General features: G+C 35.1%; 19 protein-coding genes and 1 non-coding gene across 37 annotated transcripts in view; 14 read left to right on the top strand and 6 right to left on the bottom strand.

Moving 5' to 3' along the window:
* LOC122309826 (uncharacterized protein At1g01500-like) overlaps nt 1-3,877 on the top strand; it is a 4,168-nt gene extending 291 nt beyond the window's left edge. For 3 of the 7 annotated variants that reach the window (XM_043123508.1, XM_043123505.1, XM_043123507.1), the window contains 3 exons: nt 1-58; nt 913-1,763; nt 3,063-3,877. The exon at nt 1-58 is cut by the window's left edge. In XM_043123508.1, the coding sequence (XP_042979442.1) occupies nt 1,032-1,763; nt 3,063-3,293 (963 nt within the window). In that variant the 5' untranslated portion in view covers nt 1-58; nt 913-1,031 and the 3' untranslated portion in view covers nt 3,294-3,877. Of the gene's footprint in view, nt 59-87; nt 354-732; nt 771-912; nt 1,764-3,062 lie in introns of those variants that run through there. The other 4 variants (XM_043123506.1, XM_043123510.1, XM_043123511.1 and 1 more) reach the window with 4 other exon arrangements.
* Nucleotides 3,878-5,008: 1,131 nt separating this feature from the next.
* LOC122309825 (BTB/POZ domain-containing protein At1g63850-like) lies at nt 5,009-7,670 on the bottom strand. The gene is made up of 2 exons (XM_043123504.1): nt 6,365-7,670; nt 5,009-5,495 (listed from the first exon to the last, which is right to left on the bottom strand). Exons 1-2 carry the CDS (start codon nt 7,451-7,453, stop codon nt 5,211-5,213), a joined length of 1,374 nt encoding a protein of 457 aa, XP_042979438.1. The 5' UTR covers nt 7,454-7,670; the 3' UTR covers nt 5,009-5,210.
* Nucleotides 7,671-14,368: 6,698 nt separating this feature from the next.
* LOC122309824 (probable receptor-like serine/threonine-protein kinase At4g34500) lies at nt 14,369-19,985 on the top strand. Its single transcript, XM_043123503.1, has 8 exons — nt 14,369-15,121; nt 17,377-17,481; nt 17,596-17,718; nt 17,964-18,134; nt 18,234-18,363; nt 18,450-18,659; nt 19,467-19,621; nt 19,711-19,985. The coding sequence occupies exons 1-7, from the start codon at nt 14,574-14,576 to the stop codon at nt 19,584-19,586; spliced, it is 1,407 nt and encodes a 468-aa protein (XP_042979437.1). The 5' UTR covers nt 14,369-14,573; the 3' UTR covers nt 19,587-19,621; nt 19,711-19,985.
* A 1,446-nt stretch (nt 19,986-21,431) lies between these two features.
* Nucleotides 21,432-27,048, top strand: LOC122309823 (cyclase-associated protein 1-like). 2 transcript variants are annotated; one of them, XM_043123501.1, is made up of 10 exons: nt 21,437-21,858; nt 22,706-22,874; nt 22,969-23,033; nt 23,460-23,766; nt 23,844-23,988; nt 24,088-24,197; nt 24,297-24,352; nt 24,463-24,519; nt 24,727-24,870; nt 26,662-27,048. In XM_043123501.1, exons 1-10 carry the CDS (start codon nt 21,586-21,588, stop codon nt 26,746-26,748), a joined length of 1,413 nt encoding a protein of 470 aa, XP_042979435.1. In that variant the 5' UTR covers nt 21,437-21,585; the 3' UTR covers nt 26,749-27,048. The 2 variants fall into 2 exon arrangements, with proteins under 2 accessions (XP_042979436.1, XP_042979435.1); XM_043123502.1 differs by lacking the exon at nt 26,662-27,048 and having other exon boundaries at nt 21,432-21,858; nt 24,447-24,519.
* A 5,338-nt stretch (nt 27,049-32,386) lies between these two features.
* On the top strand, nt 32,387-38,854 carry LOC122309041 (glucan endo-1,3-beta-glucosidase 7-like). Its single transcript, XM_043122391.1, has 5 exons — nt 32,387-32,565; nt 32,706-33,373; nt 35,010-35,342; nt 35,658-35,943; nt 38,556-38,854. Exons 1-5 carry the CDS (start codon nt 32,493-32,495, stop codon nt 38,582-38,584), a joined length of 1,389 nt encoding a protein of 462 aa, XP_042978325.1. The 5' UTR covers nt 32,387-32,492; the 3' UTR covers nt 38,585-38,854.
* A 597-nt stretch (nt 38,855-39,451) lies between these two features.
* Nucleotides 39,452-39,523, top strand: TRNAE-UUC. Its single transcript has one exon. It is a non-coding gene; the product is annotated as a tRNA-Glu (tRNA).
* A 2,238-nt stretch (nt 39,524-41,761) lies between these two features.
* LOC122311119 (guanine nucleotide-binding protein subunit beta) lies at nt 41,762-46,404 on the top strand. The gene is made up of 6 exons (XM_043125523.1): nt 41,762-42,137; nt 42,250-42,344; nt 43,873-44,297; nt 44,639-44,996; nt 45,271-45,384; nt 46,175-46,404. The coding sequence occupies exons 1-6, from the start codon at nt 42,032-42,034 to the stop codon at nt 46,208-46,210; spliced, it is 1,134 nt and encodes a 377-aa protein (XP_042981457.1). The 5' UTR covers nt 41,762-42,031; the 3' UTR covers nt 46,211-46,404.
* A 3,107-nt stretch (nt 46,405-49,511) lies between these two features.
* On the bottom strand, nt 49,512-56,143 carry LOC122310690 (coatomer subunit gamma-2). The gene is made up of 18 exons (XM_043124797.1): nt 55,978-56,143; nt 55,441-55,538; nt 55,289-55,339; nt 54,982-55,095; nt 54,686-54,886; nt 54,503-54,604; nt 53,992-54,099; nt 53,677-53,910; nt 53,029-53,279; nt 52,751-52,922; nt 52,492-52,647; nt 52,346-52,396; nt 51,937-52,077; nt 51,653-51,850; nt 51,429-51,560; nt 51,171-51,344; nt 50,590-50,829; nt 49,512-50,058 (listed from the first exon to the last, which is right to left on the bottom strand). The coding sequence occupies exons 1-18, from the start codon at nt 56,021-56,023 to the stop codon at nt 49,864-49,866; spliced, it is 2,664 nt and encodes an 887-aa protein (XP_042980731.1). The 5' UTR covers nt 56,024-56,143; the 3' UTR covers nt 49,512-49,863.
* An 865-nt stretch (nt 56,144-57,008) lies between these two features.
* On the bottom strand, nt 57,009-62,425 carry LOC122310691 (proline-rich receptor-like protein kinase PERK7). The gene is made up of 9 exons (XM_043124799.1): nt 62,303-62,425; nt 61,356-62,056; nt 59,109-59,660; nt 58,793-58,879; nt 58,646-58,716; nt 58,413-58,489; nt 58,114-58,258; nt 57,824-57,985; nt 57,009-57,662 (listed from the first exon to the last, which is right to left on the bottom strand). Exons 2-9 carry the CDS (start codon nt 61,975-61,977, stop codon nt 57,393-57,395), a joined length of 1,986 nt encoding a protein of 661 aa, XP_042980733.1. The 5' UTR covers nt 61,978-62,056; nt 62,303-62,425; the 3' UTR covers nt 57,009-57,392.
* Nucleotides 62,426-64,380: 1,955 nt separating this feature from the next.
* LOC122311090 (ras-related protein Rab7) lies at nt 64,381-67,789 on the top strand. Its single transcript, XM_043125464.1, has 7 exons — nt 64,381-64,615; nt 65,064-65,090; nt 65,243-65,342; nt 66,055-66,201; nt 66,312-66,392; nt 66,498-66,643; nt 67,492-67,789. Exons 1-7 carry the CDS (start codon nt 64,563-64,565, stop codon nt 67,556-67,558), a joined length of 621 nt encoding a protein of 206 aa, XP_042981398.1. The 5' UTR covers nt 64,381-64,562; the 3' UTR covers nt 67,559-67,789.
* A 5,664-nt stretch (nt 67,790-73,453) lies between these two features.
* Nucleotides 73,454-75,123, top strand: LOC122311089 (BURP domain-containing protein BNM2A-like). Its single transcript, XM_043125463.1, has 3 exons — nt 73,454-73,705; nt 73,840-73,941; nt 74,099-75,123. The coding sequence occupies exons 2-3, from the start codon at nt 73,885-73,887 to the stop codon at nt 74,942-74,944; spliced, it is 903 nt and encodes a 300-aa protein (XP_042981397.1). The 5' UTR covers nt 73,454-73,705; nt 73,840-73,884; the 3' UTR covers nt 74,945-75,123.
* Nucleotides 75,124-80,785: 5,662 nt separating this feature from the next.
* Nucleotides 80,786-85,463, top strand: LOC122310033 (the record flags this gene model as incomplete). Its single annotated transcript, XM_043123919.1, has 3 exons — nt 80,786-81,385; nt 82,479-83,723; nt 83,994-85,463. Coding segments are annotated over 3 exons (3,315 nt in total), but the record flags the coding sequence as incomplete, so codon positions are not given.
* Nucleotides 85,464-96,900: 11,437 nt separating this feature from the next.
* Nucleotides 96,901-98,581, top strand: LOC122309593 (BURP domain-containing protein BNM2A-like). The gene is made up of 2 exons (XM_043123119.1): nt 96,901-97,179; nt 97,346-98,581. Exons 1-2 carry the CDS (start codon nt 97,123-97,125, stop codon nt 98,405-98,407), a joined length of 1,119 nt encoding a protein of 372 aa, XP_042979053.1. The 5' UTR covers nt 96,901-97,122; the 3' UTR covers nt 98,408-98,581.
* A 1,709-nt stretch (nt 98,582-100,290) lies between these two features.
* LOC122311271 (organ-specific protein P4) lies at nt 100,291-101,171 on the bottom strand. The gene is made up of 2 exons (XM_043125752.1): nt 101,035-101,171; nt 100,291-100,766 (listed from the first exon to the last, which is right to left on the bottom strand). Exons 1-2 carry the CDS (start codon nt 101,080-101,082, stop codon nt 100,497-100,499), a joined length of 318 nt encoding a protein of 105 aa, XP_042981686.1. The 5' UTR covers nt 101,083-101,171; the 3' UTR covers nt 100,291-100,496.
* Nucleotides 101,172-104,717: 3,546 nt separating this feature from the next.
* Nucleotides 104,718-106,324, top strand: LOC122310842 (BURP domain-containing protein BNM2A-like). Its single transcript, XM_043125038.1, has 2 exons — nt 104,718-104,917; nt 105,147-106,324. Exons 1-2 carry the CDS (start codon nt 104,861-104,863, stop codon nt 106,077-106,079), a joined length of 990 nt encoding a protein of 329 aa, XP_042980972.1. The 5' UTR covers nt 104,718-104,860; the 3' UTR covers nt 106,080-106,324.
* Nucleotides 106,325-107,495: 1,171 nt separating this feature from the next.
* On the top strand, nt 107,496-113,015 carry LOC122310843 (ATP-dependent Clp protease proteolytic subunit 6, chloroplastic). Its single transcript, XM_043125039.1, has 9 exons — nt 107,496-107,725; nt 107,830-107,891; nt 108,713-108,782; nt 109,458-109,659; nt 109,801-109,866; nt 110,919-111,059; nt 111,535-111,588; nt 112,168-112,260; nt 112,607-113,015. Exons 1-9 carry the CDS (start codon nt 107,640-107,642, stop codon nt 112,652-112,654), a joined length of 822 nt encoding a protein of 273 aa, XP_042980973.1. The 5' UTR covers nt 107,496-107,639; the 3' UTR covers nt 112,655-113,015.
* A 5,035-nt stretch (nt 113,016-118,050) lies between these two features.
* Nucleotides 118,051-120,884, top strand: LOC122309999 (BURP domain-containing protein 9-like). Of its 2 annotated transcripts, none has more exons than XM_043123876.1 (4): nt 118,051-118,211; nt 118,346-118,969; nt 119,104-119,328; nt 119,646-120,884. In XM_043123876.1, the coding sequence occupies exons 1-4, from the start codon at nt 118,158-118,160 to the stop codon at nt 120,720-120,722; spliced, it is 1,980 nt and encodes a 659-aa protein (XP_042979810.1). In that variant the 5' UTR covers nt 118,051-118,157; the 3' UTR covers nt 120,723-120,884. The 2 variants fall into 2 exon arrangements, with proteins under 2 accessions (XP_042979810.1, XP_042979809.1); XM_043123875.1 differs by having other exon boundaries at nt 119,637-120,884.
* A 560-nt stretch (nt 120,885-121,444) lies between these two features.
* Nucleotides 121,445-127,814, bottom strand: LOC122310000 (dehydrodolichyl diphosphate synthase complex subunit NUS1). 8 transcript variants are annotated; one of them, XM_043123878.1, is made up of 11 exons: nt 127,645-127,814; nt 127,416-127,489; nt 125,389-125,473; nt 125,034-125,169; nt 124,273-124,386; nt 123,473-123,753; nt 123,289-123,350; nt 122,604-122,802; nt 122,408-122,504; nt 122,255-122,337; nt 121,445-121,795 (listed from the first exon to the last, which is right to left on the bottom strand). In XM_043123878.1, exons 4-11 carry the CDS (start codon nt 125,090-125,092, stop codon nt 121,788-121,790), a joined length of 903 nt encoding a protein of 300 aa, XP_042979812.1. In that variant the 5' UTR covers nt 125,093-125,169; nt 125,389-125,473; nt 127,416-127,489; nt 127,645-127,814; the 3' UTR covers nt 121,445-121,787. The 8 variants fall into 8 exon arrangements, with proteins under 8 accessions (XP_042979812.1, XP_042979811.1, XP_042979815.1 ...); XM_043123877.1 differs by lacking the exon at nt 127,416-127,489; XM_043123881.1 differs by lacking the exon at nt 125,034-125,169 and having other exon boundaries at nt 127,645-127,813.
* Nucleotides 127,815-130,881: 3,067 nt separating this feature from the next.
* Nucleotides 130,882-133,857, bottom strand: LOC122311920 (mediator of RNA polymerase II transcription subunit 32). Of its 3 annotated transcripts, XM_043126695.1 has the most exons (4): nt 133,583-133,857; nt 133,320-133,415; nt 131,772-132,218; nt 130,882-131,216 (listed from the first exon to the last, which is right to left on the bottom strand). In XM_043126695.1, the coding sequence occupies exon 3, from the start codon at nt 132,201-132,203 to the stop codon at nt 131,772-131,774; it is 432 nt and encodes a 143-aa protein (XP_042982629.1). In that variant the 5' UTR covers nt 132,204-132,218; nt 133,320-133,415; nt 133,583-133,857; the 3' UTR covers nt 130,882-131,216. The 3 variants fall into 3 exon arrangements, with proteins under 3 accessions (XP_042982629.1, XP_042982627.1, XP_042982628.1); XM_043126693.1 differs by lacking the exon at nt 133,320-133,415 and having other exon boundaries at nt 133,583-133,854; XM_043126694.1 differs by lacking the exon at nt 133,320-133,415 and having other exon boundaries at nt 131,206-131,341; nt 133,583-133,856.
* Nucleotides 133,858-137,045: 3,188 nt separating this feature from the next.
* Nucleotides 137,046-137,849, top strand: LOC122310031. Its single transcript, XM_043123918.1, has one exon. The coding sequence runs from the start codon at nt 137,046-137,048 to the stop codon at nt 137,847-137,849; it is 804 nt and encodes a 267-aa protein (XP_042979852.1).
* Nucleotides 137,850-139,638: the final 1,789 nt, after the last annotated feature.

The raw sequence follows: 139,638 nt of genomic DNA, 5'->3' as shown, positions 1-139,638 counted from the left end.
TCAAATTCGGTTACTGGGGAATATTGAGGTTGCAAAGAGATGATGTAAGATATATCCGGTAAGTTTTCTCGGGAATTAGATAAACTGCCGTGGTTTTGTACGTTTATATGGTAATTTTAGAGAGAGAGAGAGAGAGAGAGAGAGAGAGAGGAGAGGGATGCGTTGTCTGTTTATATGACGTGGGCTATTTGTCGTTAATCGACGGCAATTTTGTTGGAGTCGGCTGGTTTTTTTTTTTGGATGTCTGATCATATGTTTGGAGGCACAATTTGTTTTGTTTGATCTTCAATTGAATTGACAATTTCAGCGACAATTAATTTCATTCCGTAGTATTTGGTTGCTCCGTGTTGATGGTATGTTTATCCGTAGGTGGAACCTATGATTTTGCTAATGTAACATGTTTTTTGCTTTTTCGTTTGCATTTCTGGATTTTCTTTAGTCGAGTTTGATGTGATTTTTACTTCACCTCAAATCGGCTGTGAACCTGTTTGGAAAGAGGCCCCATTTTGATTTTGTTCAGTTTTTGCTCCCACTATTTGTTAGGTTTCATGCTTCCTGTTCTTTGGATTTTTCTCTTGTATTCTTCCATCTTCTTATCCCTTCTTTATCTTTCCTTTATGCTTCTGGTTCCTCTGTTGGCCTCTGTCCTGTTAAATGAATTATTGTTAGTGTCTTCGGAATTCCGACGGAAAGTAATAGTTTCTGTTTGTCGTCTTCTTCTGCTTCTGATAGGTGTGCTGCCTTTCTGAATTGTGTTTCTGTTATAAAGTGTGAGTTATTTTATTCTTTTTTTTTTTCCCTTCACGTAGGCTTTTCTTTTCATATCTGTTCTCTTAAAAATCCACACCCCCAATCCGCTATATCTTACATACTAATTGGGTTTCTGCTTTCTGCGGTTTCTTGGTTTTCCAGAGTCCAAATTATGCGTTGGATTGTCTTTCCTCGCACGAGTTTGATTTGTATGAATTTTCGTAAATCATCTACTCAATAGAAGTGGACACATTTCTCAGAGGATTAAACTCTTCAGGGCCATGGAGAATTCTTATGAGACGTCTAATGGGAATGGGCTGACTGACAATGGCCACATGGTCACGAGGAACTCTTCTTGTAAACCCTGCGTAAAGGTTTCTCTACCTTGGTTTGATTTGAGAGTTTTTTATGTTCGAGTTAGCAAATGTGAGATTGATGATTCCACTCCTGAGTACCTCACACTAAACCATGTTCCACTCAACCGTCATACACTTCTTGAAGTCAATGGTGTTAGAACAAGCATATATTCTGATGGGGTGTCAACCCTTCTTAGAAGGGATCGATTGGATAAAAAGTCTGAAGAAGCTACTTTTGTGAGCACTGATAGTATCAGGATGACAGGAAGTGTGAAATTTGAGGTCTTTGATCAAGATCTTCTCTTGTTATCTGGGGTTTTGGAATTGCGTACTAGTAATGGTTTTTTCAGCGAATCAAATAATCAGGGCCAGGAATGGAGCATGAATTGTGAATCTGACGTGACTGTGGGTACTGGTTTCTTTAAGGGAAAGCAAGTGTTGGGGCCAGAATTGGCTTCACCTATAATTGAGGTCTACATTGCAGGGTCCTGTTTGGGCACTCCAATTATCTTAACAAAAACTCTGCAACTGGGTCATCGAAAAAAGCATGTGAGGAAGGGCAGGTTGGATGCAATACCCGAGTATGAGGCAGCTGAAGGACAGAAAGATGATCCTTCCAGGCTTGCTTTGCAGGTACCCCTTTGCCAATCTAAATTTGTAAGTTGTAGGTTTTGATGGGACTTGCTTTTTTTGAGTTTTGGTTGTTCTGTTGCATTAGCCCTGCCCATGCTTGATGCCACGTTTGTTGCCTAAATGTTCACTCACTGGTTGAATTTCTTCTTGCATAATCTACAGTATGTGTGGGCATGTTTCATTGACTTACAAGCTACATTACTAGAATAACTTTTCATCCTGTTTCGGCAATCTTTCATGGGTTTTTCAATGTAATTTATGCTGGCAAAACAATCATGCAAATTGCCTACTCTTAAGGCCTAGAGGTGTACCTGACATAACCATTTACTTGGAAGGAGTGGATAATTCTTTCTTTATTATTATATATCATCTTGAATTCAATCGTGGGTTAGATTTTGTGTGTGGTGGAGATTTACAGTATCCCTTGTGTTGCTTTATTTCTACCAGCACCTGCTAAAGCTTAGCCATACTTCATTAAAATCTAATAGAGAGAGAGCCTACTGTTACCCATTGAGAGAGAGAGAGAGAGAGAGAGAGAGAGAGAGAGAGAACCTACTGTGGTGAGGATTCTGATGATGGTAACCCCCCCAAAAGAAGTTTTATAGAGTCTTACGAACATATCAAAAAGAAAAAAGAAGTTTTATGGAGTCTTACGAACTTCCTCTGATGAACTTTTCTTTTAGTTCATACGACATTGTTCATAGTTACAACATATACCTATATGGAACATAAGTCCCACTAATGTTTTCCACCATCCTCTGATCCAGCATCTTGGCGACCTTCTCTGTGCTGAATTGCCTGTGTTGCTGCAATTGTAAATTTCATTTGTATATCAGTTGGTCTACAAATAGATGGGTTTGGATATATGTTTCTCTTAAACACACATGCACTTCTTTGGAGCACCTCATAAAACGAAATTACTCTCTGGTTCTTGAGTAGGTACAAAATATTTTAGCCCTATAAGAACTTTATCTTCAAAGTGATAACCTTGTATGCTATTTCTCTGCTTATCTTTATTAGCTGAATTCAACTGCAGGGGCTCTTTAGTACCTAGTTGGTGCAATAGCCGAAGCGCGATGGTAATTGATATTGTTATTGCACCTAGGATTTGATTGATTTCCATTCATGTGGTTTTCATGATTTCCGTTAGCATACTGGTAATACTTGTCTCATATGGTTGTTATTTTTTTCTTGGGAAACTAAAGACATTTATTCACCGAGTATATTTTATATTAAGTTATAGTCTAGATTGCCTCTAGATTTCCTTTCCATAATGTGGCATGTGTTTTTCGTTATTTTTATTTTATTTTATTGACTTTGCAGGTGTCAGAATTTCCTTACGACAAACCAGAAAGCGAAGATGATTACAACAACCGGTACTCTGGGACAGCATATTTTGAAGGTGATGATGGAGAGCTTTCATGGTTCAATGCTGGTGTAAGAGTGGGTGTTGGGATTGGCCTTAGCATTTGTCTTGGAGTTGGAATTGGAGTGGGCTTGCTGGCCCGAACCTACCAAGGCACCACCCGCAACTTTCGGAGGCGGCTACCGTAATCCAGACTTTCCCTGTTTTGCAGGCTTCTGACCAAATTCCATCAATTTAAATCATTAACGGTCCCAAGTCAGTTAACTTGGTGGTACTTCTGGCATGTCCCTGTTGTCAGCAAGTTGGCTTGTTCCGCAATCAAGTTCATGCAATGCATGCTTCGACCCACCTTAGTTTCTTCTGGGGCCAAGCCTTTTGTCTGATATAAAAGGATCGTTGGTTCCAAATGCACAACCACACAAGAAGGAAATCTCACAGCATCTCTAACTTGGTGCTGTCTGCAGCGGCTTTCTTATATATATATATATATATATGGTTCTGCTGCTTTTGTTTTGTAAAGCGTTGATAGCAGTGAAGTTTTGGTAATGGAAGTAAAGACAGAAGCCTTCGACGGCTCGCGACTCAACTTGTCTTTGTACTTAATTTTGTTTGTCCGCCTTGCTTGATGACTGTGTTATAGTTATTCCAGTTTCTGTCACAGATACTCGGTAGTAGAGAGAAGGCAATTTTTTCGGAGAGGGATGATATCATGTGTATGTTCCTGCGTGTATTTTCAGTGTGTTCGATTTAAACCGATCACGATTTCCAATAATTTTCCGATTCCAACATTTTACATAAATTCACTGTATTCCATTTAGCGGCCCACGCTGTTTATTTGTGGGCAACATTGATTGTTACAAAGTTTACAAGGTTAGCATTTATCTCTTTTGAAATTGTAAAGAATCTTAATCTGGTCGAGCATGATGTTAAACAGGAGGCGAAAGAACGCGTAGGTGGGATTCATTGGCGGAACAAGCATGGGTCATGTTGTGTCGTGAATACGTATGGATGTGACATTAATGTCAGTAGCTTGTCTGTATGCCGTATGCGTTGTCATTGGATGGCAAGACAATGTGTCGAAACCAAATTGCTTCTGGTGCCGTATTGATTAATGTAGTATATGCATTATAGGTTGAAATATATGAATTTTGTTTTCCAATTTCTTACTTAGTGTGAAATGTGGCAGAATATATAATTGCGAACTGTGTTTCATTTTCGTCGACAAGTACTCGAGCGATAGAGTAAACTACTATAAATCAGTTAGATAGATAAACGCGAGACTCACATTCAGCACGAACCTGACTTTTAAAGAGGTTTATTTGAGACCCTGCACCACTTTTTGAAGGTCGCTGAGCATTATTTCAAGAAAATATATATATATATATATATATATATATTATATATGTATTTCTTGTAAGAGAATACCTTGTGAAATAGTATGTCTTTGAAGTCAGATAATTCGAAAGTTTTCTTCTCAACAAAATCTCTATATTAAGTTAAATCCTTAACCATAAACACTCTGAGACTTCATTGATACGGAAAAAGATGGAGGGGGCCTCACTATGCCATAGTTTTGAATCCCCCCTTGGTTAGTACGCCCCTGATCGTAGGCAAGCGGGACAGGCAAGGAGAGTTCGAGGGGCTCAAATTAACAGCCGTCCTTTGGCGAGAGATATTACTGTCAAGCTGTGTCGGAGAACACGGGGAAAAGCTCAATTGGATTACTTTACTCTTTAACTTTAGTTCGAATAAAATGGCAATGCATGAGATTGTACTCCAATCCGCACTAAAACCTGAAACAGTCCCCTAAAAGACCAAACAGAAACTGGCAATAACCGAGATTTGTGTCACCAACGAGTTCCGAGAAGTAAAATCAGAAGATGGGCAAAAAGATTCAACAGACTATATCAAAAGCATTCAAGCTTGCTTGTGTTGCATTGCAGACGCGGGATAGATACAGTTTTATATACACTGTCCAACACAAAGTTCTATCTATAACACTGTTAATATGCACAGTAATTGACAGAAAAGACTGAACCCCAGTTGCGACAGCAGCACGATGGCACAACATCTATCTACAATCACAACTTAAAACAGCAGTACCTCTAACAGAGGCCGTCTGTTCCTGTTCCTGGAGGTCGAGCCGCCCGGCGGAACCAGGTGTTGAATGCTGTGAACAAGTGAGGGCAATCTTCAACATTTCGTGTCGAAAAGCTGAGGCACTGCTGTAACAATTCCTGCGCATCTGACATGGGCAGTGTGGAGATTATTCTCAGAAATGTCTCTTCCAATTCGAGGTACAGTGATTTGTTACTAGGCGACATGGGCGACACGTTGTCCTTGCACGCGATAAGAACAGGAAGCCAATCTTTCACAAGCTTCTTTCTAACCTGAAAAATAAAAGATCAAAATACGTTAGTTTAGTTTAGTTAATCAATCTACTTGCCATCTTGGAGTTTGAAATATTTAAGGTTAAGGTGCCCTTTTTCATTTAAGTAGAGAAACTGGTGTAAGAACACATGACATGGTCTTAAAAAGAATGACACACAGAAATCTGAAACCTCAGCCAATGGCCATAAAAGTGGTTAGAGGTCCACCGACCACCAAGACTACAGAAAACCCCTATTTTGATAATTAGGGCACAAATGATCAGTAATCAAGTTGAAGGCCAGGAGGCAAAAGGGAAATAACTTCTCACATGTTTTTGCAAATTTAAGGAAATAGGGTTTTAGCTCCTCAAACATTTCCCTTCGTTCCAATTAAGTCTTTAGCATTTACATGTAAGCTTCTTGTTTGCTGTTATTTTTTCTCCAGAAACACGAAAAAAGAGATGGGAACCAAATCCACAGTGAAAATAGAACTAGTTCCACAATCAGTCAACTCACAGGCAAAATGCATTCCCGTCATCAACAAAGCCTATGAAATTGGTGGTCGAGATATCGTAGAAATTCGATCAGAAAATAAAGCACTGAACACTCATCATATGGAATGACTCATTAACCCATCTAATCTGGCATCCACTGCAGTCTACCCTCTAGAAAATAATCCTTGTGAATGATCAATGCGATTCCAATAAGAACAATAAGGTCCGGACTCCGGTCCTATTACCAACTGGTACGTGTTTCGCCCAAATCTAAGTGCTCAAGATCCAGAACCAACTAAGTAGACTAAATTATATTAAACGACTTCAAACTAGGCTAATTGCAAATCAACAGCAAGTAAAACCAATACAACAATAAAGTTATTCCATTAGCAATACCTGTCTGGTGGCCAAAATGTTGCCCGCAGCGACAGCATTAGCAAGCTTAGAGGTGCATCTCAGCACAACAGCCGGTAACCCTGGCACGATATTCCTCCACGCATCGTCCCGAAACGCCCTCTGCAAATCGGCCGTGAAAGCCGCCTGGTCGCTCCACTCCTTGACCGCTGTATCGGCCACCCTCAGTTCGATCATCCTCTCCACCAACCACAGCAAATGTCTGCCGTTCGTCATCGCCGTGTGCAGATTGAGCCTCTGAATCGCCTCGGTCTCGTTATGATCCCCTCTGAAGTCCGGGCTCGAGTACTCCTCCAGAGACTCCTTCACGACCTTCAAGCTCGTCTCGAACGCACTTTCCAATACCCTCCTGGCCGATTCCATCGACGAGAAATCCCTCAGAACCTTCGCCACGAAGGCCTTCACGAACGCCATGTTCGGATAATTGTGAATGGCGGACAACACCAGGCCTTGCAACATTTCGTCGCACGAATCGTTCCGACCGGGCAAGATCCTAGCAAGGAGTTCCCTGCTCTCTTCCTCCTTCAGAAATGGGATTATATTTAAAACTCGCTTCTCTTCGTCCTCGGTCCATGGCACAACCTCGAGGAACTGGACGCAGGACTTGACGCAGTCCTCGAAGAGGAGCTCGAGGGCGACGGGGAGGAGATCGAGGGCGGTGGAAGCGCTATCGATGGAACCGGAGAAATCGGAACTGTAGAGGAGTTGGAGAACGGTGAGGTGGGACTGGAGGGACCCAGAGGAGGAAGGGACCCCAAGGTTGAGATTTAAGGGTTTGAGATTGGAACTGTTGTTCTTAAGGTTGTGGGTTGGCTGCCATCTGTCGGATAAGAGGGCGGAGAAGTATTGGGAGCGGTGGAGGATGTGTGAGTGGAGGTGGATCTGAACGTCGTCGTATTCGTGGTTGGAAGAGGTGTCGTCGGAATCTGGACTCGTGGCGGAGGGTTCGAATTGGGAGGGTGTAATGAAGAGGCGGAGAATGACGTCTGCGGTGGACGGATCGTTAAAGAATACTGATGAGGTGGAGGTGGGGGCCACCCGCTGCCGTTTCTTTAGCCCGGAAACTACCATTTTTATCCAGAGTAGAGGATTAGATTGGTATTCGGGACCTCTGAGAAAATAAGATATAAAAATGGAGGGAGGAAGGAGTTTCTAGGCGGTGAAGATGTTATTTACGGAAGAGGAGAAAAGGAGAGAGGGAGAGACGAGGAACGGCGTTTTATCTTGAATGGAAAAACTGATTGCGGGACCGGAGGATGGATGATGGGTCATGGGCAGGTGGGCTGTGGATCAGTCTTGGCGAAGCGGATTTGGTCTTAAAATAACAAAAAAAAATTGGCTTATATTTTCAATTATACTATTTTTTATTTTTTTAAAAAAAGTGTTAGTTTGGAGAAATATTGGTAAATAAAGTTGAAAATTCAAAACTTAATATAATTTTTAAAATTATAATAATTTTAATTGCACACAAGTTTATGTACCCTCTCGTTTAAGGTCTTCTTTATATCATTATAGCAAAGCATACAATTGAAAAGGGTGATGCTGAAATGCTCTCTACATATATCATCTAAAAAGATTCTTAATATATTTTTATTTTGATTTTAATTTTATAATGTTAAAAATACACACAAATTTACTAATAATAACTTTTTCAAATATTATAAAAATACACCGTGGGTTATTTTTGGAAGATACATTTGGATGACACCCAAGATATTTTCCATTTCCCATTTTTTCCTAGACACAGACCACTTTCATGGCCAGCTAAAGAGGAGCATTCAAGAAAGAAAGCAGTGACGAAACCATTATTAAAAAAAAAAATTATTTAGAGGCATAAAAGAGAAACAAGGGAGATGAAAACGTTGCATCCATGGAAATTGGAAAAAAAAGGGGGTGCATAATTTAAAGGAAAATGATAGTATGATTTTTAAGTATGCTCATTTATATCTTTTTATTTTTATTTTTTATAGTTAAAGAAGTAATTATTAATAAATTTATATTTATATTTCATTTTTTTAATGATTAAGAATGCTTACAAAATATTTTAAAAAATAACATAAAAAAAAAACCCATTTACACTAGTGTATATTTAAGATGCATATTTGATGTGCACCCTAACACTGTCCTAATTTAAATATTTATGATAAACAGATTGTATAGGTCCAAACTGTTTAAAACTCTCCTTTGTTAATAGTATTGTATTTAAATGTTCATTTGTTCGTGTTTAACATATGTGTTTTGCTATTTATCATTTCACACATCACATATTACATTTTTTATTTTATTTTATTCTTTCAAAACTAATTGAATTATTCTACTTATTATTCATATACTATATATTTGGTAAGAAAAAAAAATAAAAATAAAAAATTATATATGATACGTGTTGTGTGGTTTCTTTAACATATGTGAAGATCCTGGAGCATTGTTATCGGAATAGCTATATCTAAAAATAAAGTAACTTTTTAACCATTAGAGATAATAGCAGCTTGCATTGGATTAGCCAAATTCAAATTATTTAGTTTTTAGCTACAATAAATGTAAAGTTATAATCAAATTTGATAGTTAATGTACAATGAGTAAATCATCATTTAATTATTTTTCTGCATCTCTCTCTCTCCCCTCTGAATATTTCCAAAATGTTTGGTAGAATAAAATATGGTTGAATTGGAAAATAGATTACATATAATTAAAAAATATAATTTTTAACCCATAATTTAATTAGAATATGATTACTAATTAATATATATAATAAGTAGAATAATAAAATATGATACAATAAAATAAATTAATGATTAAAAAATTAAATATTTATTAATTATTAATTACTCATTACTATATAATAAATAAATGAATAATTTAATATAGAGATTTAATGTGAATAGCTGAAGTAAAATTCATCTTATATTATTTTATTATTTTATAAATACTAATACAAATAAAATAATTAAAATCTAAATTTATCTCATATTCATAAAAAATATTATTCATATATACATAATCAATTAACAATACTATTAACCTGTTATCTAGCTAATGTTTTTAACGTTTTCGTGTACCACAAACGCCAATAAAAGAAGCAAATAACTTTTTATAATATTTGCCATAATATTTCCAAACATTTTCAAAACTACCCAGGTTTTCCTTAATATTTTTTTACGAAATCTTATCTTGATAAGGTGGTGCTTCCAAACCTTGGTTATGATAGATGTTTGACTTTTGGGCAGCCAAAAGGATAAGGTTTAAAGAATTTAGACATGCATGGATCAGTCTAGACACTGGACGGTTGTTCGTTAAGATAAACCTTCATTGATTATCAAAATTGGTGATTTGACACGATATCACCCACAACACCCCACCCATCACGTGGACCAACCCATTAAAAACTCTAGGTTTGCAAATATTATAATAATTATTTAATTATAGAAAATGTTATATGTTCCCATAAATAGTTTCGATGACGATTCTTGACAGATTTTTTTTTTTCCTTAATGATTTGTTAATAATATTGCTATTTTTTTAAATATTAAAAGAGATTAAGAGAATACATGAAAAAAGAAAAAAAAAATACTAATAAGGAGAGGAACTCTAGATAGCTATGGTTCTGCCCTTTCACGAGAATATACAATATATTGTACATTTGAAGGAAAGGTTTGAAAATTCTGGAAAACATGATTGTGTGGACACATGATACGTACCAATAACATGCACCCACGATCCATGATGTCGACTGTCCACTATCCAGGCCCTACTTGAGCATGATAATGCTTGTAGGTGGGCCTGGGCTATAGCATAAAATATATACAGTGCCGAGTTCGACGGAGATAGTTTTGTTTACGGAACGCAAGAACGTAGATATCAAAAGAGATCAAGCCAATAAATATATTTTATAAAATTAAATCTATAAATTTATATAATTTTATATGATATGTTAGTTTTATTTAAGAATTTTTCTGTATATAATTATATTTATATATTTTTTGTGTATTTTATTGATGTGATTGGTTGCATTAATTTTTTAATATACAGTTGATCATATTAATAGAATGCGTAAAAAATATATAAAAATAATTGTATATAAAATTTTTATTTATTTAATAATAAAAATTATTTTACAATTTTTTTGTTATAAAAAAAATTATTTTACAATTTAATATATTACATCAAGATATATTAGTTCATAAATTTATTTTTATAGGATCTATTTATGACTAAATATTTTTCTTAAATTTATGATAACTGCTGTTTATTACACGTGTATATGTTGAACTCTTTTACCTGCTTTTGGTCAAACTAGTATGTGAAGTATAAATCATATAAGTTAGGATTTATTTAGATTTAGAGATGAGATAGTTTTAGATGAAATATAAAAATTAAATAAAATATTATTATTATTTTAAAATATAAAAAAATTAAATTATTTATTATATTTTAAATAAAAATTTAAAAAAATTATAGCAGTAAAATAAAACATTTTTTTGAATCCAAACAAGTACTTACTCAAACAAATTATACAATTTGGAGAAAATATAGGTACAATATGCGGATTCTATCCTCATCATATCATCCACATGTATTCTTAAATGGTATTGATCACGAGAGATTCACACATTGTGTTTATCTCTTTACAGGTTCTGGAAAGAGCTTAAATCCTGAAATTATACGACTTTTGTAAAAATTGAAACACGATCTTAGGTCGACAGTGTTTTGATGTTGACAACACCTACATTCGACCACAATAAACATTAAGCATAATCATAGCTAAAAGATGCGGTTTATCTTTTTTTTTTTTTTCTGTTCTCTCTCCATGGCCAGCAATTGATCATCCAAATGAAAGGCGCAATCCTCGTTCGTGGGAACCAGAAAGATGGCAAATCTCGTCTTTTTAATCGCACAAAGCGAACTTTACTTACGTGAATATCCACCAACAATGCATGATTTAGGGGAATATGACCCCCTCTTAATCATTCGCATGCTAGTAATAATCTGAAAATTACTTGCAGCTATCGTGTCAAGCCAGAAAGTTAATACTTGATAAACCAAGAAAATCAATGTGGAATGATGAAGCCACGTTCTGGGTCTCCCAAAATACAAATTAATACGGAACAATCAGCAAGAGCGGTCAACTAAAAACCGAAAATGATGAGCTAGGCAGGCAGAAACCTTGAATTTAGAAAATTAAGGAAAAAAAAAAAAAAAAGGAAGAAGAAAAAGAAACAAAAAGCAAATAGCACCGGTCGGCATCAAAATGTTCCCCACGTCGAAGCAGCTATGATTGTACGATGGCACCAAAAAATAGTGCATGGTCCCAAATATCCACCGTTTACCGATGCCCAGCGGTTCACGCCAACACATCACTCCGGACGGAAGCGGACAGTCCTATCAGTCTGGCTATATCAACGTAACTTCCGATGGTACCAGATTTTTGGGGTTAATCACAGTCCCTGTTCCTCGTGTCCATTACGGGAAAATAGAAAGAACCCGGGTGGGTATACACGTAGGGAGATGGTAGGCTTACAATTTATTAATAAAATAATATTTTTTTAAATTTCAAACACATCAAATCAAAATCAAAATAGATATTTAAAATAATATTATATTTTTAAAAGGTTATAAAAAAATTATAAATAAGTGGTTATTTTATCATTTTCCATACACGTAACTGATACGGATGAAATATTTATTGCCAAAGAGTCAGGATCATTGCTGGTATTTTTCACTACTCAACAAACAAAGGCATATCCACATCAAGAGGCTCCTTCTCCATCAAGGTTCTGTATGTTTCAATAATTTCAGTGAACGCAGACTCACGAATCTTTCAAATTAACCATAAATGTGCAATCCGATGTCCCCACTCCTTGTCCCATTCCAACACGTCACCTCCTTTTTTTAATTTTTTTTTATATAAATTACTAATAGCCCTCGAGTGGATACTGCCAGCTCAAGCCTAATATTTTTCTATTTTCGATGGGATTATTTGTGGATTGGGGACCATTGGGCCTCTCCTTAAATGACAGATATCCCAAATTCAAAAAATGAGTTCGGTTTTCAAATTCTGATTCTATATTCATTTTATTTTATTAAATGATTAATTTCAATTATTTCATTAATAGCTCCTCATGATCTAATATCTGGACTCTACCTCCCTCGTTTTTTCTTAAGAAAAATATAGTTACAAGTATAATTATGTATTAATCTATATATTAATATGATGTGATTAGTTAAAAAGTAAATTTTATAGAAAACAGTATTAATTTAAATTTTAAATATGAATAAATCAGTATGGGTACACAAATTAGTGCGCGATTGTGCTTGTATATAACAAAACTCTTTCTCTTATTACCCAGTTTCTTATGGCTCAAGTATTTAAGCCATGTTGACGTACCCATATACATGAGTGAGGGAGCCATGCAGGTGCAACCTGGTCAAGACAAATCGATTCCTTCAAATATGAAGTGATTTATTTGGATAGATTGTGTTCTAAGTAATGGTTCATTGACTCCTCGACCCCAACCCCAAAACAATTTTAAACTTGAAAAAAAACAAAAGTGGTAGTTGAGAGTTGAGACTCCAAACCTATAATTTTTAACCTCGAACATGTTTCGTTCCTATACTCAAAGAAATTTTTTTGTCTTGCAAATTAGGGAACTTGGTGACAATGAGATATTAGCTGTTGCTACCTAGTCAAGCTTGGGCAAGATCCTATTGTCTAGATATTCAAAAGATACTTAATTTCTGATTGACTTATTTTCGAATTCGTCGACTTCTTTTTAACGATAAATAAATACAAAGTGTGAGTTAGATATTGAATATCTCATACTGTTAAAATCAATACGAATAATATATTCAAAAATCGAGACTAAAATTATAGAATTATAGTTTGGATTTTAAACATGGACCTCAATTAATTTATCAAATCATCATATTTGTAATGTAGCAAATAAATATAATTAATTAATATTTATACCCATGTTAGCTCACTTATTTAGTACCATATATATATATATATATATATATATATATTTTCTTTGCAATATCTATAAATTAATAATAAGCTAATTTTGTTAAACACAAATCTTCAGAGTTAATGAATGGAGCAGCTCATCTTTCAAAACTTGTATTAGCATTAATCCCTTGCTTAACCTGCACAGTTTGACTGCCGAGTACCCACAGTTTGACTACCGAGTAACCGCGTTAACATTGCCGGCTTTACACCAATCTTCCAGGTTATTTTGGCCAATTTAGTATTAAACGGCCATATCGCCTGTCACCCACTGAACACTAACATTTAGTAAGAGTTTTGTTACATACAAATACAATCGCATATTATATCAATATTAATTTATTTATATTTAAAATTTAAATTAATATTATTTTTAATAAAATCTACTTTTTAACTAATCACATTATATTAATATACAAATTAATATATAATTATCTTTATAACTATATTTTTCCTTTACGTAATTGTACAAACAGAGAAAACCCAAAAAATAACGTCGTCTCCCTAACTTTCTTCCGTCACTTTTTTGCCTCCTTTTTACTTAGAGCATTCACATTAGTGTATGCATATGCAAAATCATATTTACATAATATGAACTTAAATTCATCTACATTGAATTATGCATCTTCAAATATTTGCATAGCTATGAACAGTACATTTACATGTTTAAAGATCAACTATTCACTCTCCAAAATATATTTTATTCATTTTTTTCTCTCCTTCCACTCTCTTTCTACATATTTTACTTTTAAATATTTTACTACATATTTTATTCATTCATTCTCCAAAAAATATTTTACTCAAATATTTTACATATTTGAAGATCAAACCCTATTAAAAAAAATGCAAAAAAAATAATAAAATGATAATATTTTATTATTATTTTGTTCTCAAATTTGCATAAGTCAATGTGGAAGTTTTGCTTGTATGGTAAATTGGATCTCTAAAAAATGTGATTTTGCATATGATTGGTGAATGCTCTTAGGAGTTTGTATCCGTTAAACCCCCCTCTCTCTTCGAAACCTTTCAACGCCCAAAAGCGTATTTCAGAACTGAAGAAATTTTAATGTTTTCCCTTCTACCAAACATTCTCAAACATCAACGTCTCTCTGTTATCTCGCAGTTTTTCGTCCACGTTCCGGAGGAAAATTTCAAGGCCCACGCACACGCTTCACCTCGCAGGGTACAATGTCGGTTTCAGGCGAAGTCCAACCCTCCGATGACTCTCTCCCCCACAAGCTCAACTCCAAGACCTCATTTCTCGGCCTGAAACTGTACTTCGTGATCGGAATTCTCTTGCTCTGTGCGATCGCAGCTTTCCTGGCCATCTTTATCTATATTTCTCTGAACAAAAAATCTCGGAAGCGCAAAATGCGTGTGAAGCATAGCTCGGGGCTAATCCCGCTGGTCTCCAAGGAGATCGTGGAGATCAAGTCCTTGAATCGCGACGTCATTTCTGAGAAGGCGGAGGTCAAAATTAGTAATGCGGATTTGAACGAGCCGGAGGTTGAGGTTGAGATTAAAGGAGGAAAAAGGAGCAGAGAGAGTGAGGTGTCCGTTTCGGTGGATCCTGAGAACATCGGGTGGGGCCGCTGGTACAGCTTGAAGGAGCTGGAGATGGCGACACATGGATTCGCGGTGGAGAACGTGATCGGAGAGGGAGGTTATGGTATTGTTTACAGAGGAATCTTGCAGGACGGGTCGGTGGTGGCCGTGAAGAACCTTCTTAACAACAAGTATGTATAATCTTAGATTTTTAGGCCCTATTGGTTTCATAGGAAATTAGTTAAAGAATGTTTCCTTTCAGTTGAATTTATTTTCTTTTTCTCGGCATGAATTTTCCATGAAAAAAATCTCTCATCTCCCTGCTCTATTATGCGTTTTAGATCCAAGTTATATCGCTAAAGTTCCTATTCTCGATTATTTTTTACTGAAACGTGGTTTTGTTTTTAACTTCCATGTATATTTTATTTTTCTTAGATCCAAGTTTTAATGTATTGTTCCAGCTGTACGTTTCTGTCTCGTTCTTAGTAAGTTTTTCACTGTTTTGTTACAAGAACTGATACCCTTACAACCGAACTACCATCCATTTATAATTTTTAATAATATAATTTTTTTTAATATTTAAATCATCAAATCAAAATAAAAGTTAAATTAAAATTTCAAAAAATATACCATTTTAATGTATAGTTGTAAACAAATTATAGAGTAGTAGGTAGTATATCATTTTCCTTTTGTTATATAAGTATCTTTTTTTTTTTTTGGTTGTGGGAGTCAAATTTCTTTGCTTGCACAAAGAACAAGTGGAAATAAATTACGACCAGTTCACCTCCGATCTTGACTGTTTTGTTCTGTGTCGGTACCAGGCTGTCTTGGTTGCGGAGTATTAGGAAAAGTAAATGGTTACTTTGTTCTTTATTTCTTTATTCGCTCTTGTTCTTTCTCATCCATATTTTACTATCCATAATTGCTACTTTCTTATTGGTCGAAAATTAAAAAATGTCACTTGCTTAAAGTTCTATTATTTTCATTGTTAATACTCGTCTAAGGAATGAACTTTCCTTTCTATTTGATACGTATTACATAATAATTAACATGTTACTAAGAATTGATACCATCGAGCGAATTTTGCACTTTGAAATTTTGAATTGTTCACTTATTGAAAGAAAATCGAGAATGTGAAACAGTGCACTGATATGAAGGCTTTGCTGACTTCTTTAGTTGCTTCCAGCGGACAAAGGATTTTACGATTTGGTGTAAACCAGGTGCAAGCTGGTTCGTTTATGAATGTAGCTAGGCGTTGTTTCCTATATTTCGGAGATGAATTTCTTTGTTTCACAGCACTGGAAAATTCTTTAAATTTGGATTGTTGTCAATGACACTGAGTTATGTGTTTCTAGGGGTCAGGCAGAGAAGGCTGTCTTGGTTGCGGAGTACTAGGAAAAGTTAATGGCTACTTTGTTCTTTATTAGCTCTTGTTCTTTCTCATCCATATTTTACTATCCATAATTGCTACTTTCTTATTGGTCGAAAATTAAAAAATGTCACTTGCTTAAAGTTCTATTATTTTCATTGTTAGTACTCGTCTGAGGAGTGAACTTTCCTTTCTATTTGATACGTATTACATAATAATAAACATGTTGCTAAGAATTAATGCCGTTGAGCGAATTTTGCACTTTGAAATTTTGAATTGTTCACTTATTGAAAGAAAATCGAGAATGTGAAACAGTGCACTGATATGAAGGCTTTGCTGACTTCTTTAGTTGCTTCCAGCTGACAAAGGATTTTACGATTTGGTGTAAACCAGGTGCAAGCTGGTTCGTTTATGAATGTAGCTGGGCGTTGTTTCCTATATTTCGGCGATGAATTTCTTTTTTTCACAGCACTGGAAAATTCTTTAAATTTGGATTGTTGTCAATGACACTGAGTTATGTGTTTCTAGGGGTCAGGCAAAGAAGGCTGTCTTGGTTGCTGAGTACTAGGAAAAGTTAATGGTTACTTTGTTCTTTGTTTCTTTATTCACTCTTGTTCTTTCTCATCTATATTTTACCATCCATAATTGCTACTTTCTTACTGGTCGAAAATTAAAAAATGTCACTTGCTTAAAGTTCTATTATTTTCATTTTTAATACTCGTCTAAGGAATGAACTTTCCTTTTTATTTGATACGTATTACATAATAATTAACATGTTGCTAAGAATTGATACCGTCGAGCAAATTTTGCACTTTGAAATTTTGAATTGTTCACTTATTGAAAGAAAATCGAGAATGTGAAACAGTGCACTGATATGAAGGCTTTGTTGACTTCTTTAGTTGCTTCCAGCTGACAAAGGATTTTACGATTTGGGGTAAACCAGGTGCAAGCTGGTTCGTTTATGAATGTAGCTAGGTGTTGTTTCCTATATTTCGGCGATGAATTTCTTTTTTTCACAGCACTGGAAAATCTTGAAATTTGGATTGTTGTCAATGACACTGAGTTATGTGTTTCTAGGGGTCAGGCAGAGAAGGAGTTCAAGGTGGAAGTTGAAGCCATAGGGAAAGTAAGGCATAAGAACTTGGTGGGTCTGATCGGCTATTGTGCTGAAGGTGCGCAAAGGTACTTTCCATGTGCCCACTTGACCCTATCCTCTTATTTTGAAAAGTAAAAGAGATGGAAAGTCCATTATTTTCCCTCTAAGATTTTCTGTGGGAACTTCTAATGGCCATTCAGGATGCTTGTGTACGAGTACGTTGATAATGGCAATTTGGAGCAGTGGTTGCATGGTGATGTTGGCTCAGTTAGCCCACTGACCTGGGACATTCGAATGAGGATTGCCATTGGCACAGCAAAAGGGTATATACTCCACTCTCCTGTTGAATTTCCTTACAACTGGTCAAAAGTGAACGTAAAATGTTGTGGGCTTTCAATTGGCTTTATACCAATGCTCGGGACAGTGTACCAAAGAGTTATTTTACAGAATACATGGAAATTAATGCGCTATCATGCTACTTCTGTTATCCAAATTAGTTCAATGTTATTCACTAATTTCGTTTCTTCCATGATGAATCAACTTTTTCATGGTGCTTATTTCCATTCAGGCTATCCTATTTGCATGAAGGATTAGAACCCAAAGTTGTACATCGTGATGTAAAATCCAGTAACATTCTTCTAGATAGAAAATGGAACCCCAAAGTGTCGGATTTTGGACTGGCCAAGCTCTTGGGATCAGAAGCAAGCTATGTGACTACTCGTGTAATGGGGACCTTTGGGTTTGTTCTCTGTCATACTTCATAAATCAAATTTTGAAGTGAACTTGTTCAGTGTTTTTACCCAATAATATTGGCTAAGTTACCATACTTTTACTGCAGATATGTCTCTCCGGAGTATGCAAGCACGGGTATGCTTAGTGAGGGGAGTGATGTGTATAGTTTTGGGGTTTTACTCATGGAGATAATTACAGGAAGAAGCCCAATTGATTATTCAAGACCAGCTGGAGAGGTGAACCAAGATATCCTTACAGCAACCTTGTCTAACATTTTCATCAGTCAAAAGTCATGACCTTGTTTCTACTAAATGTGTTTCAGATGAACTTGGTTGATTGGTTTAAAGGGATGGTTGCAAGTCGTCGTGGAGAAGAGCTTGTTGACCCCTTGATTGAGGTTCAGCCCCCACCCAGAGCTTTAAAGCGGGCATTGCTGGTTTGTCTCCGGTGTATAGACTTGGATATCAACAAGCGTCCCAAGATGGGGCAAATTGTTCATATGCTTGAGGCAGATGACTTCCCTTTTCGTTCAGTAAGCCTTGTGCTAGATCTACAATCTTCACCTAATTTTACAATTTTATGTTAAGTTGATGATGGACAGACATCATTCATTAATTCTATTAAGCTATTTGTGTTACTTTCACGAGCAAGATAACAAGAACACACAAGTGTGTTTGGGGGGGGGGGGGGGGGGGGGTGGCATTCAGTCTGGATATTGAATCAAGCATTAGGTAGTCACATATTGTGGACAAGGCAAGCATATTACACATCCTTTCAGCATAGGGAAAATTTTGATCTTATGAATTATATAGCGATTTGGTCTGTGTTATTGTTAGATCTTCCTGGACTTTCAGCTCATGATTAGTTTTCAAGATGCAAACTAGATGTCTTGTTTGCATTGCTTGTGGTCAACCTGTTGTTTTTGTAGCGATACCATTCACACATCACAGTGCCGTCTAGGTTTTTATAATATGTGAGTCGCTTTCCATAAATCAGAGTGCAATTAATATTTCATTGTTATGCAACTAACCTACACCAAACAACAGTTGCATGAAATGACATTCACAACTAACTACCATAGTTATGACGCTGATTCCTTTATTTCAGTAGTAGTATAGAATTGGTGCGCATGTATTGGAGGACCACAGCACTTGGGGTAGAGACAGCGCACATACCAAGGCGCTTATTACTAAAGTAACTACAAGAGCTTGTAATGTGCTACTAGGCATGCTAATTAAAATATATGTGACTTGTTCTGGATACAAGTGCATGTGCAACCTGTATATTTGATAATATATTTCTTTGCATCGACTCTAGTTGTTTGTTTCTTGTTTTGAAGGAAATTCGACAGGCACGGGAGAAAGACCCAATCCCGTCTGGTGCAGATGTCTCCACTAAAACTGTGCATACATCCAAGAATGGCGGGGTTGGTGATATAGATAAATCAAGATGGAGATGATTATTTTCTACATTATACACCTTTTAGCCTCTGAGGTGAGATTGTTTTGTAGTGACTCATACATCCACTCTAATTCTTTTCCTTTACAGCTCTCCTAATTAGTTATTTGTTTCATCTTCTGCAGAAGCTAGGAAAAAAAGACCCCCCTTCCTCCCCCCGTGCAGACGTGTCTACTGAAACTGCACATCCTTCCAGGGATGGTGGGGGTGGTGATCGTTGTCTATATAAGATATGGTAATGTTAGCCCCTGAGATCCGATTATTTTGTACTATAAATTCAACAGTAATTCATAGCGAAGATAAGTTTTGGATGTGCATATGAATCTATTTTTACCCTAACTTCTGTTATGCTCAATCTGGTACCTCCCAAGTGATGAATGGTAGAGATTTTACACTGACACTGGTAAATATGTACTTTGTAAGTCTGTCTGCCCAAACTTCAGAGGTTTTTCCCTTGTTTTTAAATAAATCTAAAAGCAGCAACGTAAACACAATATTCCTTTTATTTTTTTTATTTTTTTATTTTTTATGAACACAAAATGGTCTGAAAATTGTTGTAAAGTCACCGACTACCTTAAAATGACTCAGACCATTGTTGTTGTCCTGGCTATTCTTGCGTCGGTGTTTGTTGAAATAGCTCATTCCTCTTGCCGAAGCAACCACCTATGCAACTGTAGTAACTGACATGCGTTCTTCTCTTCTCGCCCACATGTTTTGCTTCTTTGGCAATTGGCATTGATTGCGGACCTCACATGTGCACCTCTCTCAAAGGGTGGCTACGGTGAGATTCTCTCCTTAAATGTAAGATCATGATGCGAAGCAAAACTCCGTCCAAGTTGGTGGGGGGATTGATCGGACTGGGTCTTCAATGGTTGGGGTCTAAGCCCGAGCCCGAGCCCGAGCCCGAGCCCGACTAGAACTCTTTAGTCAAGGCCCTGGAGATCTGTTTGGGCCCCAAAACTTTCGGCCTGCCATAAGCACTTTTTGAAATGAGAAAAAAAAAATTTATTATCTCCTCCATTACAGATCATATTATTTGTCATTTTTATTATTTTATTTAAATACACATAATAAATAAATATATATGTATTTAAATAAAAAGATAAAAATGACAAATTATATATTGATATATGATATAAGAGATTATAAATATCATTTCTAAAAAAAGGTAACAATATCTTAAAATAGGTGATAATTGGATCTCTTTATCACATATACTAGCTTTTGTTCAGGCCTCATTTCTATTGAAAAAGTCTCACGCCTGAGGACCGACCAACCGACCATCTCATAGCAATTGGCATCAAAAGAACACACGAAATTGTGTCAATTCCTTTTTGCATAGATTGCAATCATGACAAGCATAATCCACCGGCACAATAAGCTTTATAATGAAAGTGGCAATTTTTTTACTTTACACCATAACCAAACAGTAATTCTCCCTCCAATTCACTAATTATCTTCAATAAACTCAATTATTGCATTTTAATTCCGAATTTTGCTAATTGGGGTAAATTTTTACATTGAAGTGTACTCGATGGGATTTTTTATTTAATTATTCACAACCAAAAGAAGAAAAAAGATAAAGATAAAAAAGAAATCAAACGGATGTAGCTTAGGTTCCACGCCAAATCATTGGACCCCTACACGCTCTTCAAACCCCTTCCCGTTTTCTTTGTTACACGTGTTCCGCAGCGCACGAATCTCCCAGATTCCCTCTTGTACCGACACGTGTCTCCTGCACTACCTTGTCTGGCTCCCTTTCAACCTAAACCACCGCGCCGAAGTCTCAGGTCACTACCGCCATATCAATTTCTCTTTCTCCTTTCGGCGTCTCATATATATATATATATATATATATATATATAATATATAAAAGTGGGGACAGATAGAAGGAGCATAATTGCCAGCCACTACACGCACCATATTTACTCCACCTGACGGAGACTGTGTCTGTGTTTAGAACAGAAATCTGAGGGAGAGATAGAGATAGAGGGAGTGTGATGGAGGATAAACTGATAGCTCGGCTGGAGTCTGCGGTGGCTCGGCTGGAGGCGCTATCGACCGGGTTCACCTCGAGAGGTGCAACTGAAATTGGTGGAGAAGCGCCGTTGGATCCGACGATTGTGGCTTTCGATGATCTGATTGGGCAGTATTTGGGCAGGGTCTCGAGCGCTGCTGAGAAGATTGGGGGACAGGTCTTGGAGGTCACTAAGGTACTGCAAGAAGCTTTTAATGTTCAGAGGGAGCTTCTCATCAAGGCCAAACAAACTCAGGTCCGTTATCTTGTTAATAAATGATAAATTTTATTGATGCATTTTTAAGGCTGCATTGCTTTTCGAATTATAAATTTTGCAAAATTTTCAATCTGGATTAGTTGCTTTTGGCGCTGAAAATAATTGGATGGCCGTGCGTGATTTGTACATACGAAATGGCTATATTTTGCAAATTGTATCATTATCAACCTAAAGCATTGATGGAATTACCGGCTGAATCGCTCGGCTTTGATAGTCGAGAATGAGATGGTCAAGACGAGTAAGCTTGATTTTGCTACAAGCGCTCTGATGGCATAATCGCTACAGTTCTGATGTTCTAACCAAGCAGGTTATTTAAAAGCGAATAGTTGTATAGATCTTTCATACTTGGATCTGGTTCCTTGAGTGTTCATAAAACCATTAATGAATCAAGTTGATTGGCTCCAAGTCCAAGGTGAAACCACGATCAATTTTAGAATGCCAGTGACCTGGCCAGAAAACCCATTGAGAATAACCACATTAGCAAATGCAAAGTCACAGCGATTTTTTTATTTTATTTTATTTATTAATCTAGAAAAGATAAATCAGTTTTTGGGATTAATGGTTTGTCACGGTGGAATATTACCATTTTGTTCAGTAACTTGATAGTTGATATCTATATGGTCATTTCCTTCTAGGAACACAAGGGGAAATCTTATGGTGATGTTAGTGCTTGATTCCCGTGTTGATTTCAGACTAATATCTCCTCACTATTGTGGAGAAAATGATAGGTTGCGCAGTAGCTTTGCTCTATAGTTTTCATATCTTCTCAGAGTTACAGCTGATGAGTTAACGGCCACGGTTTTATGGATTTCATCTCATTTTGTAGAAACCTGATCTTAAGGGGTTGGCTGAATTTCTCCATCCATTGCATGAAGTGATCATGAAAGCAAATGCATTAACCGAAGGAAGGCGATCCGATTTCTTCAACCACTTGAAGTCTGCTGCCGACAGTCTCTCGGCTTTGGCATGGATTGCATATTCTGGCAAAGAGTGTGGTAAAGGAAAATCTTGATTATTTTTTTTTTCCCAGAAGCAGATGATTTCATTTCATGGAAATGTTCATTGATTCTCTCTCTGATTTCTTTTAAGGTATGAGCATGCCGATTGCACATGTGGAAGAAAGTTGGCAAATGGCTGAATTTTACAACAACAAGGTAATCTAATGTTTTTGGGAAGCCAGTTATTTGTGTCACCACGAACTATTTAATTATGTTATTTGCCAAATAAAAACAGATGGGGACGGATAATAAACTGCCATGTAAGCAAAATAAGGCTCGGAAGGAAAATTATTAATCCATCCTTCTTTAGTTTCTTACATTATCTTTGCTGTGTCGAGTGGTATATACTGTTTCATTACAGAGGAAAGGAATTAAGAACAGAAACATAACATGTAAATTTTTTTTCTTTCATTCATTTGTCTCATACTCCCATTGCACTGTGGGTAATGCATCGTGGTCCAAAATTATATGACCCAACAGCACACAGTCTTCCCTGTGGCATCGAATTGCAAGTTATGTAATGGATTTATGAGCTAAAGTTACCAGTGGCTAGGTGCTGACACTTTTCATTGTGAAAGTCAGATTCTTGTAGAGTACAAAAGCAAAGACCCAAATCACGTTGAGTGGGCCAAAGCCATTAAGGAACTGTATTTACCTGGCTTGAGAGATTATGTTAAGAGTAACTATCCTTTGGGCCCAGTTTGGAGTCCTACTGGAAAACCTGCTGCTGCTCCACCAAAAGCTCCTACAGCAGCAGCCCCTGCCCCTCCACCTCCTCCACCAGCTTCTCTCTTCAGTTCAGAATCTTCACAGGCTTCATCATCACGCCCAAAAGAAGGCATGGCTGCTGTTTTTCAAGAAATTAGCTCAGGGAAGCCTGTGACTTCAGGTGTGTATTTTAACCCCTCTCTTGGCCCTCTCTCTCTCTACTCAAGGAAGTTATGATTTAGATTCCTGATATCCTAGGTCTGAGAAAGGTAACTGATGATATGAAGACAAAGAACCGATCTGATAGAACTGGTGTTGTTGGTGCTAGTGAGAAAGGTCGTACAAGCTCGCCTACTTTTTCTAAAGCTGGTCCACCAAAGTTAGAGCTTCAAATGGGTCGTAAGTGAGTGTTCCCATCCTCAGTATAGCGTTTCACTTTATATAAGTAATTGGTGCCAGTCTGTGATTTCTCTTTTTTCACCAATTTTGCAACTCCTGGCAGGTGGGTTGTTGAGAATCAAATTGGGAAAAAACAGTTGATTATTGATGACTGTGATGCAAAACAATCTGTATATGTGTATGGATGCAAAGAATCTGTCTTGCAGATTCAAGGTAGTTTTATGACTTGCAGGCTTGTGAAATATGCTTATGCCTTTTATTACCTATTTAGAAAGTCACAAGGGAACTTATTATAATTTGGGCAATTTTCAGGGAAAGTCAACAATATAACAGTTGACAAGTGCACTAAGATGGGAGTTGTATTTACGGTTAGTACAATATTTAAAAAAAAAAAAAAAAAAAACAACTTCTTTTTGGGTAACGGAAGCAATGTATATCAGGTTTATTGATTAAATTGTTAAGGTTCTTGAAAATGCAGGATGTCGTAGCTGCTTGTGAGATTGTAAATTGCAATGGAGTTGAGGTGCAATGCCAGGTATTCTAATCCCCACCCCCTAAAACGCCCAAAATAAACATTTAAGGATTCTATGATGTCTCATTGAAAAATGCGATGATGTTATTGTCCCAGATTTCATGCTAATTAGGCATAGAAAATAGAATTTGATTGAGGATGATATCAATACCTTATACATGAGCTTGTAATGTGGTCTGAGTTTTTTTTACCTACTTGTGGCTATTACAGGGTTCAGCTCCAACAATTTCAGTTGACAATACGGCAGGCTGCCAATTATATCTAAGCAAGGAATCTCTTGGGGCATCTATAACAACAGCTAAGTCAAGTGAGATAAATGTATTGGTACCAGGTGCTGAGCCTGATGCTGACTGGGTATGTTTCCTTGTTTCTTTTCTCTTGTTTGTGAGTTTGTGCTTGTGTGTGACTTCTTAATGTGTGCTTGGTTGTTCTTCTCCCTTTTCACTCTTCTTATCTATGTGCTTATAGATATACCTTTTTGATTCTTGAAGGAGGGTGGCGTTCATGGTTCATGATGTATTAGTTGAATACCATGCCTAAAACATAATGAATGTTTAGGATTATGGTAGGAAATATATAGCTTATAGTTTTAGAGCTTATAGCTTATAGTTTAAGTAATAAGTTATACTATTATTAACAAAATATTTATTGTTTGATAACTATATGTTTAAAGCGCTTTCAAATATGTTACACTTGTTTGGAAATAAATTTAAAAAATGCTTTCGAAGGTAGAAATGATGATTATTTGATTTTTAAAAAATTATGACCATATTTTTGAAAATTTGAAAGATACAATTATCTTTTTTTTTTTTTTCCTTTTTTTTTTTTAATAAAGTATTAAAAGTTCTAATTATCTGAAAGTTATTTTCGCCCATTGACAAATTTTTCTTAAACTTACTTTTTAGCTTATTTGAGATTGAAAAATGCTTTAATATGTAACACCCAAACAACTAATTAAAGAGCTTTTAAGGCTATTTAAACACTTTTTTAAGACTCCTACCCCAACCCCAAACAGGCCCATAATCTTATTTGCTTTTGACTCTGCAGTTATGCTCTCATTTTGATTGAGTTTGGTAGAACTGGCCTATTGCTGGTGTGTATTTGATATTTGGTTTTTAAAGTGTATGTTTGTCTGTTTGTTGGACTGCTGAGGATTGGCACTGATCTGTGTTTTCATGGTTTCATTATTATTGACTGGTGAGATTATACATTAAGCATTCTTCTATATGAATCAAAAAGAATTTAACATTAAGCATGCGTTGCTCCATGCATGCCTCCTAGAGTAGTCCTGACCAAGGTTTTTAGAAATTGAGTTTTTTATTTTTTATGATCTGTTCACTGATGCCTTTTGAATATGAAGGCAAATGCCAACAATCAATTGGTCTGACCTCACAAATTCACATTTTGAAAAGTTAGAATGACGCAATAAATCTGAAATCTGATACATTCTGCCAAAGACTTTCCAATCTTTTTCACAAGTGTGCTGGGAAATGACACGGGTGCATTGGTTGTTGGTCAATTTAGGCTCGTTGTTGGTTAAGGAGTTTAGTTGTCAAATTGGTGGTGTTTAAGGGTTGAAGTAGTTAGCATAAGGATTAATTAATAGGAGTAAATTTCTTGAGATGGTCGTGCTAAAGGAATTTTCATACATGGTGAACTAATGCTAGGGCAGAGATGTTATGAATAATAATGGTGACTTGACTATGTTCAAACCATCACTAGTTTTTCATCCTTCCCTCTGGTGCCAGTGAGGAATCATGACTGGAATGTAGGTTAGGTAATAGGGTGCCAGAGTCGGTATAGATTTGTAAGGTGTCAACTGGCATTAGAGAAAAAACACTGCTCTTAAGCACCAGGTCTAATTAACTTGGAATCCATCAGTCTAGGCTATGATGCATTAAAATTAGTAGTTACCACCCATCCTTCACAATCTATGTTTGCTTTATTTGCCTATAAATATGTATCTGAACTGTGTTACTAATTACTGTGCAGTCTGCTATCACCTTATATCTTTTCAAGACACCATCTACTAAAAAGGAGGCATATATGCTAGTTTAAGTGTATCAATAAAACTGAAAGGAAAGTAAAAAGTCGTTTTGAGTTCCTCGAGTTAACTTTGAATGGTTATCCTGTGTTCTGTTACAGGGAGAGCATGCATTGCCACAACAGTTCATTCATGTGTTCAAAGACGGCCACTTCGAAACTACTCCAGTCTCTCACTCTGGAGGTTAATTGAAACAATCAGAATTGCGAATTCGGGAACCAATGTCTTATATATTTTTTTTCCTTGGATGGACAGGCGGCTTCTATTTCTTGTTTTCTTGATTTAATTGCAGTTGGTATAGAGTTACACAGTCGTGATCTGTTTGCTAAGCTGTTGGGTCATCAAACCACTAATTTCTGCTCTCGATTCTTTTTGCGAAGTTTGTATCTGGAATGAGTTTCTTCTGAGGTTTCCAAACCTGCCTTTGTGCTGTATGTAAGGTTTTGCTTTGCCAGAATTTCTTAATCATTTATGTTGTATTTCTCTAAGTACGTTGTCCTGGAATTTGAAGAAGCTTTAAAACTGTGGGGATGTAAGCATATTGGTTACGTAAAATGGATATAGAAAGCTAGTCTAGTCGATTCACATCCAACGTAGCCAGATGCACAGGTATTAATTGGAATTATTCGTGTCGCAGAATTTGCTGTAATTTATACGAACGAAATTTCTTTTTGCCTTAATCTACGTCGAGGACGAGGTGCATGTTCCAACGAATTCTCGGTGGATTGTTCCTCCGCAATGTTTTTACCTCCCTGCGGATATAATCACATAAGGACAGATTATATTGACCTAAGTTGACCACTATTTCGTACCAGCAGGCTTGCTCTACATAAAATTTGTACGTTTTATTTAGGATAAATGATAATTAGCAAATATCATGTAATTATTTTAAAGAAAAATAAATAAATACGATATTTATATAAAAAAAAATTAATAGTGGACGGTATTCTTTTTTAAAATAAATGTATGATATTTACACTCTACGACTGTATATAGTATTATTAGTTATTTTTATATCAAACATATTATTGATTAATTAATAACTCTATTTCAAGACTTCTATATTGTGTACTCTTCACATGACATAATTTGATATAAAAAATAAAATTTATAAATTAAATTAATCTATGTAGATAGTATGTGGTGCAGAGGTCTTATAAATTATAATAACATTTCTCATTATTGATATTTGATAACGACTAGTATCTTATATTCAAGTTTCGAATTTTCTATGATTTATTACGGTAACAAGTGCATTTAGATTCTCTAGAGTTTGGAGTTCTATCCAGCCTACGGTATTTATGGCTGTATGAACGAATTTGATAGTTAATAATATTATGACTCATTTTATGCGTTTCTCTTATCATAGGTCTTAAAATTTGGCCAAGAATCTTAAGAATCCAAATTAGTAATAAATATATATATATTATATTATACATATACATAAATGATAATATGCATTTTCATTTTGCCTTCTTATTGAGTCATTTTAAACGCTTATGTATTTAATTTTTTTTTAATTTTTTTATTTAATAATTAAGAAAGTGACTATTTTTTTTAAATCTTTAAAAATGTTTAAAAAATGTGAAAAAAAATATATAAAAGAGTAGGATTCAGTCTAAGTCGGGAGCAAGGCTCGGCGCCTCATAGTAGGATCCATATATATATATATATATTATATAGGAACGGATTATTCTGTTGCCTGAATAATACGATTTTATTTGACTGTTAGCATATTTGTGTGCTTTTTTTTTTATATATTTTTTTCATATTTAAATATTTTTAAAAAATAAGAAAATATATCAATATAATTAAAAATTACTTGATTAATTATTAAGTAAAAAAAAAAATGGAACGGTAGTTGAGCGGTAAGAAATGAGAGGCATAGTGGCTTTTTTTTAATTATATATCATATATAAGGACTCTGTTGGAATCAGCAAAGAGTGTTCAGACTGCACTTACCAAACATTTTCATGTTTATAATTTATTCCCTTTCTCTCAAAAGTGTAGAAGAACACGAGGGTGGTGACTAAGAAGTCTTGTTCCCACAAGGAGTCGGTCGTTGATTAAAAGTTTAAAGTTTAACCACTTGCAAAAAAGGGAAGTCTTCTGTATTAGGTAAGCATTTATTATTCACACAACCGTCCCAACCGAGGTTAGTACTAACCTTTTTCCAAACACATGTTGGTAATGGCCAATCGGCAGGTTGTTAATCCCAAACAAACTTCGCATTAATCGTGTTAATGTTTTTTAACTCTTCAACTCATTATCAGTCTTCCATTCTACAAAGATGAAAGCATCCAAGTGGGAATTGATATATTACTTCTTATTGAAAACATTACCTCACACGTTTTTATTTAACTAATATGTGATTTAATATTTTTGTTTATCTTAATATTTACATATGTAATATTTAAATAAAATAAAAAAAAAATTTAATAAATTGTCACATATTAATTAAGAAAATGTGTGTAATGTAATGTTTTTATTTAGAATTTCATTTATATATATATTTATATTGATAGGGAGATGTTTGGAGGATGGTGGCGACTCGCCTCTCGGAAAAATTCCTGCATTCTTCCCGGAAGCTAGGGGGGAATTAATAGGAAGTAGGAATTAAGTGGCTGGTAGTAAGACTCAAAGTACGTTTTAATCCATTTTCCAGAAGACGACCAGGACTTTTATTACATATTGACACGTGTCGAAAAAATTAAATAATGCGGCCAATTTATTTAAGATGAAAGACAGATCACCCATGTAAGGAGAAGCTAGACCGAGTCTTCGTCGTTTCTCACGTTAACTTCCCTACTTTTAAATTTCTTCCATCCCATCCTGTGACATAGAGCCTGCATCCGCGCAGGTACGTAGATCAATATTAAGAATAATGACGTTAGTGTATCTCGTGAATTTATCTATTCATTTTGAGAGCTTATACATTTTAATTTTTTTATTTATTTAATCATTAAGAAAATGAATATTAATTTATTTTTTTATTTTTTAAAAATCTTTAAATATATTTAAAATATATATAAAAAAAATTTAAAAAATAACATTTAACATGTGGGATAAATGGACAGAATCGCTTATAACAAAATTTATATATATATATATATATATAACGCTCGCTGGCTCGATCTACTGCGACACCTAGATTTCTAGTGATCTCAACCATCTATATATCTCCACGGTTTTAGCTAGCTCTAGTAATTTCTTAGGTTTCTTAGTAATATTAATGGGGAACTGATCCTAATTAGTTGATAAATATTAATGGGTGAAGTACTTGTTTTAGAGTGTACTTTCCTTAATCAATAGGACATTCTTGGAGCCCAGCTTGTATATTATATTGACGAATCTAGAATTACGACATTTCCTAATGAAAGTTAAAGGTCCAGACGCAGAAATTTCTACTTTGCATTCTGTTCTTAATTTCTAGAAGCCCTGATTCACGATGCCTGAGGGAATGGCTACAACTTAAGGTCGATCAAATGAGATATTTGGTTAAATTTTATATAATTTGACTCAAAAATTTTTTATATTAGATTGGACAAATCTAAAATAATTTGAATTTTTGCTACAATGGTTGGCTAAAGATGAAAGATCACTATTCATTCATCAAATATTAAAATATTAATTTCTTATTCCAAACAAATAAATTAAATTAATTAGAATATAATTGACATTTAATATTTAGAATATAATTATTATTAACATTTAATAATATTTTTTAAATATTAATTTAATTAGAATATAATAACTATTAACATTTAATAATATTTTTTTTAATATTAATCTAATTAGAATATAATTATTATTAACATTTAATTGGTAGAATTACAAAATGTGAGAAAATAAATTAAATAAAAATTTATTAATTTAATAATATTTTATTATAATATAGAGAATAAATGGCTAATCCAATGTGAAGATTAAATTTTAATAGAATAGACAAATGTAAAAAAGTATTGATATTGACCAATTTTAAAAATAAATTTGGTCAAATCAATATCAATGCTCTTATTGACTGGGTCAAAATGTTTTCATAACGTCATGAACACGCCATAAGAAATTTTGAACAGTTTCTGTTTTATCTATTGACAAAACAACACAGTTTACATATAATTAATTATTGTAAAAAATAAAAAACGGATTGTGATTATATATATACACACTTAAATGTTTTATATATACACGCTGTAATGGAATAGAAAATTAGAATCGATTTGAAGCGGCCGGGCTGGTATTGAGCCAATAATAGACATTAATGACAATTCGACATGCATTACATATTTCATATTAAGTCAAAAGAGGTGCATCATATTGGATTATTCATCTGCATAACAACTAAACTCCAAATTCCTCGCATTCGAAGCTTTCTGAATCACCTTTTCTTCTAATCACATTAGAATATGAATTTTTCAATCCTATATAAAGATTGGATATGAGATTTTCAAGATGGGTTAACAAGGGGTGAGGTGGTGACGGGTTTGCTTTTTGGATAATAACTATGTCTCAAACCAGATATTTCGCAATAGGAAAGGAGCTCATATAGTCACATCTAGGGAGGGTTGCTATGCTAGTCACTCCTCCCCTTTTACGAAGAAAAAAAGAAAAAGAAAAGAAAAGTATTATAAATACAACAGAATTATATAAAAGTAAACTTGCAAACTGATATTTTTTCACATGATTCGTTAAATCTATTTTATATTAAAGTAACTTTATAATATGATATACCACATCAAATCATATCACTTTATAAATTTATTTTTATATAATCTTTTTATCACTAAAATGGATAAATGTCCTTTACCTGCCGTTTTATCTCACTAATTTTAGATCTGATTTCGGCCTATAAGAAGTTAACAACTCCCCTACAACTAGCATGATGCATTTCTTATCCTTGCATGGTCTCCTTCTTTCCTTTATTCTGCTTTTACAGGGAATATTTTGTTAAAAGAATTTTATTATTACATATCATTTTAATACTTATTAGATTGATTTTCTAAAACTTTTAGCATATACTAATACTATGAATTAAAATTACTGATATATGATGTCATATAAGTAGTAGCATAATCCTCAATGCAACCAAATATAAAAAATTTACCATAATTTTCAATGTAACTAAATATCAAAATTCTTCTTGATTATTTATATAATTTGCAAAGTGTCAATCAAATATTAAAAAATCAATAATTTGTTTTGAAAAAGATTTTCACCTGAAAAAGTAATATAGTGGCACTACAGTTATCGTCAGGAGCTATAGCTAGTTGGTTTTGTATATTTTTTAATATTTTTTACATGTATTTTTTAAATATTTTTAAACGAGTAATACTATATACAGTCATTTTTGCACACTCTTTGCACACTTCACTAATATGATTGGCTGGATTAATTTTTTTTAATACACAACCAATCATATCACTGGAGTGCACAAAGTAGTCCGCAAAAATGACTCCACATAAAATTTTTCTTTTTAAATATAATATTATTAAAAAATATTTACTTAATCATTAAATTAAAAAATAAAAAAATAAAAAAGTTTAAAAGCCCAGCGGGAGCTTCGGGGCTCCCCCGCGTTTTCCAAAGCAATATTTTCTGCATTTGACGAGGTAGAAACACAGCAATTACCGTGTTCTACAGTCTTGACTACTCTCAACTCTCAAGGCCCCACTCACTCCCAGTCCCCACTCACCCTATCACGAGTCGTCTCAAGGCTCCACCTATGGTCGTTTGAAGAATTTTCAAACTCAAAAACACTGACGCACGCTTGCACCGAACCCCTCTGCTCTGACGATCCTACGATTCCTACACCTATATATTCCCCCACCACCTTCCGCCCTTCAGCATTGGCAGGGATTATCTTCTTCGTCTTTTTAACATATATTATCATACTTTCATTCGTCGTCATAATTACGAATTACTGTGTGCCGCCATGCCAACGGTCTTACCGCTTTCAATGTTTCTCTCTCTCTCCCTCTTCATCCTCTCCACTTTCAACTTCGCAGGTTAGCTCTCTGATCTCTCACGCATACGTACGCTATCATATTTTCTACAATTTTTGTTTTATTTCAGAATTATTGCTGGCAAAGTGCTGAGTCCTTCTTAACCTCTATATCACCTCCATGTGTGTGTGTGTGTGTTTCAGAGTCCCAACCATTCATTGGCATCAACTACGGCCAAGTTGCCAACAACCTTCCACCACCTATGGCCACCGCGAACCTCCTGAATTCCACCACCGTCGGAAAGATCAGGCTCCACGGCGCCGACCCCGCCATCATCAAGGCCCTCTCAAACACCGGCATCGGCATAGTTATTGGCGCCACCAACGGCGAGATTCCAGCGCTGGCCTCCGATCCCAACGCAGCGATGCGGTGGGTTAACTCGTACGTACTCCCCTACTACCCTGCCAGCAACATCATCCTCATTACCGTGGGCAATGAGGTCATAACCTCCAGTACGGATCAGGGCTTGATCTCTCAGCTCCTTCCCGCCATGAAGAATGTCCAGAACGCGCTCAAGTCGGTTTTACTCGGCGATAAGGTTAAGGTATCAACGGTTCACTCCATGTCCGTGTTGTCTCAGTCCTACCCTCCCTCGTCCAGTTTTTTCAATCCCGTCTACCAGGACACCATGAGGGGCTTGTTGGAGTTCCAGAGGGAGAATGGCTCCCCCTTCGCCATCAACCCCTACCCTTTCTTCGCTTACAAGAGCGATCCCAGGCCTGAAATGCTTGCGTTCTGCCTGTTTCAGCCCAACTCAGGACAGGTCGACTCGGGAACTGGAATCACATACGTGAATATGTTCGACGCTCAGGTGAGTTTTTAAAAGCTACGTTTGGACACTAAAAATACTTCAAAATATCTCAGCTATTGTCAAGAAATTCCATTACTATTTATTATTATTTATTATTTATTATTATTATATTATATTCTATTATTGTTATTATTTTTATAATTATTTTCAATACTTGTCAACCCTTTCCACGCAAAGACAACCTTACTCTGCTGGGCCCAATTTGTGATAAGGTTGACCTCTGAGTCAATCAAGGGAGACATGGCAACAAGTTAAGAACCTTAACTTTTGTCCTTACCCGATGCCTTTCCACAAGTCTACCAGGAGCATAATATGCTCCAACGTAGCCGGCCTCATAGTTTGCTAGTCGTCCATATCTGCCAGCTAGTTGAATGGAGTAATTAACACTATTATGACTGACTTTTTCAAAAATGAAAAGCAATATGCAGACTCTCTAGATGGCTGAGCACAGCGTTTAGGCATCGTTTAATGGTGTAATAATTTATAAATAGTAATAAAATTATTTAAATTAAAATTTTTATAAAATTTTAAAAAAGGAAAGAAAAAATTTTGAATAAAAAAATTTATAAAATTAAAAGAGGATTAGAATATAATTTTTATTTTGAGATTTAAAAATATTAAATTATTTTTTATGTTTTATTTAAAAGTATAAGAAAATTATAATAAGTAGTTAATAATTAGATAAAAAAATTAAAAATTAAAAATTAATAATATTTAGATATTATGATAAAAAGAAATAAGATCAGATGATTTTCAAGAATTGGTCCGTCATTTTTCTTGCTACTAATTAATTATTGTGGCAAATTTGCTCGGAACCTGACATGATTTTTAACAAACAGTGCTTGACCAACTTGATAAAGACCTTGTATGTTACTTTTTTAGTTTCAGAAATTTTTTAGTTCCAAAAAGATTTTAAAGGGTTATGTTTATAAATTAATATGATTTGATGTGATAAATTAGATTATAAAATTATTTTTATTATTAAGTATACTTAATATATCATATATTAGAATTATGCTAATTTATAAATTTATTTTTATATAATTTTTTTTGTGAGTAAATCACTTTCTCTTTTTAGTTTAGTTTTTTTGTGTGCACTTATGGTTAGTTTGTTTTGTTTTGATTAAAAGACTAATGTTAAATATAGTTTTAAAGTGTAAAAAATTCACTTGCTGTTTTTGAAAAAAATGAAATTTATTATTAAAAAAATCATTTTATTATGTGAAACTCAGATGTATAAATTTTACCAAAAAAAAAAAAATGCACAAAATTTATAAATTATAAAATTAAAAATATCATTTCTCTCAATACTTAACTTGTCGTGGAAAGCATATTATTTTATGGATGATAATAGGCTTACTGTCTTTTTACCATCCCTTTACTATTATAGTGCATGTGAAATTTTTATTTTTTTATTATTTTCTTTTAAATATTTTTTTTAATATCCGTAATAATTAAGAAAAAAAATTTAAATATAGATATATCTATATAACTTACTAATATTTATTTTCTTAATTATTAAGTAAAAAATAAAAATTATAAAAAATATAAAAAACAGTATAATAATAGTATAATAAGAGGGTAATAAGTTTACCACTACTCTTCTTATATCGTAATTAATATGACAAATGTGCAGTTAGATGCTGTGCGGTCTGCTTTAAATGCGATGGGATTCAAGGATACTGAGATTATGGTTGCTGAGACCGGTTGGCCGTACAGTGGGGACATTAATGAAGCAGGACCCAGTGTTGAAAATGCCATGGCCTACAATAAGAATTTGATTGCCCGCCTAAGATCAATGGCTGGGACCCCCTTAATGCCTGGAAAATCAGTGGATACGTATGTCTTTGCCCTGTATGATGAGAATTTAAAACCAGGACCGTCCTATCAGCGAGCTTTTGGACTTTACAAGCTGCCTGATCTTACCATGATCTATGATGTTGGCCTTTCAAAGATAAATAGTAGCCAGGTGAGACTATACATACATATATATATATATATATATATGTATGTATATAAGTTCTATCAATTACTAAAGTCCTGTGCTGGCGGACCTTATTTTTTGTGAAGAGCAATTACTTGTGTTCTGCAAATTATAAGTGGCATGTTAAATCGTTCAATTTTTATTTTAGTAAGTATAAGATAATACGAAATCAATAGGCATTTGTATGCGCGCGGACATGGTGATTTGCAGTCAACATAATTATTTGTGTCGTATGTAACAATATTAATATTGGTTTGAGTTTTTGTCTCATGTCCTGATCATCATCATCATCATCATCAGACTCCATCGCCAAACCAAGTGACTCCATTATCACCAAAAAAGCCAGGAACAAGCTGGTGCGTTCCCAAGGCTGGCGTTTCTGATGCTCAACTGCAGGCAAATCTCGACTATTCCTGTGGACAAGGTATTGATTGCAGGCCGATCCAACCAGCAGGCGCCTGCTTTGAACCGAACACATTATTGTCACATGCTTCCTATGCCATGAATCTCTATTACCAAACTGCTGGGAAGAATCCATGGAACTGCGATTTCTCACAGTCGGCAACCCTCACATCCATTAATCCTAGTAAGCTCGTTTCCAACATTCAATCCTGCATTTATATATGTCCCTTTTTCTTGCGAAAACTATATATATTTAGATAAGTCGTATGTGTGTTAATGGACTATATGTGGCGGACTTTGGAATACCTTGCCCCCCAAAGTTTTTTGAAAATTTAAAATATCCCCTAATTTTTATTTATATTTTTATAAATGTAAAAAATGGTCATTCCAAAAAAATTATAATCCTTAGAATTTCAATATACTTAGAAATGCTCATTTTCAATTTTTTTTCCTATAGTCTCAAAATTTTATATAATTTTTATATATTATTTATTTTTAGAATTGTCTCATCACTAAAATTAAATTAAAACTAAGTTTAGGAGAAATAATAAACTTATTAATATAAAAATATAAAAAAAATCATTTAAAATTGATGATCTATATGAAATTAGTTGAAAAGTTTTATCCTTTATCACTTCATTAAGTAAGAATAACTAATAAATTTATTTAAGGTCTCAATTATAATATTATATATTTAATACGATATGAAAATATCTAAATTTTATATGATCATACTTGATAAACTAGTTTATATATTAGAATGAAAGATAATATTTTAAAAGATCATATGATAGTTTTTACGAAAATAAATGCTAAATATTTCATTGTAACAATAATAATGGATAAATATTATTTCAAAAATATAAAATATATATTAAGTTATGTTTTTTTATTATATTGCTATGTATATATAGCAAATATTGAGATAATTTTATATATAATTATATTTTTATGATTTTTAATTTCTTTTTATTTTATATAAATATATCATAAAGAAAAATTATTGGTTAATTATTGGTTCCGCCACAGTATGCGTTGTCAGCCGCATGCACGCATATCGTGTCGTTGTTGGGTGTGTAGGATTAGGATTCCGGCCAGTAGTACTTCTAACCCTTAAAGTGCACGCACGTAAAAGAATAATCCTCATGGCCCAGTCATGGGAAACATAAAGCAGTCAAGTTTCTATTATTCATGTGATCGATAGACTTTTAAAGAAAACTAGGCGTGGTTCTTTTTCCGGCATCAGTGGCCCTCTCATGTACATATTTGAAATAAAAAGAGAATGATCAGCTACCTTTAAGTCGTTTCTCCTGTCGTATGTTGGTAAACGAAAATTTTTTTTATCATTGTCACACTTTACACATTATATTTATTTTAATTTTTTTTATTTTTTTATAATAAATATGTAGTGTGTAGATAATAAATAGAATAATTTAATTAGTTTAATAAGAATGAAATGAAATAAAAAATAAAAAAATAAAAAATAATATTTTAATATATAAAATATGTAGTATGGGATGATGTGTAGTATTACTCATTGATAAATTGGTAATAACTTCTTGGGAGCTGTTACTCTGTTCCAAAGTGACACTTTTGCTAAAAAGAGAAATAGAATGTTATATACAATTGTGTAATGTGTAAACGTTATGCAATCGTTTTGAAAAAAAGTAGGATATATAATTAAAAAATTATTATTTTTTTCATGTAGATTTCGTATTAATTTATTTTTTTAAAAAAGATTACGAAATGTTTATATAATCACGATTATAAATATTATTTTTATTTAAGACAAATATAAATGATCAAACTATATACGTTTTAAAAAAGTAGACCACACTTCAAAATGTTCTAAGGTGCTTGCAAATTAAAAGGAGTATATATATTCTGGATGTAGCTCAAAATGGACCCATAGATGCACGTTCTCTTCACATCTACAATGGCCTTTTGTTTCTGAGATCTGGCTGTACTATATATATATAATTAATTACAAGTTTATAATATGAGTAATGCTAAGTATAAACTTTAAATTTACAAGTCTTCAAATGTACAAGTTTTGTAAAAGCTTTTCGTAAAATTGTAGGCTTTGTTTAGAAAAAGTAAGTTTTTCACCCTTTTTTATAGTATGATCCATTTTTTTTATAAAGACTTACGTGAGACTTATGTATAATTTGGTATTTTTATATATCATTCTTCTTAAAATATATATATATATATAGCATGGGCCGTACATGGACTTTTATTTTTTGACGCTTTAAATTTTAAATCAACTGTGTTTTTGTAATTTTTAATTTTCCTGATAAGACTAGTGTTTTAAATACTGTACGGTACGGCTGGTATATATGCCGTACTGGCCACTAATCTGGTATAAGTATTTTACGGTTTTACCTGTTTCGTACTGGTCCAAATACCGGCCGGTACTTCAGCCTTTACTTTTTTTATTTTTTTCATTTCTTCAAATTACAAGCTCATGTTTTATCCTCAATTCAGACCAGATTATTTATAATTTATATATATGTATTTATGTATAATTTATTTATATATAGACTATTATTTTAAAATATAATTTCAATATATATATAATTTATTCATATATCGATTATTCCAAAACGGTACATGAAACGGTACCGGTATTAAAATATTTCGTTCAAGTGTCTTGACCGGTACGATATCTGGTATGGTATTCAAAACATTGGACAACACATTTTATATGTAGTTTGTTTTGTCATTTGCTGCTCTTTGAATTGTTCTGTTCTTCTACTATTTGTTATTTCTAATCTCTCTCTCTCTCTACTGTAGGTTACAATATTTGCAATTATCCTGGTTGATGCATGTACCTGATCATCAAAAGCAGCGTAATGATCTCATGATTTAGAATCCTAGAAACCAAGACAATAATTAAACATATCATGTTTGTAAATGATATGTCAGTGTGCTACTATACTACTTATTTTGATCTATTTCCTCTTGTGATGGAGTACGTACGTACTTCTTTTGATCTTTCTTATCGTATTTGTAAGTTTTGATCTTCGTCATCTTATTATGATGAAGTAGTACTTAATATCATATATACACGTACTTATGTTTGGTTTGAGAAATTCGTGTGTTATTATAGCCCATGAGCTCAATTTTTCCCTACCTTCAACGACTTTACATGTCCATGTCCAAGTCCATCCCCCCACACACGCATATGTATGAGAACTATGCTTAAAAAATCCAATGATTTTATTGCATTTCTTAACATGAGTACTTTTCACTGAGGCGATTGATTCATTGATAAAAAATTATATCTGTCATCTCCATAATTCATGCCAACATGCGATTTATTATTTTTGTCTTTCTATTTAAACACAAATGCATATTGATATATAAATATATATATATTTAAATGGAATAATAAAAATGATAAATTATATGTTGATATATAGTTTGAGGATTATAAGTAGCATTTTTCTTCATCGATGATCCCCGTTTCCCATCTCTTTTGTTGCTTTCTGTGGAGGATTTGTGATTGGGCTCGGTTGGTCTAATCGGGTTGTATTCGCTTTTGGGTATTGTTCGAGTTGCTCGATTTGGGTTCCAAAGGCAGCCTTCTTTCGTGGAAAAGAATCCGTAAAAAGCCTTCTAGATCTGAACGGCCCAAGAAAGGCCTCATAAAGAAGGTTTCATTATCAAATAAGAATTCATAAACGTATTCCGTTGTCGTCCAGCGGTTAGGATATCTGGCTTTCACCCAGGAGACCCGGGTTCGATTCCCGGCAACGGAATGTTGCCCCCTTTTCCATTTTTCGAAAGAAATAACTAGCTACCAACTATGAGAGCCATTATCTTTCGTAAGAAGTGCCATGGGTTTACTTCTGAATGGCTCTGATACATATACAACATCGCCTCAGAAATGTTAGATTCTACAAATTAAGCCGTTGATTGGATGGTTCTACTTCTACCTAACGAAATTGATATACAGTTACTTAAAAAACAAGCACAGAAAAGATAATAGGTATACAGACAAGATAAACCTGGGCTTTCAAGCTTGTTGAAACATTCCAGTGGACTGGTTCCTATGAAGTAATCTGGAGGCTGTGTAAACCAATAATTATTTCAAAAAGTAACGTTAGATAGAGTTATAAAGTATATAAGTATTGTATATTTTTTTTTTATAAAATAGTGGAGTCTAGTATTATTATTATTTTTATCATGTGAGTATTATTTATTCTTTTTTTTTTTTAAATATTGTGTGATATTTGCGTATTTCACTAATGTAAATATTATTTTTTATTAGAGAAACAAAGTGCGTATTGTTGCGTATAAAATTAATTTTTTTAATAATAAATTTTATTATTTTTTAAAATAAATCTGCAATACTTATATAGTCCGTAACTGTATGTAATATTGTTATAATTATTCTATGGCGGCTTCAAACTTCAAAGGCCAAAAGCAATAAAAAGCGTGTGGAATCAATACTGTAGCTAGCAATGTCTGACCTCTTCTTCTAGTTGATTCTGTCCATTCCATAATATTCTCTGCGTCAATAACGACAACAACAATAGGATGGGTTTCGGACCTGAAAAGAAGGTGGTCTTCATGCATGGCTACCCAACTTGCAAAGTGGGTTCTCACTTCCAAGTTCCATCTCTTCTAAAATTGACTCTTCTTGTTCCACCCCCACACACCAATATGGCTGTGTGCGCCCACAATGAGTCATTGCGGATCCTTGACTTTTGTTCCTAATTATATATCTGTGTTTTAGCTTTTCAATGTTTCATAGCTACAAATCCAAAGGAATAAGTTATGAAAATCTCCTTCAACAACATTGGAATGGTTAAACGTAGTGTCTCTTCTTCGATTGTGACCAACTCCCTTATTTGAAATGTCTGTCGATCAGAATATGAGATTCCTTCTTTAGCACTCTCCTCCTTGACTCAACTAAAAAATATGGATTCGATTCAATTTATTAGATACATTGCTAGTTTATTTGTTTTTATTACTAAACTATATCTCTCAGTAGATAAATAATACTTGCAGTTATTAAATACGTAAGTATTGTCCATTTATTTTAAAAAAAAAATAAGTAAATATGAGATTAAGATAAAAAAATTAATTTTTTAACAGTGAATCTCACTCTTTTTCAAAAGGAATTATCAATATTTGCACATAACATGACTGTATCTAGTATTATTAATATGAGAAAATATATTTGCAACTGTAAATTGTGTAACTGCCGCATAATCGTTTTGAAAAAAATAAATAAAATATGATACATACATAAAAAAAATTAATTTTTTAATAATAAATCTTATTTAAGATAATTATATGATATTTATACACTTTAAAGTTATATATTAAAATTTTAAAATAATAATAATAAATAATAAATATTTTAAATTTTAAAAATAATAATATTAAAAAATAATATTTTATTTAACTGTATCCAGACTTATTCTAAATAGTGAGGAGGTTGATGTTCGTTGGAATTTAAAAAGTTGTATTGCATGAAATTTAATACTCGTGTAAGATTAGTTGAATTAGATATTATAAAGTACCTAAATCCCGGAAAACTCCGTCAATAACTACCGTATTAAAAGTAAGAAATAATCACGCAACACTTGTCCAAGCGTTTACACAGCCAATTTTAAGTATTATAATACTCTGAAATTCCACGTAATGCAATGAATTTTAATATGTACAATGATTTTTCCTTTTTATATTAGTTTTCTAATTTCATCAAATTTTCTTCTTTTATATAATAAATATTTTATACGAATAAATAAATTCACAATTATTATTATTATTTTTTAATTGCTACAATTGTGTTCTATAAAAGTAGATAGCGTATAAAAAACGAAAAAGAAATTCCAAAAAAAAAAAAAAAGGACCAGATATAACCTATGCGACCCACACATGGGCACAAGTTACAGCGTGTCCACCATTCAAGTGGCCAACACGTCTAATGTGAACGACACGTGGAATCCAGATGGGTCTGGCGGCCTTACATCAGTCAGCTCCTCCTGCCATCTGAGAATTCTTCAGACTCCATCAACTCTCTCTCTCTCTCTCTCTCTGTGTGTACAAATCTACTCCAACGTTGTTCGACACACTTTCTGTGTTCTAAAATCTTCCCCAATCAAATCCCTAATATAGTCAAAGTCTCCCTTCGAATCTTTCCTGAATTTCCCAAAATTCCATTTTCTCAGCACCCAACGAACGCTAGGGCTCAAATCGGGTAATCTCAAAATGGCTTTGTTTCGTTAGTCAGTTTTTCTTTTTTAACTGAAAGAATGTCCGTTGCGGAGCTCAAAGAGCGCCACGTGGCGGCCATGGAGACGGTGAACTCTCTCAGAGAGCGCCTTAAGCAGAAGCGGCTCTCTCTGCTCGACACGGATGGTATGTGGAATCTTGCAAAATTTGTTTTGTTTATTCTTTAGTTTTTCGGGTTCGGATTTTTTGGAGTTCGGTATTTCTCGGATCTATTCGGTTTTGGTGGCGAATTTCGCAGTTGCGGAGTACGCGAGGTCACAGGGTAGGAGCCCGGTCAGCTTCGGACCCACGGATCTGGTTTGCTGTAGAACACTGCAGGGTCATACAGGCAAGGTATTCTAGGTTTTTCAAGCGTGTATTTATATACTCGTTTGAAACTTTTTTTTTGGTCTACTCTTCGCTGAAAGTGATGAGTATATCTGCCAAAAGAAGTTCAAGCTTTTTGGTAAATGGGCAAATATGTTTAGTAAAGGAAATGATTTTGGGTCACAATAGTAGACCTCTGATTGCTAGAGCTTCTTCAGCGTGACTTTTTGTTTCTATAAGTGTTATGAGAATGAAAATAAATGTTCAAAACGGGGATTGTGTGTTAGCTCATTGATGGGAAGTCAGTATCATACTTATATTCTCAATGTTTGATAATTATGATTTGGAAAATTAATCTTTAAATTGTGGCAAGCGCACATTGTTATTTGAGAATTTTACTTATATAAAAAAAAATGTAATTTAAACGGTTTTGTGACTTGTAATTGAATCTAATGAAAGATGGTGCGTTGCTGTATCATACTCGCATTTTGTGATGCTTGCTTACATGTTAAAATAAAGAATATAACTTTTTTTATAAGTAAGATATATTTGATTAATGATCGACAAAAAGAGGTATGTGGAAACATGGGGGTATATAACAACTGGCGTTAGTCAGAGAAAGAGGAGACCAAGAAAATCCTGAAAACTGAAACTAGAAAGACACAAATTGCCCATCATCCAATGGTATAATGCATAAAAAAGAGAAAGTCTTGAGATCCTTGTATTATTTTTGGAATTTTGATCCCACATCAAGCAAATCGAGATCATTTCCACAATGCCCCACCATGATAATTACTACCCCACCCCTTCCAGCATGCTAACAGTTCTACCACCGGACACGGCATCACTCAACTAATACACTTATCTATTTATTTTGATAAGTAAGATAAGTTTTATCAACAAGCAGAATGGGGGCACATCAGTAAGTGTGTAAGAGAGGAGCAATAAAATCCTGAAACTAAAGTTAGAGAGATAAAGTGGCTGTCATCCTGTGGTAGAATGTATTAAAGAGGAAAGTCTTGAGTTCCTCGATAGACATTGAAGTTGGATATTAAGAGTGGCCCTTGGAAAGCCAAGAAATTGAAAAGCCCCCGAGCCTAGGCCCACACACTCACACACGTACATTGGTTGATTTCTTAGAGGGGGCGTTGTGAGATACCTTAGTACTGGAGATGGGCATTTGGTATTTTTATATAGAAGATATGATGCAATAATAGTGATAACATAGGCTGTCATGCATACATGTCAACCCTTGAATCTGCATGGTAGAAAGTAGCTTCTGTCCTTCGACAATTTAATGATTCTTTTTATTTTTCTTCAGAGTTCTGCTATTGGTTTTTCGTTTATGACCCTTTGTCCAGTTTCAAACTGCTACCCACAATGCTTTTTTGCTAGTTACAATTGATTAATTTCTAGTTACTCTATATTTGGCCTTTCTGAATAAGAAATACATGTTTTATTTATAAATTGCTATGCTGTGATGCCACTTCAAGAAGATGGGGTTAATCAGAATTTATAATCACGACTTCTGTCAATCTGATTAAAAAACTTGCAGGTGTATTCATTGGATTGGACTCCTGAGAAGAATCGAATTGTCAGTGCATCTCAAGATGGTCGGTTGATAGTGTGGAATGCTTTAACAAGTCAGAAGACTCATGCAATAAAACTACCTTGTGCATGGGTGATGACTTGTGCTTTCTCACTGACTGGTCTGTCTGTAGCCTGTGGTGGTCTTGATAGTGTCTGCTCTATCTTTAACCTTAATTCCCCCATGGACAAGGATGGAGATCTACCGGTGTCGAGAATGCTTAGTGGGCACAAGGGGTATGTTTCATCCTGTCAGTATGTACCAGACGAGGACACTCATTTAATCACCAGTTCTGGTGATCACACATGCATTTTATGGGATATTACTACAGGCCTTAGAACTTCTGTTTTTGGAGGTGAATTTCAGTCTGGACACACTGCAGATGTACTAAGGTATCGGTGATTTTGCAAATGCAGTCAAACTAATTTGTGTTCTCACCGTATTTTTTTTTTTGGATAGGTATAAACAATGGTAAAGAAGGATTGTGTTCTCATCCTATTATAGAATGAGATAATATTTTAAAAATTTAAAATAATTTTCAAAGCTTTGAAACTTTATGCATCTGCATAAGTTGATTACTTTGTAAACTGAGCTCTAAGAATGCTTCATGTACTTTTAAAAAAAAGCTTCATGTCGATAATTTGCCATGTGTCTCGGTACTTCGTTGTGTTTACCTACCAAAAATGTTCCACTGTTAGTTTTCTTTAACTTTGTTAGTCTTTTGGATTCTCAGTGTCTCAATTAATGGATCAAATTCAAGAATGTTTGTATCTGGTTCCTGTGATGCAACTGCCCGATTGTGGGACACTCGTGTTGCAAGTCGAGCAGTACGGACATTTCATGGACATAAGGGGGATGTTAACACTGTAAGATTCTTTCCAGATGGCAACAGGTTTGGAACTGGTTCAGATGATGGAACTTGCAGGTTATTTGATATCAGAACTGGGCACCAACTCCAAGTATACAATCAGCCGAATGGTGATAATGATGTCCCACATGTGACCTCCATTGTATTCTCCATATCAGGAAGACTTCTCTTTGCTGGATATTCGAATGGCGACTGCTATGTGTGGGACACCTTATTGGCAAAGGTATTTGTCTGTTTTTGGCTGGTCATATTTCAACCTTGGCCATGTGTGTTCAGAATTGCTAAGAATGTCGCATCTGATTTTTCTACTTTTAGCCCTTTTACAAAGCACCACTAAAGTAATTTACAAAGCACCAACTCCAAAGCCTAAAACAACACACAACAAACAAAAATTTGTATGGGTGCAGTTTGTGTATGGGAGTGTGAAATGAAGTTGATATGGCAGGACGTATCAATAATGAATAATTAATTGGATCTAATCACTCATTTTGCGGTAGGTGGTTTTGAACTTGGGATCTCTGCAAAACTCACATGAGGCCCGGATAAGCTGTTTGGGTTTATCGGCTGATGGAAGTGCCTTATGTACTGGAAGTTGGGACACAAACCTAAAGGTTAGTCTGCATCTAAACCTGGCTTGTGTTATCTTTTTATTTAAACTCCATCATGTGCAGCACAGCATGAGAGAACTTATCCTTTGTTTCCAATGTATTGTTAGTCTTTTTGGCTCATCTCACCTTGTACTCCATAAATATATGCAAATGAAAAAGGAAAAAAATGAAGCATGCGATTCGAAGTTTCTCTTTTGATTTCTGGAATCCAATCTACATAGCCATTTTGATCTGCTGTTCAATGGCACGTGGAATTTTTTATATTTTACATCTTGGACCTCTAGATTTCCTGGATATAATTCAAGAACCATATTTGCTAACTAATATTGACTAGTAGATGGCTTAATACTTCATTTTCTACTTTCTATATCTAATCCATAAGCATGTTAAAAACAAGGTACAGAAAATTCTATAAGCTTGTGTATACTGGCTCTAGTTCTATGCTACATGAAATTCAATAATTTAAACAATAAGTAATGATTATTCTACTCTTTGCCAAATGCCATGTACTAAAATTTGATCATTCCTGTTTCCGGTGGTTGTTCTAGTACTTTCCGTTCTTTAAGTAGGCAGTAATGGACTAAATGTCCATGACTTTCTTCTTTCAGTTGTAAACTCTAGTTAGGTATTTCTCAAGTAATACTCCCCGTGTACTTGGGATTTGCCAATTGTTTTGAATAAAACTACTTGATTACCGATAAAAAAAAAAAGGGATAGTTTTCCTTCACTTCTATTCATTTGACTTGGCTGCGATTAAATAAAATTTGAGCCATGTTTCGTTACTCTGTGTCAGATATGGGCTTTTGGAGGGCATAGGAGGGTAATCTGATCGAAGAGAAAAGGCTAAACTTCCATACGGTTTTCATAGCCTTCTTAGCATTGCATCTTTGCTAAAATGCGTTTCTATTTCCAGTATGTTGCTAGGGTTTGAGAAACCATAATCCTGTAATGTTCATTGTAATTCATAAGACTGACAGTTCGAATTTTGGAGAAAAAAGAAAAATATTTGGCTTGAGAACTTGAGCTGGAGGTACTTATTTTTATCTGCAGGCTGCATAAAACTGACAATTCATTAAACCATAATCGCTAATCGGTGGTGTACTTTGTACATTCAATCATTTATTATATATGTTCTTTCCTTTGGAAGCTAGGAAGCAATGTGTGAAATCTCGCTGCCAATTTTGGCTGTCTGAAAACCCGTCAAAGCCACTTCAGGCAATAACAATTTAGATGTCCTAGATGTTGTCCTGGTTCTTGTGTAGATAAATAGGTTTTGTTATTGTCTCAAGGGAACTTGCATGGAACTTAAATAGATCCTGGACGGTCTAAATCCGTGCATTACAAGAAACGTAAATATTAGTATTGCATAGGCCTGCAACCTGACTAAGCGGGTCTGTGTTTGGGTTCGACCCGACTCCCAATATATCAAAAACCAGTCAACCCGGTTTCGCTCAGAGTAACGGAATAGCCATAGAACTTGCCGAATCATACAGGCCCCATCTTAGCCTTGTTCTTTTGGAACCCAAGCCTCCAATCAACATCGACAAGAAGATCCAGGGAGCTACACCCCCCCCTCCCCCCCTTCCCTTTCTCTCAATTTATCCCCAATAAGCAGACATAGCGAAGAACAAAGCCTACAAAGCTCACAGATTTACAAATCATGATCCCAAAGAAGGATGATAACAAGAAACTCTTAGCTCTGAAGAGAAGCTCCACCAAGGACAGACATAAAAAATTGGATGGTTGAGGGAGAAGAATAAGGATGTCAGCTCTATGCGCAGCAAGGGTTTTCCAGTTGATTAGAGAGTTGGAAAAAAGTGAATGATAAGAGCGTTGGCAATGGACTAGCCATTACCAAGTCTATAATTTGGCTAGAATGTTAACTTTTAACTCTAAAATAGACTTTTAGATAAATTAGTTCACATTGGACTAGCTATCTTAAAGTTTAAATAATAATAAAATAATATTATATATTTTAATAATATTAAATTTTTTTTTATATATTTTACAAATACACTTCATATATTAGTTAATAACTTTATTAAATAAATTATTATTTAACTATTTAACTACAAATTATTATAAATATATTATTTTTTCTCTCAATTTAATTATTCAATAAATATATTTTACCAATCATTCACCTAACAATCACATATATAAACATATCAACATTTATTCTACCCAACTTTTATATTTAGAATTGTGGTTAAAGCGAACAAACATTGTCAAGTCTAAAGTTTAGCTAGAATTTTATCTTTTAATTAGTATATTAAATTTTAGTTAAAGAAGTTCGCATTAAACTAGACATTTAAAATTTAAATAATAATATTATATTATATATTTTAATAGACAAGATGATGTTTTTCTCACATCAAACTTGTTCATTTATTGAGAAAAGTAGTCGTCCGCATCAAAAGCCCAAAATCATCTCAGCAAAATAATATAATATATTATATATTTTAATTGGCACTAGGAGTTGCAGATGATATACTTTTCTCTCTCTTTAAACTCTTAACTTTTTGATCGAGGTGATCTACGAGCTTCATCCATGGCTTCGAAGCAGATCTTAAAGGAGCTCAAGGACCTCCAGATGAAAGACCCTCCTATCTCTTGCAGTGCTTGTATTTTTTTTTAGGTCATAAAAATCCCCAATTATTTTTCCTTCATTTTCTCTGTTTTGTTTGTTTTGTTTTTTTTTAATTTTATTTTATGGTTTTCTTCGATTTTCATGGTCACTAGCTTCTTTCCAAGCTCTTTCTGTGATGTTTCTATATATTTTTTTTTTGAGGTTAATCTGTGATGTTTCCTAGTTTCTGAGGATCTGGGCTTTGATCTATGATGGGGTTTCCAGATGAATAAAGAAAAAATATGAGGGAAAGAAAGAGTGGCTGTTAGACGGAAAATAATAAAATAGTCTTTTGATCCTTCTACAGCAACTCGCCAACAATGGCCAGGGAGACAAATTTACTGTAGCACAAATTCAAGATAGTGGGAGTTTAGCTAGTCCAATGCGAGAGTTTTTTGACAAATATAGTCAAATTATTGACTTGCATTGACATTTAGCTAGTCCATTGCGAATGCTCTAACACGAGTTCACTAATCCAAAACACAAACCTGCATGGGAAATAGAGCGATTGACAGTGAGGACACGAGTGAGGCTACCTATAGTTTTGACAGTTGTTGTCGATAGATACAGAGAAACTTGATGGTCTCTGATTTGGGTTTCCAAAGATTATCTTTTAATGGATTCAGGAAATAGTCAAGACGGGAAAAAATACCCATGATGGCAAGGGTGGCAGAAAGACTATAACCAGTGATGATGAAGGTTTTAATACCTAGGTTGGGTTTTTATGATTATTTATAACCCTCGTGTTCTGGTTGTAATCATAGTTTTCCTTCACCATAAGTGAGGCCTATAAATAAAAGTGATGATGGTGGGTCAAGAGGTGGATAGAGAGATCTGGGAAGAACCCGTTTGATGCCCACAAAATCTCTAGATTTCCTTCTATTTTGGCTTCTATGTCTTCTCCCAAAGATGGTTTCTCCATTTCTGAGCATCTCTATAGCCAACAACTTTTCATTGCTGTGCACCTCTATAGCCAACAACCTTTGCACAATTTGAGGAACGAAGAGAAATACCAAAACAAACTAGGGTTTTCATCTGAAGAGTAAAATGTGGGCATTAGTTTTAAGAGGCGGGTTGCCCATGTTTAGTGGGTTTGTACGGGTCGAATTGAGCACTAGCCAAAACCACCCTTTTCAATTCGGGTCGGGTCGGGCCGGGTCACTCGGTTGCCTGCACTGACCTAGTATTGCATGGGATATGTAACTTAACTGGTTTAAAAAAAAAAATCTGAAATTCTAAGAGATTTTTTTGAATTTTTTTTAAAAAGACGTAGTTATATGATGAACTAGGAAGATCTGGTGGAATCGGCACGGATGATTATGAAGAAAATATGGTTGAAGTTCCTAATCCATTCATCAAAGTGGGTGACGCAGAAGGCGAAGAGAATTGCATTAACAAAGAAGTGCAAGGATCACTCTGCCGAGACATCCATTCAATACGCCCCAGAGGAATCTGGCCCCCCTCCCTATATAGACGTGTAAAGAGAATAAGAGGTTCAGAATTTCCATCTCAACACAAAAAATTCAATTTGCAGTGTTCGGTTTGAGTACAACATTCAAACAATTTAAGTATTACATGCCAAGATTGAATTTATACAGTGCCTCAAAATTCATCCAATGAGCCTGACACGATAATCAAGTATATTAAACAGATGAATGGGAAAATGCTCAAAATGGTGCAAATGAATATCCCAGCAAGCTTAAATTTAAAACCTAGCGTTTCTTCAAATTCTCCTTTACAAGTAATCTGTTTGCAACAATCCACCCCTAATCTCAATTCTCGAGAGATTAAAAAAGAATAGGAAAAAAAAATACTACAAGGACTTATCGAGTGAAGCATTCCTCAATACCATTCTAGCCGCTTGCCACAATCTCGTGAATGGCATCACTGACGGTTTCATCCTCGGATCTGACGGCCAGTTTCATTGCCACTTCCTTTGGACCATCAATACCAAAAGATATGCGCACAAGAACCTTCACATTGCCTATATATACACCAGATAACAGACAAGTGTGTGATCTCGAATTGCTTGGGACAACCTCCGTGCCCTGAACAACACCAGAAATAAATGGAAGATTTTTAAATCAGCTTCCAGAGAGACCGCAGTCGACTAAGCTCATAATATAACACGCTTTAGTACAAACTTTTCCTTCTTACAGACTAACACCCTGATGGGACAGCAGGGAAAGCAAAATTTTAGCCAACTTTAAGACAAGCTAGTTAAAGCTGGATGGCCATTTAAGTTTTATTATTTGCCTACACATGTTCTAAAGATGTGGCACAACCACCAGAATGGGTAAAACTCCCAACTTCATTATGATGCTGTCTAATAAACCAAATGCAAATTAATAAACAAAAAACAAACAAAGAACTTTCACGTGTACATGAAGTTGTCATTCGATCCATTAGTAGGGTACATACATAGATGTCCTCTAGCAAGCTCCAAAAAAACAACGTTTCAGCCTATCAGTCTAAACTCATAGAATCAAGTAATCGCATAATAATGATTATATCTGCACACTTAAAATATACGACCATTGGCAAATTTTGCAAGTACAAAATCCAAACAATTTACATACCTCACAGGGCTGCAGGCCAAGAAGGTTGACCACAGCACTTACAGCTTCAGCCAAGCTCTCCCTTGGACCAAGGCCATATTCATCTACCCTCTCACAATCTGCACCCATGCTTTCCCACGCATTTCGGAAATTTGAGACCCCCACTTTCAACATGTAATCAGCTGCTACAACCTCCAGGTCCTCTAGCTGGTATTCATCTTCAACTCCATCATCCTCTGCCTCACCAGTGGTTGGATCAACCTGGTAGGATCATCAAATATGTAAGATGTGAAAGCCAAGTAGGATATGCTAATGATTGGCATAACCTCCAGGTACCTCTTATCTTTCACACATGCTTAGAAGTTATTCCTTTTCTTTGATACATGCAATAAACTTTGTGTTTTTATCCTTTGGAAGATGCCATTTAAGAATATATGGATGAAAACAAACTTAGATAATGTGCAACTGGTTCTGTTTAAAACAAACTTAAGTCAGTTATTGAGAGTAGAGATCAACAGTAACAGCTGCTAATAAGCACCAAAAAATGGATGGAGGAAGAGAGAGAGAGAGCATTTTCACGAAGATAAAGAGAATGCTAGTACCTCTTTAACAGTGAACCTCAACATGTTTGAAAATTTTCCCACAGATAGGACACCTTCTGGCTTCTCAAATGCCACAAAGATCTGTCCAGGTGTGTCATAAGGGAGAGATTTGAGAGGCTTGGATATAACTTGAGAGAATTCCTCTGCTTCTGAAGCATCCACAACAACAGTGACCTGGCAGGAGCAGAAATAATTACAAAGGAAGTCTCAAGTAGGATTGATTACATGAACTTCTGCTTTCAATAAAATGGCCATTACGTGTTCTAGTAATTGCTCAGGAATTGTATTGGTGCAGTTGTACTGGAACACAACATGCCCATCAAAGATATGCTTTACGACATTCACTGAGTATTCTGTTTCTGCTTCTGTAAGCTCCACAGGTGCTGAAGACTGGTAAGAACAATAAAAGCACATAATTACCAATCAGAAACCCTGGAAAAAATACTGTATAAGAATGGATAAAAAACATCAGGTCATGGTACCTTGAAAAGCTTCCCAAAGTCCGCAAACTCCGGAATAGAGGAAAGCAGCTTTTCATAAGCATCAACAGTGGATACAGGGGCAGTCGGTGGAGCAGCCAGCCCTGTTGGCTTTTTACTTGGGCCTTTCTTCTCGGCAAGTGGTTGGGTCTTAACTTCCCTGGGCACAGAACTAATGTCAAAAGGTTCTTCTGAAGGCTCCTGTACACATATTAAACACATTAAATTGTGATATTATGGTGAATTTTATCAGCACGGAAGGCAAAAAGCAACTGGAGAAGTCGTACATAATTTTTCAAACTTGTCTCCAAATTGACAAGTGGGAGATCCAGTGATCCAAAGAGGAATTCCTTCACATCTTTATCGGTTTCAACAACTGAACCATCACCACCAAGAGTATTCAGATAGAGCGTTGCCCTATCACGAACCTGCAGGAAAAGTAGCATACATAGACGCTTGATAAAAGTTTTGAAAGAGTTGATATGGTATAAAATGAGATAGAACAGAGACTTTAATTTTTGGCAAGGTAAAAAGGGACGAAGAAATTGACATAGAGACCGTACTGATATTTATAAGCACAAATAACGAATGAAGGAAACAAGACTGATAAAACACCTATGAATGTTCATACAAACAAGTTGGAGATGACCACAATAAAGCAAAACCTAGGGAATTAAAATATATTAGATAACTCACCTCATCATCGCTGTCAAAAAGACATCGTCTCAACAGCACAAAAATGCGAGGCTGAAACAAAGACCGAAATGAATATTTCAAACATACATCTGTAACATTCCAACCAATATAAGTTGTTTATGAGCAAAAGAAAAGTTGAACATTACCTTCAATGAGTCAACCATAGCACCAAACTTTGCCAATGTGCTCACAGCACTCGCCCGAACAGTTGCATTTTCCAGATGCACTCGGTTGTATATGTACCGTATATATTTGCTAGGATCTGAGGTTTTTGGCCCTTCAATCCCCAGGAAGTGGAGAATCTAATAAACGTAAGATCAAACACAATTTTCTTAAGTGAGAGGAGAGACAAAGAAAAGTCAAGAGCTCATTGTGCAGCAGATGAAAACTGGAGTAAAACGCCACCTGTGTGGAAAGATAGGTGAATTCACAATCTTCAATAAATTCGCAGAGATGAAGCAACCCACTCTCTTTTGCTTCAGGGATATCTCTTATGAGGATGACAATCGAATCTATGATTGCCTTTTTGTATTCAAACCCACCCTCCTCTCTAAGAATATTGCTTAGGAAGTTCATCCTTTAAGAAAAAGAAAACGTCCGTTTTACAAAAAAGAGGCAGAGCAGAAACTTATCACTCACAGATTTCCCAAAAGTAACATAAAGCAAGTTAACATATCACTCACAGAGATCTGTACTTCAGCGGAAACTTCAAACACAGAGATCTTATGGCTTCCACAACAACAATTTTGAACTCATCAGCAATATCTGACATGAAATTTGTTATCTGCTTCATCAGACGATCCACACTTGACTCATTTCCTGTCTTCAAAAGTGTGGTGATGGCAAGTGTGGCAATGCTTCTGTTCTGATCAGAAATTAAACTCTCCATATCAATGTTGCAGTTAGTGACAGCCATTGGATGTGTCATTGCCACCTGAGAAAATTTCAAGTTTAAAATCTTTTTTTGATAAGTAAGCTTAAAAATCTTGCATTGAGAAAAGGAATCCAACAGGTTTAACACCACAGAAATGTTATACATGACGAGAAAAGCAAGATTAGTATGTCTCATTATCAAATATCAATGTCTCTCCCAGCTGATTAATATCAGAATGGAATTTCAAGTATCTTTTACAGATACTATGTATTCCACCAATAAAACCACACGTGGAAACACCACCGCTTCCCAACGCAGCAAATCAGTATTTTTGCATTCGCTTTATCAACAAAAATATATTACTTATCAAAACAATAAACAAAAATAAATTAGAGAAACAGCATAATATTTTAATAGTGCAGAAGAACAATTTGTAGTAGTACGGAAAGCAGTTAACCTTATTCAAAGTTCGGACAGCAGCAAATCTCAACACTGGCTTGGAAGAGCTTAAAAAGAGCTGAAGAACAGTAATAGCAGGAGTTAGTTCTCTAGTTGTAACTCCACTGAGTTCTGTGATTGCTCTGGCAGCCTCAAAAATCACCATTTCTGCCTTGTGGCGCAAACAACCCTCAAGAAAATCATAGAAAGGACGATCCCCTGTTTGTATGTTTGTGGCTGACTCACGAATAACCTAGACACAGAACACTTAACAAATATTAAACACAAAAATAGTAACCCTTACAGTGAACTATATGATAGAGCATATACACACCTGACTAGTATAACGAATCAAAAGGCTTTGGGCCAAAGGAGAACGAACGGTTCCTTTTGTCAAGCTGGTAACCAACTTGCTTACAGCTAGCCGATCATTCTGTCTGATCTGCAGGTTTGAAATGGTTATCACCACCTTTTATTTCTAAATAAAATGCTCAAAGTATCAATCAAATGATTATTGGGTCTTAAAGCTCAGAAATAGTAATCATGAACAAGGCCATACCTATAGTCCAAAAACAACAATGAAAAAAGCATTTTAAACTGGCACATATCTTCTCTAGACGTGCACAAACAAATAAAAATCTAAATAATTCATAACTCCAATCATTTATCAATTGAGCTTAAATTTTGAAGGAAAAAAAAAACGTTCATAGGAAAACGAAAGATTCTAGTAAATAGGCAGTACATGATACACATCTTGCACAACTATAAAGCAAGTATTTCCTCTGATAAAATTCTGAACAAATTATTAACATTTGGTTTTAATCAAATAAAAAAATCCAGCATACCTGATGGAGCAAGGCCAATGCATGAAATTGTACAAGAGCCGCCCTTGATTGAACTGCTTCTTGAACCTCATTACTCCACCTCTTCACAATCTCTGGGTTTGTCTGTCCAAAATAAAATTTAGAGTACAATGTAGAATAAAAAAATCCATATAAAACTGAAGGCTAGGAACATTGCGATGATACCTGGAGCAAATGAATCCCACTAACTAAGGCTGCACTTGCAACAACTGGATTTTTATCGACAATTGCTTGTTTCAAGTAACGCTCAATTTGGGTCAGAAGGGTTCCTTCTGTTATCCGGCACAGCACACGAATAGCATTTGCCCGATACATGTCAGTCTTGCTAGTCATGTCCTTCATAAGGGAGCTCGTGACAATAATAACCTTTTCACAGAAAAGTGATAAACCTGTTAGTGCCCATTCTTAAACACAAGGGTGTATACATGAAGTAACTGAAATAAATCTGTAGGGAGAGTAACCTCATCTGCAGAAGGAGAAAGCTCCTTTATCATCAAATACACCATTCTCCTTAACCCTATATCTCTTGATTGGAAAAGCTTCGTCACAGCAAAGAAGACTTCTGTGGCTTCAATCTATAAATTCTATGTACAAATCATCAAAAAAGGTTCGAGCACAAAATTGCATAATTCAATTCAATCTATATATTCAACTCCTTAAAAAAGTCGGTGAAAAGATACAGATATGCTAAATTGCCCACGTGTAAAAGAAGCACCGACTTCAGAGGAATAACAACCAAGAAACAATTATAAAAAGAAGAAACGGGACCTTTGTGAATGTCTCCCCCTGATTAAGCAGGTACAAAAGCTTTGTTATAACCTGAAAACCATACAACCGAAAACTATTTAGAATCATTTCCTGACCCACCAAGAACAAATTTTAAAATGTAAATAAAGTGGTTGGCCGTGCAAAAGAAAAACCTGAGAGCATCTCCTAGGATCTAGCTGAGGGTCATTGAAAACCCTAGCTTCCTGTAGAACGGCACCCTTCTCAATCCCCAGAAACGGAGAGTAGTCCGCTGCAACCAATGTATTACAGGATAAGCATCAATGTTTCCTTTATGAATTATTAATTTGCATTTGGAATTGAATCGCACCCAATGAAAGGGGAAGTTACAAGATCTAAATTACTAAACCATCAGCATCAGAGTGAACGAACGTAACAATGATAAATTTTCACGATGCAAATCGCGATTTACGCGCGGCGATAAAGCAAAAAAATCTAAAACCAAATGAAAGTAATCAGATAAACCAAGACTAAGCCAGATCGACAAAACTACACACAAAACAGATTTGTGATTGAAACAAATTAGCAATGCACGGACGGATCTGGAACCTAAATACTGATCTGGCCATTATAGCATAAAAAATTGAAAGAACTTTCGGAACAAAATTCAGAACTATTAAACTTGATTATCAATTGGGGAGAAAATGTATTTGAAGTAGTGCAAGAAATACCTTCGTCGTCACGATCATCGTCCTTCTTCACTAGCGGCTGGGCCATCACTGAATTTTATGAATTTATGAGATCTTGAAGGAACAATCAGAGCTCTCTCTCTCTCTCTCTCTCTCTCTGTGCGCACGCACGAGAGCACTGATATTAATTTTTGAAGAGGACTCGGAGGTGAACGAGAAGACAATGCTGTCTAACGCACGCAAGGCGCTATTATTGGGCGAGGATCTCCTGCGGGCAAAAGTAGCTGATACTTAATGTACTCACCTAATTGAAGTGTTCCACGTCATGAATAATAGTTTAATTTCGAAAAAAAGGGAGAACCCAAGCGGCAATCCCATGGCCCATACCTTCGAAGATGGAAGGGCACAAGGTTTCTATAATTGACATGACTGATAGACCGGCCCATTTTTATCCAAAGTCTGAAAATGTGTCACGGTGTCATTTTAAAATAAATCAATATTTTGGGTGGTTGATTTTTGGACATTTACACGCGAGTAACGCTACTTATATCCATAACACATCACTAATATGATTAAAGAATATACGTTATATCAATAATATTACGTGGGTACGTATTATGTTGATGGTGTTACGAGTAGTATTACTCTACCTTTTAGCTAACTAGGATCTTATCAATGTGATCTTACCTAATTAAAATAATTAATGAACTTTCAATATGACATCAAGGTACATTTTTTTCACATATTTTTCAGTTCATAAATGTTAATAAAAACTTTACATAAAAAAATTATAAAAATATTTACTTTTTGCTTTTAAAATGTTGTCGTCACTCATGAAGTTGATGGTTAGGGTTTAATTCTCTATCGTGTGGTCATGTCAATGTGAGCTACCTTGATGGCTAGCATGACAACCCTTCTCTCGTTGTGAGTCTACTTCTATATAGATCCACAAATAGAGTAACTTGCGTGACGTTATATATTAATTCAAATGGCAAAAGATTAATATTGCTCTTATTACGTTAAATTTGGAACCACATAAATGGCGCGCAAAGATCTCTTAGTAGATAAATTAATAAGCTACATCCAAACGTATTGTTTTATATATAAAAATATTCGTAGCACACGCGCGTACATAATATATATATACTCTCAAATCCCAAAAGCACTATATAACATAAATCGATCAAGGATCGTCTCAATTAATTAAGAAAACACAGCAATGCTTGCAATATAAGTTGACATCCTAATTAAACGACTAGTGGAGGGAGCAGCCAAGTCATGAGTAGCACCACTCAAGATGTATTAATGGACGACAATGTTCATTAATGCCGTAACGCGAGCACAGTTCTGCCACTTTACCATCGTCTTAACAGATAGAGTGGCATATATATAGCAGTTCCTGCTTCGAATAAGTTCTCATGACCTCTTGTTTTGGAGAAGGAGTTTGCTCAGTGACTTTACTTCCTGCTCGGTTTCCTGCCCAACTCCTGAGAGTTATCACTACTGCTCGTGGAGGATGGGTTGAGCCCATATTCGCTTGTGGCTCCATATTCACTGCTTCCATATTCCTGGCTATCCAATGCCATCTTCCTAAACTTCTTCATGTTAGCACTGTACAAGCTGGCATCATACTCGGAGCTACTAGAGCCAAAGTTGGAACTTTGGCCAGGTTTCATCACCTCGTTCAAGTCATCCAGGGAGACATCACCTTCCAAGGCACGTACAATCTGTTCCATAAATACCTCATCAATTCTACTCCTTTTAATATATGTTAATTTCAAAACTATATATCACATCAAGTAATATCATCAACTAGTTAAACTTTTGCTCTTTTTATAATTAGTTGATATTTGTTATAGTGGACCATCGTAATTGGCAATATTCCTACCTGGCTCATTTTGGGTCGCCTTCTAGCAGAATGCCTTACACTTGCACCAGCACATGCCACCATTCGTGCCATCTCATGGGGGGCATAATTGTTATCCAAACGTGGATCTACCAGCTTGTCGTAGTTCCCCTCCTCTATTGCCCGCGCACAAAGAGGTCTAGCCTGTTGATTAATCACGAATCAGTCGATTAATTAGATTTGTCATTCCATTACATTAATACAACGTCTTGTATATATAAAAAGCAAATGAAAATGAAATTAAATGGAGTGTTCAAAGGGAGTGTTCAAACCCAATCTACTAAGCTGTCCTCAAAGTCTCCAGAGGGATCCACAGGACGCCGTCCAGTTATCAGTTCCAAAAGCATAACACCAAATGAGAAAACATCAGATTTTTCGGTTAGCTTGCCGCTTGATGCATACTCAGGGGCCAAGTACCTGTATTTGTTGGATAAATGTTAACCCAAATAAACACTTAATTCCCATCAAATTTCATTTTCCAAAATGAATTATATGTAGATCGATCTTTAATAAATTTTCTTATATTGATACCTAGCACGAAAGGAAACTTATAATTAGTTCTTATAATTACCCAAATGTTCCCATGACGCGAGTAGACACATGAGTGAAGTTGTCTTGATTTAGCTTTGCCAACCCGAAATCAGCCACCTAAATACGCCGAAGAAATTGAAGATGTAATTAACTTGAACAATATCGATCTTCATTATAAGCCTTTTCTTATTTGTTTGCAGACGAATTTTATACATACTATAAGGTAATCGCATGCATGTCATATATAATAATATATATATATATAGTACATACCTTGGCTTCAAAACTGTGGTCAAGTAGAATATTTGCACCTTTAATATCCCGATGAATGATGCGAGGGTGACCTACAGATATCAAACGAATTAGTCATGCGTGTGAGTGAGTGAGAGACAGAGAGAAATTAATTTAAAAATCACTAACAGTCTTCATGCAGGTACGCAAGCCCTTTGGCTGATCCCAATGCGATCTTGAGCCTGGTAGACCAGTCCATGGTTGGTCGATCTTTTCCTGCAAATTATTTCAACAAACAATCAAGTCATTTGAAATGAGAAGGTACTGCACATTGTTTTTCCTGGGCAATGCATCAAATAATTTAGATTAATTATGTGTAAAATCTAAAATACTCATCAATGCCCCCGTGAGCACGTTGTATTTCTAATGATAAAAACTGCTTATGATATTAATTTTAAGCAACATTACAATCATGGGACTTGGGACTTGGGAGTATAAAACATACCGTGAAGGTGGAATTCAAGGGTTTTATTGGGAAGATATTCATAGACCAACATCCTTCTCCCTCCTCCTGCAATACAATACCCAACAAGTGACACAAGGTGGCGATGATGGACACGACTAATAATCTCAACCTCGGCTTGGAACTCGCGCTCTCCTTGCCCGCTGCCGGCTTTGAGACTTTTCACCGCAATTTCTTTTCCGTTTGGCAACACCCCTTTATGCACGTAACCGAACCCTCCTTGACCCAATATGTTAGCTTGAGAGAAGCCCGCAGTTGCAGCAGCTAGCTCATCATAGGTGAAGGTGCTCTTCCCGAACCCAAGAGCCACGTTAGGGTGTGGGGGTGGCAAGGCAGTACCATGGGAACCAGAGTAGTTGGAGCTAAGGTCACTACTATTGATCAGCGGCGGCGGCGGCGAAGGTGCGACTGGTGTTGCCCAAGCTCCATTGCTCCCATCTAAAGGGGGAGGTATATTAACAACATGGCCATTATTGGGTTGATGATCAGGTGGTGATCCCTTCTGCCATCTGGAATCCGTGTAATGTTCGCCGCCTGCACATGATATCCCACAAATTCTTTTTCTTCAGTTTTTTAGAGTACTTAATTTTTTGCGTAAAATTCTGATCATGAAAGCGTAGATCAGTCGTCATTGATTAAATTCCCAGGACATTATATGATTTAATATGTTTGATCTGCATGGCTAGTCTATTAATTTCATTTTCGCAATTGATTATCCCTGGACCTTTCCATTTTTATTTTAATAAATAAATAATAGCATAAAAAATAAATAGAAAATAACATCATGTAATGGATAAATTAATTATTGAGGAATAAATTTCACATTGTCCATGGACAAGATTTTAGACATGTTTATAAAGTTGAAGCAAATCCCTCTTTTTGAACCAGTTTTATGATATAAGTACTTAGGCTCATAAATTTTTTCATGATATCAGAGCCTACCACAAGGATGAATATGGTCCACACCACTTACCATATAATAAAAATTAGAAAAAATACTGACGTGCACATGAGGAAGGGTGTTGAAGAATAAATTACACATTATGTGTGACAAGATCTTAAATATGTTTATAAGGCTGGAATAAACCTCTCTCTTTAAATCAATTTTACGAGATTAGTTAGACGAAAGGATAAATTATTCATTCATTGATAATCCTCCCATTCTCAAGATCACTGACGGTACTGAAAAAGCTCATTAATGTTTTTAGTTTACAAAACCATGGTCCATCAATAAATCGATATTTTGTTTTACAAAGCATTAATTGGACTAAGAGTACGTACGAGAGTCCAAATTTCTTTCAAACTCGAATTTAAGTACTGGAAGAATGAAATTTGAAAATCAAATAAAAAGGCTTTAATATCTTTTTAGAAGTGGCTCCATTACAATGATATATATCTATATATATATATAATAATAATAATAATTGGATGAATTTCTTTATTTCCAACACCCCCCACCACACACACATGTATATATTTGAATTTGTCAAAAGTAATATATTTTCACAAACTAAGGCATTTACGTGGGTATTGAAAAGTTCTACTTGTTATTCTCTACACTACACACTAATATGTGATTTATTATTTTTTATATTATATTTAAACATAGATATATTGATGTGTAAATATGCATATGTGTTTAAATAGAATGATAAAAATAACAAATCATGTTATGTTAGTGTACTGGTGCACGTACATGAATGATAAGTAATATTTATCGTAGATATTAGATCCCTTCAATCTCACCGTCACATTTATTAGTAGAAGAAGTTATACTAGTTAACCTATAATCGATCAACTAATACATTAGTTTCACACTCTTTTCTATATTATACATGCAGCCCTTCTTATCACTATTGCACATAAAATAATCACAAGAGAACATGAATATTTATTCATTCCCTTATTTTATCTTCTAACTTTTACTTATAAACTCTAAAATCGCGAGACTTCAAGTCAAAAGAGAAAAGGTAGGCAAACAACTTATCAAATTGTGAAAAACCTATTTTTTTTAGCAATAACAGCAAAAGAAATATATTTAGTTTTAAGGATCGACAATTTCGATTACAACTTTATATTATAAATTGAAAATAAATTTGAATGAAGTAACAATAATGTAACATGCTTGCCTTAATTGGTTGTGAAATAGATTATAAAAGAGTTGTTAGGAATATCATTCCTAGCTCATAAAAAATTTAGCAGAAAGATCGAATAACATTAAATACATACCTTTGGTTGGATGGGAAGGGTAGTGTTGATGTTGATCTCGTTTCTTCTTCTTTCTAGTGCATGCAAAGTATAGAGCAATTATGACGACGAGCAACAACCCCGCCCCAGCCGCAACTCCAATTATTATAGGCAGTGTCGTCGACTGTGAAGATGAATCTGTCGACGTATCAGAACCAGACGAGGAGTTTGGTGACGACCCACTTGGTGGTGAGAATTGTTGCAAGGGAGGCGAGAACGGCGATGAATGACTAGATGAGTTGTGCGGTGGCGGTGGAGAAGGCGAATCATCATTACCACCTCCTCCATTAGACGACGGAGGAGGAGGTGAAGGCGTTCCAGAAGAGGAAGGGGGAGGAGGAGAAGAGTTGGAGTCTTGAGGGGGTGGCGGCGCCGAAGGTGAATTCTGAGGTGGAGGGGATGCTGCTGTTGGTGGTGGTGGAGATTCCTTAGACGGCGGTGGTGACGAGGCTGGTGGTACCGGCGGAGGTGGTGAAGCTGGTGGCGGCAAAGACAACGTTGGTGGTGGGGGTGATGAAGCCGGTGGGGGTGATGACAACGAAGCAGGAGGAGTAGCTGGTGCAGGTGGAGAATTTGTTGGCGCCGGCGAGGATTCAGAAGCCATTTGTTTTGAGTCTTCAACCTAAATTATCCTCAAAATGTGCCGGTTAAACCCCACCGCTCCTCCAAACGATGGATGACCTCTGAATCAAATATTCATTAGCGAAGAAAACAAAAGAAAATTGATTAACGAAGCCAATTATGAAAGTTCAATACCATGAATAACATAAAACAGCATCATCCTAGCCTTGGAAGAAACAACGACATATAATTTAATCGAAGTCATTGGTCATGACTCATGAATATAATTTACTTCCAGCAACTTAGGTTATGTTTTCCACAAAAAGAAAGATTGAGAGAGCGAGAGAAAAAAGAACGAGGCTGCGTACCTGAGGGAGAAGGGCAGGAGCATTCTGATCGAAGGAAGGAGAGAAAAACGACGTTGCATGGTAATAGTTCCGTACGTTGACAGAAACGGAGAAACCGTACGTGTGTTCCTCCCTCGATCACCTCCTGCTGACTAGGGAAACTTCTGTACTGGTTTCTATTTTTAAGCAAAGGGTTCTTGTCTCTGCTACTTTTGTGCCGAATTATTGTTTTTTCGGTAAGGATTAATAAATTTATTGATCCGGGGAAATTGTAAAATTATAGAGCTATGGAGAATTGGGTCCCAACGTGGTTGTCGATACTCTCTCTCTCTCTTTTTTTTCAAGGAAATATTTTTAAATGATGTTGTTAATTTTTTAAAAATTTTTAATGATATAAAAAAATCTATGAAAAAAAAAAAAAAAAAGGATTTAGCCTTCCCGAGATTCATCTTTAGGTTATACTCTTGGTGGGTGTAGCATTATTCCGAAAAAATAAGAATAAGGCTAGATACATAGATTGTGCAGAGTCAAGTACTCTTTAATTTTAAAAAATAGTGATATTTATAATTAAAAAAATAATTTTTTTAAGTAAGTTCTATATTTACTCATTTATCTTAAAAGTGTATACAATACTTATATCCTCTATAAATATAAATATTATTTTTCAATTTAAAAAAAGAAGATAAGTTAGTGTGCCGGATTGATTTGTTACCTATATATCATGTACGCTATTTGCATCTGAAACAAATGACGATTTATTTATTTATTGCTAGTAAAAATGTGAGGGTTATGGTCAATCTTGGAAAATAGCCTACAAATTACCTTCCTCCTTCCGTTAAAACAAACAAAAAAACAAAAGCTAAACTTTGTTGTTGCTGTATTGTCAGGACCACCTGTCGTTCTTGGTCAAGAGTTGTTTGATGCAAAACCGGTGAATTAGTACTATATTCATTTTCCTGCTATATACCTGTAAATGGCCTAACAAACGTCGTGGCAGATTCAAATATCTCTATAATTTCGATCCTTTTATTGAAAACTTAAGTTGATCTTTTGAATCGTTCTGGTTTTAGACAAGTCTAGTTGGTAGGCTGTTGATAAAAGAAAATGAGGAATGCTACATATCATCCCACTTCACATATTTTATATATTAAAATATTATTTTTTATTTTTATTTTTTATTTTATTTTATTCTTATTCAACTAATTGAATTATTCTATTTATCATCTACATATTATATATTTATTATAGAAAAAATGAAAATAAAATTAAAATAAATATAATATGTGAAGTGTGAGGATGATAAGAAAAATTTTTCAAAGAAAATATATAGAACGATGCTTCTCTTGTGATCAGCTTAATTAAGGGAATTGACAAAGGTTGTACGTTAATGCGTCAGATATATGTCAACGACGCCGTTGCGTTGTTGGAATGATCGTTAAGTTTTAACTATAGTTTGATTTGTTCTTAATTTAACTGATTATATTCCTTATTTTTTAAACCAAATTGTGTGGTTTTTAAGGTGGACTTTTATTTTTTTTTGAATAAATTGACGTGATTTTATATAATATGTTGGATATATTTATAATAAAAATAATTTTATAATATTACGTATCATATTAATTTATAAGTTTAATTTTATAAAATTGTTAATTATTAATCTCATGATCTAATTTACCATTTCAAACATTATCAATCTCATAAAATATATATATATTTTTAAATTATTGACTATCACTGTCATCTTCATCTTAGTAAATTCAAATAAAAATTTAATATTTTATTGTGGAGTTGGAAATGATTGTGTCTTTTATAACGTTGAGAATTTTAGGGAATCTCTATCGACAATTATACGTTATTATTAGTTAGAAAAAAATGGGAAGAAGTGTGGTTCTCGAGAAATTTAAGAAATTAATAATATTATATAACTTTGATATAGTGAGTACTGTAGCAATGAGCTGGCACGAGGCATAGATCTTGCGTTGTGATGCACATGGTAGTCGTGCAATCCTTTGTTTTAAAAGAAAGCTAACGATAAATTAATTAATTAATAAATAAAATAGGAATTATTCGAACGGAACGCTTATACGAACCAATTATGTTACCATATTAGCTTTCCTCAACAGACTAGAAAGCTCCGAGCCGCCGAGAATTAGCGTCCAGACGCTCGCACAGAGAGAGAGAGAGAGAGAGAGAGAGAGAGAGAAACCGACCTCCCGTCTTCTTCGTAAAAGCCCCCTAAACTCTCTCTTTCTCTGATCGAATCCGATCCCATAAACGCACGATGCCTTCCCGCAGAAGAACCCTCTTGAAGGTCATCATCCTCGGCGACAGCGGGTCTCTCTCTCTCTCTCTCTCTCTCTCTCTCTCAATTTATATGAATCTATATATTCGTGTGCGTGCGAGCTTTGATTTTTCTATTCTAGGGTTTTAGACGGAGATTTTTGCCTGATCTTTGTCGAGATCTTACTTATTTTGCACGGACTGATCTGGAACAGTAGGAATTTTTTGGTACTCCGCTGACGAATTCGATTGCCTGCTTAAATTAAGTTCGATCTAGTTGGAGGTTTTAAATACTGTTCTTAAGGAATTTTCAGGCCTAAGTAAATCTATTTTTCCTTTTTTCTTGATTATGGAAATTCGAATTGAGCAATTTTTAGTTTAGTCTTGTATTTTTAGTCACCTTCAATGGACTCTATAAGCTTTGTTATTCAAACTTGCATTTCTCGTTCTAGTTGTTTACGACAATTAACTTAATAGAGTTTCTTTAATCTGTGTTTGACAGGGTAGGAAAGACCTCCTTGATGAATCAGTATCCTTGTGCGCTGGAAAATTAAATCAGCTATTTGAGATTTTCTTTTGCATTTCACATTTTATATAAATAATGTGTTATAGCTTAGAGAAAAGCAGTCTCTTCTACGGGATTTTAGTGCTCTTTTTTCTTCCTTGACATATTTCTAACAGATATGTAAATAGGAAGTTTAGCAATCAATACAAGGCAACAATTGGAGCCGATTTTTTGACAAAAGAAGTGCACTTTGAAGATAGGCTTTTCACCTTACAGGTTCCAGATATACTGCTATGTCATTAATATTTTGAAATAGGAGGAAATCTCTATTTTCCTACCCACTCGGTTTTGTTCTTTACTTGTATATTTTTTTTGAGTTGGATTTGTTTAGTTTGAACGTCTTAATTTTGGAAATTCCTAATTATTTATCATGATTATGTCTGCATTGCCGTTCTTTGTTATTTTTTCAATATTTTGCTTCTCACTTGGGTGACTAAGCTCTACTTATCAAAAAATGGCTCACTAAACTCAAAAAGAACTTTGAAAAAGAAAAGATGAATAGTGGTTGGTTATGTATCTATTGTTTCTACTTATTGGTGTAAAAAGTAGATTCATCACCTGTACATTTATGTGTGAACATTTAATGAACTGATACTATTGCTTTGAATATGCTTTTTAAACTTGTTTGATGACAAAGAACTAAAAAACTTTCCAATCAATTGAAAATGCGTTTAGTTTTCTAGTATTTTCTGATTATGACTGCAATATCTGAGTTCATTTTTCATTTGTGGTACAATAGGTCAATACATATATTCCAATTTTAAAAATGATAATTTGATGCAAACAGAATTTCGTATCACATTCAATAATATTCTTTCTCCAGAGTGCAAATATTTTCGTAGTTTGGCTTCCAACATAGATATCGCTTGGTTAATCTTTAGGCGCTTCTTCAATGAGGATTCACCGTGCTTTCTTTTGTCTTTGACAGATCTGGGATACAGCTGGGCAGGAGAGATTCCAAAGCCTTGGTGTTGCTTTCTATCGGGGTGCTGATTGCTGTGTTCTTGTGTATGATGTTAATTCAATGAAATCATTTGACAACCTTAACAACTGGAGGGAAGAATTCCTTATTCAGGTATACAATTTGTTGGAGTAAACTTTTTGAAAATTTATGTCCTTTACAAACTGTCTTGTGGTTTCTTAAATGAAAGACAAATTTGAAATCATATGAGAAACCTTCTGCAGGCAAGTCCTTCAGATCCAGAAAATTTCCCATTTGTTGTTCTAGGAAACAAGGTTGATGTAGATGGTGGAAATAGTAGAGTGGTATGTATTTCCTTGAAATATTGTTTTCCCTTTCTGCTTTTCTCTCTCATGTGATGTTGATACCTTTGCTCGAATTCAACATGTAGCTTTTTGTTAATTTTCCAGGTTTCAGAGAAAAAGGCTCGAGCCTGGTGTGCATCAAAAGGAAATATTCCATACTTTGAGACATCTGCCAAGGAGGGTATTAATGTGGAAGAAGCCTTCCAGTGCATAGCTAAGAATGCCCTGAAGAGTGGTGAAGAGGAAGAGATGTAAGCATAAAAAACAAGCTCTCTATATTCACTTGCACATTCTCCAGTTTTTGTCCTTCATGTTATTTAGAAATGTTCTTCTATCATATCATTGGCCTCTGTTTCCTCTTAGATTAGAAATGCTGACAAAATTAGTTTGTGAGAATTGGTGGGAACATTTATTTGCTACATATTTTTGGTGTTAAGATATTTGCTGCATAGTGATTATGTGGCCTCCAGAAAACATCCCTTAAAAATTATTTACAACAGTTTACTCATTGCTTGGTCATTTTTTTTATTATGGTGGGCACTTGCAGATCCATCCTATTAGTCACCCTCGGTTTAGTACTTTACTCGAACATAAGCTGTTCCTTTACCATTATAAAATTTCAAATAAAAACTTTAAGAACCTCCTAAATGGTCAAAACTGGTTTTGCATGACATCCATTTTCTTTGCAGGATTAAGAATTTTCATTCAACCAAACTGTAAATACCAAAGATCTGCAAATCGGTAGTAACAGTATCCCAAGCAGTGAAACTAGCTGCCAATAAAACACGACTAACAAAACATAGCAGATCAGCTATCAGAAATCATTAAAGAAATCTATATGGACAAATGATATCTTCATTCCAAATGCTGATTTTAATTCGGTTGTTATAATTTTGATTTGTTGGAATCAGAATGGTACCTTTGCAAATTGTACTTATTTCAAGGAATAAGGATCACCTGATTACCAACATTGAACACTTGAAATTGTACTTATTCTGCAGTTATTTAGATCGTAATATATTTTTCTAGACAATTTGATAGGATACTAATTTCTGTTTGGATCCTTGTTCTTCCGTTGGGGATTTTCCACACTGTGAAGATACTTGCCAGACACCATCGATGTTGCAAGCAGCAGTCAGCAGCGGTCAACTGGTTGTGAATGCTAAATCTATGGCCCAATTTTTTTCCAGTAAAAATAAATTATCTTTAGAAGTTCTGGAAACAATTTGGTCCCATTAAAAGCCATACTTATTGGTATGTATGAGGCTATTATATGCTGTACATTAGTGTTTGTGTGAAACAAATTGGTCCACTAATGTTAGTTGGATGTGGTTGTTTGTTGCCTTTGTGCAAGTACCTACTTTATTTGATCAAGTTTACATTATTTATGGACGTTATTCTTGGCAGTAAAAACTCTCAATGTTATTACCACAGAATGCTCAAACGTTGATTGATGCTGCATTTTATCTAATAAAAAGCAATCTTCTGCATTTACCCCCTCCCCATCCCAAAAGATAAAAAAGGGTGTCTTGAATCTTGTAAATCTTGGAATGATTTGAAGGTGCTAACTGCTAGGTCTGTTCAACAAGTAGTAACATCTTGATCTCGAGTAATATAATAGGTATATAACCTTTTTTTTTAAAAAAAAAAAACTAATAAATGATTTTATTAATGCAAATAAATAGGAAGTATATAAGCAGAAACGCCACCTAAATACAAAGTTACGAACTAGGAATTAGTAAAGTCAAAAATCTTTATCGCCCTCTTTTAATTCTATTATTCCTATCATCCGTAATAGAAAATATTTTAGTTATAAGAAGGATATATAAAAATAAATCTAGAAATTAATATGGATTGACGTGTTACGTAAATTATAAAATTATTTTTATTATAAAATAAATTTAATAAATTTTATAAAATTATATTAATTTATAAATTTATTTTATATAATTTATTTGTGTCCTAAAAATTCTCTTTCAAAAATTTCTCCAATATTCTAGTTCTTGATATCCTCGATCTTTTCATTCCATAACACTCTCGTCATGGTCAATATTGCACCGATTACCCAAAACGTCACTTGGTAATCTCGCTCGGTCCAATACGATAACAAAACCCATGACATTGACAACATAGTTGTACTTTGGGCTAAGAATGAAGATTGAAGTTTGACTAAAATACTAAGCACCAGGTAGTTGCATTCATATTTTTGTTTCCTTCAAAATCTCAAGAGTAATAAAAAAGAGTATTACAAATTTTGATATTTATCGTTCAAATAAGAATTCTTTTTAAAAATATGCCATATACATACTGGAGGGCCCATCTTGTATTTGAGCACAGTATAAAAGTCCTTAGTAAGCAAGCTCAAATTAAAATGCCCAATAGGAATTTACACATTACACGTCACTTTATTCGGGAAGAAGCAAGTCTCATGTATGTACATGACTTTCAGTTATGTAGGGATAAATATAGTAAAGGATAAACACAAAACAAGATAAACATCACAGGAAAGTAATATCATATAATAGTGATCTAATCTAACGGGCATTCCCTATATATACCAGGTAACACTCAAAACGAGGGGTTTTCTGAATTTTAGATTTTTGAGATATATACTGTAATGACTTAAGCATTGGAGCATTCTCAAGTATATCACCCTAGAGTTCCCTTAGTGTTTGCAGGTGATCGGTTGCATAAATGGTGGTGGGACACGTTATTAACATTGACAGCCATCTAAAGGAAGCTAGGGGGAGTCATTCCTAGTGGGCGGCAGCAGTGGAGGTCTGCTTATGAAGGCGTCAGGCATCTCATCTCATCCAAAAGTGTCGACATGGCGGCAGGAAGTAGCTTCAGCAAGGAACAGGTCTTGGTCTAGATTCTCGAGGTCTGTATCAGGGTCGGTTAGGAGGCGGGACTTGAGTCTCAGGATGCCAACACCATAACCATAGGTGAAGGCACGATCTATAGTAGTAGGGGGCAAAACTAGTTGGCCGTGCAGGAGGGCAATCTCTACGTGAGCAACAGCTAATTTGTTCTTCTTTTTAGTTAGCTACCGATCTTTGGCAAGAAAAGCTAGGCTTGATTTCCTAAGCTCCTCGACCAAATCCCTGCGGTTGTCCTTATATTGTTGGTGATGTTTTTGAAGCTCTTCCAAGGCCCCCCATGACTCAGAAAGGTCAAGGGCGGTGCGTCGATTCTTCTCCAAGGTGGTTGCTAGCTCTTGAGCTAGCCTCTTGCTGCATTTTTGCGAGCAAGTTAGCTCCTCGCGAATTGAACTCAACTCCTCATTATGGGCGAGTAGCTCAGAACTAAGGTGGACGATGTCTGATTCGAAGCCTCTCCGAACACTAGAAAGTTGGGACCTTCCAGAGTTCCTTTCAGATTGAAGAAGCCTCAGGGTAAAGTCATCCGTCTTTGCCTCTTGGGCATTGCTAACGGCGTTGTAGAGTTCAAAGACTTCACCCTTGAGAATCTCCATGTTGCGTCAAGGAGTGGGAATAGCCTTCCAACTGCTCTAGTAGTATCTCCAGCTCATTCTTCTTATTCGCCAGAATCTCTAGCTCCGATCGGTCCACCTGCCATTTGTTGAAAGTGAGCTTGGCCACATAGCACAACTTTTTCCGTTCTCTAACCTCCTACTCAAGACGGGCTCGGTCTGCCAAACCATTAATGCCCTTTAAAAAAAAAATCAAGTAAGAACTCGTGTAAGAACTTGTAAAGGAAAAGAGAGAACAAGTCAATTGATGGTGATACCTCAGAAAAGCCAACCTTTTAGGTGGCTGGCCATTTTGGGGGTGGCCTCAGCTTGGGTGTTGGCGAAGGAAGAGGAAGCACCACCACTAGCTTCCCCGCCAAAGAACTCTTCAGGGTTAGGGACATCCCTAGGCAAGAAGGTCTAGTTGATCCTTGCGTTGAGTCCACCACTCCTTTTAGAGGACCTCTGAAGCTTGCAGATGGAAGAGAGGTCTTAGTGTAGGCCAAGTTGGTCTCGAGTAAGCGAATGTCTTCTCCTAGCGCACCATCCATGCCCTCAAGGAGGAGGGATTTAGTATCTCCGGCAAAGGATCGGGCGAAGAGAGGAGGAAGCAAGAGGCACTCACCGCTACTGGGCAACAATGGAGTATTGCCCCTAGAGACAGTGGTAGGTGGAGTCTCGAGGAGGGGTGAGTTGGTAACTTGGTATCCATCTCACCGCCTCTATCTTCATGGCGAGGTAGCGTGCTCCGGACCACGCCACCCAAATCTCCTATTTGGGTAGGAGCTCTATCTGCCCTATCAGTAGGTAGAATACTTGTTGTCCCTTCGCGAATGCTCTCAGTTGGGAAAAGGGACGTGACCTCCCACCACAGGCTGACGAATCACCTTCCCCGTGCCAAGATCCAGATTGAAGGTAGCTGCAACTTCATGGTCCAACTCGCCCTTCCCCATCAGGTTATCAAAGATGGAGAATTCGAAAATGGGGTTGGACGCTAGGGTGCATGCCTGATGGGGAGGTTGAGCTCAAAGGTGGCGGCTAGATCTGAGAAGGCCAAGTTAGCTAAGCCCTTAGCATCTTCTAGTCTGGGAGAGCGCAGAAGACTTGCTAGCCATAGGGAGTTTAGCAGTGATTGGCGAGGTAAATGCTTGGGCGTGAATACCTTTTGAAAGTGCTAGGGTCTTCTTTTGCTTGGGCGCAGAAGGAGGGGTGTCCTCGGCAAATGTCCTTTTCTTTTGCCTCTTTTCTTATTTTTCCTTCTCTTTTCTTTCTTTTCCTTCTTCTCATCTTTATTTTTCTTGTTCTTCTTTTCCTTTTTCTTTTCACCTTTTTCCTCTTCGAGCGGCCTATTCTTTTCCTTCTTTTCTTGCATGGCTTGGCTGTCTTTCTTGACTTTCTCTGAAGGCCTAAACATGGGAGCAGTTGGGGGACATCAAGAACTGATCAATATAGGCGGGCATCAGTAGGAAGCCGGTCCAAAGCTGGTCGGGATGAGCCTAAGCCCAAGAGCAGACGGTTTCAATTCGGGCCAGCTCCCGAATTGATAAAGGCTCCATGCTCGTTCACAAGCTCTTATCATCAGAAAGGATGCCTTAGATCGCCCTAATGGGATATCTCTTAAAGAAGTTTCAGAGGCGAAAAACTCCTAACTTTGGTTAGTAATAGTGAAGAACCTACTCGTCCAGTTCTTAGCATCTGAATGTCGAGTCTCGAATTGAGCAAACGTTTGTCCTTTGTCTTTCTTGCAAAAGCTAGCAACGTTGCCCTTGGTGGTGGGCCTCACATTGTAAAAAGACAAAAATTTCTAAGCAGTCAAGTTGGGGTAAATGTCCCTAAGGGGTTTCAGAACCATACGAAAAACCACGTAGGTGCAGAAAAAGGCCCTCAGTGCGAAGGGATGGAGTTGAGCGAGTGCCAAACCAAGCAAGTTCAAAATGTCACGAAGGGGGCAACAGAAAGGAAGTCTTAGTCCATAAAACAAAAGGGAGGTCGTTAGGGTAACTTTACTAGCGAACCCTTCGTCGTCACAGCACCCAATCAAAGGAACTTCCAGTATCGCATCTTCAGGGATGTGGAATTTATCCCTAATCACTGGAAAATGTTTATGCCCTAAGGCGGAACGCCACCCATACTTGTTAAAGATTGGGTTGTTGGAGCAGGAGAAGGTTGCTTAGAGCTGCCACCATATTCAACCATGGAATCTTGAGGATAAAGATGGCAAGGAAATAAGTGAGATAGGGTGGGTAGGCACCAAGAAGCAAGAACAAGGAAAAGTACGAGCAAGAGTAAGAATAGGAAAAGGCAATAAGGGAAATAATGGACAAGATCAGTAGACGGGTATTTAAAATGAGTGAATACCAAACGCCAGCCATAGGTATCATGACTTGACACAAGAACAGAAAGGTAATCATCACACAGAATATTTTCTGATGCAACGTTAACAATCAATCATGAAGGCTCTTCGATTTTTGAAAATATGAAGGAATAGCGGGGTATGTAGAGGTTGGCAGATGGGCTGGGGGGCTGGGGACTGTTTAAAAATAGGGCTGAGAAGAAAAATGGGCCCATACCAAGGTACGTGGGAAAAAAAATTATGATGATAATAAAAGTGTTTTTGTAAAAACTGTTAACATAGAATTCCCCATGCCATCGTGCGAAGGAAATTAGCAGGATAACTGGAAGGCTCATTTCATATTTAAGCCCAGTATGAAAATCCTCTGTAAGCAGGCTCGAATTGAAAGACCCAACAGGGATTTGCACACTACACGCCACTTTATTCGGGAAGAAGCAAGTCTCATGCACGTACATGACTGTTTCAGTTATGTAGGGATAAACATTGCATGGGATAAACACAAAGCCGGATAAACATCACAGTAAAGTAATCTCATATAATGGTGATCTAATCCAATGGGCATTCCCCATATATATCAGGTAACACTCAAAACGAGAGATCTTCTGAATTCTAGATTTTTGAGAGAGATATTATACTGACTTAAGTATCAAAGTATTCTCAGGTGTATTATCCTTGAGTTTCCTTAGTATTTGTATATGAACAGTTACACGGACGGTGGTGGGACTCGTCCTTAACAAATACAATTACTAAGTTGCACATTTGAATCTAGGACGTATAGATCCTCATCACCCTAATTTTTGAAGGAGTAACGATATTTACAAGTTTTTAATACATTAGTTTTGTGTAGATTTTTATTTTTTTTATTTTGTAAAAATGTGAGTTCCATTAAAGAAAATAATTTTTATTTTTTATTTTTTTATAGTGTGATCTATATTTTTATAAAGAGAATATTGAAGACTTGTCTATTTAGAACTCGTATAAATTATTTTTCATTTTGAAAAAACAAGTCATGGGCCAATGTATCCCGCTGATCTCTTATTTTTCATTTTCCGCTTTTTTAAAATTGTTTTTGAATATTTAAATAAATTAATATCAGCTACAGCTATTTTTAAAATGTGAATCCCACCAAAAATGATTTTTTTTTTTTACACTTTTTTATGATGAGTATAGTACTTTGTCTATTTAAAACGGGTACAAATCACTGAAATTTCAAACAGATACAATAATCGGTGAAGGTATGGAAAGGGTGCCTTAAGAGCAACTTTGAGCTGTGCTAAAGTAAAATCACATTTTCGAATTCATATTATATATTATTGTATTCTGGCCAATCTTTTAATACCGTATCCAATCATAACCCTGAACTATATAGTGTTAGCTTGGGCCTTGGCTAGCAAAAGTGGATAATATTTCTTCAAGAAAGTTCTCACTTTCACCCCATCTCGTCCTTCTTTCGTTTGTTCCTCAATTATTTTGCTGGTTTTCGGGAAGGTAAGAGGATGTTCTAAGATAGTATCTGAAATTTTCAAGAATTATGCTAACTGCCATGTTTTACGTTTTGTTATGTGAAGATTCTGTTCTGCTCTTAAAATAAGCATGTGATGGTTCTAGTCTCTCTTCCACAGGAAAAAGAGAAGCCAAAATTTCAGATTTTTCAGCAGAGAAGAAAGATGGGTATTGGGTTTGCATCTTGGAGCCTCTTCCTTATCCATCTACTAATCTTTATGGTAATCTAAAAGATCAATATGCCTGATTCTCTTTACAATAAAAAAGATGAGCTGATTGATAGCTAATATCACATTAATTTGTAGTAGTGACATCTTTGATCAAAAGATTTAGTATATAGTTGATCACTTCAGTTTTATGTCACTAAATTTTTTGCAGTGTGTTCATGGAAGTGGAGCCAGGGAGTTGACCAGAAAACACTCGGAAGAGATTCATGCAATGGATGATCATCCCGTAAAGCAACACCATGATATTCGTGATCAAGGAACAAAGAGAGAGCATGTTCATGCTCATCCTTCTTCCCACATGGATGACATGGACCCTTCCTCAATGGTCTTCTTCACCATGAAGGATCAAATGGTTGGTGAAACAATGCCTATATATTTCCGTAAGCGTGATTTTTCAACTTCTCCTCGCTTGCTGCCTAGAGAAGAAGTTGACTCCATTCCCTTCTCATTAAAACAACTTCCAAACCTTCTTGAGTTCTTCTCATTCTCTCCAGGCTCTCCCCAAGCCAAATTCATGGAATATACCCTCCGACAATGTGAGACCGAACCTATCAAAGGAGAGACCAAAATCTGTGCCACTTCCATGGAATCCCTGCTTGATTTTACACGTGGGATACTGGGGTCGAATTCCGATTTCCAAGTTCTGACCACTTCCCACCTAACCAAATCAAACACCCTTTTCCAAAACTACACTTTCCTGAAAATGCCCGAGGAAATCCTAGCTCCCAAGATGGTAGCATGTCATAATATGCCCTACCCGTACGCAGTTTTCTATTGCCACAGCCAAGCAAAAGAGACCAAGGTGTTTAAGGTTGCCCTTGGTGGTGAGAATGGAGACATGGTGGAAGCTGTTGCTGTTTGCCACACGGACACCTCTCGCTGGAGCCATGATCATGCGTCATTTCGCGTGCTTGGGATTAAGCCAGGGACGCCCAACGTGTGCCATTTCTTCCCTGCAGATAATCTTGTCTGGGTTCCAAAACCCATGTCGATTTAGTATTTATTATATATCTGATACGTGGTTGCTTTAGTCCTAATAAACACTACTACTGGGACGCATGAGCCTAGCTAGTAGAATGTTAATCTATCAAGGCCAAGGTCATTTCATGTAAGATATAATATATATATCTACAGTTAGCAGTGCGATGATATTCCATGAACCAGCTTTGAGATTTACATGATCTGATTATAAGATGGCGTTAAGGAAATCAGTCATTAAAATCATCCGAGCTCCCACTGATCTGGGAAAGTCTGGGAATGATAAATTAAGCAATAAAATCATCCAAATTAATTGTGTTTGCAGGTCCCGAAGCTCATAGACTTGATTCACGTACGTACATATATGGCTTAAAATAAAGGAAGGGTGTCGCTAATTTTAGTGGTTGACATCATTATGATCTATAATCGATAGAGATCATTAGAGAATCAAACAAATTAATAATTCACCTTAGGCAAAATAATTAAAAGAAATAAATAAAAACCAATTAGACAAATATACCCCAAGACTCTCATGTTGGATTACATTATTTCTCATCTAATTTGTTTTTGTAGTTATCTTATCCCCATAGTGTAGGGACATTCTCACTCACCTTCTAATAAAAGTTGTGTGTGTGTGTGTGTGTGTGTGTGAGAGAGAGAGAGAGAGAGAGAGAGAGAGAGAGAGAGAGAGAGAGAGAGAGAGAGAGAGTCAAGGCCATATCTGGTCGAATAACCCGATCCACAGGCCGACAATAAAGTGATCAATCTCAATCAATTCAATTACTAAAGTAGTAACATCAAGATCAAGTAAAGACGACTTTTCGATCGAAATGGATCTTCAAAATCTAAGTATGTTTGAGTCAAGAACCTTATAATTAACTTCAATAATAAAATAATTCAATAATTGATCGTAGTGATCCCAACTTTTGATAATGGGGGGGCCCGGCCCTTCTTCAAAAACTTATTTCGAGTTATTAAAAGGCTGGATTTTCGGAGGGGATGTACTCTACATAATGAACGCAATAATTAGTTTGTTTTGTAACATATAAAACACATGGAATGTCCTCAATTATGTGGCATCTATACTAAAATAAATAATGTGGTCATCAGCTGATTTAGCAGATCCACACCCCACATCCTACGTACGTGGGAGATCAGGTTTACTAACAAGTGAGCCGGTTTTACAGCTCTGTCCCACCCGAAGCACGAAACCGCGATTTCTTCTCCATTCTTTGGCTCTTCTGCATCTCTCCCTCCCTCCCTTCACTCTTCTATGTGATTTACTCCAAATTTTCCCCAAAATTTGTGATGAAGCACCTTTTAGACAGAGAGATAGAGAGAGATAAATAACAAAAAGAAAGACAGACGAGTAAGAAATAATGAAGAGATAAAGTAACAAGAAAGATAGAAAAGAGAGATAGAGAGGAGGTAAGAAGGTTCTTGCTTTCACTGTTTCCTCTGTGAAACTCTGACCGAGACAAGAAAACCAAAAAAGCCCTCATAGCTTGGTGAAAAATAATGCTCTTTTGAACGACATTGATGAAGATGGGAATTTTTTGAGAGGTTGCAGAATGGTATTCTTGGAAACATGTATTTACGAGAGAGTTAATTTGGTTGGAGGACATTTGAAAACTTTTATCTATCTTCCCTTTCTTTTTTTTCTCATTCATTCTTTCCTTCTTTTTTGTTTCTCTTCCACATAAATTTTGGTCCAGCTGGCCCATCGAAGAAAGAGAGAGAGAGAGTTGGGTGGTGTGGACTCTTCCTTTGTAATTTGAGAGGGAGGATGGGTGCATGGAGTTTTCATGTTTCTTCAGTCTTTGTATTTGTTGATAAGGCGTTTGTGTTAGAGAGAGAGAGGGATAGTTTTTAGAGAGAGAGAGAGAGTGTAATACTCAGAATCTTACTACATAGGCCTTTACATCATTTTAATTTATTCTTAAATTAAATATTTTAAGATAAAGATTTTTCTTATTTTCTTATTTTATTTTTTTATTTTAAGATGAATGTACTTTTATTTTTATGTAAATTATTACAATAAATTAAGGGTATGATTTTAAAATCTCACAATATTTTTATCTTAAATTCTCTAATTTTAATTATTTAAGAAATGACCTAATTAATTTCCACCATTAGATGAGTATGTAAAGGAAATATCTCATTACACTGAATGGCCTCACCATTCATTTTCGTAGCTTATGAGATAGGAAAAGTCTATTTGTAAGCACATTTGTGTATTAATATGTGTACTAATTTATTGTGATTGGTCAAAAAGTAAATTTTATTGAAAACAGTGCTAATTTAAATTTTAAGTATGAAAGAATTAGTATTAGTATACAGATTAATACGCGACTATTTTGTATGTAGCAAAACTATATGAGATAAGGTCTAACCAAGTGACTTAAGCTCTTATTTTTTCTCCATCTGTCGGTTACTTTTTAGCTTAAGTTTTGATTAAAGTAACTTAAATCCTTATTTCTTTTTAAAACCGTCAGCTTTTCAACAAGAAAGAACAAATCTCATTCTTCTCCAAGCCGACGCCCTCCATCTATCCATTTCTCCTCTTCTTCTTCTCATCTTCAAGCTCAAGAAGCCAAAACTTTTCCTTCTCATTTCCAAACCTTGCGACCACACTACAAGAGATCTTACTTTTTACGGCGCTCAAGATTTGCAGCAAACGGCAACAAAACTGTGGCAAAATCCCTTAAGCCACAGTTATTTCATCGCAGGCAAACTGCCAGGAAATTAGGCTGACATATGCTCTGGTCTTCGCCGAAACGGAACTGCCGAAAAAATGCTGCTCTTTCTGTCGATCTACACGCCAAGAAAGGCAGGGGCTTTGCTGCCACAATTGCTTTCCACCCAATCGGTTTTCTTGCCGCAAAGTCGTTGGGTACTCCCTGCGATTGTCTTGTTCGTCGATGATGAGAAAACTTCATCTCGGCAAAATGATAACCGCCAGTGAAGTTAGCTACAGTAATCGACCGGCGGAGAAAAATTGGTACGTACGCAACTCGAATGGCCATTTACGGCATTTCCCCATATCGTAGATTTATATTTTCCTGGTTGCTTGCGTTTAGGGATTTACTTGGCTGTTTTCAGTTATGGATTTACGGCGCAATGGGGATGAATTTTCTGGCGATGCTTTTTTTCCCCTCAAATTTGGATGTAAATTTTTTGGGAGATCCAATTATTTTGCGTGTCGACCTAGAATCTCCCCTCTTCATCTGTGGAAATTTCCTGATCGCAGACTGCGCATGCATATTGTTGTGATTGAGGATATTCATTTGCGCTTGATGGATTACAAATCTGTGTAAGGATTTGAGGCATGACCATAAACATTCAAGGTTTGACACTTTCAACAACTTGATATAATTGGTACGCTTTTCTGAGTTCTGTATCTCCATTGGATTTGCACATATTATGTTTTTCACACACACAAATATATATATCCTGATCAATTTAATTGACCGTCATCTGGTTTTGTATGCCTACGTACATTTGGTTTTGCCATAGTTTAGAATTTTTCCTGCCTATTTACGGCAAGCTATATTTCATTCCACCAAATTACATACAAATGCAAAGTAACTACCAATGATAGAAAGGAATTTTAGACCACCAATTAAACAATTGCATACTAGAAATGATGCTATATATATAAAAATGTCTGCAGTATGCCATTCATCTCAACTAGAAGCTCAGACTTTATAACTGCTTAGTTTATAACTTAGTTTTCATGTCCCACAATGCATCCATACTTGCTATTTGAATATGCCAGCAGTTCTACTATCTCTACATGTACATGTACATACTCCACATAGGACTTTTTACACTTCAAAGTTGTTTGGGGTATCGGCTAGCACATCCAAAAAACAAAAGAGAGAGGCCCTTGGCAGGTGAATTGACCTGTAGCTTGTCTATAGCCATTTGTCATCACATTAAACCATAGCATGCATTCCTGCATAACCACCAACCTAGAATAAGTTACTAAAATCCATAAATCAGTAACCAGTATCGATCTCTATTTTATCCTGCATCATGAAGTACTAGCAGTTGCCAAACATGTACAATAATGTGTCCTAGATATATGTCTGCCTACAACAGGGTACAAAAGTATCAAAACTGTGATTTTACACAATTTGTCAAATGATCACATAATAATCATAAGCACTATAGCACTATAACATCTCGTTGTTCTATAAGGAAACACTTGGTTGCAAATGAAAGCATTAAAGCTGGAATGCAAATTATCAATGAGCACCCTGGGATAATTTAAATGGGAAGCTGGCCACCACTCAAATAATTTAATAGCTAGTCAATATAGAAGTACTCAATGGAGTGTTAACCATGCAGTAGGTAAACCATGCAAGTGTTTTGAAACTCCCAACAACATTGAGGTAACTGTTATACCAGTTACAATCTACAACATATAAACATCACAATTGTATTCTATCAAACCTATTAACAGATAAAATTGTGAATTAAATGATTCTTGTTGAACTCAAGGTTTCAAGTTTCATGTGATTATAAATCTACACATGGATTTTGATGATAACAAATGAATTCAAAGAATAAAGAAGTCTCAAGCTCAAGTTGTCTACACAATGGAGTCAAGCACATCAAGGAAACAAGCATGAGCAAGAATGGAACAAGTTCACATTAAAATTATAGAGTAATGTTGTAAATCTCTTCAAAATTCGAAATTAGGATTAATGCTCAAAATTAATATTTTATCATAAAGCATTAAAATACATTTTTCACATGTGCATGAATATTTTTGAAAATTAAATTTGAAAATATTAAAGATGATTGATTGTCATCTTTCACATGTGCATGTTTTATTTGAATATTTTCAAAAGTGATTGATGCTTTTTTTAGACTTATACAAAAAGTAAAAGATTAGGTTTGAATTTTTTGAAAATGAAAGTGTGCTCATTTTGTCATATGCCAAAAGTAAAAGATTAGGTTTGATTTTTTTTGAAAAAGTGAATGATGTTGTCTTTGACAATTGAGAAAGAAGAACCTTTTATTTGAATTCTTTGAAAAAGTGAATGATGTTGTCTTTGACAATTGAAAAAGAAGAACCTTTTATTTGAATTTTTTGAAAAAGTGAATGATGTTGTCTTTGACATGTGAATCTTTTTAAATTTGAATATGAAGTCTCATATGCCTATAAATAGATCATTTGAGAGCTTCACATTCACAACACCAAGAGCATACAACATTCATTCAAAGCTTTCATTCTCTCTTCTCTAAACATTGAGCCTTAATCCTTGTTCATTTTGAGAGATATAGCTTGCGCTGTATTGTTTTTATTTCACTCGTTGAGGAGTGTTTTCTGATAACCTACCCACTATCAGCTTTTGTATCAGAAAAAGGGTGTGTATAACCCTTGTGTGTGTAGAAAGTATTCTACACAGGGAATAGTTGAATCACCACGTGTAAGGTGATTGCAAGTGTAGAGGGTGTTCTACACGGATCCTTTGTAGCGGTGTTGTTCAAAGGTGTAATAGGTTTCTATCTCCACCTGAAGGAGGTTGAATAGTGAATTTGGGAATCCTCAAGGGGTAGCTTGAGGCGAGGACGTAGGCAGTGGGGCCGAACCTCGTTAACATACTGAGTTTGCTTCTCTCTTACCCTTACTCCTTATATTTATTGTTATTTCATATTTTGTTTATATTTTATATTATATATTTGATTTATAATTGTTAATTTTTTTTAATACAACTCAATTCACCCCCCCTCTTGTGTTAGTCATCTGGGTAACAATTGGTATCAGAGCTAAGAGCTCTATTATAAGATTAACTATCTTTTGAGTTAAGATCTTATGGTTAACATTGCAGCTTCATTTGGTGAAGGTCAATCTAGTAGTCGGCCTCCACTCTTTTGTGGAGATAATTACTCATTCTGGAAAGTTAGAATGAGAATATTTCTTCAAGCTCAAGGTAGAGAAATATGGAAATGTATTGTAAATGGACCTTATATTTCAACAAAAGTGGTTGGTGGAGTAAAGGTCAAAAAGGAAGAAGAAGAGTTTGATCGTGAAGACGATAGACTTTATACTTTAAATTTAACTGCTATGAATTTATTATATAATGCTCTTAATGGAAATGAGTTTAATAGAATAATGAATTGCGCTACGGCAAAGGAAATTTGGGATAACTTGGAAGTAACTTATGAAGGAACTTCGCAAGTCAAGGAATCAAAAATTTATATTCTTACTCATGAATATGAAATGTTTAAGATGAATGATGATGAATCTATTTCTAGTATGCACACTCGTTTTACTAACATCATAAACAGCTTGACAGCTCTTGGCAAAGTTTATTCCAAGGTAGAGATAGTAAGAAAAATTCTCAACTCTTTACCAAAACGTTGGGAATCAAAAGTTACAGCGATTCTTGAAGCTAGAGACCTCAAGAAGCTCGAAGTCAATGAACTCATCGGGTCACTTATCACCCACGAGTACACATTGAAAAGAGGAGAAGAAGAAGGAAAGCCAAAGAAGAGTTTAGCACTTAAAGCTGTTCCTCATGAAAGTGAAAGTGATGAAGATGAGGAAAATGACGATAAAGATGAAGAAGTTGCGATGATAACAAGAAGAATTCAGAGGTTCTTGAAGAAAAATAGAACTCCTCCGAGGAAATCTTTCAAAAAGTTTTCCAAGAAAGATTCAGGTAAAAACGACACTTTAATTTGTTATAAATGCAATAAACCTGGTCATATCAAGCCAGATTGTCCTCTGCTAAAGAAAGATCGAAACAAGGGCAAGAAAGCAATGAAAGCTACATGGGATGATGATTCAAGTAGCTCAGATAGTGAAGCAAGCAATGAAGAATCAGCAAATCTTTGTCTTATGGCTAAAGATGCCATTGAGGTAACAAATCTTGATAATATTGAAAATTCTTCATATGAAGAATTGCAAAATGTTTTAGAAGAGATTTATGAGGAATTTGAAAAATTGGGTATCAAGTATACTGCTTTGAAAAAGAAAAATTCTTCTTTAACAAACGAAATTGAAATTTTAAGAAAAGAAAGTATCATTTTGAAAGATGAAAATCTTGAATTGAATAAGAAGAAAACCGATTTAGAAAATATTGTTGAAAACTTTACGAATGGAAAAAGAAATTTTGAAAAACTTCTTGGTAGTCAAAGATGTGTTTTTGACAAGGCAGGTTTGGGATATATGCCAAAACAAAAATACAAACCTTATAAAAATTTCTTTGATAATCATTCTACCTCAAAGACTAATATTCAAAATTCTTTTCATAAAAATAATTTTGTCAAAAAAGGATATTATTATAATCATTCAAGTTTTTCATATATGTCACATGCTATTTGTAATTTTTGTAATAGAAATGGTCATAATTATCATACTTGTCCTATTAGAAGAAATCATACAATGACTATTAGGGCCATATGGGTACCTAAAAATCTTGTTTCTTCTAATACTAATAAATAAAGGACCCAAAGAACTTGGGTACCAAGAAAAATCATTTTAATTGTTTTTATAGGTATGCATGAAGTCATCCACAAGCAAAAATAAGTGGTTTTTAGATAGTGGATGTTCAAGACACATGACAGGAGACAAGACTAAGTTCTTTGATCTTAGATCTAAAGAAGAAGGACACGTGACATTTGGAGACAACTCGAAAGGGAAGATCGTGGGAATAGGTAAAATTGGTAATGAATCTTCTCTCATAATTGAAGATGTTCTACTTGTTGAAGGTTTAAAACATAATCTTTTGAGCATAAGTCAATTATGTGATAAAGGATTTACAGTTACTTTTAAAATGGATAAATGCATTATTTTGAATGATCATGATTGTAATATTTGTTTTATTGCTTTTAGAAACAATAATGTTTATACAATTGATTTTGAAGAAATTACCTCACAAGATGCTATTTGCTTGTCAGCTCAAAATGAAACTAGTTGGTTATGGCATAGAAGATTAGGTCATGCCAACATGGAACTTATTTCCAAACTTTCAAAAAATGATCTTGTGAGAGGTTTACCAAAAACATATTTTCTTAAAGACAAAATTTGTGATGCATGTCAATTTGGTAAACAAACAAAAACTTCTTTTAAAACTAAGAAACATATTTCCACTACTAGACCATTGCAACTGATACACATGGATCTTTTTGGACCAAATAGAGTTGCAAGTCTAGGAGGAAAATATTATGCATTTGTTATTGTTGATGATTTCTCTAGATATACTTGGGTCATCTTTCTTGCTCATAAAGATGAGGCACATAATGCCTTTACCAAGTTATGCAAGAGAATTCAAAATGAAAAGGGCTATACTATTTCAAGTATCCGAAGTGATAGGGGAAAAGAGTTTGTTAATAAAAATATTGAAACATTTTGTGATGAAAACGGTTTTATTCATAATTTTTCTGCTCCTCGAACTCCTCAACAAAATGGGGTAGTAGAGAGGAAAAATAGATCTCTTCAAGAGATGGCAAGAACAATGCTCAATGAGAACAACTTGCCTAGTTATTTTTGGGCCGAAGCGGTAAGTACTGCATGTTATGTTATAAATAGAGTTATGTTAAGGTCTAAATTAGATAAAACCCCCTATGAGCTTTGGAATGAGAAAAAGCCCAACATTGGTTACTTTCATGTATTTGGATGCAAATGTTTTATTTTGAATGACAGAGATAATTTAGGCAAGTTTGATGCAAAATCTGATGAAGGTATTTTTCTCGGGTATTCTACTAATAGTAAAGCTTATAGAGTATTCAACAAAAAGACTTTAACTGTACAAGAATCTATGCATGTAGTATTTGATGAATCTAATTCTCCACTATCCAAGAAATCTATTGATGAAGAAACAGAAGGTATAAATAACACAGAAAGTCTCAATCTCAACAAAGAGAAAGCAATAGAGGAAGTTCAACATGGAGCCATCAGGAAAGATCATCAAAATTTAATACAAGATGCAACCAAACAGTGGAAATTTGTGAAAGATCATCCAGTGGAACAAATTTTGGGAGAACCTTCACAAGGTGTAAGTACTCGATCATCTCTTAGAAATATTTGTAATCATACTGCTTTTCTATCTCAAATTGAACCCAAAAATATTGATGACGCACTTCTTGATGAATCTTGGATTCTAGCTATGCAAGAAGAGTTGAATCAATTTGAAAGAAATGATGTTTGGACACTTGTTCCTAGACCCAAAAATTATACTATTATTGGAACAAAATGGGTTTTTAGAAACAAGAAAGATGAGTCTGGAGTCATTACTAGAAATAAGGCTCGACTTGTAGCCCAAGGTTTTAATCAAGAAGAAGGAATCGATTATGATGAGACATATGCACCTGTCGCAAGATTAGAAGCTATTCGAATGCTACTTGCATATGCTTGTTATAAAGATTTCAAACTTTTTCAAATGGATGTTAAAAGTGCTTTCTTAAATGGTTTTATAAATGAAGAGGTATATGTTGAGCAACCTCCAGGTTTTGAAAATCATATTTCCCCAAATCATGTTTTCAAACTCACAAAAGCACTATATGGACTTAAACAAGCTCCTAGAGCTTGGTACGAGAGACTCAGTGGTTTCTTGATTGAAAAAGGTTTTTCAAGAGGAAAAATCGACACAACTCTTTTCATTAAATATGAAAATGATGATATTCTTTTGATTCAGATTTATGTTGATGATATAATATTCGGTGCTACTAATGAAAATATGTGTCAAGTTTTTGCTAAGACTATGCAGGAAGAATTTGAGATGAGCATGATGGGTGAACTTACATTCTTTCTCGGATTGCAAATTAAGCAAGTAAAAAGTGGGACATTCATCAATCAATCAAAATATATTAAGGAATTACTGAAGAAGTTTGGGATGGAAAATGCTAAGGAAATTGGAACACCAATGAGCCCATCAACTAAACTTGATAAAGATGAATCCGGTAAGCCAGTTGACTCGAAGATATATCGAGGTATGATTGGTAGCTTATTATATTTAACAGCCAGTAGACCAGATATTATGTTTAGTGTGTGCTTATGTGCACGTTTTCAATCATCTCCAAAAGAATCACATTTAATTGCAGTTAAGCGCATTCTTAGATATCTTAGTGGTACAATTAACCTAGGGTTATGGTACCCTAAGCACACATCTTTCGATCTAATCAGCTACACAGATGCAGATTATGCTGGCTGTAAAATAGATCGAAAAAGCACTAGTGGAGCATGCCATTTCTTAGGTCATGCATTAGTTTCCTGGTTTAGTAAAAAACAAAATTCTGTTGCACTATCTACTGCTGAGGCAGAATATGTTGCTGCGGGTAGTTGTTGTGCTCAAGTTCTCTACATGAAGCAACAACTTGAAGATTTTAAACTCATGTATAATCACATTCCAATCAAATGTGACAATACAAGTGCTATAAATCTTTCAAAGAACCCAATACAACATTCTAGAACTAAGCATATTGAAATAAGGTATCATTTTCTTCGAGATCATGTGCAAAAAGGTGATATAATGTTAGAGTTCACAAACACACACGATCAGTTAGCAGATATTTTCACAAAACCTTTACCAGAAGATAGATTATGTATGATCAGAAGAGAAATAGGTATGATGCATGCTATGAATATCTCTTAAAAGATAGACCAGAGTCAATAAAAATAGAGATAGATTTTTTTTTTTTAATACTTTTACATAAATTTGAGATTCTTAGCCTCATGTTTGAGACGCTCATTCTCTTCATACAATATCATGTCATTCTTATTCATGGGAACCGGCAAGCGGAATGAAGAATCTAATAAAGATTTCAACTGTTTATTCTTCTGCCGAATGATTCCTTCCCTTGTGTGAGACTCTTGAACAATTTGTTGAAGTACAACAATTTGTTCTTTGAGCTTTTCAACTTCGTGATTTTTGGCTTGTAGCCGCTGAGAAAAAGCCACAATAGAGGAAGAGTAGCGAGTCCCAAGACTCACCAAGTCATAAATAGCATCAGAATCTGACTTATTAGTCAGATTATTATTTTCTTGCTGCAACATGGCACCAATGGTAGCTGCAGAAAGAACAGGAGGTTGAGATGCAGAATGCCTCATGGATGGATCTAGAGAAATGTTAGAAGAATGAGCCATTGAGAAAAGAATAGAAGGCTTAAAACGAGAATGCTGAAGGAATGCAGATGAGTTATAGAGATGAGATGAAAACTTGATGCGGATTAGATGAACTTCAGGACTGATTTTATAGAGATAGCATAAAGAATAAGACAAACTATTTTCTCTTCAAATCTTATTTAGTCAAAAGAAATACAAGATATGCTGGACACACATTGTCAAAAGTTTTCTTACTAAGCCAGCGAGATTAACAGTAGATTGTCCCTATTTTTCTAGTAAACGATGAACCTCTGCTGTTATCTGCCGATGTTGACCTTGTATCTGAACCCTTTCTCGTTCCAGCTCTTCTATTCGTGGTTGCAGATCATGAGCATACCAATCTGCAAATTTTTTCAACTCTTGGTTTTCTTGCTTTAGCCTTTTATTCTCACTATCCTTATTAGCAAGCTTCTGTCGTAACTCAGATATTTGCATGTTAAGATGATCAATCTCACTCACCCTCGCCATTAACCTTCGAGACATGATCGTAACAGAGGCAGCATATTGATTACTGAGCATTCTTGATTCTGCAATAATCTCAGAATCAGCCTTACTAGAAAAACGGTTTACTGCTCCTATCATGGTATTGACGGCCTCAGGAGAGAAGATTGATGATTGATGCGTCAAGGGTTCCTGATTCAAGTCTGGAACATTAGTGGAAGAGAATTGCTCAGCCATTCTATCGTTGTGGAAAAATAGAACTCAGGTCAAGAAGTGATTATTTTTTTGGCATCCGATAGATGAAAATGATCATTTTTTTATAGAAACTCGGAGCCTTCAATCCCGTTTGTCAACAACATCAAGCGATTGTTTAAATCTTTAGCCGTATTAAATTCATAGAGTTAGGCCTCGAGGCTTTGCAGCACTTGTCGGGTCACGGACGGCTCCATTTTTCAACTATCTACAGTGACTATTAAACGCATCGTTTTCTTCAGTCTATTTACTTGTTGCGGATCCTTTTTAATGATGCCAAAAGGGGGAGAAGTGTTAGACTAGAACATTAACATTGTTTAAATTGCTAAACTTGTTATATATGCTTGGAATTATATTTATACTTTTGCTTGAAAAACTAACGCATATTTTCAGGGGGAGCTTAAGTATTAATATAGGTTTCAAGTTCTATCAAATATTTGTCATCATCAAAAAGGGGGAGATTGTTGAACTCAAGGTTTCAAGTTTCATGTGATTATAAATCTACACATGGATTTTGATGATAACAAATGAATTCAAAGAATAAAGAAGTCTCAAGCTCAAGTTGTCTACACAATGGAGTCAAGCACATCAAGGAAACAAGCATGAGCAAGAATGGAACAAGTTCACATTAAAATTATAGAGTAATGTTGTAAATCTCTTCAAAATTCGAAATTAGGATTAATGCTCAAAATTAATATTTTATCATAAAGCATTAAAATACATTTTCCACATGTGCATGAATATTTTTGAAAATTAAATTTGAAAATATTAAAGATGATTGATTGTCATCTTTCACATGTGCATGTTTTATTTGAATATTTTCAAAAGTGATTGATGCTTTTTTTAGACTTATACAAAAAGTAAAAGATTAGGTTTGAATTTTTTGAAAATGAAAGTGTGCTCATTTTGTCATATGCCAAAAGTAAAAGATTAGGTTTGATTTTTTTGAAAAAGTGAATGATGTTGTCTTTGACAATTGAGAAAGAAGAACCTTTTATTTGAATTCTTTGAAAAAGTGAATGATGTTGTCTTTGACAATTGAAAAAGAAGAACCTTTTATTTGAATTTTTTGAAAAAGTGAATGATGTTGTCTTTGACATGTGAATCTTTTTAAATTTGAATATGAAGTCTCATATGCCTATAAATAGATCATTTGAGAGCTTCACATTCACAACACCAAGAGCATACAACATTCATTCAAAGCTTTCATTCTCTCTTCTCTAAACATTGAGTCTTAATCCTTGTTCATTTTGAGAGATATAGCTTGCGCTGTATTGTTTTTATTTCACTCGTTGAGGAGTGTTTTCTGATAACCTACCCACTATCAGCTTTTGTATCAGAAAAATGGTGTGTATAACCCTTGTGTGTGTAGAAAGTATTCTACACAGGGAATAGTTGAATCACCACGTGTAAGGTGATTGCAAGTGTAGAGGGTGTTCTACACGGATCCTTTGTAGCGGTGTTGTTCAAAGGTGTAATAGGTTTCTATCTCCACCTGAAGGAGGTTGAATAGTGAATTTGGGAATCCTCAAGGGGTAGCTTGAGGCGAGGACGTAGGCAGTGGGGCCGAACCTCGTTAACATACTGAGTTTGCTTCTCTCTTACCCTTACTCCTTATATTTATTGTTATTTCATATTTTGTTTATATTTTATATTATATATTTGATTTATAATTGTTAATTTTTTTTAATACAACTCAATTCACCCCCCCTCTTGTGTTAGTCATCTGGGCAACAATTCTAATAAAATATTGAACTCCACATTACCTCTCATGCGTCCTTCACCCTCTCCAACATGAGTAGAATATAGTTGACGCCTGGACAAAAGTATTACTGCTACTTCATTCTCTCCATCACAACTTCATAAAAAGTGTTTAAAAAATGTGAGTCAAAATTCAAAAGTAGTAACTGCTAGCTTGCATAGGATGCTTAAGGAACAGTGGGTTCAGTCTCTCTCTGAGACTCTAATTCTGTTTGCACTTCTGACATTCGCATATTTACACTTATCTCATAATCTTGCATATGCTCCCTCATTTTCAGTAAACCACTTTCAATCTGCTCAAGCCGATTTTGGTAATACTCTGAAGATTTTCTATTTTTTTCATTTTCCTCAGCAAGCCTTTCATACTCCTCATTGGGTACTCCAGGTACTTTTGGAGATTCAGCCATAACAGAGTGTCCCAGCCCACTAGAATAACCTGACCTATATCCCAAAACCTCCTTAAAAATGGTTGCTGCTGCTTCATCTGTACGAGCCTCTGGCTCTTTGGCATTCATCTTTTCAACCATTTGATTATGTGGCATTAAGAACTTCCACCATTACCATCATAGAACTGACAGGTTAACTTTAAAGTTCGATATTAACTTATGTGCTAACACTAAACAGCTCACTTGCCATACACTACTATATGTTAAAATAATAAGTTCATGGGTATAGTTGTTTAAACATATTCTATATGCTCACATAATTGTCTTCTGTAGTTGGAGTAATAAATCTTCCCTTTTTGTTTGACCAATGCACATCTTTGTAGAAATCAATCAAGTTCTTGTCCTTCTACATGAACATAGGCATACCAATCACATTAGCATAGTTATCCAAATATCTAGCAATTACATTTGGCCACAACATCCAGGGCATGGTATAATGTCATTACCTTTCTTTCCATTAGTACAACAAAAGATGTCCTTCCGCTTGTGTGGTTGACCTTTTGTTTACGCCTATTTTCTTTGTTTTGGGTAGACATTTTCTGCAATAACAAGAATATTTTCAACTGATTTGTTAGTTGTTATCAATTGCCAATAGGAAAAAATTAGTACTTACAATAGTTATGTCATCAACTCGAGATTAAGCATCTACTCCTCCAATTCATATTTACACATTAAATTCCCCCTCTGAATTTACCTATAACATGATTATTTAGTTCAAACAATAATTCTGTTTTAGCTACAACTAATCATTACACTATTTTTATAAATTAATATAAGTCTTTTCAGATTCTAGGGGGTTGTTGGAAGTTACAAGCCCCAATGGTATTGTAATGAGAACATGTCATTGAAATAGAATCAGTATCATCCACTATCATAGATCTGTATATCGGACATCACTGCCTTCCTATCACAAACTGTTTCCCTTTCATTAAACAGCCACATATTCTGTTTTATGACATTACTTATCATACATGAAAAACCATATGCTTACCTTGAAAGAATCACTTCCCCACCGAGTGCATAACCACTCCCAAACTGGCTGCTCTACCAACCCACCTCCATTAGCTAGTGCCTCTTCATGTGTTGCGTAACTCGAGTATTTAAGATGTAACTTGTAATGAAACGCATTATATGCACAAGATAGCTGACTTGTTATTGTACGACGATGATTTTTCTTTGTCCAATCCAAGACGAAGTCAACCTATCAATGCCATTGTGTTAAAATTAGTTTACCATTATCATCATTATATTTCCTATATTGTGTTAGGAAATATAATGCTCATATTCAGGTCGATTCAACACAATTGTGTTAATAACTCATACGATAATATATAACCATTTGCTAAGATTTTTCTTGAAAAAATTGGTGCAAGCTATATTTATATGAACCAAAACCCCATGTACCATAACAACTAAGGTATTAATATTAAAGGTAAGATAGCATCTACAATTAAGATTCACACATACTTCATGCATATGTAATTCCTCTACCAGCAATATGCCTATATGAAGCCAAACCCCATGTACCATGCAGTACTAAGCAGGTTGTAATACAAGGTAATTTGCATGTTAAGATTCACACATATATCATGCATGGGTATTCCTCTACCAGCAAACTGCCTATATTGAACTTATCTAAAGTTATTACTCAACACTCCAAATGATATCAAACATTTAAGCTGAAATATCCGTACTCGAACACGTTCAATAAGTTCCTCTTTCTCATTTTCCTTGACGACACTCCAGCTAATATGCCTCATTTCTGCATAGTGCTTCACGATCCACATAACTCTTGTTGTGTAGACTGTTCTGTTGTTGCATGATGGACCTATCTTCCTATCTTTTATTTCAAGTGGTATCTTACCATACTTTCGCATCCTCTCAAACTCCGTCCCTTTCGCTACACCCCTACCACGTTTAATAGTATCTGGTACTATACCAGCAACACAAACACTCAGATTAAGTCAGTGCAAAATCCCCTGTATTAACTCAGATTGAGGTATTGTTTGTGAATAGGCTAAGGAGCAAATGAAAACAACATACTTACCCAAATCTGTTGGATTCACCTGCTCTACAGGAGTAACAGAAGGAGGGAAAAACAATGGATGTACATCATCAGGGGGTTGAGTGGAGTCATCAGAGTGAACCTCAGCTTCATCTCTCAAAGTCCAACTTGCTGGTTTTGGCTGCGGGTGTCGTAACGTAGCAGGCAACACTCGTCCTCGGCCTCTCCCTCTTGTTGAGTGATTCATTTCTTCTGCAGAAGAAAACTTGTAGTGTGATACAGTTTCATTAAAACAGCAAGTTAAGGGAAGACCATGAAACTACTGCAGTAGCATTTTTTGATAAGAAGCTGAGCTACAATATTCTCTATTATGAAGTAGTGGAAAATGATGAAGTTTTTGAAACTTCATCCAGGTGGAACAACAATGATTTGTACTCAAAGCTGTGGGCACTGAATTGGAGTTTCTGAAGTCTTACCAAGTTAGAAGTAAAAGCTGGAAGCAGATTAATGGTTTGCAGAAATTATCCCGCCAGCAGAAATGGAGAACTCCAAACACGGTGTGGCTCCCTTTGGATAGTTTTTTTGTAGTTGTTGTCTAATGAAGGATATTAGTACGAAGCATTGATATTGAAAACCAACACTCCCGCTTTTACTTGTTTCCCTCTCCCGCGCAAGTTCAGCCGTAGTCCTCTCAAAGCATGGGCTGAGCTACAGTTGTGATAGGATTTGTTGTATCTATACTGAAACTGCAGATGACAGCTTGAAGGCAGTAGCGTGCCATCATGACCAATATATAGTATTTCCTTGCTGTATAACATGACTTGGTGGGTAGGGAGGAGCCAGTACCACGTGTATTTAGAATAGCACCACGTGTATAACACTGGATATGCAATACTCACACAGTTTCTAAGAAAACTGGTCAGTTTTTAGAAACTGCATGTATAATCTCAATGAAATATACAAATTTCCTTGGATTTGCAAAATTTTATTAGAAACAATTTCCCCTAGTTTTGTTGCATCAGTAAATGATTATATATCTTAAATGTAGCAGGATGAAGGTGGGCAAGTACTTCTCTCATGGTAGATGAAATATTCATATTCAATTAGAAGTGAAACTTAAAATGGATAATGCGAGAGGGGCTAAATTCTAGCCTCCAATTGTATGGCTTCATGCATGGTTCGAATTTTAAGCTATATAATATGTAGTATTCCAGGTATTATGTGGTACTCATCAACATTGATAATAATGATACTAAGTACATTCTTATATTATATATATATATATAAAGCTAGCATTAGCATTCCTTATAGTATTCTTTACAATTCATTAAAGGCCTTCACAGTATCAACTACGTGGTTCAGGAATTATTGGTTCTTCTCACATATTCCTTTGGGGCTGAATTAATTGATGCAGAATTGCAGCTCATGGGGAGAGTCCGTGTTTTCCTCGCTAGACTCCTTTGCATTTTTTCCTTGTAAACAACCTTCACAATAAACTCAACCTCATCACAGAGTATTATATAAAAACCTAATATAATGGCTAGATGTAAGAAATAGAAATAAACGAAAAACCTTGTAAATATTGTATTTCAAAATGTGCTTTTCAAGTTTAGGAGTCCAGTGAGGAATCTCTACCTACAAAGGATAGCTAACAATCAACTTAGAAAAAACCAAAATTGGTACCCATGTGTCATTTTCGTAACTTTTTCACCTTAAAAATAAAAATATATACATGACCTGCATATCCACATTAAAATGAGATAAATCCTCCTTGGATATAATACTAGCCTGACATGAACCATATTTTCAATCCATGAACCATAAGCAATTTCAAAATATTGGGGAGCCAAATCTTTACTTTGGCATTCCAATGTTCGGTACTCTGTTTTTTACTAAACAGAGTATTAACTCATGAAAACAATTTCTATCACACTTGTTTTTGCAATTCCAAACAACATCCGGGCTACACAGGCAGTAATATTCAATAAGACAATAGAGTATATACATAAAAAATTCTGAACTCTCAACAAGCATAAATACAACAACATTACCATGATGTATATCAATGGCAATTAGGAGCTCAAAAATATACCATGCCGTTGGAAATCTGTCACTACTCAAACAGCACATGAGCTATGCTCAGTCACCTATTAATTGAAAAAAAAAACAATGGATTGTTAAGGAAGAAAATTATATAGGTTCAAGTATAACTCATCTGGCCGGGTACTATTTTACCAAAATGAGTTAAATGGTAATGAGAGGGGTCCAGATTAAAATGATAGCCAAATCACGGTACTGGGGCAGCCTTGAGAGAGAGAGAGAGGACGAACAGCTGGTAGGAGAGAAATAATTAAGGTTTAAACTGTGATTTCATTACCAGGGACGGAGACAACTCCTGCAGCAAAGGCGACGGTCCGACGAGCGGCGGCGCAGCAACTCGTGGAGAAAGAATAATCGGCATAGTAGGGGAAATTTGGGGAAAATTCTGCTGCAGCAGTGTTTGCGTCGGTGAAAGTGTATTAAATATGATTGGTTGTTACATAAAAAACGCCAAAAAAGGATTTTCTTTCCAGTGGTATACTAAATCGCAGTTAATTCAACGGATGTTCTCCAATTGGGGAAATTTTGCCACGAAAAATTAGCCGCAGGAAAGAAAAACGCAGCAGAAGCTAGTTTATGTTGTAGTGCCACAAGGAAAAGAGGAAATTGTTTCCTTCCTCTCCAAGCCACACGACTTACTTTCTCCCATACCCATTTTAGGTTTGCTTCCTAGTTTGAGTTTAGATCCTTATTTTCATCTTCACAAAGGCCGGGAAAACTTTGAAGGTGAGACCCTCTTGATTCACTTTCCACTATGATTTTCTTATGGATTTCGAATTTCACCATTTTTCTCACATATTGATATTTTGCTTTTGAGGTTTTAAAAATAGTGTCATCGTGTCCTTTATCTACGCTACACTACCATTTGGTCCTCCATTTTACCTATTGAAAGAGGTTAAGAGATTAAGGTAAAAATACTAACTTGACCCAGTTAGTTTTAGTATGATTTTGGAGGCCAACTAAGTTGTTTTAACTTGTATTTTAAGTATAGTTATTGTCTATGTTGCAAATAAATGTGGATGCTCTGTGTTTGGCCCAAACCGAAAATGTTGAAGTAGTTTTGCTATGTATTTTCCTATATTTCAAAAATGCTATGTTGCTATTAAACTTGGTTTAGTCATAGGTGAAGATTAAAGTGGTTTTCGTTTATTTATGTTGGTACCATGTGTCTTGTGTTGAGGTTGGTTAGCAACTTGTTTTTAGGATGCTAAAGGATCGGTTTAAAGGTTTGACTTGGTTCCTTGTAACTTTACAGCTTGCTTCAAAAAGGGTATTAAATGAGTAAATTATAAGTTTGAGTGCTTAAAGGTTTTAATGTTGCTTAATGGGCAACCTTGCTATACAACTCTAATTTTAATGGGTTATGTTATCTAAACTATTTAAATATTTCTTGTGCATAGCGTGGTTGGTTTAGGTATAGGAGATTAATTGTGCATAATATATTATGATATGTAAAGGTGTCCAAGTACCCCTAAGCCCATGTCATGCCGCACCCTATCTTGATGTAAAAATAGCCCATGTATGCTGTCCCTCGTTTGGTTAAATTCTACCTAATCAAGAGTCCAAAATATTGATAAACTAACCTTTTGATGAGGGACCACAAGTTGATTTTAAAGGCATGTTTGCTAAGCTTGTTTAACCTACTTGAGATGCCTAAATCTATTTTTAAGCCCATTGTTGAGAATTTCCAGATTTTATCTCTTAATGTCCATAACCCAAAGTGAGCTTGAACCAATGAGACCTTACTTGAAGCCTATGAATTCTTAACTACTTTTCATGTAAGCTTTTTAAATAGCCTTCTATGGATAGCTAGCATGTCTTAATAATTAATTTATTGCTCTTGTAAGTTGAGGTGAGGAGTAGTCATCATGTTAATGTTAAGTATAGAAGAGGCGTTATATTGTAATATCGTGGCTTTCTTTTTTAAAGGGAGGGCTAAAGAATATTGTATGAGTCTTTCCATGCTTATGCTATTTATTGAAATAGGACCTATTGTGAAGTAGAAAGTACCAAGGCACATCGAGGTAAGTAGCTATAACCATGCTTCTTATACCAAGTTCTCTTTATGAAAGAATCTCTCTCTCTCTCTCTCTCTCTCTCTGTCTGCAAATGTTCTTCTAAAGAAAATAGTAAATGAATACAGTATTTACAAGCCTTTCATAGCAATCACTTTTTATGCACCTAAAGTATTAAGAGTATGCATGCGAATGAATGGTATATGTAGTACGTATTGTATATATTTTCATAAAATGAAATGTGAGGCGTATGATTTATGTCTTAAGTAATGCTTTAAATGATGTGAAGAAAATATTTTAAATGTCCCTATGAACTAATGTTTTAAATAATGCCATGAACTGATATGACATGAAGAAAGTGTTTTAAAATATCCCTATGAACTGATTATTTATGGATGCCATGAAAGATGATGTTTAAGCACATTCTTTACAATATGAACTGAGGGATTCCTAACCTACGGCCACGGGTGGAATTAGATCCAAAGGAAGACTGCTAATCTTAATACATGGGGCGTAATAGTGTGCACCAGCCAAAAGAAAGTGAAACATGAAAGCATAATTATTTCTAAAAAAAAAAATGTTTATGCATGAAAGTATTGCTTATTCTTTAAAATGTTTATCATGAAAGATTATCAAATTTTCAAAATGTTTATGTATGCATGTTTTCAAAAGAAAAAGAATAGATAATTAGTACATTAACGGTATGGTGTACTACTTGCTGAGTATTCAACTTATTTTATGTTTATGTTTTAAACGTCCAGGTAATGACGAAGAGGCTGAGGGAGCAAGGACTACTGTAGAGGAAGAGACAGATGCTTAGTGTATCTTCCCTATTGGTTCGACCTTACATGGATGATGGATTATGTTTATGGATGTTATTTTTATGTTGGAAGGGGTTCCTTGTCGAGAAATTTTGTCGGGTTTGACTTTAAACCATATATCTTTTGGTATGGTGTAACCGTTATGGTGAGGTGATAGTAAACCCTTATATATTGACTTAGTGCCTTCTTGTATGTATGGTAGAGATGGAGCTCCTTCCTAGCTAGAACAATTATGTTTTTATGAAGGTATGATGGACTCTGTAAGTCTTTTATGGATGAATGTTTGAATATAATATCTATCAGGTGTTCCTTTTATTAAATTAGAAATTTAAAGTACACGTGTCTCATGTTTATGCTGATCACATATTACTAGAAAACAAGAAATAAAGAAAAAAGAGGACATATATGTATGTAGCGATTCCACCCTCCCTAGGGTGGGGTTGTTATATAGGGATGGTGGAATCGCTACATAGAGGGATGACAGGTTGGACTTGGGGCTGAAAAAAGTAGGAACTATGGAGCATTTTAGCACGTAAGAAAATAAAAAATAATAAAAACCACGTCACATATAGGTGTGGAGTGTGGGGTGAATAGTGGCTGGGCATTTCTTATGTAAGCACTAATTTTTAATAAAATGATATGATGTGCATTTGGATAGAGAAATGTTTTAGTCACAAAGAGATTTTACGTATAAAAGTAAATTTACAAACTGACGTAATTTAATATGGTACGTTAGATTATAAAATTATTTTTATTATTAAATAAATTTAACTTATCATAATATAAATTTATCAATTTATTTTTATAGAATCTCTAAATGCACTTTGCACCTCTTGTGTGAATATTATATTGTAACGCCTGCTAAATTTTGGACATATCTATTGGCCCAAGAGAAAAATAAGTAAATAAAACCTTTGTCAAATCCATGAGCTGGTGAAAATCGTGGCCCAATATTTAACTAAAACCTTTTGTCATTTTCCTGTTTGTCAACTTTCTTTTGAATCTTCGAGCGATTTTCCTATGAAATCAATGCCAACCGGCAAATTTCCTGCAATTCTAAGGTGACTATGAAGGTAATTGATTGCCTATACATGCCCCTATAAGGCGATATGTGTGAACAATAATGGAATTTCACATCGATAGGAAACGATGAACGTTTATTCTTGTTGCTTCTGCTTTCTCTCGTCAATAGGAAACGATAAACAAAATTGGAGATCTTAAAAAAGAAGAAAGATCAATGGGTATTGGGTACTTTGCATCTTGGAGCCTCTTCCTTCCTCTTCTACTCACAATGGTAATCTCGAAATTGTACTTTTCTCTTTAATATTGAATTATACAGACATGGAAGAATGGTTAGCAATTCATTGAAACTCTTGATGTAATATTTTTCAGTTTTTGAAGTTCTTGATTCGGACTTTATTGTAAATCTTTAGCAGTCTATGTCAATAAATTTTCTGCAGTGTGCTCATGGAAGTGGATCGACAGAGTTGATCACCAAAAAGCACCCGGAAAAGCTTATAGAACATACTCCTGCAAGCAAGCATGGCGGGTTGCAAGAACCCAAACGCAAGATCATTTTGGGATATCTTGCTCATGAAGATAGTCACCGGAAAGAAAATAACAGCAATTCAGTATCTTCAGCGCATGATGCTGATGTGCATATACCTGGCATGGACAGTGATCATAGCAAGGTTCGTACTGATGTTCACATAAGGCCGTATGATTCCCACCACCATGACGTGGATAATCATGCTAAGCTAGACCGTGATGCCTATCAAGGCCTACATAGAGAGCATGTACTTCATTCTCACCATTCGTCCCATATGGATCACACGGACCCTTCTTCAATGCTCTTCTTCACCATGAAGGATTTAAAGGTAGGAAAAACAATGCCAATCTATTTCCCAAAGAGAGATCCTTCAACTTTTCCTCGTTTCTTGCCTAGAGAAGAAGCTGAATCGATACCCTTCTCATTAAACCAACTACCACGCCTTGTTGAAATTTTCTCTTTCTCCCCAGACTCTCCCCAAGCCAAAGCCATGGAAGATACACTCAGACAATGTGAGATTGAACCCATCGAAGGAGAGACCAAGCTCTGTACCACCTCCTTGGAATCCATGCTTGATTTTGCACGTGGCATGCTGGGTCTGAATTCCCGTTTCCAACTTCTGACCACTTCCCATCTCACCAAGTCAAGCACCCTTTTCCAGAACTACACTCTCCTAAGCATGCCACAGGAAATTTCAGCTCCCAAGATGGTTGCATGTCATACTATGCCTTACCCTTACGCAGTTTTCTATTGCCACAGCCAAGAAAGTAAAAACAAGGTATTCAAGGTTACCCTAGGTGGTGAGAATGGAGATAGGGTGGAAGCCATTGCTGTTTGCCACACGGATACCTCCCAATGGAGCCCCGATCACGTGTCATTTCGCGTACTTGGGGTCAAGCCAGGGACCTCCAACGTCTGCCATTTCTTCCCAGCAGACAATCTCGTGTGGATTCCAACACCTTTACCGGTTTAGTAGTCCAATTGCAACGTGGTTGTTCAAGTTTTACTCCTAATAAATACTACTGGGAACAGGAGCCTGGGAGGCGTTAATATATTTGCACTATGGTCGTTTCATGTAAGAGAAATATTTTGGTAGTTGGCGTTGCATCAATGAAGAAAAAATGTTGCTGTGTAACAAGTTCTCACTTTTGACTTCTACATTCATTACATCGCGTGTGCATTTCCCAACCAATATGACAGGATCATTCATGCTCCTCTGCTTTCATTTCCCTTGAGTTCATAATAACTCTTGGCCACCTCTCTTGCCCACCTCTTCTAGGTTGGTAAGGATCGATCTGGAATCTGTGGTTTTAAAATCCCTCCAAAACAAACGGCGATCAAGACAGAATTCTGTATTCTCTTGGCTTCTATAGCTACAAAGGGGCACAGTTTAGGCTCTTACATAGGGGCCTGAAGTAAAAGTTGATATTTTGCCAAGGTATTCTCAAGTTTCCATCATTTGAACTACCTTTCACAAAACCAGGGAAAAGTTTAACTCCGAAATACGATCGAGTAAATTGACTATCTATTCTAAAGCCTATTCAGTGTCCAGCAAATGGGCTGCTCTGTTCATGACAATAGTTGGGCAACTAGTCATATAAAGGACGATACATTCTAAGTTTTATTTGATACGCTATAACCACTTTTGAGTTTTATTACGGATTAATACAATGAAAATATTAAGCGCCTCATCTTATTTCTACTTTACATTGTATTAATCTGTAATAGTCCCCTCCAAGATGAATGTGCATAATATATTCACATAATCTTGAGGGGGACTGTTACAGATTAATACAATGTAAAGTAGAAATGAAAATATTACACGTGTCTCATCTTATTTCTACTTTACATTGTATTAATCTGTAATAAGTTTAGCGTCCGCGCCAGAGCATGCATTTGAGTAAGCACTAGCAAACGTCTGAGTCTGAGCTTGTATTTAACATGAATGACCATCTCTTTCTAAGTTTTCCAGCGTCATCATTTCGGCATCCATTTAATTCATAGTTAGTGGATTTGGTAAACGAGAACTTGCAACAAGAAACGCGCAAAGCACTAAAAAAAGGGTTATGGGCTGCTTCTGGACACACCTATCTGGTCATCGAGAATGGATTCCAGCGCTTTGAGAGATATGCATGTCTACGTCTCTACGATATATGTCAGTGTACATTCTTTTAAACTTTTGCCGTAGTATGAGTTGCTATGGTAGTTGATCATAACCGGAGTTTCATCGAGAAAGAATAAATAAATAAAATTAAAAAAAGATAACTGGACGTCCGAATATCAATTTGTTCTTCCGATATGTGGCAATAGCATCTCTGCGTATCCATGGCAATGGGGACTCGATCTTTTTTTTTTTTTTTTTTTTGGATAACAAGACATTAATTCATTCACATCAAAAAGAGTCCTTACAAATGCTTCTTCAAAACCTTGCATAAGCCGGCGAATATCTTGTAGAATAAAATCAAAGTCTGTTAGAACCTCAGAATTTTCATTCAAAGTCTTGACAAGTATCAAACAATCAGTTTCTAACAAGAATTTTGGAACACCCCATTGAGCACACAACTGCAATCCTCTCAACAAAGCAGTAGCCTCAATAAATTCAGCAGAGAAACCTCCCTTTCAACTTTACTAACAGCTACTACAACATACTGGGGAGTCGATCTAGGAATGATGGAGTGATGTATTCATCCTAATTAAGTTTGCTAATCTCTAAGCACGAACACTCGATAGAACAGAAGTTTGACTAAGACGAATCGCATGGTTTTCGCAATTTTAATGAGGGGGCGCCATAAATAGAAACTATTAATTTCAACGATCTTGAATAGAAGACTTTAAACTAATTCAATGGGCCAAAAAGATCAGAAACTACTTCCAATATTTCAACAACATAAGAGAGATTTTTACACCACTCGTACGTTCTCCTCCAAGACAAGCTTCAACAACTGAGAACACGCTAACATGAAATTGTAAAGACATGAGCTACTTTGCTTCACGATTAGTCTAAATCATGCATATTGCATATGACAGCATCATGAGCATATATATAATAGATTTCGGAAGCTTCAGCCCTGCATCAGCTCCGTGTCCCGCTTGGTTTCCAAGTCCTGGACATAAGGCTTCTTCTCTTCTTTCCCCTCAACATGGGCATGATAGATAATAGCATTAGGTGTGACGTCAAAATCTCTAAGGAAATGGTCTTTTTTCATTGATTGAGAGAGATGTGGAGGATCTCGATGATAGAGGGTTTTGATTGCTTCTGGTATTGGTTGGTCTTTCATTATGCTCTTCCAGTAATCTCCCGGGTCTTCCCTGGCATCGTTGAGGTTAACAAACTACAACGAAGAATACACGAGTTAGCAAAAGAAGAATGCATGTTACAGATGCATAATGAGAAAATCAATGAAAAGATCACCATGCTTGAAGAATTCTAGCTAGACATCACTGCATGTTTATGGGAAATAAAACTTTTAAGCCAATTTACTTATAATTTGATATGGTGAATTCCCAGTTAGCTCAGATGAATCAGGAGACTAGATGCAATTAACAGAATAAATCACTGCTAAAAGGGGAAATCAATATTGCAAGTAATGAAAAGCTCACCAAGAGGAGGGAGAAGAGAAGCAAGAAAGCAAAGATCCCAGACCTCATCTCTAGCTAGCTTTGGTACTATAGCTTGTTGGCACACACTCAGATTTGTTATTTTGAATGGTACGCTCATCAACGTATGTCGATTAACACCTTTTATAGGCCACTCAAGAAGAAAACGCCAATTTTATTATTTTAATACACCACACATTTCAAGCATTAAAAACGGGAAAAAAAAAATCCTTAAAAGAGTTTTATTATTATTTATCTTAATTTTTATATTTATGTTAAACCATGTCGGTTAGTGTAAGGTTTTTTAAATAATTTTTTTACAAATTATTTAAATAAAAAAATTATTTAAAATACGACTTGTCGATGATATCATGACATGCAACGCGGATATTACTTATATCATGACATGCAACGGTCTGTCCTCTGCGCAATATGAACACACGACTGCCGAAAATTTCTGGTGCATTAGTTTATATCATGGCATGCAACACGGATATTAGTTATTAATAACTTGGAAAAATGATTGGCATAATTTTAAAATGTAAATTACTATTTAGCACTCTCAATATTATTGCTCAAAGTTATTATTTGATTATTTTAATTTTAATTTTTTATTTAATGATTAAAGAAATGACTATTAATAAAATTAATTTTTTTTAATAATTAAGGCTGTTAATTTTTTTTTAAAATAATAATAATAAAAGAACTAAAAATATGTACTAACGCGGTACGTCCAGCATTAAACGCTAGACGCCCTCTTGCATGCACCACCTATTTAAAATACATATATGAATTTCACCTTCTTGTTTTTTTAAATAAATTTGAGATCCACGACTAGATCTTCTTTTCTAATAATCATCTCGTTATTTTTTACATAGAATGCATAGAAATCTTCAGACCTCTCATCAAAATATATTATCTGTATTCAGATGTGTTTTCCTGAGATGTCATATAGCTAGGGAGCATGTCATGCTCGAGGCTTATCTTTTTTTTTCCTTCTTTTTATTATGATGATATTAGAAATCTCCCAAAGATTAATAACCAAACCACATGTTATAGGTTGACCTAAAACGATACCTTATTATTATTATATGGGAAAGATTATGTGCGTGACTGTACGTATATATATTGACGTAAATTTGATTCATTTTTATTTATTTTTCTCACAGACAGCTTGGGATGCCTATAAAGAACAAAAAGAAAGATGCTCATTATTAAACTCTAATATAATTTATTTATTTTTTCCAGTGGGTTGATGAACACAAGTACCGTACGTCATCTTCTACGAACCATTTCCTTTTAACATTTCTTTAAATAACAAGTTGCATTTTTGGTGAGAGGCCAGCTAGCCTTGGCGATGATCAGGTGGCCTAGCTAGCTGATTCCCTCCACTAATTGATTACTTGGCGATGCATGCATGGCTAGCTAATAGCTAGAAAAATTATTTAATTATATATGAAGTGAGGCTTGTGGGGGTATGTACGTTGTGTACTACATGTATTTGCCGATGCAAGGTATATATATATATATATATATAAAGTAAAGCCGACCTGTTTAATTGGCTCTTATTTTTCGTATAGGAATAAAAACAAAAAAAAAAAAAAAAGAACAGTTTTTAATATTTTATTAAATATAAAAAAAATATTAATTTTTATTTATTTATTATTTTTAAAAGTTTCTTGGCAGAAGTTGACTTTTTTAGTCACAGATGCATGTCAAGTAATCATGATTAGTCTCGCTAAATATTCCTTTATAAAGGCAATTAGTCTGGCTTTTTGGTATCAGAACTAAGATTATATATATGATGATAGATAAATTAAATTATTTCCACTATCATATGTAAAATTTATTGATCTACACATCATCATCCTTTCTCATATATACATTTCCTCGTTAAGAATAATTAAAATGGAAAAAGCTAGCCATTTAGACCTAGATTTAAATCCAAGAAGTTGGTGAAATTCGTATTTTAATTTCCTTGAGGAGAGTACCGTTATTAGTAAGATATTTATAAAAAAAATTCTAAAATTTTCTATTTTTTAAATGCAAAAGATCTAAAAGGCTCTTAATTTATTTATTTCTCCCTGGTTTTGTCCCGATCGAGTGCACCATTGATCTTCAGCTGACTTGCGGGAAATAGGAAAGAAAATTCCGGCTCAGTGGCTGCGAGACAAAACTTGTGAAGGACAAATTAATGCAAAATTCAACCGATACTTATGTGAGACAAGATTAGCGGATTCAGGAGATGAAAACAGCTTGAAACTCGTGGTTATGTTGGCTAAAAGTCAACTTGAAACGTGCATATCAAAATATGAAATGTCTACCTGTAGATGGAGTTTGATGTCGTCGCATTGCATCTCTATTGTTCTTTCTTTCCTTTTTTTTTTTTTTTTTTTTTAAGTTTTAATTTGTATGCTTTATCCCCAAAAATAAAGTTCTTCTAGATATAAGGCAGACTTGGCTGTCTTTGTCTGCAGAAGTCAACTTCGTAGGGTGCATCATGGGTTGGCTGTTTAGCTCTCTAGGGCTTCATAATTATAGTTTCTAGTGACATTTAGCCCAAAGTAAACGACTAAACACGTACTGCTACTGGATTGGTGATTGGAATATTGGCTGTGCAGTCATTCATGGCTGACAATAGTGTTACTTTCTCTAGCGCGCAATGCAACTGAGAAGTACATAGGTGGCATGACGTAGATTTGGTGCAATGGAAAACAGATGTGGGGAGGAAGTTGAAGTTCTGTTGTTAGATTTCGATGGAAGTGATATTGTTGATCTCTTCTAGATTTGATATGATGATAATCCTTAGTTGACTTCTGCATAGATGAGACAATTGGTGAGCAGACCACGCAAATTCATATGTCAGAGTTTGTCATCTTGAATAGTTTAATGATGTCCATTCCAATATGTCTTAATCTACAGTACTGGATTGTGATCAAATCCATATTGAATGGCCAAAACACGTATGTTTTAGCTGTACTGGTTGGACTTCTGCAGAACGTACAAGTTTTAGCTGTACTAGCAAGCTATTGCTGAGATTTTCACCTTCATTTGCAAACTTAACTTGTGGTTGTTTTGTTTCTACCTTAAGTGGAAGTTACTCTAAGAGCTGGCCTGTCTAGGAAAGATAATTCACTGATGGGAAATATTTATAATCATGCTACTATTATTTGGATGCTTCAATCATTTCTATGAAGATGGCCTGTCTTTTAGCCTTGTTTCATAGCCATTCAATGGCAGGGTAGAATCCCTCAATTTTCTTTGCAAGGACTGACAATCTGCAGAATTACATGGCTTCTCCAGATGTAGTACAACCTTCTGTAAAATTCTTAACCTTTAATTAAGGGCCCACCTTTATAAAGAAAAGAGAGAGAAATTAAAAGTTGATCGGTTTGGTTGAACCCCATTTCCAAAAGGAATGAACTTAAGAGTCAACTCACAAACCATCTTTCTGGAAAAAACCAATTCATTAAGATAACAACTGTTGACTTAGAGCAGGAATTTTTAATAAAATTCAATAGGAACAGCTTTTCTGAATCAACTGACACCCACTTTGGACTCAGTCACGCCCAAGTCTGCTGCCGACTACAATGGGTTTTGCTTTCCGGACTCCACTACCACCTTTGTCCCATTTATTTAGAATATTGTTCCAGTTGTTTATACACTCAACAAACTTTAGCTGTGTGGATTAAAAATACCTAAGTCAAGATGTAATCATTAAAATAAATAAACCCCAGTGCTATATCTGATGTTACTTGCTTACAAATTGATACCCAGATAGCAGAGAAGAAAAGAAAAATTAGACTTCCTAAGAAAAGAAGAGGGAAAAATGCGTCTCCGGATTGCTTCTTGTGGCATCATTGTTTACGCACTACTTGTTCTATTGGTAAGCTCTTTGTCCTGTTATCTCTCACATCACTGAATTTCCACCGATTCACATTGAAATGCTCCTAACCATGGTACCTTACTAATCTGGTCATCCTTGTCAATTCCTGATACTGCATACCTGGCTTCAAAATTCTTAAAACCTCAATTTTGTTTTCGAACTCCATTTTCTGTGGTAATTACAATTTCGACGAGTTGTTATCTTCTGCTAATTAATGATATTATGGCAGACTGCACAAGAGAGTAATGCAAGGAAGCTGGTTACAGGAAATGGAAAAGATGTTAACAAGAAGGAATATGATATACATCAACATACCATGGTTGGCCATCTAAGCCTTCAGGACGATTCTGAGCGGAGCAATGTTGGTCATATAGAGATCAATCGTAAGCATATAGGCGAAGAGGTACGTGAGGAGAATGGTCATGAAAGGATCCTAAAGAAGCATGCGCATGCTCATCCAGAAATGCACATGGATCACATGGACCCTGCGCTAAATGTTTTTTTGGCTATAGATGATCTAAAAGTTGGGAAATCAATGCCAATTTATTTTCCCAGAAAGGATCCTTCAATGTCTCCTAGATTGCTTCCCAGAGAAGAAGTTGATTCCATTCCTTTCTCATCAACACAGCTTCCATACCTTCTTGAATTCTTCTCCTTCTCCAAGGAGTCAACCGAAGCCAAGGCTATGGAATACACACTGGGACAATGTGAGCTTGAACCCATTAAAGGAGAGACCAAGTTCTGTGCTACCTCCTTTGAGTCCTTGCTTGATTTTCCACGTAGCTTCTTTGGATTGAATAGTCGTCTAAAAGTTATAACCGCTACTGATCTCAGAAATTCAACAGTACTTATACAGAACTATACCTTTTTGGGAGTGAAGGAGATTTCAGCACCCAAAATGATAGCTTGTCATCCTATGCCTTACCCTTATGCAGTTTTCTACTGCCATGGCCAAGAGAGTGAGAATAGGCTGTTTGAAGTTTCGCTAGATGGTGAGAATGGAGAGACAGTGCAAGCAGCTGCTTTTTGCCACATGGATACCTCTCAGTGGGATCCTGAACACGTGTCATTTCGTGTGCTCGGAGTTGAACCCGGAAGCTCTCCCGTGTGCCATTTCTTTCCCGCAGACAATATAATTTGGGTGCCCATCATGTCAGCTTAGATTATATTGAAGTCCTTATGCTTCAATATATTGAACTGTTTATGTAATAATGCATGCATAGGTGTCCAGCGAAGTGGTTATTAGTTTACAACACTTTCAAGTTAAGAAGTCGTAAATTCAGGCCAACGACGGCACTGGCCGGAGACTACGGAGTAATGCTTCTAGTCTTGGAGGCATTAATTATATGTAATAAAAATCTTTACTTTTTTTGCTATAAATGATGAAAAAACACATTATTTGAAGCACCTTTATGCTTTTCTTCTTTCCACGACTGCTGGAAAATAGAACAATGCTATTTATATATATACATAAATATTTTAAAATAAAAAGATAAAAATGATAAATTATATATTAATAGGTGGTGGTGTAGAACACGATAAATTCTCCTAAGTAGCATTGTTCCTTTCGGTGGAAAATGTCCCGAAGACACCACTCACCTGCGGAGTTTCCTTTTCCGAGCCCAGCCCAGAATGATTGGTCGTCCTTGTTTGGTTTTGGGCCGTACTCCAACAATTAGTTTATCTTATTATTAAAGTCCGTTTATTTTTTATTAAGAAAAGTTATTTGATTGCATTAATTTTTCATACAGGCATTTATAATACCATTGGCAAAGAAATATATGGCCATTCAAACTGGTCTTATTAATTTTATCTGTATTTTCGTCTTATTTTGAGATCCAAATATTTAAAAACATATTTCAAATATATCAACGGTAATTACAAAAAATAATAATTAAAATATATTAATATTGTATTTTGTATTCTTTTGGGCCGGACCCTTAACATCTTGAGTCTTAATCTTGGGCCTCCAAATATAATGAAAACTTTGCGTAGCTATGGTGGCAATCGAGGGAGCCTCCGATCCCTAAGTCAGCAACGCTTTGGGTGAAGGAGTAAGGGAGCAATAATAATGAGAAGAGTTCAAAAAATCTAACCATTATTTCGATGTTTGAGAATTGTTTTATACCTGAGTTTGGAACAAGTGGTCAATGCCTTGTTGTTGGGAGTGGTGTGCCCCCATAGCTTCCTCAGTCATGCCCATTTAATGCGGCATGACCATCTGATGAAGCATTCAACGTGGCGTCGCTTCTATTTTGTCTATTTGTCGCAAACGTGATGCATCGAACTACCATTCCTTTTGCTTGTAGTCAGAGGATTACGGGTCTCTCGTCCTGTATTAGCCATTTGTCGATCTTTTACTTTTTTGGGGTTGGGCGGCCCGGTAAGGACCCGAGCGTCCTCTACTTCTCTATTTCTAGACTCGAAGGCCCTTTTTGAGTTGGGGCTTACCGGATTTCCTGGACCTCTCTTGTCTGGGCCTATATTTCTAGGAGCCCTGAGGAGAAAACCCAACATATATCATCAGAAATTACAAAAACATTGCTTTAGTTTTAAAAGAAACCATAATACATGAAAAAAAAAAAGGGGTAGGGTTCGTAACATTAATTAACAGCAACTTCGCGGTTTATACTTTCCAACCAAAATAATAGAACTTATTATCTATCCCAACGACGCCATCGCTACTCTCACGCTCTGTCTCTCTTCTTTCGCCGAGTGCAAGATGATAGCTTCAGCTATCTCCTCGCGTTTAAACTTCTCAATCGCTTCTTGTAACAGAGACTCGTCCATTCCTTTATTTTCCCGCAGGTATCTATGTGCACAAACACGCACAAACATATCAATTGCATAGTTTCAGTCAGTTGGGAAATTTTGATTTTGCTTTATGTTGTCAATTCTTGGATTTCTTTCAGAAACTCAAGGAGGTCGATAGTCTGCGCCTTGCCAAGTCCCTACCGAGATTCTTTAACATCTGGTATCTTTTACAACTCAAAATTTGAAACTACTTTTATAATTAATGTAGTGTATGAGTTCCTTTTTTTTTTCCCCTCATTCTCAGTGGTTGGGTATATGCTACAACTCGATTTTGGGACGACCAAGTTGTCTTTTTTGAGCTAATTTGTGCTAAGCAGCAGTTTATTGAAGTTACTTTTTTGTGATAAGTAGGTAAGGGAAAATAAAAATTTAGAGTTACTTTGAATAATGGTTTGCTTTTGTGTCAAAATTTACAAGTGGTAACCTTTGGTAACAGAGCAAGTGCTCATGAATTCAATTGTGGTCATTTCCCATAGCTTGGGATTTCTTTTATTGGTACTGGTATCCGAGAACACCCTCCTGACTAATCCCAGGGGTGCACAAGCCTTCGGTAAGGAGATTCCCGCAAGTGCACCCCAGGTAACTCAAGGGAAAAATCCCCCTTTCTGGTTCCCCCTAAGAATTATTTACACTCAAGAGGATTCAAACATTAGACCTAGAGGGAGCATACCACCAAGACCAAGGCATTTACCACTTGAGCTAACCCTTAGGGGTTGCCATAGCTTAGACTTTCAGAGTAGGTCTTTCATTTCATCCAAACATTTGTCATGGTCAGAGCCAGTTCTCGCTGGTTTTTTAATTGAAAATTCCCATTAATGCTTATTGTATCTATGGCTTATTGATTATTTGTTGAGCTACTGAATATGTTTGGTTAGTCCTGAATCTTGTAAAGATACATAAACGCCTCCGCGATGGCCAATGCATTAACTTTTGCATTTTTGCATAAAAAGATAGTTCTAATATATGTAACATGGTGTTCAGGCTTATCCAGTAAAACTTGTGGTTTACCTCATAAGCATGCAGAGAAGGATTTTCATGATGTTGGTAAAAGGTGTGTGACTTGTTCCCTTTTTGCTTAAAGTGCTTAAGGTAATCCTCTCTCTTTCCTTTTTTTTTTTTTTTTTGTTTGGTAATATTTACACACAACCACATGTATATAGGCATATGTACAAGCTACAAACACTTGTATGTATGTGTATCTGTTATATAATGGTGGTCTGTACATCTTTTGTATCGACTACACATGAATTTTCAAGTGATTATTTGAATAGTATGTGGTTGCACTTAGAGGTTTTCTTGTGTCCTCTATAGCGACCTAGATAGGTCTTATCTCTTGTATACCATCTTGTATACTTGGGCTATGCCTATCCTTATTAATACTACCGTTTACTTATCAAAAACAAAAAACTTAAGAGATTTTCTATACTTATAATGGAGTATGTTACAACAGTGCCACTGTTACATCCATCTGATTAAAAATTACATCAGAGAAATGAATAAGCACGTGTTGGAATTGGGAGCAGCAAAAAGCATTGCATCTGAACCTTGTTTGTTTTGATCTATCTTCACAATATTAAATAGGAAACATGTTACATATGCCTATGATCTATTAGCAATCTGTTTAGATCCTATAATGGTTGATGTTTGGTCTGGTTCTGTGTTCTCTCCTTCTCTAATTAACTATTTGATGGAAAAATAAGCCATTTAAACTGCATTCGATATGCAGTTATGATGCAATAGAAGCCAAAACAGGGAATCCACCCATAATGCCAGCTGTGATGACCCCAGGAGGGCCTTTAGATCTCTCATCCGTGCTATTCAGGAATCGCATAATCTTCATTGGGCAGCCAATCACCTCACAGGTGGCTCAACGAGTCATATCGCAGCTTGTAACTCTGGCAACTGTTGATGAGGATGCAGATATTCTGGTGTGGTTCTGTTGATAGTAATCTTTGAATTGATGCATTGGGAGTGTAAACTCAATTTTCTACAGCATGTTTTGTTTAGTTTATTTTTATTTTTAAAGATTAACTCTTTACAGCTTATGAGTTAGTCCTGTACCTTGTCAGGTGTATTTGAACTGCCCTGGTGGAAGTACATACTCTGTGTTGGCCATATATGATTGCATGTCTTGGGTAAGATTACAAAGAAAACCGTTGCATTTCTCTGCTCCCTTTTTCTTAATTAGTTTTTGCCACCTTTAGTAATTGAAAAATTATTAGTCTTTGCTACCTCTAGCAGAATATGAACTTTTCTTGGTACTCTGATATTGTAATGACCTATTAAAAGCTGAGAAAATTTTGATTGATCATAAACACTATATTGGTGTATCTCCTTATATGCAATGGTTGTGATATTATGTCTTAGAAATCCCATATAAAGTTGTTAAGTGCAAATCAAAACCACTTTTTTTCTCAATAATCCTCAATTTGAAAGCAATAATGATGAATTAAACTGTTGTCTAAGTGACTGAAATGATTGGAGGAGATCTAAAAGTAGAAAATATATCAAATGAGGAGCACAAAGGTAAGTAACATGCCAATGTATGTGAATCTCATGCTTGCTAATTTCAAAAGGTGGCTTGACCATTTTACTGACCAAAATACCTAACTTGAATGTAAGAAAAAGAACCTATGGAGAACGGAAACTAAAGGAAGAAGATTGCTAAGGAAACAAAAAGATAGGCCCCTATCTCTCTGTCTGATTTCTTTTATTTCATTTAGGTGGTTATTAGTTTTTATAAGTGACATTCAAGACAAACGGGGGAACAACTGATAACGTTTCTGTGATTGGGCTTTTTGTCCCAATGCTCATGCAAACCATAGTTTATAGATTGCAAACAGAAGGATCTTCTTCCTTTAAATTGTAAGAGCAGGTTACCAGACTGTCATTGGATATTGACAGTTGCTTCCCATGTACTCATACAATCCTGTTAAGCACTCAGGCTAGCATGCTAAACTGTTCATCTGATTATCTATTTGGCATTAGGTGATCAGAATTGGATTATGCGGTCATTAGATGTTTTATGTTACTTGTAAGTAAAAGCATGTATTGCAAGATACTCCATCTCGCAAATGGCATTACTGTGTATACAACTATCATTCTTATTTCTCTTTGGAAAAAAAAGAAGTAAAAGAAAAGTCTTTGATTTCTCACTCTCAGAGCATATATTAACTCATATATTCAGATCAAGCCTAAGGTTGGCACAGTATGTTTTGGAGTAGCGGCAAGCCAGGGCGCACTTCTTCTTGCTGGTGGAGAAAAGGGAATGCGCTATGCAATGCCAAATGCACGTATTATGATACATCAACCACAGAGTGGATGTGGGGTATGAATTGCCTTTTAGTGTATTTTATGGCATTTTATGAAAAGGAGATCTTGTCACAGGATATACCATTTTTCCAATCCCATTTCATTTCCTCTTTTATGTTTACCTTTTTTTTGGTCCTTTTGCTGTCTTATAATTATGCTGGTGTTTGAGATTATAAAGTTAATGTTTACATTAGTTTTTCCTATCTACAGTGATTTGATAATAGAAAATCACAATAGTATCATATGAAATGGATTTGGGATTTGGTATCGGGTTTGGGTACGTACAAGCCCCAGTATCAGACTCTTTTGCTTTTCAATGATGTTCCCCTCTTAACCATCTCATGTCCTGACATTATGGGTATGGCTGGGTGAAGTGGTCCCTCTGCGCAACTCAATCCATAAATATCTTCTCACTGGCATTTGTGATACAGCTAATTTCAGATGGTGGTAGATGTGGCATGGTTCTTTTGCTAAGATATATTTGTTTACAGGGTCATGTGGAAGATGTGAGGCGCCAAGTGAACGAAGCAGTGCAATCTCGCCATGTTAGTCTCCCTTTCCCTCTCAGTTGCATGCTCTGAATTATCTCTGGACAGTTAGAATGTGGTTCAAATGATGCCTCTTATATTCTCTCCAGTTTGAATAAAAAATGAAGAACATGACTCACATAACTTGAATATAAGTTTTGAGCATTCAAGAAACTGAAAATTAGGTTTACCGTTGTACTGGGCTGGACTGTTCTGATTAATTTCACTCTGCCCTGCAGTGAAGGTGACGATAGAGATATGCATCATGATTGTTAGAAAAACCAGGCTAATCCTTCGTTGGACTAGTAAATACAAATGACTTGATCATCATAAGAAGTGTTGAATGATTAACAAGGAACCTACGTTCTTTTGCTGCATTCTTGCGTTTTAGTAAAAGCCTATGATCTGAAACTTGCATGATTTCCAGAGCTTTGACAGAAAATATCGATATAGCGTTTGTCCATTTTACGATTTCCATAACAATTGAGATTAGGATTATTTTCCATACTCCACCCCTAAATGAATTCACCAATTTCTAGATTATCCGTTTCCAGAACATAATTGTACTTTTCTTCTTTTTGTGGTAATATTATGCAGAAAATTGACAAAATGTATGCTGCTTTTACTGGTCAATCTCTTGAGAAAGTGCAACAATACACTGAAAGGGACCGTTTCTTGTCTGTTTCTGAGGTAATGTCGCTCGGCCTGTTTTACTATTTAATCCATGTCTTCTTTACTTGTGTATTATTCAGATGAGTAAAGGAAATGGCCAAGGGAAATTTAAGCTGTCTGCATCGCTAGAACTTTATAGGCCAATTAAGCAGTACCTCATGAAGATATTGCTTTTGAGACGTAATGAGTGTAGACCCTGCATGCTCAAGATTTGAGATTCGAATTCCAGTAGAATGAAAGAGATTCCATTCTCTGCTACCTTTTTTTTTTTTTTTTTTCCCAACTTTCCTGGGCTCTTACTACTCCAGTATATGTTCTCCACCAAAATTAACAGTTTTCTTGCGGTTGCTGCCTCTAATTGCAGGCTATGGAGTTTGGACTCATCGATGGCGTGCTAGAAACTGAATATTGAATTCCGATATTTTTCCTAACCATTCATGTCTTGGGAACATCAGAGTTCAATTTGTTATCAAACAGATATTCCTCAGGCTGGCTAAAGTTTGCATATGATATTCATCAATTGAGAGTTGTATTTCTTATCTCAATTAAAGTAAGCTCTGATCTTCAAAGGCTGGCTGTTTTGGGTTGTCATTCTTGATTCTTCTGGGTGAAGTTGGTATCTATTGCTTTAGATTAACATAGAACAGCTTGTGTTGTTACGGATCTTGGTCTAGGCAGATGTCATAACCCTCGAGAAATTGAGAACTCCAATCATGTAATCTTACATGATCAGTTTGTAATCTATACTAGGCTAATAAAAGAATTTATCATAATTATTGGTCTTTGTGTACTAAGAAATTTGTTTAATGAGAAATACTTTAGCTAAAAAAAAATACGGAATTCGAAGAAATTAACAAATAAATAGGTAACTTGTATATAAGAGTTTACCTCAAAAGTCGTAGGTTTAAAAAAAAAAAAAAAAAAAATCACGATAAGAGATAAGGACGACTGCTTAAACTATAACAAAACAACCACATAGGGATCCTATGATGGATTGGGGAGATCTAGCTGTTCTTGTACTCGGTCAGAATTATTAATATTTCTCTTAACGTATATATCACTCAAACTCGCGTGATCCCTCCTTAGATAGACTGGTTATAAGTGGTTACATATGCCCAAAGATGTTGAGTGCCTAACAATAAAAAATAATAATGATATATTACACCTTATTTTATAATTAATTAATGTGATAGAAAAACGTCATTATTGGACCATCTAAAGTTTACCGCTTGGATGCTTTTATTTTAACGTGATGCCATCACGTGATTTAAAAAATAACACAAATATAAAAGGAATAGACATAATCTAGAGTGTTAGTCTCTCTCTTTTATATTAGTTGTCACTCTTGTTTTGTTTTGAATTTATTTTTTTCATTTTTTAAAATAAACCATATGATAGTATCATGTCAAGAAGGTCATCTGAGCGAGAAGCCTTAGATTGTCTAATGAGAAAACTTGTGATAATGTCATTTCATTAGAAATATAGAAAAATCTTATTTGACTTTAAAATCTTACATAATTATCATCCACAGAAACAAAATTAATAACTGTAAAAATATATTACTCATTAAAAAAAAAAAAAAAACTCAACAAGTAAGCTCAAAAACAGTACCTAGAGGCTAGAGGGTAGAGCATTCTTATTCTTTAATTACATTTATTTATGTATGACTAATTAATCGGTCATGTAATTGGTGTTACATCACTACTATATAATATATAGTTTTGACTTGACTTTTTTTTAATGACACATAAGCTTTTGGAATAAAACCTGTAGCTTATATCTCTAGCATTACTATTTATTTATTAAGATTTTATGTCACGTCGATCTCTTGAGAATCGGGATCTAGGATCCTTCAATGCTTTTCGTAAAAGTGACATTTCCTGGCACTGTATTGCAAAAACACGATCAAGTGCATGCTTGAAGCCAAGGGCTTCTCAATTCTTAACTCTCCATGACAACTCTCAAGCTGTCTATACGCGTACAATTCTTCGATCCATACAATTATTCTTATATATTTTTCTATTATTTCATTATTATTTAAAAATCATTTATTATTATTCACAAACTATTAATTATTATTCATAAATTATTTCATTATTTACAAATAATCTAAGATATTCTTATAATAAAAAAGAAAGTTTTAGTTTACACAAGGACAATTTCTTGTTGGAAGAGCTAGCGCCATAAACAAGGAACACCAATGATAAATTAAGCTACTTGATGATCATGTTATATGGATGTATACAAAGTTGGGTGACTCAGCCATACTGCTTGTGATCAACTAGCTGAAAGCCAAGCTTGTGATTTTCTAATCATTTGAAACAGGTTATGAGCTCAACAGCAATAACGTATTCTTTTATTTCTCGATCTTTAGGGAATATTAAAAGTCAAATTTCAAAGGTCAGTTCAAAATTATGATTAGAGAATATAACGCTATCATATTATCACTAAGATTCATTTTTCTCAAGGTGTCGATTAGGCATACAGATCTCAACGCCATGCCGAAGAATAATTTATAAGTCCATTTCATTTGATATCATGTCATCGATTTTTTATATTTTTTTATCCAAGTTATTAATTAGTTAAATAATGCAACTCATTAATGTCATCATTTTTAATTCGTTTATAATTTTAAATGGTAATTATTGATGTGACACATTTTGTAGTTAATTACAGTAAATAAAAAAATGCTAAAAATATGATACATTAGTTAGCATAGCATGATTATGGATGACAAAATTTAAGATAAAAAAAATAACATCTCTTTATATTACCATGTAACAAATTAGCGTTATATCATAAAACATTACAAGAAATATGTTCAGTTATGATCAGTTATTTTTTATAAAAATAATTATTTTTTATCAAAATAAATTTATTTTAATCGTAAATAGTCATTATCATCATATATAATTCGTCATAAATATTCATATTTCTTATAGCGAGAATTAAACTAATTCCGAGGTCTAACTTGGTTCGTGTTCATCTTCACAAAGAATCATAAATTTGTCGTGGTTGGTACGTCGACATCTTCTAAGGTCTTCAATGAATCATTTGAATTTTTTAGACGCTTAAATTTATTTGGCAAAATCTAATAATAAGATTTGATCTATTAATTTAAAAATAGAAAAGAAAAGGAACCAAAAAAAGTCTGACTTTCCGTTGCCGTGGATAAGTTTGATTCACCAGATCAATAAGATCATTATCTTAATCTTTTTGTTTTATCTTGCAATTAATTAACTAATCTGAAATTTGTTTGATCCAAGATTCAGATTTTAAATTAGAGAAGTTGAATTTTTTATAAATAGTAATGACTTAAAATGGTAGAATAAGTGTGTTTAGATATTAAAATAAGTTTAGATATATTTATAAAAAATTAAAAAAAATTATAAATATGACGTATAATAAGATTTCAAGTTGAAATAAATTTAATAATTTAAAAATTAAATATTTAGATGTTAAACTCGAGTTAAAATTATATTAAACTTTTGATTCTAAGTTTCAAACGAGATCTCAGCATGATCATTCGCTTGGACTTTTCTTAGTTTTCCCCGTAAATAATTTAACCAGAGGAGTCATATATAATTATATGATGATAGCAGCTAAATTCACTACTGCCATGGTCGACCAACAAACAAACAAAAATAAAAGTGGCATCTCCTGAGTCCATACTTATTGATCAAATAGTAGCTAGCCATATGTGAAATTATTACTTTTCTAAAGAATATGAAGATAAATTTAATTATTTATATTATATTCTTAAAATTAATTTGTATGAATTTATTATGATTTTAAGACTTTCTATAAATTTTAATTAAATATTTCAGATTATTTATGAATAATAATGAAATAGTTTATGAATAATAGTAAATGATTTATAAATAATAATAAAATAAGTTTAAAATAGTTATGTCCTAAATACATTTTAAATATTATTGCTCATAAAATGAATGTTTATTAAGCAATAATAATAATAATAATAGTAATTTTTTATCATTTAACCTAATTAATTAAATAGAAATCTAGTTATAAATATAACTGCGTATTAATATATAAATACTAATTTAATCTAATTAATTAAAAATTAAATTTTATTAAAAATAATATTAACTTAAATTTTAATATTAAAAAATTAATATTATTACACATATTAATGGGGGGATTTTTTTTTGTACTTAACAAATTCATTAAATAAAACTCATTAATTAATGTGAGGTACGGTTTTTCATGCATGCTTGAGTGGCGCCGCTCGTCTAGGTAGCTAGCTACGCATATGCATGCGAAGAGCTGTGTAGCCGTCCGTCCACTGTTTCTCATGGGGTGAGCACTGAGGCTATGTAGATCATTCGTAGGCCGGGCCGTTGATTTGTTCCTTTGTATATAAGGAAAGTGCCAGTACAGCCTTCAATCTTATCGCTCAATATTGTAGTAAATGTATTTTAGTTTTTTTTTAAATTTATTTTAATTAATAGTTAAGAAATTAATTATTAATAAAATTATATATTTATTTTTTAATTTTTTTAATAATTAAAGATGATATTAAAAATCATTTAAAAAAAAAGTAATCACTGTAATTGTGCTAGCGGTACACCTAACCGCTAGCGCCATCCTAGTATATAAAGTACTAGTACTGTTGTTGCTTGTGACGTAGACAGTAGCTGGACTTTCTGTATACTTCAGTTTTATCCGGATTTTTTTTTTTTTTTTTTGCAGTTTATATAAATATATATTTTTTAATGGACTTAATATAATAAATATTTTATTTTATCTCATTATTATAATTTTTTTTAAATTTTTATATAAAACATTAAATTAGAGATTCTGTTTTTTATTATTAAAATCATCTTATTTTTACTATCTAAATAATCCCTAATGAGGAGGAGGTGACCTTTCTCAAAGCAACAATGTTACGTATAGTCGTGGAATTGAAAACGCTGCGTAATTATTTTAAAAAAGAGTGAGGTCCACGATTAAAAAGTTAGTTTTTTTTTTTATGTGGGTTCCGTATTAATTTATTTTTTTCAAAACAACTGTATGCTACTTACATAATAACGACTACAAATATTATTTCTATTCTCAAAAATGGCCACGCCCTCCCCGCTCCCATACAAGGTGGCATGCATGCAAGTGACCGCCCCTTCTCAATTAAAGGGCTTGCATAGTTGCCGAGGCGTCCTAGCACATCACATCACGTTACAATTTGTAAATATTGCTTATTAAATAAAGAAAAGTTCTTTTTATCATCCTCACACTCTACACATCATATTTATTTTAATTTATTTTTTATTTTTTCTATAATAAATATATAGTGTGTGGATGATAAATAGAATAATTTAATTAGTTTAATAAAAATAAAATGAAATAAAAAATAAAAAATAATATTTTAATATATAAAGTGTGTGGTGTGGGATGATGTGTAGCATTTGTCTTAAATAAAATATCTAAGAGTTTGCTGCTCATATTTGGTGGATAGAATATTCACACAATATCCAAAATTATATATTATTTTCTACATCAACTTTATTCCATTTTGGTTAAAAAAAAAAAAAATTATGTTTTACAACTTGAGGTGCTTTATTCGAATCGAGGAGGAATCTTCATAAATGGAAAAAAATAAAAGAAAAGGGGAATACTCTGATTATTGAGCAAGTGGCCAAGTGTATGGGATTCTAACAAGTTTCCTCGTATGTTGTAATAATTATCTCGTGTTGGCATATTTAATATTGTCTACTGGCAATTAGTACTTTAACCATCAATTATTGGCCTGTCTAGGCATATGGATATGTAATAACTTACGTCATTAAAATCTCTCTCTCTCTCTCTCTCTGATCGGATGGCTATTAAAGCTAGCATAGTTTCCTTGAGAATTCGCACACTGAACTAGAGAGTAGAGACTTCAGTTTCGTAGGAAGAATATGGCTCTTCGGTTTGCATATGGGGTCCTCCTCTTTTGTCTGTTGCTCTTAAGGGTAAAGCCTTCTTAATTAATTCTCACGACAGCATGCATGCATGTACTCATGTTTTGTACCATAATCTTGAGCTTCACATCATGAAGTTAAGCATTTCTTAAGTTTTTACCTATGCATCATTTGTTTGCTTGCAGTGTGACCACATCAGTGGAGCGAGGGACGTTGCAAAAGACTCTTATAAATCTGCTTACGGTACCAAAGAGAATTTGGAAGATCAGTCGGGTTACGCGTCAGGTTATGCAGCTGCCTACCGGACTCAAAAGGATGCAAAAGATTCTTATGAATCTGCTTACGGTACCAAAGAGAATTTGGAAGATCAGTCGGGTTACTCGTCAGGTTATGCAGCTGCTTACCGGACTCAAAAGGATACAAAAGATTCTTATGAATCTGCTTACGGTACCAAAGAGAATTTGGAAGATCAGTCCGGTTACGCAACAGGTTATGCAGCTACTTACCGAACTCAGAAGGTTGCAAAAGATTCTCATAAATCTGCTTACAGTTCCAAAAAGAATTTGGAAGATCAGTCTGGTTATGCTTCAGGTTATGCAGCTGCTTACCAGACTCAAAAGGTTTCAAAAGATTCTTATGAATCTGCTTACGGTTCCAAAGAGAATTTGAAAGATCAGTCTGGTTACGCTTCAGGTTATGCAGCTGCTTACCGGACAAAAAAAGTGGCGAAAGACACTAATTACATCACTGCTTATGGTACTAAAGATCTAGACGCGAAATACGCAGAGATGGAGGACGTTCCAGAGGATGTAAGTGATTCGTTCACCGAGAACTGATTATCACACTTTATTTGAAAGTTTGCATGTTATGATCTAAAGTTGATCTTAATTTGCCTGGAGCAGTGTGGCCATATATTGATCTTTTTGTGTTTTTTTGTTTGCAGCAAACCCATGCTAATGGAGGGAAGGACGTAGATGAACAACACTTGAAACAAGAGGAGGTGGCAAACCAAAAAGAGATGAACCAACCCTACATCGCTGGGTACACAAGCAGACGAGCAAATTACATTACTGCCTACCGAACCAGACAAGATGGGGAAGAATCTTACCTAGCTAAGTATGGTACAAAAGAAGACTTGGAAGACTCTGGGATGAAAAATAAAAAGCAGGTAAGTCTTTGTTCCAGCATCCGCACGATAACACTTCATTTTAGAAGTTTGCACCTTCAGTACGTTGATCTTAATTTGGCCGAAATCCTTGCAATGTGGCCACTGATCTTTGAGTTTTCGTTTATATAGCTGGTTATCAAACCAGGCAAGATGCAAAAGACAATTACAGAACTGCTAAAGAAGCATTGAAAAACTCTGGGATACAGTACAAAAAGCATGTTAGTTTTTGTTTCGTGTCTGCACATTACACTTTATAAGAGTTTACGTTTTCTTAAAAAATTGGTCGAAATTTGTAATCTTGTCTGCAGTGTGGCCAGATTGATAATGATGTGAAGGACGTAGCCGATCAAAACTTGCAAAAAGTGGAAGTGACACAAGAAAAAGGGATGAACCAACCTTACAAAGCCGGTTACAGAAACAGACAGTATGAGGCAGGTTACGGAAACAGACAGTATGATGCTGGTTACAGAAATAGACAGTATGAGGCTGGTTACCGAACCAGGCAAGATGCAAAAGACAATTACATTGCTGGATACACTGGGAAGAGAGATCAGGGCCCTTACACTGCTGGCTATAGAAGTGCGCAAGACGTGAAAGAGTTGGATTACATTAGTGCATATGGAGATGGGAAAGACTCTAAAGAGTCAGGCATGGAGCATGAAAATCATATGGCAGCAAAGCCATCATCCCACATGGATCGCTCGGAAGCATTCAAGTCAGGCTTTTTCACCATGGATGATCTATTTGTGGGGAAGACAATGCCCCTCCGCTTTCCTATCCAAGAGTTTCCCCATTTCTTGCCAAGAGAAGAAGCTGATTCCATTCCTTTCTCAATGGCCCAACTCTCAAACGTTCTTCAACTCTACTCAATCCCTCCAGGTTCTCCCAGTGCCCGGGCTATGGAAAACACACTCCAACAGTGCGAATCTCTACCCATCAAGGGGGAGATCAAGCACTGCGCTACCTCTTTAGAGTCCATGCTTGGTTTTGTACACAACATCATGGGCTCATGGCCCAACCTGGATGTCCTAACAATCACCCACCCCACAGTGGCAACTGTCTCGACACAGAATTACTCTGTTCTGAGAATTTCAGAGGAAATTTATGCTCCTAAATGGGTAGCTTGTCATCCCTTGCCGTACCCTTACAAAGTTTTCTACTGCCACTTCATAGAAAGGAGCAAAATATTCAAGGTTTTACTAGGGGGTGAGAATGAACATAAGGTGGAAGCAGTTGCTGTATGCCACATGGACACGTCTGAATGGGACCCTGATCACATTCTCTTTCGCCAACTAGGGATCAAGCCCGGCTCTTCTTCTCCAATATGCCATTTCCTCCCGGTATATCATCTTGTTTGGGTTCCATCACCAACACCAGCAACAGCCTCTATCTAGACCAAGGGTAGCTCTGCTTCCTGTATCTTGTGTAGATGTCGAATAAAGGTCAATAACCTGGGGTCCTGAGTTCCTGTAACATAGTGGACCTCGCGCTTCTCTACTGTGATAGTTCATGTTTTTTTTCCCTTAATATAAGCTTATGGTGGTGATTAATTTCTAGTTTGTTGTTCGTAATTTCTGTGTGGTTAATGTCACTTACTTGGAATTGGACTTTATGTACAAAAGGTTTGGACTCTGTTCGCTCACAAGTAGCATATGAAAGAACCGACATCATCACATCAGCACCAGCAGGTTTTAGTCGGTTTAAATATCAAAAAACACACCAAAAAAGAAAAAAAAAAAAAAAAAAAAGAAAGAAAATCCTACAGTTTGAACATCCGTTTCGTAGAAAAACAAAAAATAACATCAGATAGTTGACTTTGCACAAAAATTTAGTTTTGAACTAAAGAAAAATCCTCAGAGAAAAAAAGGGAAATAGAAAATAAGTGTACAGTATTATAAATAATACAAGATGATGACTCATGATTCACGATGCATTCATGAGCGGATGTAGGAGGTGTTCAGCTGTAGAGAGATTATTTTTTCTCAGCAGCATGAAGGTATGTTAATATCCACTTATGGCCTATAAATATTTTCTGTGTCCAAAACAGACTCAAGGAGAGAAGAATTTGGAAGAGGGCCACGACTGCTTGGACCCTAAGGTCCCCCGTAAAAAGAAATGATGTCAAGCAGTGTTTTCACAGTCGAGAATTTTCAATACACCATAATTTCGTCAAATAAACAAGATACAGAAAACACTGCCCAGAAGCAATAAATAATCTCTTGACTAATTTTACTTTTTCTTTAGGCGTCAGTTCGTGACCCAACATCAATAATACAGAGACATAAAAAGAGAGAATTTCATATTTCTAACTTCGCAGATTATAAGCCACTGCAATCAGCCAACATGTACAAGACAAAAGTTGAAACACCGCGGACAAACTTGAGAATCCCTGCCGTATTGAATGGCCCATTTAAATCTGGCACCGCATATTCAAGATGATGACCTCCAACTACAGTTTCTCACTTACCTGTATGAAGAAAGAAGATCACACAATTATACATACCAGCACCATAAAACTCAATAGATGGTTTTATTTTTACTGTTCCCCTCCATTCCAAGAACCAATGCTGAATACGGGAAAAATAGCCACATGGCCATATTACAGAAACAAATTGGTGAACTTATGATAATAAAAGAGAAGTTACATCAGTAAGGATTATCATATTCTATAACTTCACAAATATAAATAATTCCCTGCAAAGTCATTTTCTTTATTTCTATTTTTATTTTTATTTTTTTTTAAAGAAAGCTCGCTTATAAAACTGTATGAAAATATTGCCATCCCAGATCAAAGTGGAAGTTCAAATTTAAATTAACCGTGTAAGTTTTTACAACAAAATTTTTCAATAATTAGTTTGACCATTAGTTCTTATTCATATTATTAAGTTCAAATAGATATTGCACAACAAAAGGAAAAGCCACTTACCATAGTTCTGGCGCACCATGGTAAACTTGTAAATGGCCTTCATTAGGGAACCATATCTCATGGACTTCAATGATCCCATGTGTCTGCAACACAAAAATGGTCACAATTCCCCACCAGAAAAGAAAATACACTACAACAAGAAAGAATACTCACACAATCTCGGTATATCGAATCCTCCATGCAGGAAAACCTAGGTGGCATCTGGCAGGTCCATATACCAAGAGGAGGTCAGGTTCTGGTCCTCCACAACCTGATAGTCCGTAAACATAAATACTAAAAGTTAGTAAATTAAAACTGAAATAGAATCAATCCTCTAAACCATTGAGCACATCTGAGAAGTAGAACAAACCAACAGCTCTTAGCGCCTCAGTCATGTGAGGTTCATTAAATATTCTTTCGTCTGGATCTCCATCAGAATTAGCTGATTGTAAATACTTGGCAAAAAGTAAGTTAGCTGCTTTAGCCACTGCTTCCTTTCCATCAGAGTATGAAGCAAATTCTAGAGTCATATGTTTTTGGTCAAGTAGCTTATCATTTTCATCAGCTTCCTGTAGGCAATAAATGCTAAATTTGGTGAGAATGCTTTCTGAGATACTGAGGGCACAAATAAAAATAATGCTGACTATGTTTATAACATGCATATATAGAGGGGGGCTGTATCTATATGTATGTCTATGTATATGTGTTTATCATTCATCATGACAAGAATGAATAACCACAAAAAGGGTTATTTTTTCTTTTAAATATTCAAAGGAACAGGGAAAAATTATGTACTGTCTAGTGAATAATATACACACCATATGTGCGAATACACATGCATGCACATAAAAAATTTTCAATAATATATTATGGTAAAGTATTTCAAAACAAGCTTGGAATTATCCACTGTTGCTGTAAAAGCATTAGATGAAGATTTATATGGCAAGAAAAGTTATCAAAACTATATTGATCATAATATGGTCATTAACTTCCATCACTGAACAGTGGCAAACTGAGGATAAAGTGTAACTTACTTTGGAGATAGAAAATAATACCTGAAATACAGTTGTATTGTTTATTTTCTCCAAGATGGCTTCTTTTGATTTCTTCAATACTCCTATAACATCAAAGATGGTATAATACACATCATTTACATTAAAATAGTTGCATACAAACCTTTGCATCATTACTAAGAAATTGTTCAAGAATTTCCACCCTGTTAAACACATGGGTCCTTACCTTCCATATCATAAAGGCACACATGCTTCATGCCAATTGCTTCCAGCCACTGTAAAAGTTTAGTGACCTTAGCAGTTTGGAAAGCTTCTTCACTTCCTACCACGATGGCAAGGTACCGGAGCTTGCCTAAATCAAGGGTTTTGTAGTTCTTCAGTAGTCCACTAGAAATAAGGGTGCTTTCGACCACATGATTTACCTCCAACAGAAAGTACCATATGCTGACAATAAAATGCAGAATACACCACAGGAATTGAAGCCCAAAACTGCCAATCTGCACCAGCCTTAGAAACCAGAATAAACATCGTATTTAAGTTTGAAGAGAAGTGCATGGCATGGATCATAAAGGTCATTCAGATTCATCCCTAAAATCATCTTTGCTGAGCCTGCTCTCCGCAACCAGCAATATTACAACTATAACCCCTTAACAAGCACAATGAGTCACGTTTTTTATGCCCAGAAGGGGCTGATTTTAATACACTCCCCATTTCACCAGTTCTAGACTACAGCCTCACCTATTCCTCATTTCAAACGAGTTGTGGGATTTTTTTTTCCCTTCTTCATGCCAGATGGAAGTAATTTCCCAGTGTATATCATAATAGAATTAACCCCATTCTTTTCTATGTAAAAAGAAATGCAACTATAACAGTAAGTACTGATACAAATATTTTTATTTATCAATTTGAACAATGATCCCAAATTCCAATCCATGCAATAATTTAATGCTTTTCTCCACAAATCCTTCATAAAGCCAAGGATATCAGTAGGACTGCATTAAAGAACAGGGGTGAAGGTGCATTTACCCTAAAAAATACCCAGTAAATAAATAGCAGCAAACAAGAAGCTCATGCTCTTGGCTTCTTACTTGAGCAATTGAACGTTTAGCCTTCTGCATTTCTTCTCGAGAGCCCATTCGTCTGAAATTTTCATAATAGAATAAAAAGTAAACCCATCAAACTCAAATGCACAAATAGTAAAAGGAACATAAATTCAGAAAGAAGTGATAAGAAAAATGAACGGGAAGAGGGAGAGAGAACAAGCTTGCTCGAATATGATTTCCAGTGTGTTAACCTCCAAATTTTCAGATCACAGTAGAACTGTCTCAGTCCAAAAAATAGCTTATGCAAAAGGGGAATTAATGAAAGGAAAATGAATCGATTCTTTGAAGAAAACTGCTAGTGACAAAACTGACGTAGCACAGTGCCACATCATCTACTTTCTTTTTTTCAATTTCTCCCCACCCCCCCCCCCCCACACACGTTTCCCAACAGAGTCCCCCCTGCGCCCCCACGTCTCCCTGCATTCCCAAACCCGCAAACCCCATCGGCGCTGTACCATCTTGGCGCCAATTGCCATATTATTTTGCATTTCTCAGTAATTTAGAAAAGTCTAAAGGTTGATGCTTTCTGGATTCTTTGACCTGCTGTTTGGCTATCCAGAAAGCTGTGGGTAATAAGACAATAAGCTAAAACAGTTGAATTGGGTTTTTCCAAGTGGAGGTCTTTTTTTGCTTTCTTCGGTCCCCAATCAAAATATCGAAAGTTTGGAAAAGTAGACAACTTTCCTATCTGTCTCTGCAACCATATGTTTCTGATTCAATATTACTGATTGTGGAGTGACCATTCTCGAAGCCAGTTTTCCGACAAAAAAGCTAGGAATTTTGCGCAATCCACGAATCTTTGGATCCGAAGCAAATTCACCTACCCTCCAAAAAACACTTTCTTTTTCATTAAAAACAAAAGAAAACAAAAACAAAAATCTGGGAAAGAAAAAGACTTACCTTTTAGGAACTGGTGATGAGCTCAGAGGCAAATAGATCAGAAGGGTCTGGGAATTAGGAGTAGTGGAATCGAGAGAGAGAGAGAGAGAGAGAGAGAGAGAGAGAGATAAGAAGAGATAGCTATGTGTCAACAAAATACCTGGCAGTGCGAAAGTGGACTAGCAGCAACGTCAATGTCAACGCCGTCGACGGGAACTAGTGACAAAGCTAGTGTAAGCTCTGGTCTGGAGGGATGGGAAAGAGAGGGGGGGGGGGGGGAGTCAGCGTGGGGTAAAATGCAGGGGTAAAAATGAAAAACAGAAAAAAAAAAGAATATAAAAAATAATAACTTAGAGGCAGTTTGTAGAATCCTTTTTGTCAGATCTAGCAGCCCTTTGATTGAATGAAATGAAAGCCAAAGAGAGGATTTTCCATTTATGCGTTCAAAGAGAGCCAAATAAACATTGTACTACTGACTCAAAGAGGTGATTTATGAAGGAGATGCAAAGTGTCACTCAAGCTGTTAATGGCAAGGCTCAAGACTGGACAGGTTTTGGGCTGTGGTGGAAGACATCAAGAATATCCTATCCATGAGAAAAGGTTGGAAGTTTCAATTAATTTACAGCGAGGGTAATGGTGCAGCTCACATATTAGCCAAAAAGGCATGCATATGGAGGGACCAGTAGACATTGAAGCTATTGTAAGTAAAGAATTGTCATGTATGAACTGATTTTGAATTATTAATGAAAGGAAGAGTTTCATTAAAATAAATAAATAAAATCCCTACTAAGAAAGATAAACTTCTGTGTATTATATATTATCAACTGATATTTACAGAGTCCTCTAGTATCAAGACATCCGTCATGAACGTAGTTACTCCACCCAAACCTAGCTGTTGAACTTGTCTAACTTCCAAAGCAGAAATCATATGCGAAATATCAATTTACGCTTTCATATCTCTTGAACAGTCTTGTTTATGAGCTTCTTCCTTTATTGTGTAATTGACACATGACAAACGACACCCAACACTTCAACGACAGAGACATGTGGGACGCACAGAGAAACCTCAAACACTAACAGCATTAGCATTGGAATAGGCAAAGGTAAAGGCAAAATTTGGTTAATATTACATGTTTTGCCTTTTGCCTATTCCATTCAAAATCTATTCCCACATTGGATTATCCATCTACTATCTATATAATAATAAAATATTTTTAATTTAATATATTTTATTATTTCTTTATATAATTTATTTTTGTCATATTTTGCATTTCTATAGATCATATGTTAATTAATAATCATACTCTAATTAAATTATTGTTTAAACAATCATATTTTAAATAGTCATTTAACGCTAATAACTACAAATTTTTTATAAAATACATCTAAAATTCCATGATTAAATTCCTGTTGGTATTTTGTGTGTCAATGAAAGTAACCCAGGACTCAAGTGGAAAAACCTGATTAAATTCATTTTGTAATTTAATAATCTGCTTCTACTAGGAATTTTAGCCTAAATGGAAACCAGATTTGTTCTTCTCATGAGCAATATCACAGCAAGACAGTACACACATCAATCCAGTTTCAGCAATGTATAAACCATAGAAGATTCAAGGGAACAAACTGGATAATTTCTTATGGCATATTAGTAACACAGTCTCATCAATGCAAACAATAATCAATCCACTTCTCCCGTTAATCCCAAGAAAATCACATATACACATCCTACACACAAACCAGAAGCACAAACAAGTACTATAAGACCACCAGATAGTCCTGCCATTAATAAAATCGACTAGTGATATCCGGATATAAATATCATGCATATCCATACAATAAGACCGCATGATACACATATATTAATTCTCAAATCAAATGGGCCATGGCGTCAATGAGCTACACCGCCCAGAGTTCTCAACATGCCGACCCTGCTTCGAGCAAAGAAAAATGATACAACTTAAGCTGTGAAAGTCTAACGATATTAGTTCAATCCCCAACCCGTCCACATCAAAAGACTCATATTCAAACAAAACTAAAGATTTGAAAATAACAATACCTAATAATTCCACGTAGCATCATACGTACTGAAGAATTAACCGTAAAAATGTTCATATTTGGAAAACTACGTGAAGTACTCCCACCGAAAAAAATGTAACACAATTTTCAGTAAGAATATCACGTTCTCACCAGTAATGTTCTGCTCGGTTGCTAAAAATGTAAGAAGCTAAATTGAGAAATACCCTGTAAATGCACTCAGGGCGCTAAACACAATGAAATCACAGGGGTTTCAGGTTGACACCAGTAAATGAAAAATGAGAAGCACGAAAGTTTACCCAAGGACACTTGCTACCGAGAGAGAGAGTCAGCCCAGCAAGTAAAACGAAAAATCAGAGAGGGAAAATGAAATCACACGCACCTGGGACGACGACCACCAGTAAGGAAACGAGAAACAAATTTCCGGAAGCAAACACGGAGAGAAAATGGTGAAGAGGGAAGATAAAAGTCACGAAGAGGAAGGAAAGAAAACAGCGAATACTCGGCCAGTAAAGTCAAAGGAGAAAATGGGAGAGGTCAAAAGAGAGAGGGCGGTTTGACTGGTGGGTGCTTGGTAGTGTATTTAGTTTTACTACATATAAATACAGTTGCGTACTAATTTATGTATCAATACTGATTTATTCATACTTAAAATTTAAATTAACATTATTTTTAATAAAATCTACTTTTTGACCAATCACATCATATTATTGTACAGATTAGTGCACAATTATGCTTGTAATTATATTTTTCTTAATATAATTCCTTGCTAATCCAATCAGATAATTTTTCTGATCAGTTACTATTTATCATCTACACTTCATATTCCATAAAAAATATTCATACACTTATATAAAAAATACTCCTATATCTTATAAAAAATTATAAATGTAAAGTGCGTGATATAAATAGTGATTGATTTATAGCAAAACCCTCTCGAAGAAGAGTTGTGCTACAAAACCCATTATTTTTACACGGACTTTGCTGCATACAGTCGGTAAATGCAGTCGGCGTGCAGTTGGCTGTACGGAATGAATAAAAAAAATTATAATTTTTTTTTTATATTCAGGGAGACCTACATGAATAAAAAAAAGTTATAAAAATAATTTTTTTTTTCATGTAAGTCCCGTATTAATTCACTTTTTTATAGCCGACTGCACGCCAACTGCATCTGCTGACTGTAAAAAGTATTTCTGTTTTTACACACCCAGCAGTGCCCGCACAGCCGATAATGTGACAATATTTTATTTTAAAAAGATAGTGATGAAGCTAATGTTTTATCCGTCCCTCCCTAGTCCCTCAGGATCTCTTTCTCCCAAACCTTCAAGTTCACGTTCTCCTCCCTCCAACTTCTTCAATAGCATCTTATCCTCTCAGCAAAACCTAAATCTAATAGCATGTTGTTCATCAATCTGAACAACAAAATTCACTAGCAATACCCAAACCCAATCGCAACAACCCTTAAAATAAATAAGAAAAAAAAAATCACAACAAAAAATTTCTCTATGATCGTAACGCACCAGATCTCACATTTGTAACAATCCACCATTAAATTCTATTAACAAACCGATTAATGTGGTAAGGAATGACGGAAGGAAAACCCATTAACAAACCTACCCTTAAATCTCTTTCTTTATCAATTAATTGCAAGTTTCTGTAGAGTGTGGTGTTGTATTTATCAATTTATGTGGTGACAAATGGCTGAAGGAAAACCAAAGGTGGTGGGAGAAACTCACTCAGGGGTGAGCACAATCCAGTTTGGGGGGTGATGCCATCATTTTTCTTGGACTGGACATCTCTAGGGACTGGACTGGAGCGGTAGCTGTCAGTTTCGGTCTAATCCAGTCCGATCCATTCAGTCTAACTCTTTTTTTTAATTGATTAATAAAAAATTTATTTAAAATACTAAATTAAAATTAAGTGACTTATGAAATGAACATTACATAATAAATTGTACAATTATTAATATATAATAATACTATATATTATAGTTATACATTAAAGAATATAATAATACATTGATCTAAATAAGATATATAGTTATAGACTTAGTACCAATACTATAACTAATAATTATACTAATACTATTACTAATATACTATATGTTAGTGATAAATTGATAATATTATATTAAATAATGTAGTTATAATGATTTAATACTAACATATTAAGTTAATTATACTAATACTATTATAAATTTATACATATACTATAATTTATACTATAACTCTTATAATATATTAATATCTACTAGTACTATATATTATAGTTATACATTAAAGAATATAATACTTATATAATATTGCGATATATTAATAATTAATTATATACAATTATTTGTATAAGTAATATATATAAAGAATAAAAAAATATATTTTTATTTTCATTTGGTCTAATCCGATCTGATCCAATCGGTTTCTCCGATTTGGACCGGTCGAATCTCACCCCTAGGAGAGAGGTACAAAATATGAAATATTGTTCTCTATTTGAAAGTGAGGGAAGAAGAAACAAAGCCATCTGATTGACATAGGGGTAAAATGGACAATTAATAGGTTGACGAGGTGGAGGATGTGCATGGTGTGTTAAGTGAGAAGGCTGCTAATAATATTTTCGCTTTATAAAATAGAAAAATTCTATTCATCATATTTTTTTTATTATTTTATAACGTGACATTAGATGATAAGTTTACAAATGAAATATAATAAATAATTTTCAATTATTTAATGTCATATCATAAGATGATAAGAGAATGATAAAAATTAAAATGATAAATAATATTATCCTATAAAATAACTTATAAAAGTGTTTAGCCACATGCACGAAACCTAACTCAGAATGTATAAAACGGCCTTTTATACATTCTCAAGAAACCTAACTCAGAATAGAATACTAAAGCCAATTGTCTTTAGCCACATGCACGAAAATTGAATGGTTTTAAGAGGCTTCATCCTTGGACTTAGGCTTAGAGTGCACAAGATACCCATAGCCAACCCGACCGGGCTCGAAATATAACCACCCCAATAAGAAACGAGTTGGAGATCGGGTTTGTTTGTTTGTTTTTTTTAGGGTCATCGAGCTGACATGGCCGATACCCAATTATCTACATTAATTATCCGAAATATATGTTAAGAAAAATTATATTCTAAGGCCTCATTCACTATACACCATTATTTTTTTAATTTTTTTTATTTCTAAATGTATAATATATAGATAATAAGTAAAAAAAAAATCAATTATTTTAAGAAGAATAAAACTATAAATCTTTTTAAAAAAAAAAAAAATTGTATAGCATGTAATGTATGAAACTTATAAATAGCAAAGCTCATATGTTAAACCAGGTTGTTAAATATTGAATAAAAATTAATAAACAAACTCGCAAGCAGGTCGGGTTGGCAATTTTTTTTTTTATTCTTTTTTTCTTTTTTGAAGGGTAAAAAAATTCGTCTGGACCTTTTTGGTTAAAAAAGAACAAAAAAAGAAAAAAACCCAAAAATAAAGAACAAAACAATAATAATAATAATAATAAACACCTTAAAAAGGGGGGGAGGGGGGGGGGGGGGGGGGGGGGGGGGTGTGTGTGTGTGTGTGTGTTTGGGGTCGGAAAAATAAATACCTTTAATGGCCAAAAATCAAAAGGTACATATAACCACAAATTGAAGAATACAGCATCGTTTTACACACCAAAACACATTAAATCGGAAAGCAGGGTTAAAACTCCATAGAAAATAAAGACTCCCATGCATATGTGAACTTGTCATTTCCACAAGACTGCTAGTCTTGCCCACAGTTTTCCAGCTCTCCGATAAATTTGCCGGCAACTGTAAATAAAAGAGCCTTAATGGTGCACCCTTGTAATCTTGAATCCTCAGTCTTTGCAAAACAGATCACCGAAAAATAAAATCCCCAGGCCATGCTTCCCCCATGTGCTTTGATAGTTTATTTCCCCAGCACTCTCTGAGCATAAAACAAAAACCACAATGCACAACAAACTTCTTTCAGAGATTTGGCTCAAATAGATACTGTTGGCACTTGCAGCACACACCATGTGCCTATTGTATATGCACATTGCTCGTATCCACCTATTTATACAACATATGGGGGGATGTGCCAAATCATTAATCTCACTAAAAAATCACTAGGCCCTAAAAAAAGTGCATTTGAATTTATTGTGAGATTGCTCTGGGAAGCTAATGGAAGATCTGGGTTGTAGATGGTGGAATCTCTTTAATTAATGGACTTTCAAGAAAATTCCAGTGGAACTGCAAAACTAGTATAGCAATACCATGAAGAATAAACAATCTTTAAGAAGCTATTTGCAAAAAATTATTTTGCAAGGCACAGAAAATATTTCTTAGAGGTAGAGATAAGCAGAGGATAAATAACGAATCTAGTGAATGGTAATGGCAATGAGATAAATGCCTCCAATGATGAAACAAGAAATCCATTCATTTTCAAACAAATTAAAAAGCAAGAAAAGCATGACTTATTTTGTCAGGATACATCATATACCTATTGAGTTGCATCTTCAGAGAACCTAGCATCAAAAGGAGCAGGAGGATGGGAATGGGAAGCACCAGTTCCAGAACTATGCTGTAGTTCAATCACAAGCCATCGGACGGCCTTACTCATCTGTTCCAAACGGACTGCACTAATGGGTGGAAGACCAGTAGTAGCAGCCTGCCCAGGCTTCCCACCCAGTGAGCCAGTTGCTTCATCCACGAGGCACTCTGATCCTATCCTTTGCTTCACAGACTCCACAAACTCCTCCGCTTGGTCACAAGCCACTCTGAACAACTCCCACCTCTGCTTAAAATTTTCTAGAGCAGCATCTGTGGCTGCTGTTTTCTGAGCACTAGAAATCTCCTTGGCTTCAAGTACATTAGCTGCTGCAACAACAAACTCCTGATATGCATTGTTCAGAGAATCTACCATATTGTCCATTTTGGGGCTCCCAGGCTAGAACAAAAACAATTCACCACAAGAACTCAGTAGTCAGAAGAAACCAGCACCGAATTAAATATGAAAAGTGCAGTACCGCACAAATTTGTTAGTGGTTTTAGGTAAAGTGACCATTTCCAGCAGCACCAAGTATTGGTTGGATTTTGAGGAAATTGTTTATGGATATGGAAGATGAAGATAGAAGCCTATTAAGGTTTCATAAATGCTGGTTGATAACAAAATAAAACATACAATTTATATCACTAACATTACACTATTCAATTTGAATAATAATAATAATATCCCGGATGAATCACGGATGACAATAAAATCTTACCAAATACTGAAATTTAAATTCAAAGGGAATAGAGTGTCATTCTACATGGCGAACCATCAAACTAACTCCTTCCACATATGTTATTCTCATATAAATGAATAGTTTGGCGAACAACATGAACATCTAATTCTACATGTAACTACAAATATGTTAAAGACTCAACCATTGATCCAAAAGCCTATGACTCTCATCTATCAGTATTCAATGACTTAATACTATGCCAATATAGTACCAAGGTATTTTAATCAAACCTATAGGCCACCCAAGTCGAGATGTGATGCCTACTCTGGTACCAATTTTTAAAGACACGACCATTGATCCAAAAGCTCTAAAACTGTTGGATAAAAATTTGGTTAAACGTTACTTATCAAAAAAATAAATTTTGGTTAAACGCTTAACCTTGAGATCATAGCAGAATACAACGAATTTCCTAACAGCAACGAGTACAACAAAATAAGTAAAAGTTATCCACACGAGAAGAGGCAAGGAGAAATTGAACAGGACACAACCCTTTTTGTATAACAGAAATGGGTGTCATTTCAATTGAAAACAGGCTCCGTGTGCTTCCTGCAAGTTAAAATTTTGTCCAAATAATATATTCTTTTACTTTCAGCTGAAATTGCTGACACTTTGAACTAAGAGCACAGTTAATACACAGCAGCATAAGGCCTAATCGACAATCTATACAGTAAAACGAGTACGTCGAGTAGTATGAACCCTAAATCTATCAGGATTCGTAATAACTGTAATCTCGAATCAAATATGGGCTCAGATTCTTGCACCTAATATCCCAAAATTTAAAAGATGACACAACTTCCCCGTTGTGTTTGTCTCAGTACCAACTGAGAGCCCGATAACTGACGTAAGACTCCTCCGACCTTGGAAAAGGGCAAAAGAATCAGCCTTTTGAGGGAAGAAACACGTCACAACACTCGTACCACGCGTTCAATTTTAATAACCAGAAGTATTCAAGTTATCCACAGAAAAATTAACCTTTTACTTTAGGATCTGTGTGTGTGAGTGATAAAGAAACTTTAGAAAATACCTTAGTTTCTTTTAGAGTGCGGAACCTAGGGTGGGTAGCTCCCAACTCCAGAAAGCTCTCCCGAGTTTGCCGATGGAAGGGATTTGGGCCGGCCGGAGGTGGGGGATGACACAAGTATATGGGGTGGGATGGGTATTTCCGTGTGAAGACGTCGGGCAGAGATAAAGACGCAGAAGAGAGAAGAAAGACAGGACAGAGCAGATTCGGGGAAAGAAAAACAAAAGAGAAAAACTTGAGGCCGGTCGGGTGGGAATTTTGTTTTTACACCCACCTGACGGGCTAGGAGCGCGACCTAAAACAAAAAGGTTGAAAATTAATGAGCAAGGGGGCAACCAATGAGGTGCTTACGCGACACGTCTTGACTTGATTAAGGAAAATAATTAAACAGCGTTTTTTTATATTTTATTTTGTTTATTATTTTTATTATTATTTTAACGTCGGAAACCTCTCAACCACATTGTCCTTCCGACCAATTATTGCATAGTAAATTTAGTGAATAAATGATATTTGCACTCGTGGTTGTGCAAACGACATGTAGTCATTTTGAAAAAATAAATTAATATGAGATCTATATGAAAAAATATTAAATTTTTAATCGTAGACCCCACTCTTTTTTAAAGCGATTGTACGACGTTTGCAATTCTACGACTATATATAGCATTGTTCCATAGAATTGATTAAGTTATTAACTTCTTATTAAAAGATGTGCTTCAAATAATTATTTGCTCCCATAAGATTTTGAATGTTAGACCCTAAAACTAGTGATATCTAACATCAAGGCTTTCACCAATTGGGTTAATCCCTTCAAGTGTTGTTGTTGTTTTTTTCTTTAGAATTCTAATTGAATATATTATAGTTTTATAAAATTGGAATTTAATTATTAATAAAATTGTATGTTTGTCTTGATTAATTAAGAAACGAGTAGTAAAAGTCCTGACAGTATTGTTACTTATTAATTATGCTATATATAATTATTTTTATGTAATTTTTACGTATTTAACTAATGTGATTGACTAAAATAATTATTTTATATTAAAAAAATAACATAGTCAATCACATTAGTAGAATACATAATAAATATATAAAAATGGCTGTCTATAAAATTTTTATAATTAATAAACAAATATGCTCCAACCTAATTGATGTAAATTTATTTTTTCAAAACTGAAATGACGTAAATATGAATAATTAATTGTCCAATGTTCACCAAAGAACCTACTATCTACAAAGGGCCATGAAGTCATAACCCTTTTAAGTACTATAAAAATATGAATGACATGCTACTATTATTCCATAACATTATATTATATCATGTTATTGAATTTGTTTATCAATTTTGCTAGATACAGTCGATATTGAATTTGTTTATCAATTTTGCTAGATATAGTCGGTATATACAAGCGGCAGATAAACATGAGAAATAAAAAAAATGTAAAAAGTATAAAAGTAATATAAAAAGTACACAAGTAAATTAGCCGGCCTCTTTCTCTCTCTTTCTTCTTTCCAAAAACTTTTCTTTCTTCAGTTTTTTTCTTTCTCTGTTTCTTGTCTCTTTTTCTCTTCTTTTTGTTTTTTTGTTTTTTTTTTCTGGGATCAGTTATTTTGTGGCTGATTTGTGTTTTTTGTTCAAGATTTTATCTCAAGCATCTCTCTCTCTCTCTCTCTCTCTCTCTCTCTCTCTCTCTCTCTCTCTCTCTCTCTCTCTCTCTATATATATATATATATATATATATATATTTTCTCTCTAAGTCTGAGTCATGCTATGCATTGAGGCTACTTGTGTGGAGAAACCCATTAATTGAAACCTGGTGAAGAATGGAGAGGAAGGCAGAAACTATCTACTGTTCTTTTGTCGTTAGATTTGGTGCTCCTAATGAGTTTTTGCTAGCATTTTTTTTTTTTTTTTTGGATTGGAGTACAGATTCATTATTAGCAGAATTTTTTATAATGTACTTGAAAGCACTTTATTGTTGAAGAAGAAGGAAGAGAAGGCAGTTCAGAAAAGGAATTTGTATCTTTACTATGATTTCTGTCCCAAGAAAATCAAAGGAAAAGAAAGAAATGAATCTCGTTTTTGTTTTGTTCCCCTCAAACTTTACTTTTCCTTCATAGAACATTATATTCTTTATATGCAACTCTTGTTTCTTTTGTTTACTGTAGACCACAAATGAATGATTATTTTCAATTGTGTTTTATAATTTTTTTTTCTCTTGAAATATTCTTCGGTATTTGGAACATTTGTACAAGATATTCATTTGTAAAAGATACATTTCTTGAATTTTTTTTAAAACATAATTAATGGCACAAACAGGTTGTTTATTGAATTAATTGAAATTAAATTGAGTTTGGGTTCTATAAACTGCACTGTTCATTTACAGCATTAAAGTTGACAAAAAATTCAAATAAAAGAGAAAAACTCTACACCTTATATAGGTGGTGGAATAGTGAATATGATATCACCACCGAAAATCCATTCTAAAGAAAAATTATAGAAGGGAGTGAGTAAGAAAGTAGGGGCCACTATGTTAGTCGATTGTAACTCGACTATACCCACTGACTGTATAAAGAGATTTCCTTTGTTTATATAAATGATAATTTTGAATTGGCATAAAATTAGACTATCGTGTATATATAATTTGACTGCTCAAATAAATGTTGTATATGCACGTCTTCAAGACAAACAATTACGTCTCGAGAATAAATCCTCATGTAAATGCATGCACTGGATTGAAAGGGGGGAAAATGGATAGTAATTAAATTAATTAAGTCAGTTTAAATTACTGAACTCTACGAAACCAGGACAAATCAATTATTAGTGTCTATCGTTAACACCCATTTCGATTATATTTGATAATTTGGACACACTGAAATTTCAATAGAACTCAAGACTCCCTCGATCGATCTAGAAAAAAAATGAAGACCATGACTGGCATTTGAATTACTTTACATTCTTTGGGTTTTTTTGAAATTCTATTACTAATTCTTCAATATCCTATCATCATCTAAATTCGAATTTCAAATTCTAGGATAATGAGAATTTTAAATTAATAATTGATATATTATTTAATAAATTATGTGTATATATAGAAGAAGAATTACAGATCAAGATCTGAATGATAATTATTTATGCAGTTAGATCGTGCCATGTCGTAATTAATATTTACAAAGAATATTGGCATTTAATTTCTCAAAGAAAAAAAAAAAAGAATATTGGCATTCCACAAATATTTAATCACCGCTGCCTGTAGACAGGGGACATTCATGCATATGGTAATTTCTCCAGATTGATGATGGTATGAACCAATCAGCAGCGGTAAAGGGAAATTATCAGTATATATTAAACAAGAATTTGAATAGTTCTTGAATCCCGATCACCTATAAATTTGAGATACATCTCTAATCCTTGTACACAATATCTGCTTCTTTTAGGTCCTCTTTCCTCTTCTTCTTCCAAGTCTGCATCATGAAGAGGAATAAGGAAGATGATGATGATCTTAACTTAAAGAAGAGAAAGAAGAACAATAGCCATAGCCGTAGCCCAGAATTGAGGAGGATGAACAGTAGCCCAGATTTGAGAAAGAACAATAGCCCAGATCATTACAACCTCAAAACCAAGCTTCAACAAGAGCGCGACAAAGATGATAATGGTTTGCAGCTTGCTCTTTCTCTTAATTCTTTTCTAACTGGCGAGTACAGTTCGTTGCCGGTAGACCGGCCACTTCCTCTGCCGCCGCCATCTCCCCCTCCCCCACTCTCGTCACTGGCTCAATCAATATCACTTCAAGCGCTGTTATCATCCCCACCCACCCCGCACCGTCTATACGCTGTGCCAGCACCATTGGGGCCGGAATCGTCAAGTTCAAGTACCCCGATTATGTGCGGTCCAGAAGGAGGCGGCTCCTCTCGCCCCATACGCGCTCGTCGTAACCAGTCATCGGTGCTGCGCGAGGGAAAGTCCGACACCGTCAACGCTCCGTTCCCGTGGGCCACGACGCGTCGAGCCACAGTCTACAGTCTCGAATGCCTGCTGTCCAAGCAAATCGATACCATTACTGGCTCTGTCCAATGCAAGCGGTGCCAGCGTCAGTGCGAGATTGGGTATAATCTAGAGAAAAAGTTTGATGAAGTTGGGCATTATATCGTGGAGAACAAGAGCATCATGCATGACAGGGCGCCAAGCAATTGGATGAATCCGGTTCTTTCTAACAATAGTTCTGATAACATATATTTACGAATTAATCAAGAGCATGCTATGTCCAGAAAGTAGACTTGTAGGAATAATAAAGCGAAAAAAATGTTTATATAACTTTTTTAAAAGTTCTCTCACCTATGATGAACGTCTATGGGAGGGGGACGAGGGTGTGCAAGTTTCCTGTAAAGCTTTTATATAAGTTGATTAATTAATTGGATAAAAAATTGGATGCAATTGAAATATATTTATCGATTAATGAAAAATTTGTTTTTCTAGATATATAGTAACACAAAGATCCAAACAGACTCTGTACTGGTAAATGATGTTTATGACTTTTAAATCATCGCAAATTGTAGATTTGAGGGTTGTGATCACACACCAAATGGTGTATTCTTTGGATTGATAACATCTTTTATAATGATGGTTTCTATAGCTAAGGGTTGTTGGTTGAGGAAATATCAAGTGATACAACCATATTTTGATTTAGTCAAACGATTGTGTCCCTTACTAATGATTGTGCCTTTTGCCAACTAGTGTCTTATGGTTTATATATAGAGACCATTTGTGCACAATTTGAGTGTTTACCATTCCTTCATCCACCGTCAACCTGTAGGACAAACACTCTAACGGGATTGTCACCATTCTACGAAAACACCAACATGTTCATTCTTCATTTTCTAACACAAATGACTTTTTGCAACGATTTGAAAATCGTCGTGGCCTTTTAACATCGCTTTGTAATAAGAGACCTAAATTTGTTATTTGCAGCGATAAATAGCTTTTTGTAGCAAATGTTTTGTCAGAAAAAGAATAAACTTGTTGCAACGGGCAAACCATCGTTCCAAAAAAGTGAAAAAGGGGCGCCATAACACAAAATGTTTTATAGTAATGATCAAATTAGATACTGCAAGTACAGTCTCTCTTGGCTCTTAATTGATCCTCTGTATGCATAATTCTCTCTCTCTCTCTCCCCGCCTCTCTCTCTATACACTTGTGGTTTATTCATTTTTTTTTTTTTGTTCTCCACAGGCTTATGAATATATCAGTTTAAGTTAAAGTTAAATGCTTTCGTCATTGCCTAAGTGTTCAAGAAAATACTCTTTGCATGTTTGTTCTCTTTACGTATATGCCTTTATATTAATTGTCAACGCATAGAATGCGCTGCTCCTCTATAATTGGTATAATGTTATCTACTAATGCATTTTATGTTGCTTGTATGTGACTCATGAATTTGTTGCCTGCGCATGCACATCTATCAAGTCCTTTGCAAACTGCATCTCATGCAGAAAATGAAAGACATCCCTTCTCACTAATGAAATCATTTTGAGCATACGTTAGGGCTGGAAAATATCCTTTTCAAATTCTTTAGAGTATGCTTCTCTCATGTAATTTATTTTTGTAGTGTATGCGGAGACCTTGAAATTTGTTTTCAGATCAAAATTTTTATTTTCAAAATATGATATGAAACAAAAATGCAACTCTGCTACCTACATTTGTTGAAGCCCTTGTCAATGACTCCATTCCCCCTAACACCAATGTTTCTCATTCCTTTCTTTCTTCTTTACTCTACTGTCTCTTGTGCCCAGTTATAGTTATTTACTTGTTTTTGAGCCTTTGTATCATGAAAGACATAAAAAGATAGGTGCCCACTGTTCCAACTTTAGTTGATGCTTAAATTATAATTCTACATCTTTGCTTTTTTATTTCACAGAAGTTGCCAAATCCTGAAGCTTTTGGCTTGTGTTTAGATATTGTTGCCACCATTGTTTCCTTGGCTTCATTCTCACTCTTACAGTGTGGCTGTTATATTGCCTTCCAATTTGCATCATTGGTATGCCTCATTACTTATAAAAAAATTCTTATG

The sequence above is a fragment of the Carya illinoinensis genome, chromosome 5 (assembly GCF_018687715.1).
Source record: "Carya illinoinensis cultivar Pawnee chromosome 5, C.illinoinensisPawnee_v1, whole genome shotgun sequence".
Taxonomy (NCBI): domain Eukaryota; kingdom Viridiplantae; phylum Streptophyta; class Magnoliopsida; order Fagales; family Juglandaceae; genus Carya; species Carya illinoinensis.
This window is presented reverse-complemented; position numbering and strand designations above follow the sequence as displayed.

Coding starts and splice junctions, on each gene's coding strand:
- LOC122309825 (XM_043123504.1), bottom strand. CDS start 7,453: ATGGTAGTTTCCGGGCTAAAGAAACGGCAGCGGGTGGCCCCCACCTCC. Junction 5,496..6,364: donor ACATTTTGGCCACCAGACAG/GTATTGCTAATG, acceptor TTTATTTTTCAG/GTTAGAAAGAAGCTTGTGAA.
- LOC122309824 (XM_043123503.1), top strand. CDS start 14,574: ATGTCGGTTTCAGGCGAAGTCCAACCCTCCGATGACTCTCTCCCCCAC. Junction 17,719..17,963: donor GCCATTGGCACAGCAAAAGG/GTATATACTCCA, acceptor ATTTCCATTCAG/GCTATCCTATTTGCATGAAG. Junction 18,135..18,233: donor CGTGTAATGGGGACCTTTGG/GTTTGTTCTCTG, acceptor CTTTTACTGCAG/ATATGTCTCTCCGGAGTATG.
- LOC122309823 (XM_043123501.1), top strand. CDS start 21,586: ATGGAGGATAAACTGATAGCTCGGCTGGAGTCTGCGGTGGCTCGGCTG. Junction 23,989..24,087: donor GAGCTTCAAATGGGTCGTAA/GTGAGTGTTCCC, acceptor AACTCCTGGCAG/GTGGGTTGTTGAGAATCAAA. Junction 24,353..24,462: donor AGATGGGAGTTGTATTTACG/GTTAGTACAATA, acceptor TTGAAAATGCAG/GATGTCGTAGCTGCTTGTGA.
- LOC122309041 (XM_043122391.1), top strand. CDS start 32,493: ATGCCAACGGTCTTACCGCTTTCAATGTTTCTCTCTCTCTCCCTCTTC. Junction 32,566..32,705: donor CTCCACTTTCAACTTCGCAG/GTTAGCTCTCTG, acceptor TGTGTGTTTCAG/AGTCCCAACCATTCATTGGC. Junction 35,944..38,555: donor CCTCACATCCATTAATCCTA/GTAAGCTCGTTT, acceptor TCTCTACTGTAG/GTTACAATATTTGCAATTAT.
- LOC122311119 (XM_043125523.1), top strand. CDS start 42,032: ATGTCCGTTGCGGAGCTCAAAGAGCGCCACGTGGCGGCCATGGAGACG. Junction 42,138..42,249: donor CTCTCTGCTCGACACGGATG/GTATGTGGAATC, acceptor CGAATTTCGCAG/TTGCGGAGTACGCGAGGTCA. Junction 44,298..44,638: donor CACACTGCAGATGTACTAAG/GTATCGGTGATT, acceptor TTGGATTCTCAG/TGTCTCAATTAATGGATCAA.
- LOC122310690 (XM_043124797.1), bottom strand. CDS start 56,023: ATGGCCCAGCCGCTAGTGAAGAAGGACGATGATCGTGACGACGAAG. Junction 55,539..55,977: donor CGATGATCGTGACGACGAAG/GTATTTCTTGCA, acceptor CATTGGTTGCAG/CGGACTACTCTCCGTTTCTG. Junction 55,096..55,288: donor AGGGGGAGACATTCACAAAG/GTCCCGTTTCTT, acceptor TAGAATTTATAG/ATTGAAGCCACAGAAGTCTT.
- LOC122310691 (XM_043124799.1), bottom strand. CDS start 61,977: ATGGCTTCTGAATCCTCGCCGGCGCCAACAAATTCTCCACCTGCACCA. Junction 59,661..61,355: donor CCCTTCCCATCCAACCAAAG/GTATGTATTTAA, acceptor TATCATGTGCAG/GCGGCGAACATTACACGGAT. Junction 58,490..58,645: donor ACCACAGTTTTGAAGCCAAG/GTATGTACTATA, acceptor CGGCGTATTTAG/GTGGCTGATTTCGGGTTGGC.
- LOC122311090 (XM_043125464.1), top strand. CDS start 64,563: ATGCCTTCCCGCAGAAGAACCCTCTTGAAGGTCATCATCCTCGGCGAC. Junction 64,616..65,063: donor ATCATCCTCGGCGACAGCGG/GTCTCTCTCTCT, acceptor TGTGTTTGACAG/GGTAGGAAAGACCTCCTTGA. Junction 66,644..67,491: donor AGTGGTGAAGAGGAAGAGAT/GTAAGCATAAAA, acceptor CACACTGTGAAG/ATACTTGCCAGACACCATCG.
- LOC122311089 (XM_043125463.1), top strand. CDS start 73,885: ATGGGTATTGGGTTTGCATCTTGGAGCCTCTTCCTTATCCATCTACTA. Junction 73,942..74,098: donor TCCATCTACTAATCTTTATG/GTAATCTAAAAG, acceptor AATTTTTTGCAG/TGTGTTCATGGAAGTGGAGC.
- LOC122309593 (XM_043123119.1), top strand. CDS start 97,123: ATGGGTATTGGGTACTTTGCATCTTGGAGCCTCTTCCTTCCTCTTCTA. Junction 97,180..97,345: donor TTCCTCTTCTACTCACAATG/GTAATCTCGAAA, acceptor AATTTTCTGCAG/TGTGCTCATGGAAGTGGATC.
- LOC122311271 (XM_043125752.1), bottom strand. CDS start 101,082: ATGAGGTCTGGGATCTTTGCTTTCTTGCTTCTCTTCTCCCTCCTCTTG. Junction 100,767..101,034: donor TTCTCTTCTCCCTCCTCTTG/GTGAGCTTTTCA, acceptor TCTTCGTTGTAG/TTTGTTAACCTCAACGATGC.
- LOC122310842 (XM_043125038.1), top strand. CDS start 104,861: ATGCGTCTCCGGATTGCTTCTTGTGGCATCATTGTTTACGCACTACTT. Junction 104,918..105,146: donor ACGCACTACTTGTTCTATTG/GTAAGCTCTTTG, acceptor ATATTATGGCAG/ACTGCACAAGAGAGTAATGC.
- LOC122310843 (XM_043125039.1), top strand. CDS start 107,640: ATGATAGCTTCAGCTATCTCCTCGCGTTTAAACTTCTCAATCGCTTCT. Junction 107,726..107,829: donor ATTCCTTTATTTTCCCGCAG/GTATCTATGTGC, acceptor GATTTCTTTCAG/AAACTCAAGGAGGTCGATAG. Junction 109,867..110,918: donor TATATGATTGCATGTCTTGG/GTAAGATTACAA, acceptor TCATATATTCAG/ATCAAGCCTAAGGTTGGCAC.
- LOC122309999 (XM_043123875.1), top strand. CDS start 118,158: ATGGCTCTTCGGTTTGCATATGGGGTCCTCCTCTTTTGTCTGTTGCTC. Junction 118,212..118,345: donor TTTGTCTGTTGCTCTTAAGG/GTAAAGCCTTCT, acceptor GTTTGCTTGCAG/TGTGACCACATCAGTGGAGC. Junction 119,329..119,636: donor GGATGAAAAATAAAAAGCAG/GTAAGTCTTTGT, acceptor TCTTGTCTGCAG/TGTGGCCAGATTGATAATGA.
- LOC122310000 (XM_043123878.1), bottom strand. CDS start 125,092: ATGGTCACTCCACAATCAGTAATATTGAATCAGAAACATATGGTTGCA. Junction 122,505..122,603: donor TGAGGCGCTAAGAGCTGTTG/GTTTGTTCTACT, acceptor ACGGACTATCAG/GTTGTGGAGGACCAGAACCT. Junction 122,338..122,407: donor ATTCGATATACCGAGATTGT/GTGAGTATTCTT, acceptor TTTGTGTTGCAG/ACACATGGGATCATTGAAGT.
- LOC122311920 (XM_043126695.1), bottom strand. CDS start 132,203: ATGGACAATATGGTAGATTCTCTGAACAATGCATATCAGGAGTTTGTT.
- LOC122310031 (XM_043123918.1), top strand. CDS start 137,046: ATGAAGAGGAATAAGGAAGATGATGATGATCTTAACTTAAAGAAGAGA.